At 48.0% G+C, this 107,738-nt stretch overlaps 1 protein-coding gene across 2 annotated transcripts; it reads right to left on the bottom strand.

Moving 5' to 3' along the window:
- Positions 1–6,639: 6,639 nt before the first annotated feature.
- Positions 6,640–86,466, bottom strand: SCNN1B (sodium channel epithelial 1 subunit beta). Of its 2 annotated transcripts, XM_064362880.1 has the most exons (13): positions 86,421–86,466; positions 40,003–40,321; positions 35,108–35,381; positions 32,686–32,876; positions 21,416–21,519; positions 16,576–16,739; positions 16,135–16,242; positions 11,651–11,768; positions 10,508–10,583; positions 10,362–10,419; positions 9,088–9,149; positions 7,591–7,666; positions 6,640–7,483 (listed from the first exon to the last, which is right to left on the bottom strand). In XM_064362880.1, the coding sequence occupies exons 1-13, from the start codon at positions 86,431–86,433 to the stop codon at positions 7,103–7,105; spliced, it is 1,944 nt and encodes a 647-aa protein (XP_064218950.1). In that variant the 5' UTR covers positions 86,434–86,466; the 3' UTR covers positions 6,640–7,102. The 2 variants fall into 2 exon arrangements, with proteins under 2 accessions (XP_064218950.1, XP_064218949.1); XM_064362879.1 differs by lacking the exon at positions 86,421–86,466 and having other exon boundaries at positions 16,585–16,739.
- Positions 86,467–107,738: the final 21,272 nt, after the last annotated feature.

Raw genomic sequence — 107,738 nt, 5'->3', positions numbered from 1 at the left:
CAGTGGGAGAGGGAGGGAGGGACGGAGAAGAAGGTAAATGAGGATAATTTCAGAGGTAAGTGCTAGTGGAAAAGTGGGTGTCAGGGTGGAAGTTGGCACTAGATAAAGTGGGCAGCCCCGAGACCTACAGGGTGAGAGCCATGTGGCTAGAGTGTGGTGGCACAATCAGAGCTCACTGCAGCCTCGAACTCTTGGGCTCAAGTGATTCCCCTGCCTCGGCTCCTTAAGTAGCTGGGACTGCAGACGGGCACCACCATACCTGGCTAATTCTTAAAAACTTATTGGTAGAGATGGGATCTTGCTTTGTTGCCCCGGCTGGTCTCTATCTCCTGGGCCCAAGAAATCCTCCTGCCTTGGCCTCCCAAAATGCTAGGATTCCATGCATGAGCCATTGCGCCTGGCTTACTTTTTTTCTTTTTTAATATGTATGGTATATGAAAGTCAGTGTTTTTCGTCAATAGTTATAAGTAATGGAATAATGTAATTTGAGTGACTTAAACAGAAATTAATTTTTTCTCAATAACAAGAGGTAAAAAGTGGCCAGGCACGGTGGCTCACGCCTGTAATCCCAGCACTTTGGGAGGCTGAGGCAGGTGAATCACCTGAGGTCAGGAGTTCAAGAGCAGCCTGGTCAACATAGTGAAACCCCATCTGTACTAAAAATACAAAGATTAGCTGGGCATGGTGGTGTGCATCAATAATCCAGCTACTCGGGAGGCTGAAGCAGGAGAATCGCTTGAACCTGGGAGGCGGAGGTTGCTGTGAGCCGACACCACTGCTGTCCAGCCTGGGCAATGGAGACCCATCTCAAAAAAAAAAAAAAGTAAAATGGTGGTGACTACTGGCACTGATTTAGTGGCTGGTTGGAATCAGGCCCAGGGCCAGCCCTTCTGTGATCCTGACGTTTTCCCCACATGCTGGACACCTCATCACGGCAGGTGATTCTTGCAACTGCAGGTGCCGCATCTGCATTCAGGGAAGAAGAGAGCAGGGACAGTAGATCAGCAATTCTGTCCCTTGGATCATGCAAGCGGAGGCTGCCCTGGAAGTGCTGGCTAACCTTCTTCTAGCCCTCACTGGCCGTTTCTCAGTCCTGAGGCGTCCCCGCTACAAGGAAGGCGGGAGAGCCTGGGAACGGGGCTGGCTTCAAGCAGCGTTTCTCAGCCTTGGCTATTGACGTTTTCGGCTGGACAGCTCCGTGTTTGACGCTGTCCTGTGCATTGCAGGCTGTTTAACGTTCCTGACCCCTACCCACTAGATGCCAGTAGTATTTTCCTAGTTGTGAAACCAAAAATGTCTCCAGAAACTTACTCCAGTTGAGAAACACTAGCTCAGAACAATCAGGACTTAAAGTCTGAGCTGGGCTTATTGGCTGCCTTGATTGGGTTTCTGTTAGCAAGAAAGGGGATGGCAGTAGTGTCTGTCACAGGGGCTGTCATTGGAATTGAGTTCTGCCTTGCTCTCAGGGGCTGGGCTGAGCTCTGCTTCTCTCTGGGGCATCTCACTTAAACCTCACCACAGACCAGGCATGGCGGCTCAGGCCTGTAGTCCTAGGGCTTTGGGAGGATCACTTGAGGCCAAGAGTTTGAAACCAGCCTGGGCAACAGTGAGACCTCATTTCTACCAAAAAATACAAAAATTAGCCTGTGATGGTGCGTACCTGTGGTTTCAGCTACTTGGGAGGCTGAGGCGGGAGGATCACTTGTGCTTGGGAGTTTGAGGCTGTAGTGAGCCAAGATTGTACCGCCGTACTCCAGCCTGTGTGATAAAGCAAGACTCATCTCTACAAAAATGTTTTAAAATTAGCCGGGCATGGTGGGGGGTGCCTGTAGTTCCAGCTACTTAAGAAGGTGAGGCACTGGAGGACGCTCACTGGAGGCCAGGAATTGGAGGTTGCAGTGAGCTATGATCTCGACACTGCGCTTCAGCCTGGGCGACAGTGACACCCTGTGTCAATCAATATATAAATAAATAAACAGATGTCACTCTAGCCTGGGAGGCAGGGGGTCTTATCCACAGTATGGAGAGGTTTAAGGACTTTCCTAGAAGGGCCACTCAACTACTGTGTGGCAGGGCCGGAGTTCAGAGTGAGCCTGGTGACCATGGCGCCCTTACTCCTGTCCAGCTGCCAGGCAGCCTTCCTCATGTGGGACACGGGGGACACATGGCGGGACACCGCATCCCAGCGGGCAGGCAGGTCACCCAGGCCAGCCCTCTGGAGTGGCCCTGCCATGCCCAAGGCCATATATATTTTTTTTGATATGGAGTCTTGCTCTATCGCCCAGGCTGAGTGCAATGGGGCGATCTCAGCTCACTGCAACCTCCTCCTGGGTTTAAATTATTCTCGTGCTTCAGCCTCCTGAGTAGCTGGTGCAGTCCTGGCTTACAGCTCCCGGGTTCAAGCAATTCTCCTACCTCAGCCTCCCGAGTAGCTGGGATTACAGACATGCGCCACCTCACCTGGCTAATTTTTGTATTTTTAGTAGAGATGGGGTTTCATCATGTTGTCAAGGCTGGTCTTGAACTCCTGACCTCAGGTTATCTGCCTGCCCTGGTCTCCCCAAGTGCTGGGATTACAGGCGCGAGCCACTGCGCCCAGCCTCCAAGGCCACTCTTGAACCAGCCCCACTGGGCTGCCAGGGTCAGTGTCCCACTGGCTCTGTCCTCACAGGGCTTCCTACACATGCCATCCTCTCGTCCTCAGAACCAGTTTGTCCTCAGCCAAACTGGTTCTGAGGACGAGAGGATGGCATGTGTAGGAACACCCCAACAGCATCGGCTTCAAACCCACACGAAGAAAAATATTTTGGTTTCTCATGTGTTGGATCACAGGCTGTTCCTGGCAGGGTTTGAGCCTGGCTATTGCCTCTAAGAAGTGAGAGCCAGAAACCTAGAAGGTGACATGTGCTGCTTGAAAGTGGAAGCTTTGTGGTAGCTTTGTGCTGGGTTCATGAGAGCTACTAGGCTGTGGAGTGGGACAGGCTTGGGCTTGATTCAAAGCTTCGCCACCTCCCAGCTGCTGTGTGACCTTGGAAAAGTCACCTCACCTCTTCGAGCCTCATTTCGTAATCTGAAAACTGGGTGTCGTGATGGTACCTAACTGATAGGGTTATTTGAAGAGCCACTGAAATACAGCGGTGGTGGCCACATGTACACAATGTTAATTTCTTTTTTTTTTTTCCTTTTGAGACAGTCTCGCTCTGTCGCTCAGGTTGGAGTACAGTGACTTGATCTCGGCTCGCTGCAACCTCCTCCTCCTAGGTTCAAGCTATTCTCCTGCCTTAGCCTCCCGAGTAGCTGGGATTACAGGCGTGCACCACCAGGTCTGGCTGATTTTTGTATTTTAGTAGAGATGGGGTTTCACCAGGTTGCCAGGCTGGTTTTGAACTCCTGACCTCAAGTGATTCACCCGCTGTGGCCTCCCGAAGTGCTGGGATTACAAACTATGTAAGGTATGAGCCACCGCACCCGGCCCACAATGTTAATTTCATAGTTCTCTATATCTGTAACCCACCTTCCCTTTTGGGGTAGAGTTGGGAATTATAGAATGCTGTTTTCTGGGCAATTTGGGCTCCGTCAGCCTATGTTTCTAGCCCTAAAAAAGGGATCTCAGAATAGGAGCAGGACAGCATTTCTCTCCGCTGGATCCAGAGGGTGGAGGGATGACTTGGAGACTGCTTTTAGTGATGAGGCCATTACGCCACAGCCTGGCCCTCATGGCCGCATGAAAGCAGGGATGGCAAACTAATGCCCACCCTCAGCCTGATCCTGGCCTCACACATCTACAGGCATCTCCAAAATGTCTCTGAACAGAACCTCTCAGAGGTGCTTGTAAAGGGTCACCCTCCATAGATTCACTCAGGGCTGGCCAGGCAGCATCTCCATCCATTTCCTGTTGTGATGACCCGTTCACGATGAGTGTGGCCCTAGGCTGGTCCAAATGAGCCTGATTCCTGGGGCTATTGCTGGGACAACATGCAGGAATAGCTTTCTTCTCCCTGGGGTTGCTGTGCTGAGGGCACAGGCTGCCATTGCAGGTGTAAAGAGATTTTCAGAAAGAACAGCACACGGGGGACATCTTTCTAAGAAGGACAGCAACACAGAATCACCAGATAGGGCCAGGCATGGTGGCTCACACCTGTAATCCCAGCACTTTGGGAGGCCGAGGCTGGTGGATTGCTTTAGCCGGGAGTTCGAAACCGTGGGCTACATGGCAAGACCTTGTCTCTCCAAAAAATATAAAAATTAGCCGGGTGTGGTGGTACATGCCTGTACTCTCAGCTACTTGGGAAGGCAGAGGTGGGAGGATCACGTGAACCTAGGAGGTCCAGGCTGCAGTGAGCTGTGATTGTGCCATTACACCCCAGCCTGGGCAACAGAGTGAGACCCCGGCTCAAAAAAAAAAAAAAAAAAAAAGATGAGAGAAATAAACCTTAGGCCTGGCACAGTGGCTCATGCCTGTAATCCCAGCACTTTGGGAGGCTGAGGCAGGTGGATCACCTGGGGTCAGGAGTTCGAGACCAGCCGGGCCAACATGGTGAAATCCTGTCTTTACTAAAATACAAAAATTAGCCTAGCATGGTGGCGGATGGCTGTAATCTCAGCTACTCAGGAGGCTGAGGCAGGAGAATTGCTTGATCCTGGGAGGCGGAGGTTGCAGTGAGCTGAGATCGCACCATTACACTGCAGCCTGGACAAGAGTGAAACTCCATCTCAAAAAAATAAATAAATAAAAAAGAAGGAAGAAAGAAAAGAAAAAAGAAAAAAGAAATCCTAGATCTAAGCGAGCCCCTGCATCCAGCCATGCCTGAAATTCTTTTACTACAAGAGCTAATGAATTTCCTTTGTAGCTTAAGCCTGTTCAAACTGACATGTGACTGAAGAGCTGTCACAGGGGCTAGATAATAATGCTCCATAGCTTCAAATGAGATAATAAATACAAAAACTCTGGGCTCCTGTAAGGGACTGGTATTGTTATGGCCATTGGCACCCAGAAGGTGAGGCTGGGGTCTCAGCTTTGTCACTTACAAACCTTGAGTGTCTTACTTCGCCTCTTAAGCCTCAATGTACTTACCTGTGCAATGGGATGCTATTATACGATTTCTCAGTGGTTATGAGAATGAAATAAGATTTTAAAAGTATTTGGCATGGTGCCTGGCATGTGATAAGTACTTGATCCAACATAGTCCTTGTTTAATGACAACAAATGGTAACAGTGAGTGTGGCCACAACTACTACTGCTAGTAATAAAAGCGGTAATCATAGTAGTAAGGGTGATAGCCACTGAGAGTCATGGGCCCAGCCTGTGAACTAGCCAGGCCCCACGCTGGGAAACCCGGCTGCCTCCAGCTCTCCCTACTCAGCGCCTAGCAACGTTGCCTTTGACTTGAAGTGGCACCGACGCTGTGGCACCTCCGTATTCCACAGGTGCCACCTGAGCCCTTGATGGGAGGCCAGCTTGTTTACCTTCCAGACCAGGGACGCAGGTGATCTCGGCCAGAAAGGCTGGGCCCTTGGAGGCGCAGGTGCTACAGCCAGCACTCCCTCGTCACCAGGGGCCTGGTAGGCGACAGCGGGGCCATCTGCGTGTGCACCTGCCAGAATGTACTCTTCTCTGGTGACAGCTCCCTGATCTCTCTTTGGGAGCCTTAAGATTTTGGGGGACTGTATTTAGTAATTAAAAATAAAAAAATGAAAACAATTAAAATTAAATTTTAATTAAAACATTAGCCAGGCATGATCATGCGTACCTGTAATTCCAACTACTTGGGAGGCTGAAGTGGGAGGATGGCTTGAGCTCAGGAGTTTGAGGCTACAGTGAGCCATGATCATGCCATTGCACTCCCACCTGGTTGACACAGCGACACCCCATCTCTATAAAAAAAAAGTATAAAATGCTCAAGAAAAACAACAAATGATTTATTACTGTGTGTCTCCAGTATTGCATGGATATACTTATACTAAAAGATCAGTTTGTTGGCCTAGGTCAGTGGCTCACGCCTGTCCCAGCATTTTGGGAGGCCGAGGCAGGTGGATCACCTGAGGCCAGGAGTTTGAGACCAGCCTGGCCAACATGGTGAAACACCGTCTCTACTAAAAATACAAAAATTAGCTGGGCGTGGTGGCCTGCGCCTGTAATCCCAGCTACTCGGGAGGCTAAGGCAGGTGAATCACTTGAGCCTGGGAGGCAGAGGTTGTAGTGAGCCAAGATTGCACCACTGCACTCCAGCGTGGGTGACAAGAGCAAGACTCCATTTCAAAAAAAGAAAATCAGTTTGTCTATCTGAAATTCAAATTCAACTAAGTAGCTTGATTGTTTTCTGGCAACCCTGGAGCCGTGCCCCCACCGCCCTTGGACTATGTGATTCTCCTGGGGGCCAAACTGGCTTCCAGTCTGGGCAGATGAGTTCAGTTGTGACCAATCAGAGCAGCCTATCTAGCTGGCCACACTGACGAGGTCAGAGATGGGCACATGACCCAGGCAGGGACCAATGAGCATCGGCCTGGGAGCTGACAGCGGAAGGAGGGGCTTGAGACCCTTTCCCTTAAACCAGTTTGGGTCTCTCTCAAGCCAGCATGAATGTCCTTCTACCATCAGGGCACCCCAGCTCCCCAGTCAAACAAAGAACACAGCTGGACTCAGTATTTTCTACTTTTATTTCCTAGAGTAAATCAGGTGTCACCTGGCAGGGCCCCCGCACCTGATGCCCTTCCATCGCTCCACCACCCCTGCCCCGGGGGCCAGCCAAGGCCAGGAAGGAGAAGACCACATGGCCACCTGCCTGTTCCTCTCTGGGGTGGATGGAGACTGGCAATGGGAAGGAAGTTGTCTGCCACCAGGAGAGGGTGTTCCGGGGGTTCTCCAGGCCCCGGCCAGGATCAGGATAGTCAGGGACGAGGGCAGGAACCACGTGAAGACACAATTAGTTCCTGCATCGTCTACCAGCACCGTGACCCTACGGAGACCTTGGCCAGGAACGGGCCTCTCCGTTGAAGGACACAGGCTCTGGCTTGGACAGCTACCCACCCGACCCTTTGAGAGGGCACCATCCAACGAGGTCTCGGGCAACAGTCTTGGCTGCTCAGTGAGGCAGGGGCGGGGTTAGATGGCATCACCATCGCTTTCGGACTCGATGACATCCAGTGGCTGCAGACGCAGGGAGTCGTAGTTGGGGGGCGGGGTGCCCGGGATGGGCAGAGCCTGCTCATCGGGGTAGGGCCCAGTGTTGGGGCTGTGGGGGGCTGTGTCAGGCTGGAAGCTGAAGTTGGTGTGGGCCTCCACCAGCTCGGCCACGGTAGGCGGTGGGCCGGAGTAGTTGGCTTGGGCTCGCCGCTGCCGTAGGCTCTTGGCCAAGGCCACCAGCTTGATGACGGTGATCCACACAAAGTCGATGATGATCTCCCCAAACTCGATGAGGCACAGCACAGAGCCCCCCATCCAGAAGCCAAACTGACCACCCAGATTCGAGAGCAGCCAGACAATCTGTGGGGAATGGGGAGCTGGGGTGGGCTCAGGCCACCTTCCCCTACCCTGAGGGTGCAGGGATGGGACAGGGTGGGGCTGGGGTATCAGGAGCCTCCTACACTCACGTTATTGGCTGCTGATTCTTCAATGGTGCGATAGTTAAATTCTTGGAAGTAGATGTTGAGCTTGACAATTCCCTTCCTGCAGGAGGCAGCAAGAAGGGTTAGGACTAAGGTATCCCCCTCCAGACGGACACATACGCACACATGCACACAGACACATGCACACAAACTGCACACACTCGCAGCCACACACCCATGCACCCATGCACACACACACACAGGAAGGCAACCAAGGTGCCGCCCCAGCCCTCCTCCGTCCTGAGTTTCTGTCATGCCTGCCTCCATGAGTGATGACGTCCAAACAAGAACTGGAAGTGCAGTCCTTCCCAGCCCCTCTGAGCGTCTCTGCCCAGCACCCTTCTATGGCCCCCTTTCTCCACCCCTGCCGACCAGTTCCCTACAGGACACTCTGGCCTGAGATGGCACAAAAGATCTGCGCTGGGCTCCCCGATTTGTACCCTCAGGGTGGCCTGGGCTATACGCAGTGACTCTGCACAGAGCTCTTCACTGAGCCTTGAGTGCCTTCACTGCCCCTGGGACAGAGAAGGGTGGCTGTGTGGGCTTCCCTTCCCACCTGATAGGCCTCAGAAAGACTGTGCTGTCTCAAGCCTCCAGGCTTTCAAGCTTTGTCTTCTGCCTGGATATTGGTGCCTCTTGTTATTTGAACATCACTTAACTCCTCCTTGGAGAGTTCACTCAAAGCTACCTCTCTACTCAGACCTCCCTTATCTCTGAGGTAGACTGAGGCTTCTTCCCTGTTGCACTCCTAGAGTAGGGGGCTTGTATGGACCCTCCTCTCCTTAAGCCCTTTTGGCATATATTTGCCCCCTAGACTCATGCTAGCTTGAACCATGTGTCTTTCTTGTGTTCAACTAGTGTTTGTGTTGAGTGGATGGAGAGATCCATGAAGGGATGGAGGATGGCTGGGTGTGTGGGTGGGAGAATGGAAGGGTGGGTGATGGAGGATGAATGGATGGAGGATGGCTGGGTGTGTGGGTGGGAGAATGGAAGGGTGGGTGATGGAGGATGAATGGATGGAGGATGGATGGGTGTGTGGGTGGGAGAATGGAAGGGTGGGTGATGGAGGATGAATGGATGGAGGATGGATGGGTGTGTGGGTGGGAGAATGGAAGGGTGGGTGATGGAGGATGAATGGATGGAGGATGGATGGGTGTGTGTATAGGAAAATGGAAGGGTGAGTGATGGAGGATGCATGGATGGAGGATGGCTGGATATGTGGGTGGATGGAGGATGAATGGATGGCTGGGTGGATGGAGAGTGACAGAGGGAAGCACAGGTTCCCTTAGAGGATATTAGACTCAGAGTCCCCGTGGCTGCCTTTCCTCTCTCTCACACCCAGTGCCTCCTCCTCAAGGCTTGCTCCAGGATGTGACCCATGTGGGAAGGTGTCTGAGGAGCTGCTCTGTGTCCAAACTCCTGCCCCGAGGTTCTGGTCCCCGCTTCCCTGTCTTCCCCAGCCCCGCCCAGGCCCAGGCTCACCTGCTCAGGGTGATATTGGTGCTTTGGTCCCGCTCCTGAGACAAGACGTGGAAAATCCAGTCCTGGAACCCAAGAAGGCGGCTGCAAAAGTTGCCATCCGCAGAATCCCTCCCAGTCATGGCCCTGCTCCCTGGGGGAGGTAGACCACAGCCCTGCCCCTTCCCGAGGCCCCGGGGGAATCACAGTTTGGATGGGGAGCAGGAGGAAGGTTGTAGTGGAAGCTGTGGCTGCTGTTCTGGGGGAGAAGGGACTCGGGCCTCCAGACTCTTCCCCAGCAGGCCTGGCCTCCCTACCCGGCTCTTTCCTGCCTCTGGTCCTCACACTTCCTGCTCCCTCTGCCTGGAATCCTCCCCAGCTCTGCCCATGTTGGCTCAGCCTCTGCCTTCAGGTGTCAGCTGAAAGTCACTTTTTTAGAGAGGCCTTCCCTGACCATTCTATCTAAAGTGTTTTCCCAGAGGCTGGGTATGGTGGCTCACGCCTGTAATCCCAGCATTTTGCAAGGCCTAGGTGGGACGATCGCTTGAGGCCAGGAGTTCGAGACCAGCCTGGGCAACATAGCAAGGCTCCACCTCTGCAAAAAGTTTAACCATTAGCCAGGCCTGGTGGCATGTGCCTGTGGTTCCAGCTGAGGACCACAGCTGAGGCAGGAGGATCACTTGAGCCCGGGAGTTCGAGGCTTTGGTGAGCCGTGATCACATCACTGTACTCCAGCCTGGGCAACAGAGCAAGCCCCTGTCTCTAAAAATAAAAAATAAAGTAAAAATACAGAAATAAAGTAGTTTCCCCCAGTTATCCTCTCCCATCACCTGTTTATTTCACAGACACGATCACACTTTGAAATGATCTTATTTCTGTTTGTGATCTTGGCCCTCTCCTATTAGAATGTAAGCTCTATAAGGACAAGGATTATGTCTGTCTAATAATGTGCTGTGTGCCTGGGAGAATATTGGTGGAAGGAAAGAAGGAAGGAGAGAAGGAAGGAAGGAAAGAAGGAAGGAAGGAAAGAAGGAAGGAAGGGAGAAGGGAGGAAGGGAGGGAGAAGGAAGGAAGGGAAAGGAGGAAGGAAGAGAGGAAGGAAGGGAGGGAGGGAGGAAGGAAAGGAAAAGGGAGGGACAGAGGAAGGAAGGGAGGGAGCGAGTGGGGAGAGAAAGAGAGGAAGGAAGGAGGGAGGGAAAAAACACCCCTTCCAAATTTCCAAATAGCCCACATCTTATGTCCAGACTTGTCCCCAGCCCAAAGCTGTGGGCCAGAAGCTTGGCCCCTAACTGTCTCACCTCGGAGGCCTCAGAAGGCCAGTCGGCCATGGAGATGGTCATCTTGTACTGGGTGTCGCTGAAAGAGAAAGCTAGCCCTGTTACAATTCTTGCCAGTGGTGCCCCTCTGTGCCCGCCTGCCACTGCGCCCGCCTGCCCGGACTCACTTGCAGGACTCCTTACACATGCCGATGCAGGTCTCTCTCTGTGCCACGCTCATCTGCAGATCTGAGTAGCAATGGGCTGTGCAGGAGACAGAGAGGCGGCCAAGAGGCTTTGGGGGGCCTTCTAGGTGGCCCTGTTCCCTGCTGAGCCTCTGGCTGGCTCCTCTGCTCTCCTGGCCCTGTGGTTAGGTGCTGGGAGGAGGTGTCATGAAGAATCACTGCTCCCCACCCAACCCCCGACCTCCAGCCCTTTCACCCCAGCCTGGCCTGGAGCCCAGCTCAGGGAGGTCAGAGCAGCTTTCCGTTTGCCGGCCGTCCCCATCCCTGCCTAGCAGACGGGGTTATGAGGTCATGAACAAAGGGAAAGGGCGGGTGACTGGTAGGAATAAAGTTTTCCCCTTCAGTTTGTGTTGGTTATAAGTGGTCAGGCTCCTGCTGACAGCATTCTTTACATTCTTTCTTTTACTTTTTTTTTTTTTTTTTTGTAGTGATGGGGTTTTGCTACATTGACCAGGCTAGTCTTGAACTCCTGGCCTCAAGTGATTCTCTTGCCTCGGCCTCCCAAAGTGTTGGGATTACAAGCACGAGGCACCGCACCCTGCTGACAACATTCATCAGTGGTTGGACTCCAGACCACCATGCGAGTGCAGAAAAGCCAGAGGGTGCAAATGCAGACCCTGAAAGTGATTTGTGCTTGTGCATAAACCTACATACAGCAACCCATTGCAGTCACGATGCACACGATGGCTCCTGTGCATTTGGACGCAAGCGTGGAAATGCCTTTGCCCACCTGCATTTGGAAACATGAGTGCAGGCACACACACGCCAGCAGCCACACGGCTAGGCTTGTGCATATGTGAGAGCAACTGTGTGGCACACAGACACAGGCTCTCAAGGACACGTGCACCCCAACCCTATGTGTTTCAAGCCCATGCTGCATGAAATTGAGGTGTAGACAGAAGCCTGGGTTCCTGCAGAAAGGAATCGTGGGAGGGGATTGTAGGAGGGACCTCGGACTGTGGAGGAGCCGCCCTGGGCACATCTCTGGGCTCTGCTGAGGGTGCTGAGCTCTGCCCCCTCCTCTGTGGTCAGTGCCTCTGTGGCTGCAGCTGGCTGGAGTGCCGACCCCTCTGTGCCCCCACTCACCCCAGTCTGGGAAGTCCCGGTTGTTGCAGTATTTCTCCCCACGGGGCAGCGGATACAGGTAATGGCCACAGTCACAGTTACGGATCATGTGGTCTTGGAAGCAGGAGCGAAGACAGGCCTGTGGGAGGTGGGGGTTCATAAGGAGAGAACACAGGCACGGTTGGTGATGTCCTGATTCCAGCACCAGGGGTGTCCAGAGAAGCGATGCTCAGGTCAAGGGAGCTAGGGGAGCTGGCAGAAGTGCTCCAGGGCTGAGAAGCTGTGGTGAGATGACCGGCCTGCAGCTATGGACCCCACAGTCCTGAACGCTTTTGGCTTCATAGCAGGTCTCTGGACCCCGCAGAGGGACCCAGGTCAGACCCCAGCATCCCAGGTCTCACCATTCAGAGCTGGGGTCCTCACCCCTCACTATGGAGAAGAGCAGCTTGCCCTTAATAATAAAGCCAATGCTTAGATAGCTCTCGTGATGAGGACGCCAGCCTCCTTCTGAGCACTTGACACAGATGCAGCCTGACAGGCCACCAAGGAAGGTAGGCAGGCTGACTCTGTGCTCCTTCTTCCCAGAGGGAATTGCCCAGGGAAAGCCAGGAGAAGGATAATCTTTGAGTGTCCTGACGCACAGCCCATGACGGAGGAATTGAGCGGCCTGCTGGTCTGCAGCACGTCTCCTGGTGGGGCGAGGAAGAAGGCTCCCAGGGCAGCCTCTGGGAGGCTGGAAGTGATGAGTCTCCACTCACTCGGCCCCAAATACTGGGCTTTCAGGTCATTTTGACCTGGTTTCAGTCCACTCAGAGACCAACGTGTCCTAGGGCAAGTCATGAACCTCTGGGACTGGGTTTACTCAGGTGATACAGAGTGTTGGTGACACCTGTCTCCTGAGGTTGGGAGGGAGGATTCAGGGCCGCATGAGCTGCCCAGGAAGCGCTGGATGGAGGGAGGCAGCGGTTCTTGGTGTTCCATTGCCTATTCAGTTTCCTAGGTCCTGACTTCCCTGGGCTCCTGGATCCAGCGCTGGCCAGCTCCTCCCTACCGGTCTCCACTCAGCCCCACCCTCCACACCTGCGCCCATGTCCTCCTCTCCTGCTCCTCCTGCGGCTCCTTCCCAGGCCCCTATGTCCTGCCTTTCTCTTGCCCCTAACGAGTCTGTGGGCTCTCTGAGGGCAGGATATCGGGGCTGGGTGGCAGATTAAATGGCATGGCCAGGAGGAGCCAGAGCTGGGTTTCGGAATATTCTTTTTTGTTTTTTGAGATGGAGTCTTGCTCCGTCACTCAGACTGGAGTGCAGTGGTGTGATCTCGGCTCAGTGCAACCTCTACCTCCTGAGTTCAAGTGATTCTTCTGTCTCAGCCTGCCCTGAGTATCTGGGATTACAGGCACGTGCCACCATACCCAGCTGATTTTTGTATTTTTAGTAGAGACGGGTTTCACCATGTTGGCCAGGCTAGTCTCGAACTCCTGACCCCAGGTGATCCACCCACCTCGGCCTCCCAAAGTGCTGGGATTACAGGCATGAGCCATCGTGCCTGGCACCCATCCCCCTCCTTTTTTTTTTTTTTTTGAGATGGAGTCTCCCTCTGTCGTCCAGGCAGGAGTGCAGTGGTGCGATCTTGGTTTATTGCAATCTCCGCCTCCCGGGTTCAAGCGATTCTCCTGCCTCAGCCTCCCAAGTAGCTGGGACTACAGATAGCCACCACACTCAGCTAATTTTTTGTATTTTTAGTAGAAATGGGTTTCACCATGTTAGCCAGGATAGTCTCGATCTCCTGACCTTGTAATCCGCCCGCCTTGGCCTCCCAAAGTGCTGGGATTACAGGTGTGAGCCACCGCACCCAGCCTCTTTTTTTATTTTACTTTTCTTCCTGAGACAGGATCTCACTCTGTCTTCCAGGCTGGAGTGTAGTGGCAGGATCATAACTCCCTGCATCCTTAAACTCCTGGACTCAAGCTATCCTCCCGCTTCAGCCTCTGCATAGCTGGGACCACAGGCATGCACCACCACGTCCCGCCAAGGTATCTTATATTCTTGCAGACTTCTCTGTCTCATCTGGAAAGTGGGAGTTCTTCCCAGGCCCTGTGATGGAAGCTGGGGTGGGCTCAAGCCTGCTCCTGGTTGGGGTGGGCGTGGGGATGTGCAGAGCTCCCGCAGGGCCCGCCTCTTGGCTAAGTTTTCTGGCCAGCATGGCTACCACGCTGGAAGAAACAAGAGGCACAGTTCTCCTGGAATGAGGTTTCTGGGCTGGGGCCTTCTTCTCCGTGTTTCCCACCTTCCCGTACAGCTCTGTCTGTCCCTGTAGAGGTTCAGATGATGCCTAGGGTTCTCCATAATGGACAGAAGTCCCTCCAGTCAGGAAGTGGCCAAACCAGCCAGGCAATGGGTGGGTACGCGGGCACCAGGAGAGTCATTTCCTATGACTAAGGGGAAAGGGCAAGCCATGCCATGCTCGGGGACCCAGACACTGAGGCAGGCACTGGGCTGCCCTCCTGCTATGCTTCTAGGTACTGATCTGCCAAGGCAGACTGGGCTGGGAGAGGGAGTATCAGCGAGCAGTCATTTTTGTCGCCTCGCAAGAATTCAGTCTGCCCTCTCCAAGGGGGCCAGGACTAGGGGCAGGTCTGGGATTACTCTGGAGATCAGAACAAGAGGGAAGCCTCCAGCTACAGCAAGGAGGATTGAGGGCAGATACAAAGAGAGACTTCCAGTGGGCGCAGTGGCTCATGCCTATAATCTCAGCATTTTGGGAGGCCAGAGTGGGAGGATTGTTTGAGCCTAAGAGTTCGAGACCAGCCTGGGCAACATACCAAGATTCTGTCTGTGCAAAAAAAATTTAAAATTAAGAAATTAGCCAGGTACAGTGGCTCATGCCTGTGGTACTGCTACTAGGGAGGCTGAGGCAAAAGGACTGCTTGAATCCAAGAGTTTGAGGCTGCAGTAAACTATGATGGCACCATTGCACTTCAGCTTGGCCGACAGAGCAAAACCTGTCTCTCTTTTTTATTTTATTTTATGATTTTATTTATTTTTGAGACAGAGTCTCACTGTCGCTCAGGCTGGAGTGCAGTGGTGCGATCTCAGCTCACTGTAACCTCTGCCTCCCGGGTTCACCAATTCTTTTGCCTCAGCCTCCCGAGTAGCTGGGACTACAGGCACGTGCCACCATGCCTGGCTAATTTGTGTGTGTGTGTGTGTGTATTTTTAGTAGAGACGAGGTTTCACCATGTTGGCCAGGCTGATCTAGAACCCCTGACCTCAAGTGATGCACCCGCCTGAGCCTCCCAAAGTGCTGCGATTACAGGTGTGAGCCACCACGCCCAGCAATCTCTTGAAAAAAAAAAGGGACTTCTCAGATAAACTGATGATGCATTTGCACTGGGGTCTATAAATCCCAATTTCCTCATTTGTAAAATGGGAATGGGAATGATAATAGCATCTACATCTTAGGGTTGTTGTGAAAGTTAAATGACGTAATATATACATAAATTACTTAAAACAGTGACTGTTAAACACATAAGCCTGCTATTATTAGTTCATCAGTACATGCTGCTGTCATAGGTAGATTATGGATTCATGGGGGGAGGGGGTTGAAGGATTAAATGACGTTGGAATTCATACCAGCCCTTAGCATAGCATCTCACACGAAACGAGAGCTTGATGGTGTTAGCTGCTGTTTTTTGTTTTCATCTTGGGAAACCCAGAGTAAGATCCCTATAATCCCCTGGGCATGCCCAAGGGTGCACTTGCCCAAGCAGGGATGAGAAGTGGGCAGTCCTAGGCCCTGGTGAGAGAGCCCAGGAAAGTGACTGGTCCCGCAGGCCCAGGGGTGCAACGTGGTCACCGACAAAAGCCCGGCAGAGCCAGCCTTGCTGGGGCCAGCTCTCCCAGAGGACTGAGGCCTCGGTCCCATAAACCTGGACTGCCCCTTCCCCCCACATGAGGCGTGCACCCCCCGACATGAGGCGTGCACCCCCCACATGAGGCGTGCACCCCCCCCACATGAGGCGTGCACCCCCCCACATGAGGCGTGCACCCCCCCACATGAGGCGTGCACCCCCCCACATGAGGCGTGCACCCCCCCACATGAGGCGTGCACCTCCCCACATGAGGCGTGCACCTCCCCCACATGAGGCGTGCACCCCCCCACATGAGGCGTGCACCCCCCCACATGAGGCGTGCACCCCCCCACATGAGGCGTGCACCCCCCCCACATGAGGCGTGCACCCCCCCACATGAGGCGTGCACCCCCCCACATGAGGCGTGCACCCCCCCCCACATGAGGCGTGCACCCCCCCACATGAGGCGTGCACCTCCCCCACATGAGGCGTGCACCCCCCCCACATGAGGCGTGCACCCCCCCACATGAGGCGTGCACCCCCCCACATGAGGCGTGCACCCCCCCCACATGAGGCGTGCACCCCCCCACATGAGGCGTGCACCCCCCACATGAGGCGTGCACCCCCCCCACATGAGGTGTGCGCCATCTTCCCACCTGGATGGAGTAGGTCGTGTTGTAGTCACTGTAGAAGTTTGGGGTGGGGACCTCGGAGCCGTTCACGGTGCACTGGCTGTAGGGCTCTCCCATGCGCTGCAGCTTGTCCTGTGTTTAGAGGGGTTGCTTGAGGGGGGCCCTGGTCACCCCAGGAAGCCCCTTCTGCATCTCCTTCCATCAAGGATGCAAGGACGGGGGATGCTGAGAGGGGACGGAGGGCTGTAGAACCCTGCAGGCGCCAGAGGGAGCGCCAGAGGGAGCGCCAGAGGCTCACCGTCCCCTAAAGCTTGGCCACCCTGGGGGGTTTCCAGACAAAACGAAGGCCGGCCAGCGAGGGCTGGGGGACCCAGATCCCCTCCTCCCAGGCCAAAGGAAGTTGGCCCTGGACAGGTGGGCTCCCACCCTCAGACCCTCTTGGGCTGCCCTGAGCTCCGGCCATACCACAAGTACCCCGATGGACGTCTCCGTCCCCGACATGGCGTAGATGCCCTCGTCTCTGATGAAGGGGTATGACCTCTGCTCGTGAAGCATCAGCCTGACCCCGGCCGTGGACGTGAGGAAGGGGACATAGTCTTCCTGGCCTATGTCCAGGATCAACTTCAGGCCTGTGGGGAGGGTGGGGTCAGGGCTGCCTGAACTTGCTCCTGAGGCAGAAAGGAGACCCCACTACCCACTTCCCCAAGCTCCCTCCAGCCAGGGGACCTCCAGGGACCTCCAAGGAGGCTGGCTCCACTTTGCAAACACTCAGTCCTCAAATACTGCTTGCCTTCTGCAAAGCCCCCGTCATCTCCAAGGCAGGCTCTGACATAGCATCCTCGCTGTGATCTCTTTTCTGACCAGCAGGTAGATCTAGGAGGTACAGCATAGCCACAGCCCACACACACCACCCTGCCTCACACCGCAGGTGCCCTCGCTGTCCCCGCTCCGTGCCTCCGACCTTCTGCTGTGCCTTTGCAAATGCTGTTCCCTCACTCTGGAATGCTGTTCCTCGCTCTGGAGTGCTGTTCCCTTACCTAGAATGCTGTACCTTGCTCTGGAGTGCTGTTCCCTCTCTCTGGAATGCTGTCTCTGCCCCCTCCCTTCCTCTAGAAACACATACTCTTCCTTCAGATCTCAGCCAGTATCGCTTCCTCCAGAAGCCTTCCCTGATGGCTCAGACGAGGTCTCAGGGTCTTGGCAGTATGCTCTTCTAGCCCCAGAACTTTCCTTCCAAGTACCTGTCTCATTGGTGTGATTCTTCTTTTATTGTTTGTCTTCCTTCCCCACTTGACTGTTCTCGAGGGAAGGGACTGGACCCAATCTCCCATGCATCACGGTCCTGAGCTACATGGAGCTGAGTCCCTCTGGTTAGGACAATGAGGGCTAGTTGGGCACTTGCTACTTGCTCGGTGCTGTGCTAAGGGCTTCATTAAGCATGAGCTCTTCGGACAGGCGTGGTGGCTCACACCTGTAATCCCAGCACTTTGAGAGGCTGAGGTGGGCAGATCACTTGAGGTCAGGAGTTCAAGACCAGTCTGGTTAACTTGGTGAAACCTGTCTCTACTGAAAAATGCAAAAATTAGCCAGGAATGGTTGGCCATGCCTGTAATCCCAGTTACTCGGGAGGCTGAGGCAGGAACTGCTTGAACCTGGGAGACAGAGGTTGCAGTGAGCCAAGATTATGCCACTGCACTCCAGCCGGGGTAACAGAGCAAAACTCAGTCTCAAAAAAGAAAAAAAATCCAAATACAAAAATTAGCTGGGCATTGTGGCGTGTGCCTGTAATCCAGCTACTTGAGAGGCTGAGGCAGGAGAATTGCTTGAACCCAGGAGGTGGAGGTTGCAGTAAGCCAAGATTGCACCACTGCCCTCCAGCTTGAGTGAGAGAGCAAGACTCCATCTCCAAAAATGAAATGAAATGAAATAAAATAAAAATGAGCTCCTTGGATACTCACAAGGGCCACATGACATAGGTACTAGTATTGTCCCCATTTTACAGATGGGGAAACTGAGGCATAGAGAAGGGAAGGGACTTGTCTGAGATCTTCCAGTGAGGAAGTGCTTTTGCTGTGCTTCTGATACAGCAGCTGGCTCCCAGACTGTACCCATCTGCGTTGGGGAGTAAGTTGACTGGCACCTCTGTGACAGTGCTTTTAGCAGCACAAGGCTAGGTGAAAGACACTCAGCTCACCTGCCCCCTCTTGGCCAGCAGCCCCGATGGTCACTGAATGACAGCTTGCCTCTTGGTGGCTGCAGAAGTCAGAACCTGAGAGGGTTCTAGAACCTGAGAAGGAGGAGAGGTCCACTCCCACCTGTGCCCAGCTCACAAGCCCAAAAGTCACAGCCAACCTGGGTCCACCAGTCCCTCTCTAGGGGACACTGCAACACATGACCCCCGAGGAAGGGGATCCGCCATCCACCATGCCCCACTTCCTCACTTCCATAGACTCCTTCAGCTTCTCTCTGTGTGTCTCTGTCTTTCTTTAAGGACTGTACAGCTTCGGCCAGGCGAGGTGGCTCACGCCTGTAATCCCAGCACTTTGGGAGGTGGAGGTGGGTGGATCACCTGAGGTCAGGAGTTCAAGACCAGCCTGACCAACATGATGAAACCCCATCTCTACTAAAAATACAAAAAATTAGTCGGGTGTGGTGGCACCCACCTATAGTCCCAGCTACTCAGGAGGCTGAGGCAGGAGAATCGCTTGAACCACGGAGGCAGAGGTTGCAGTGTGCCAAGATCATGCCATGGCACTCCAGCCTGGGTGACAGAGCAAGACTCTGTCTTAAAAAAAAAAAAAAAAAGAAGAAGAAGAACTGTACAGCCTGGCACAGTGGATCACATCTGTAATCCCAGCACTTTGAGAGGGCAAGGAGGGCAGACTGCTTGAGCCCAGGAGTTTGAGACAGCCTGGGCAGCATGGTGAAGCCTCATCTCTACAAACAATTAGCCAGGCATAGTGGTGCACACCTGCAGTCCTAGCTCTTCAGGAGGCTGAGGTGGGAGGATCACCTGAGCCTAGGAGGTTGAGGCTACAGTGAGCTAGATCACGCCACTGCACCAGCAACAGAGTGAGACCTTGTCTCAAACAACAACAAAACAGGCTGGGTGTGGTGGCTCACGCCTGTGATCCCAGCACTTTGAGAGGCTGAGGTGGGTGGATCACGAGGTCAAGAGATTGAAACCATCCTGGCCAACGTGGTGAAACCCTGTCTTTACTAAAAATACAGAAATCAGCCACGTGTGGTGGTGGGCGCCTGTAATCCCAGCTACTTGGGAGGCTGAAGCAGGAGAATTACTAGAACCTGGGAGGTGGAGGTTGCAGTGAGCCGAGATCATGCCATTGCACACCAGCCTGGGTGACAGAGCGAGACTCTAACTCAAAAAAAAAAAAAAAAACAGCTGGGCGTGGTGGCTTATGCCTGTAATCCCAGCACTTTGGGAGGCTAAGGTGGGCAGATCACGAAGTCAGGGGTTCGAGACCAGCCTGACCAACATGGTGAAACCCCACTTCTACTTAAAAATACAAAAATTAGCCGGACATTGTGGTGCTCTCCTGTAATCCCAGCTACTCGGGAGGCTGAGGCAGGAGAATTGCTTGAACCTCGGAGGCGGAGGTTGCGGTGAGCCGAGAGCATGCCATTGTACTCCAGCCCGGGCAACAGAGCAAGAGCGTCTCAAAAAAAAAAAAAAAAAAAAAAGAGGGCCAGGCGCGGTGGCTCACTCCTATAATCCCAGCACTTTGGGAGGCCGAGGCGGGTGGATCACAAGGTCAAGAGATCGAGACCATCCTGGTCAACATGGTGAAACCCCGTCTCTACTAAAAATACAAAAAATTATCTGGGCACGGTGGCGCGTGCCTGTAATCCCAGCTACTCAGGAGGCTGAGGCAGGAGAATTGCCTGAACCCAGGAGGCGGAGGTTGCGGGGAGCCGAGATTGTGCCATTGCACTCCAGCCTGGGTAACAAAGAGCAAAACTCCGTCTCAAAAAAAAAAAAAGAAAAGGAAAAAAAGAACTGTACAGCAAAGAGACAGAGAGACTAAGAGACTACGAATAAGCATTATGTATTTGTTTTCCTTTTCTAATTTGTGTGAATGTAAGGGGCACAAGCGCAGCTTTGTTACATGGAGTTTTGTACAGTGGTGAAGTGTAGCCTTTAGTGTAATCATCACTAGAATCATATATACTGTACTCACTAAGTTATTTCTTGCCCCTCACCCGCCTCCTACCCCCCACCCGGCTAAGTCTCCGATGTCCATCCTTCCGTACTATGTCCACGTGTGCACGTCATTTCGCTCCTGCTTACAAGTAAGCACATGTGATGTCTTTCTGTCCATGTATTAACTGCATGATCCTGGACAAGTTGTTTTAAAACTGCTCAGAATACCCAGCATATATGGAGCATTTCCTACTTCCTAGGTGGGTGAAACAGTTTACCACATTACATCGTGATGACTCACAAGGCATATACTATTTACTCATCATAATGGCTCACAATGTAGATACAATTTTAATGCTCTGCTCTGCTACTACATATTAATCTATGCATGGGGAAACCAAGGCTTTGAGAAGGTTGGTCTGGAGCTCAGGAACGCCCTGCGAGTGGTGGAGCTGCAGTGGTGTGATCATGGCTCACTGCAGCCTTGACTTCCCCAGATAAAGCAATCTTCCTGCCTCAGCCTCCCGAGTAGCTGGAACTATAGGTATGCACCACCATGCCTGGCTAATTTTTGTATTTTATTTATTTATTTATTTTTATTATAGATGGGGTTCACCATGTTGGCCAGGATGGTCTTGAACTCCCAACCTCAGGTGATCCGCCCGCCTTGGCCTCCCAAAGTGCTGGGATTACAGGTGTGAGCTACTGCACCTGGTCTAATTTTTGTATTTTTTTTAAGAGATGGGGTTTTGCCATGTTGCCCAGGCTGGTCTCGAACTCCTGGGCTTAAGCAATCCTCCCACCTCAGCCTCCCAAACTGTTGAGATTACGGGCATGAGCCACCACGCTTGGCTGAAGCTTGAGCTCTTGATAACTAAGCTGTGCTGCTTCCAAATCCTCACTTTGCTCATCAGCAAAATGGGAACACCAGTCGCTACCCCAGGGATTCGGAGCCTTGGGGGAGGGAACACCTGGCCTGGCCTCCCCTGGCACACAGTAGGGCCTGAGTAGTGGCCACTCCTCTTGATGCCAGCCTCAGTGCCCCCTCAGTCCCACCCTGCAACAGCTGATGGTCTTTCAGTCCCACGTGGTGGGAGTGGTTAAAGCCTCATGGCTCTGGCCCCAGGATAAACCAAAACTCACCGAATTCAGTTCCAGGATTGGCCGAAGGAAGTGCCTTCTCTGTCATGCCCCAGTTGAAGATGTAACAGTTACCATAATGAGGGTAGAAGATGGATGTGAAGTTCCTACAAGAAACAGCATCAGCTGCAGTGCAGGGACCACCACAGACAATGCCTCCCGCGACTGCCTGCTGTCGGCCCTTCATTTCTTCCTTGGAGGGGCTCCGAAAGGGAGAGGCGAGCAACAGGTCATTCTGTCCATCGTCTTGCAGAAACCAGAGAGGGGAATTCTCCGGCTCCCTTGGGAAAGTGGGAGGAGGGAGTTTCTCTGGAGTTGTGGCTAAGGCTCTCTGGTTTAGCCATAAGTTATGAAAAAAAACTTTCTGGCCAGGCATGGTGGCTCACATCTGCAATCCCAGCACTTTGGGAGGCTCAGGTATGAGGATCGCTTGAGGCCAGGAGTTTGAGACCAGCCTGGACAGTACAGTGAGACCCTCATCTCTACAAAAAATACAAAAATTAGCTGGGTGTGGTGGTGCATGCCTATAGTCCCAGTTACCTGGGAGGCTGAGGTGGGAGGATCGCTTGAGCCCAGGAGTTTGAGGCTGCTTTGGCTATGAGATTGCGCCACGGCACTCCAGCCTGGGTGACAGAGTGAGACTGCCTCTAAAAAAAAAGAAAAAAAGAAAAAAAAATTTTTTTGGTAAGATGGAGTTTCGCTCTTGTCAACCAGACTGGAGTGCAATGACGCCATCTCTGCTCACTGCAACCTCTGCCTCCTGGGTTCAAGCGACTCTCCGGCCTTAGCCTCCCAAGTAGCTGGGATTACAGGCACCCACCATCACACCCAGCTAATTTGTGTATTTTTAGTAGAGACAGGGTTTCACCATGTTGGCAAGGCTGCTCTTGAACTGCTGATCTCAGTTGATCCACCCACTTTGGCCTCCCAAAGTGCTGGCATTACAGGTGTGAGCCACTGTGCCCGGCTGAGCCTAGGAGTTTGAGACCAGCCTGGCCAACATATTGAGACTCCCGTCTCTACAGAAAAAAAAAAAAAAAAGACAGGAGTGGTGTGGTGGCAAGTGTCTGTAGTCCCAGGTACTTGGAGGGACACCTGATGTAGGAGGATCACCTGAGCCCGGGGAGATTGAGGCTGTAGTGAGCTATGATTGCACCACTGCACTCCAGCCTGGGCAACAGAGTGAGACTCTGTATCAAATAAATAAATAAATTGTAAAAAATTAAAAATAAAAACAGGAAAGAATGAGAGTAAGTACATCAAATGATGCATACACACAAAAAATCCCCTGCCATGCAGTATCGTCTTTGAAGCCTTACGATCCACAGCAAACATTCACTGATCGACTTTTTTTTTTTATTTTTTTTTTTTTAAGACAGAGTCTCGCTCAGTCACCCAGGCTGGAGTGCAGTGGCATGATCTTGGCTCACTGCAACCTCTGCCTCCCAGATTCAAGCAATTATCTGCCTCAGTCTCCCAAGTAGCTCGGATTACGGGTGCCCACCACTACGCCCGGCTAATTTCTGTATTTTTAGTAGAGATGGGGTTTCACCATCTTGGCCAGGCGGGTCTTGAACTCCTGACCTCGATCTCAGCTCACTGCAGCCTCCTTCTTCCTGGGTTCAAATGATTCTTCTGCCTCAGCCTCCTGAGTAGCTGGGATTACAGGCACACACCATCACACCCAGCTAATTTGTGTATTTTTAGTAGAGACAGGGTTTCACCATGTTGGCCAGGCTGCTCTTGAACTCCTGACCTCAGTTGATCCACTTGCCTTGGCCTCCCAAAGTGCTGAGATTACAGGCGTGAGCCACCACGCCCAGCCTCATTGAGCTACTTTTATGGGCCAGACCCGTGTTGAATCTTTCCGTATACATGATCTCATTTAATCCTCAAAATGACCCTAGGAGGTCAGGTGCAATTTCCCCATTTTCAGATAAGAAAGCCATTTCCTGAGCCTTTTGTCTCAGCCTGTGGACTTGCAGAATGACTTGGTCCAGGGCAGGCTGTGAAATGGGATATGGGGGCCGACTCCAGCTCTGCCACTGTCAATAGATTTGAGCTGCTTACTCAACCTCTGAGCTTGGGTTTCCTCAACGGCACAAGGGGAAGCAGGAAGAAACCACATTTTTCCACCCAGTAAATGTTTGTCGAGGTGGGTGCTGGGCTAGGGACACTGAGAACAAGACAGGGCTGCCTTTTGCAGCTTCCAGTGTGACAGAGGACAGAGAGTGGAGTCCTGTCAACCCCCTCTTCTTCCAAGATGTCCCTCCCTTCCCTCCCTCCCTCTTTTTCTTTCTTTTAAGATGAAGTCTCGCTCTGTCACCCAGGCTGGAGTACAGTGGTGAGATCCTGGCTCATTGCAGCCTCCGCCTCCTGGGTTCAAGTGATTCTCCTGCCTCAGCCTCCTGAGTAGCTGGGATTACAGGCAGGCATCACCACGCCCAGTTAGGTTTTTTTTTTTGAGATGGAGTTTCACTCTTTCACCCAGGCTGGAGTGAAGTGGTGCCCTCTCAGCTCACTGCAACCTCCACCCTCCAGGTTCAAGTGATTCTCTTGCCTCAGCCTCCTGAATAGCTGGCATTATAGACACCTGCCACTATGACAAGCTAATTTTTGAATTTTTAGTAGAGATGGGGTTTCACTATGTTGGCCAGGCTGGTTTCAAACTCCAGACCTCAGGGCATCACCCTCACAAAGTGCTAGGATTACAGGTGTGAGCCACCGTGCCTGGCCTAATTTTTGTATTTTTAGTAGAGATGGGGTTTCACTATGTTGGCCAGGCTGGTCTTGAACTCCTGACCTCAGGTGATCTGCCCACCTCAGCCTCCCAAAGTGCAGAGATTACAGGTGTGAGCCACCGCACTGGGCCCCTAGATGTGACTTTAGTCTGTTCACCTGTCTCCACCTCTGACGCTCCTACCCTGGCCCAAGCCACCAGCATCTCATGTCTGGATTCTTGCTGGAGCCTCCACCTCCACTCATCCTTGAAGTCTTCCCTCACTCCTTTTCTAAGACCCCTCCAAAGGCTTCTTGTCACTCCCAGAATAAAGTACAGACTTTTGGAGGCTAGGCAGGTGGATTGTCTGAGCTCAGGAGTTCAAGATCAGCCTGGGCAACACGGTGAAAACCCATCTCTACTAAAATAAAAATAAAAAAACCCAAAAAATTAGTCAGGCATAGTGGTGTGCCACCTGTAGTCCCAGCTACTCGGGAGCCTGAGGCAGGAGAATCACTCAAACCCAGGAGGCAGAGGTTGAAGTGAGCCGAGATCGCGCCACTGCACTCCAGCCTGGGCGACAGAGCGAGGCTCGGTCTCCAAAAAAGAAAGAAAGAAAGAGAGAGAGAGAATAAAGTGCAAAGTCCCTATGCTGGCCTTCTAAGTCTCGTTCCCTACACTCCAGCAACACTCTACGTGTTTCCAAACTCAAGGCTTTTGCCTCTGTTGTTCTTCGTGCCTGGAATATTCTCTAACCAGCTCTTCAGACACTGGCTTCTCCCCGTCCTTCAGATTTTATCTGCTCTGAGGCCTCTCCTGAACCCCTATGCAAAGTGATGGACTTGAACAATTAGTTAATAGTACTTTATTGTTAATAGTAATAGACCTCTCTACCTAGTTACTCTATATCTTTTCCACCAGTGTTTATTTATTTATTCATTCATTTATTTTGAGATGGAGTTTTGCTCTTGTTGCCCAGGCTGGAGTGTAGTGACGTGACCTCCGCTCACTGCAACCTCTGCCTCCCGGGTTCAAGCGATTCTTCTGCCTCAGCCTCCCAAGTAGCTAGGATTACAGGCATGCACCATCATGACTGGCTAATTTTTGTATTTTTAGTAGAGACAGGGTTTCACCATGTTGGTCAGGCTGGTCTTGAACTCCTGACCTCAGGTGATCCGCCTGCCTCACCTCCCAAAGTGCTAGGATTACAGGCATGAGGCACCGCAGCTGGCCCTTCTACCAGTTTATTATCTTCTTTATCAGATACATCAGAATCTGAAATCATCTTTCTTTCTTTTTTTTGGGGGTGTGGGGTAGAGACAGGGTCTCACTCTGTTGCCCAGACTGGAGTGCGATAGTGTGATCATAGCTGACTGCAACCTCAAATTCCTGGCCTCAAGAGATTCTCCTGCCTCAGCCTCCTGAGCAGCTGGGACTACAGGCATGTGCCACCACACCCAGTTAATTTGTAAAATTTTTTGTAGAGATGGGTTCTTCCTATGTTGTCCAGGCTGGTCTTGAACTCCTGGCCTCAAGTGACCCTCTGGCCTTAGCCTCCCCAAATGCTGGGATTACCGGCATCCGCCACTGTGCCTGGCCTGAAATCATCTTCTTGACATAATTGCTCACTTAGCTGCCTCCTGCTTAGAACATAAGCCCGGGGAGGGAGCATGACCTTGTCTGTGTGGAAGGAGAAGAGCTCAGAGGTCAAGAGCACAGGCTGCAGAGCCGGCCTGCCTGATTTCAGTTCTGGCGTGTCCCTTAGCAGCTGGTAAGCTTGGGGATGGTCACTTCACCTCTCAGGGCCTCACTTTCCCCATTTGTAACACCAGATAATACCAGCACCCCCACTACATGACTGCGGCGAGGGGTGGATGCCTAGCATACTGTAATACTCAGAAAATCTTGGCTGCTACTGTTCATAGCTCTGTGCCCAGGGTCTGGCACAGAGCACACAGACACTTGGTAAATATTTGATGAATAAATTACAATGGGCGATAAGAGCATCGACAGAGATAGGCATGGGTAGGTGGCACCTCGGTCCCGATGGAAAGTGGGGAGTAGGTCAGGGAAGGTTTCTCGGAGGAAGGGAAGCCTGAGCTGAGATTTTATGAACAAGTAAGTGATGGCTAAGTCTACAGGGTGGGGAGGAGAAAGGGCTCACTAGGCAGGGACTCAGCACAGGCAAAGCCCCGGAGGGAAGACACAGCTCTGGGCGGACACCGTGGAGTCTATAAACCGTGTGGGATCAGGGCTGTGGCCACAGGGAAAGAACAGAGCAGAGCAAACCAGCTCAATCCAGGCAGTGCTCTTGAGGGAGAGACCTCGCCCCAGGGCACGGGGACACAGTGTTCCCAAGAAACTGTCTTGGTCAGATGCAGCCCAGGAGCAGGAGGCTGCATGGGGTGTGGCTGGATCCCCTCCTGACCACGCTGCCGTGCTCCTGGTCTCCACGTGCGTGCCAACTATTTGCTTGTTGATAATGCTCTTCACCTGGAGAGGCAGCTCCCAGGACTGGCTGCCTCTGGCTCCAGAACCAGGTGTTTCCCTACAGAAATCTCTGCTGGGCCAGGGGCCAGGCATGCAGACAGAGACCAGAGAGCCTCCAGAAAAGACTGGGAAATAGAGTATCCTAGCAGGCAGCAGTATAACAACAGTGGTACTTCGTGGTCAGAAGTCAGGGAAGACTTCCCAGGGTAGAAACTAGTTGGATAATGCTGGGAACAACAACCACCATAGCAATAAAAATGCTTATATATGCTCAGATCTTGGTTTGTTTTTAAATTTTATGTAACTGTTTCTTTTTTTTTTTTTTTTTTGAGATTGCCCAGGTTGTAGTGCAGTGGTGTGATCTCTGCTCACTGCAACCTCTGCCTCTCAGGTTCAAGCAATTGTCCTGCCTCAGCCTCCCTAGTAGCTGGGATTACAGGTGCATGTCACCACACCAGGCTAATTTTTGTAATTTAATTTTGTATTTTTAGTAGAGGTGTTTTGTCATGTTGGCCAGGCTGGTCTCGAACTCCTGGGTTTAAGCAATCCTTCCACCTCGGCCTCCCAAAGTGCTGGGATTACAGACATGAGCCACCATGCCCCACCCAGACCTTTGTTTCGAAATACCATTCTTCCATTTAAAAAAACAGAGCTTGGGCCAGGCGTGGTGGCTCTTTCCTGTAATCCCAGCACTTTGGGAGGTTGAGGTGGGAAGATCGCTTGAGCTAGGAGTTTGAGACCAGCTTGGGCAACATAGGGAGACTCCATCTCTACAAAATAAAAAAAATTAGCCGGACATGTGATTGTGCCACTGCACTCCAGCATGGGCAACAGAGTGAGACCCCATCTCAAAAAAACAACCAAAAAACCAAACAGAGCTCTTTAGAGAAATGGCTGATTCTAGGGCTGGGGCATCCCGTAGTGCCGGAAAATCGACAAAAGTTAAAAAAAAAACACAGATGACATGTCAAGGGCACACAGGTGCTAACTGACAGAGTGCCCAAAGGTAGAAGAATTTAAGCAAGAGAATAGATAATATGGAACTGGATTACAACCCAAATCTACAGGAGTCCATGCTGTGTCAATAAATGACGGAATAAATAAATAAATGGAGGAGAGGAGACATACCTTCCTTTACAGTGTATATTCTCTCCAGGAGGGGTGGAGCACAATACTCCTTCCCCCTGCCCACTCCCTCCCCCTTCCCCTGAATTTAGTGATTGCTTTCCGAAGTACAGAGCAAAGGTCAGCACAGTGGCTCACATCTGTAATACTAGCACTTTTGGAGGCTGAGGAGGGAGGATCACTTGAGCCCAGGAGTTGGAGGCTGTGGCAAGCTATGATCACACCACTGCACTTCAGCCTGGGCAACCTAGTGAGATCCTGTCTTTACAAAAAATAGAAAAATTAGCATGGTGGCACATGCCTGTAGTCTCAGCTATTCCTGTCCTGCCAAGGTAGGAGGAGCACTTGAGTCCAGAGTTCGAGGCTTCAGTGAGCTATGATCGCCAGCCTGGGTGACACAGAGAGACCATGTGTCTAAACAAAACAAAAAACAAAGTACAGAACGTGGAAACAGGAAAGCAGTTACTTTACAAGGGAAATCCCAGCACACCGTACATTGACCGAGTGAGAAAGGTGAACACCACGGATGATGTCACGTGGTCGTCACATACCCCCATACGGCGTGATGAAGGCTTCGCACCTCTGTGGTACCTGTCTCCTACACCCCAGCTGAGAAAACCAGATAAACTCAAATTGAGGACTTCCTATGACACACCTGACCAGTAGATCCAAAATGTCACCCAAGATAAGGAAGTCTGAAATTGTCATAGGGACGAAAGAGACATAATAGCTAAGTGCAGTATAGTCTCCTGGTGGGACCCTGAAACAGGAAAAGGTCACTGGAATAAACGGACAAAATCTGAATCAAGTGTGTGGTCCATTTAAGAGTAATATGCTTGCCAGGCCTGGTGGCTCACACCTGTAATCCCAGCACTTTGGGAGGCCAAGGCGGGTGGATCACGAGGTCAGAAGATTGAGACCAGCCTGGCCAACATGGCGAAACCCTGTCTCTATTAAAAATACAAAAATTAGCCAGGTGTAGTGGCGCACGCCTATAATCCCAGCTACCTGGGAGTGCTGAGACACGAGAATCACTTGAACCCGGGAGGCAGAGGTGGCAGTGAGCTGAGATCACGCCATTGTATTCCAGCTTGGGTGACAAGAGCAAAACTCAATCTAAAAAAGAAAAGAAAAGAAAGAAAAAAATCTCTCTATCTCTATATTTTAAAGGCTGGGTCTTGCTCTGTCACCCAGGCTGGAGTGCAGTGGTGTGATCTGGGTTCACTGCAGCCTCAAACTCCCAGGCTCAAGTGATCCTTCTCCCTCAGCCTCCGGAGTAGTTGAGTCTACAGGTGTGTACTATCATGCTGGGCTAATTTTGTTATTTTAAATTTTTTTGTAGAGATGGAGTCTCACTATGTTGCTCAGGTTGGTCTTAAACTCCTGGCCTTAAGTGATCCTCCCTACTCAGTCTCCCAAAGTGCTGGGATTAAGTGAGCCACTGCACCTGGTCAAAAGCCTATTTATTTATTTAGAGATGGAGTCTCACTCTGTCTCCCAGGCTGGAGTGCAGTGGCATGATCCCGGCTCACCACAACCTCTGCCCCCTGGGTTCAAATGATTCTCTTACCTCAGCCTCTTGAGTAGCTGGGATTACGGGCGTGCGACACTGCACACAGCTAATTTTTGTATTTTTAGTAGAGATGGGGTTTTGCCATGTTGCTCAGGCTGGTCTCTAACTCCTAACCTCAGTTGATCTGCCTGCCTCGGCTTCCCAAAGTGCTGGGATTACAGGCATGAGCCACCTTGCCGGCCCCAAAGCCTTTAAAAAAAATGCTCCTATAATGTTTACTATGTGCCAGTCATTGCACTAAGTACTTTATATATGTTAACTCATTTAATCCCCCAATAATGCTATGTGGTCATTTCACGGTCCCTACTTTCCAGATGAGGAAACTGAGGCACAGAAAGGCTAAGTAGCATGCCCATCCACATACTGAGCTGACAATCAAGTCCAGGCAGTTTGTGGCTGGGGTCCACATGCTGCTCACATTTTCCTAATTCTGCAGCTGCTGCTTCTAGAGCATTTGTCATGTTAGGAGGGGGACAGGATGGAGTCAGAGAGAAAGGGAGGAAGCCGGGACTACAGTGTCAGGGCACAGTGCCGGGGAGGCCAGAGAGAGGCACATTCCCACAGCTGTGTCTGAGGCTGACTCAGGAAGGCAGGTGACTAGTCAACTGTAGGAGTGAGGGAGAGCTTAGAGAGTGGGTGGCTGAGATCTCTATGCTAAGGTGCCTGGGCAGTACCTGTCACTGGGACCAGCAGAGGGCTGGGAATATAGGCTTGGGAGAGGTGGTTGGGGAGGGAAGATGACGATCACCATTTCCAATGAGGCGACAGAGTGACGTGGGGTGGGCTTGACCAGGACCGCCGGCTCTGCCACTCACCAGCTGTGTGACCTCAGAGATGTTACTTAATCTCTCTGGACAGGTTACAGCAACTATAAAATGAAGGAGAAGGCCGGGCGTGGTGGCTCATGCCTATAATCCCAGCACTTTGGGAGGCTGGGGTGGGAAGATCACTTGAGGCCAGGAGTTTGAGACCAGCCTGGGCAACATAGTGATATCCTGTCTCTTAAAAAAATAAAATAAGGGAGAAATAACAGTACCTTTCTCATGGGTTTGTTGCCAGGGTTAAAGCAATTTTCACATTCAAAGTGCTTAGAATAGTGTCTGACACATACTGGGGTGAGAAAGGCCCAATAAATGTTGGCATAATGATTGAATTTGCATTCCTTTTCAAATGTGGATTTTTGTTCTTGTTGGTGTTTTTTAAGAGAGTCTTCCTCTGTTGCCCAGGCTGGAGTGCAGTGGCATAATCTCAGCTCGCTGCAACCTTCGCCTTCTGGGTTCAAGTGATTCTTGTGCCTCGGTCACTTGAGTAGCTCAGATTACGGGCACGCTCCACCACACCTGGCTAATTTTTATAGTTAGTAGAGATGGGGTTTCACCATGTTGTCCAGACTGGTCTTGAACTCCTGGACTCAAGTGAGCTGCCTGCTTCAGCCTCCCAAAGTGCTGGGATTACAGGCATGAGCCTCTGTGCCCGGCCTAAAATGTGGGTGTAATAATAGTTACAACTATTATTTATTGAGCCTAGTACTAGGGTCAGCTGCTCCTGCATATTAATTCACTTTAATATTCAAAGAAACCCTGTAGGGTAGGTACTGTTCTCTCGCCTATTTTTTTTTTTTTTTTTGAGGCGGAGTCTCACTCTGTCACCCAGCCTGGAGTGCAGTGGTGCGACCTTGGCTCACTGCAACCTCCAACTCCCTGGTTCAAGTGATTCTCCTGCCTCAGCCTCCTGAATAGCTGGGACTACAGGCATGTACCACCACGCCCAGCTCATTTTTATATATATATATATTTTTTAAGATGGAGTCTTGCTCTGTCACCCAGGCTGGAGTGCAGTGGTGCAATCTTGGCTCACTGCAACCTCCAACTCCCAGGTTCAAGTGATTCCCCTGCCTCAGCCTCCCAAGTAGCTGGGACTACAGGCATGCGCCACCATGCCCGGCTAATTTTTTATATTTTAGCAGAGGCAGGGTTTCACCATGTTGGCTAGGATGGTCTTGATCTCCTCACCTCATGATCCACCTGCCTCAGTCTCCCAAAGTGCTGGGATTATAGGCTTGAGCCACTATGCCCGGCTCTCATTTTTGTATTTTTAATAGAGATGGGGTTTCACCATGTTGGCCAGAATGGTCTAGATCTCTTGACCTTGTGATCCACCTGCCTGAGCCTCCCAAAGTGCTGGGATTACAGGCACGAGCCACCGTGCCCGGCTGCCTTGTTTTTTTGTTTTTTTTTTTTAGAAACAGTGTCTCATTCTGTCACCCAGACTGGCTTTCAGTGGTATGATCATAGCTCACTGCAGCCTTGATGTCCTGGACTCAAGTGATCCTCCCTCCTCAGCCTCCTGAGTAGTTAGGATTACAGGTGAGCACCACCACATCTGGCTGGTTTTTGATTTTTTGGTAGAGATGAGATCTTGCTATGTTGCCCAGGCTGATCTTGAACTCCTGGCCTCAAACGATCCTCCTGTCTTAGCCTCCCAAAGTGCTGGGATTCCAGGCATGAGCCACTACACCTGGCCTTATAGCCTTGTTCTAGGTGCTGCCATGAGCCTACTCATTTACTCCTCTCAATAACTCTATGAAGAAGGTACAATTATTGTCCCTGGTTCAGAGATGAACAAACTGAGGGCAACAGATGCCTGGGGGCCCACCCTGATCCCCTCACTGGGCTGGTGTACTCACCCCTAGCTGCTAGGAGTGAGGTCTGGGAGGTTAGGAGACCCCTCACCAACCTCTTGGAAGTGACCTACAGCCAGTGACCAAATCATGGGCATGCACAGAGGCTGGTCCCCTCCTTCAAGGGAGGGTGATTCTGTGGTTCAGTTTACGCTCCACATCCTCCCACAGATCAGGCTGAGCCTAGACTTGACCTGAGACCACATCCTTGTTTAACTTTTTCTTCCTTCCTTTTAAAATTTAATTTATTTTACTTTTTTTCTAGAGGTGGGTTCTCACTATATTACCCAGGCTGGTCTTGAACTCCTGGCCTCAAGGGATCTGCCCTCCTCCGCCTCCCAAAGTGCTGAGATTACGGGGGTGAACCACACCATGCCCAGCCTTTCCTCCTTCCTTTCATTCTTCTATTTTCTCCTTTTCCTACCTGTTCCAAATCCTCCTTCCTTATCCCACTTTCCCTGCAGACTTTTCCTAACGCAATCCTCTCAATGTTTTGTGAGCCTCAGGCTCTGCCTCCAGGAAGCTGGACTTAAGACACTAAGGCACAGAAAACTGCGCTGCAGCCAACCAGCAAGTGGCTGGGCAGGATTTGAACCCTGGCAGGCTGTGCTCCCAACCGTGACACACCACTGCCCCTCGGAGCAGGGGCCTGGCCGGGTGGATGGGTTGAAGGGGGTGGCTCTCACCGGTAGTTGCAGGGCTCGGCCCCGAAGAGGCAGGCCAGGATCATCTGCTCGCCGCGGTAGCTCATTTCCACCAGCTCCTGCTGCGGCACCTGTGCAAAGATGTTGGTGGCCTGCAGGCTGTACCACTCTGTCACTGCCTGGGTGGCGCTGGTGAAGTTCCGGAAGGTGCACTGGGTCCCGTTGAGGCTACACTGTGGAGGCCAAGAGGGGTTGTTGTGGGTGGCGTGGGAGCTGCTGGCAGGACCCCAGCCACTGCTCGAGGGCCCTAGCAGGGCAAGGGCCGTGCTCTGCCAGCCTCCCTTCTGGCTGCAACTTGGTGATGGGAAGTTCACACTCATGCTCACACATGATCAAGGGCTGCACGCCTCCATATACAGCTGTGTGTCGGTCACGAGATCCTCTCATTAGGCTGGTGCACCCATCCCTGGCTGCTGGGGGTGACGCCTGGGAGGTTAGGAGACCCCTCATCAACCTCTTGAAAGTGACCCACAGCCAGTGACCAACTCACAGGCATGCACAGAGGCTGGTCCCCTCTTTCAAGGGAGAGTGACTCAGTGGTTCAGTTTACAGCCACCAGCCTCACTCCCACATGTACCATTATGTATGAGCAAAAAAACACACGTGGTCATGTGTGCAGAGGCATGCACAGAGGACGCCCTCTCTCTGACCTCCACAGCCTCATGTCACTGCAACACACATCCATCCTAGCCCCGAACCCCATATACATAGATTCACACAAGTGGCTGCAACACTCATGCTCATGTGGACACACACACACACACACACACACACACACACACACACACACACAGCGTTCTGATTCCTTTTCCAGACTCTCCCCGAGACTTCCAGACGCAGTTCCCCGGAGGCCATGAAGACCAAGAAGAAACTCAACACACAGGAAACACTGCCTCCCGTGTGTTCTGGGAAAGACACAGACCATCACCTTGAGCCCAACACAGGGTGCAGGGCCACCTCCCACCCGGTCACAGCCAGCTTCTAGTGACATCCAAGTCACCATGCAGACGTGGGACAGTCTTGGCCCCGGGACTCTGGTCTTGGCCACGAGGCCACTGCTGGTTCTCCCTGCTGGAACCCAGGAGGCCGGATAGAGAAGCTTCCCCCGGCATTCTTACACCACACTTCCCAACATGCCCGGCCAGCCCATTCCTGGGGGCCTCCCTGCCTCCCCTGGGGGAGGTAATGGCAGTCCTTAATCCTCACTCTGTTCCAGGCTCTGTTCCCAGGTCCTTGCATTTATAACCCCATTCAATCTTCACAGCAACGCTAGGAAGTAAGTATCATTGTTATCCCCGTCATCATGAAGAAATTGAGGCCCAGCAGGTTAAGGAAGGTGTGACCACAGCAGTTTCCCAATATGATACTGGCTAGTTTGTGTGGAGAGGCGGGGGCAAAGCAGTTGTGGAAGTCACGATGCCATGAGTGTGAGCGGCAAGGCAGTGGCACCCCCTCTGGGGGGGTGTATGGTCCCCTCCTGGATCCCCATCCAAGACTGATCATCAGAATCACCAGGGAGCCTGTTGTCAATACAGATTCCCAGGCCTGGGCCCAGAGCTGCTCACTCAGCTTCTCCAGGATTGGGGCCTAGGGATGTGTATTGTGACAGAGCTCCCAGAGGATCAATCCTGAGACACAGAAAGGGGAACTTCTCCTCACTTCTAGGCTTAAGAGCTAATGGCATCCCAGCCTCCCAGTGCAGGGCAGCTGTTTCTGGGCATCTGTCTGTACTGCAAAGCCGTGGCCTTTCAAGACCTGCCCAATATTTATGCCCCTATCTTTTGATAACAAGACTTTCCCCTCATTCAGCCTATGTGGTCTCACAGAAGTTGACATGACTCCCAATTCCAGGGCACATGACCCAGGACTGGCCAATCATGAGAGCCCATGCTGTCGCCCACATAATTGGTTTAGGGCTGAGCATGTGACCTAATGAGTCCTCTCAGGGACCTTTGCTGGGACTATAGGGAAAGCGCTCTTTTTCTGGGGCAACTGCTAAGCAAGGGCATTGAGGGGACCCTCCACATGGAGAGAATTTACCTGAGAATGAAGTTACCCAAGAGAAAAGTCGAACCAAGATTGAGAAAGATTCCTAATGACCTCTTTAGAATACCTGGCTCCAGGCTTGCCTGAATGTGCTGTATCTCAGGACTTTTTAGCTATGTGAGCCAATGAATTCCCTGTTTTGCTTGAGCTAGTTTGAGCTGGATCACTTATACCAAAAGAGTCTTGACTAACATGCCAGCAATTTCTATAGTTTAAAAAGCTCTGCAAACAAGCAAAACAAACTCTGGCTTCCATCTTGTCTTTCCCCCAGCAAGACTCAAGTAATCACAGAAAAGAAACACCCATCAGCCTGACTGGGTGGGGCCCATCGCTTGACATGTGCCCAGGGACCACTTACTAGTCTCATGGCCATTTTGCACCCCTGGGCATTACAGATCTTTTCTGATGCTGAGCTGTTTGACGAGCCATTGTGTCTATCTTCAAAGAGGTCAAGGACCACGGGGTGGTGGTGGTTCCGCTCATCAATAAGGACCAGGGGTGTGTGGTTCCAGATGGAGGAGTTCAGGGCCTTGGTGGCATTGACATGGCTTAGCTCAGGAGCTAGGATCCTCTCCAGCACAGCTTCCATCAGCTCATCCAGGTCCTTCAGCAAATGCTTGACTTTGGAATACCTGGATGGGGAGAAGGCTGGTTAGGGGGAGGGATGAACATCTATAAAGCAGAGCAGCAGAAGTCTGGGACCCACTCTGCAGTAGTTTGTTTTCACACTGCTATACAGATACTACCCGAGACTGGGTAATTTACAAACAGAAAAGGTATAATTGACTCACAGTCCCGAATGGCTGGAGAGAGGTCTCAGGAAACTTACAGTCATGGCAGAAGTTGAAGGGGAAGCAAGGCACATCTTACATGGTGGCAGGAGATGGGAGGAGAAAGAGAGAGAGAGAGAGAGAGAGAGAGAGAGAGAGAGAGAAGGCACAGGGGAGTCTGCCACTTTTAAACCATCAGATCTTGTGAGAATTCACTCACTATTATGAGAACAGCATGGGGGAAGCTGCCCCTATGATCCAATCACCTCCCACTGGGTCCCTCCCTCGACACGTGGGGGTTACAATTCGAGATGAGATTTGGGTGCGGACACTGAGTAAAACCATTTCACACTCTTACTCCAGCATGGTTGCCACTACGTGTAAGAACACCCCACCTAAGCACCCACCCATGCATCCACGTGTCCTTTCACCACCCATGCACTCATTCATTCACCAATTTTTAATGAGCACCTACTATGTGCCAGGCATTGTGCAGGGCACAGATGATATAGTATCAAAAAAGAGAGACCTGGTCTCTTTTCTTATGAAATTCACATTTGAGTGAGGAAGAATTGTAATTGCTCGTGGTTACTGATAGCTTACCATGTGCCAGGTGCCAGGTGCTTTCCAGGTCTCATTTACTCTTTGCCACAATTCTGTTACCTCCCCTCATATAGATCAGGAAACTGAGGCTCCAGGAATTGGTGTGATTTTGCAAGCTCACTCCACTGATAAGGGGCAGAGCTGAGCTTAGAATCCAGGTTTGGTGGGTTCCAGTGGGTGTGTGTATGGGGGTTCTGAGATCTACCTCCCAGGAGGGAGCAACTTTGGGAACAAGAGCCAGTTTCAGGAGAGAGAAAATGATGGGACTGTGAGGCTGGCTTCAATGTCTTCCCTCAACCCTGAGGAGCTCCCATGTTGGAAATGGTGACCAGCGAGAGATGGATCTATCAAGAAGTATCTCCACCAGGGTCCATGGGACCCAGGTCCTGCACCCTAGTCACTTCATACACAATTTACCAAAGACCCTGCCTCAGTGTGGGGTCACTGGGGCCACAAGTGCCATCTCTGGCTGGAGGACTTCCTGCAGGAGCATTAAATGCTGGACAGAGGCCAAGGTCCCGGTACAAAGGTGTACAGCAGCCGGAGCTAACATTGGCCTTCGATGCCAGTTCCCTGATCATTAAACCTGTGTACACAGGAAGAGGATGATCGGGAAGGGTGGCATCTGTGTAGGTGGCAGTGTTATACAGTCTAGATGTCCACAGCTGCTGGGAAGCTTGGTGGGTCACTTTGTGCACTCTGGGTTTGAATTCTGGCATGGCACTTAGTATCTTGGGCAATTTAACTTCTCTGAGGTTCTGTTCTCTCATCCACAAAACAGGGGGATAAAAATAAGTACCCCAGAGAATCTTTGGGAAGATTAAGTGAGGTGCTGCTTATAAAGTGCATGGATCAGTGCCAAGATGGAGTGCTGTCATTCCTGTTATTATTAAAGGCTCTCTTGACCCGCTCTAAGAACTCGCCAAAGCAGGAATAACCCTATTAACAGAAAGAAGGGACATTCTGACAATTGGGAAAATAATCGTTGTGTATGAATTCTCTTCCAGGATCTTCTTCTTTCCTTTTAAAAACAGAGATGCTGTCTCATCATGGTGGCCAGCTGGTCTCGAACTCCTGGCTTCAAGTGATCCTCAAGCTTCAGCCTCCCAGTGTGCTCTGATTTCAGGTGTGAGCCACTGTGCCCAGGCCTGGTCAGGACTTTCTTTTTGTCTTTTTTTTTTTTTTTTTGAGATAGAGTCTTGCTCTTTCACCCAGACTGGAGTGCAGTGGCAAGATCTCAGCTCACTGCAACCTCTGCCTCTCGGGTTCAAGTGATTCTCCTGCCTCAGCCTCACAAGTAGCTGGGGTTACAGGCATGTGCCAGCACGCCTGGCTAATTTTTGTATTTTTAGTAAAGACGGGGTTTCACCATGTTGGGCTGGCTGGTCTCGAACTCCTGACCTCGGGTGATCTGCCCGCCTTGGCCTCCCAGAGTGCTGGGATTACAGGTGTGAGCCACTGTGCCAGGTCAGGACTTTTTTTTTGATAAGAATGTTTTCTGTGACTCAGCCCTTCTTTCAATTCCTTGAATGCACCAAGCTTCTCGCCAGCTGCACCTGCTATGTCCACCACTGGGGGCACTCTCTCACTCCACCTGGCCAACTTCGTTAGGGCACTTTAAAAAAAAAATTGTTTTTGGAATGACTCTCTGTCTCTCTGCAACCCTGACTAGGTTGGGTCTCCTTGTGTGTCCCCTTCACAGGCCTTGCCATCAAGCGGAGAAAGGGCAACCTGGAAGGATGGTTAAAAATTAGCAGAGTTCATGTCCTTTGCAGGGACACGGATGAAGCTGGAAACCATCATTCTCAGCAAACTGACACAAGAACAAAAAACCAGACACTGCATATTCTCACTCATAAGTGGGTGTTGAACAATGAAAACACATGGACACAGGGAGGGAAACATCACACACTGGGACCTGTTGGCGGGGGTGGGGGGCTAGGGGAGGGGTGGCAGGGGGTAGCGAGCTAGGAGAGGGCTAGCATTAGGAGAAATACTTAATGTAGATAACGGGGTGATGGATGCAGCAAACCACCATGGCACGTATATACCTATGTCACAAACCTGCACTTTCTGCATGTGTACCCCAGAACTTAAAGTATAATGATAATAGTGATAATAATAATAAAAGTAGCAGCTCTGGAATCACGTCGGGCCTGGGTTCAAATCCCACAGTGGTCCACTGTGTGTCTCCAGGCGAGTTCACTTACTTCTCTGAACTTCCATCTCCTCACCTGTAAACAGGGCTGTGACAGTAGTTCCCAACCCTAGGGTGGTTGTGTGGATTAGAACGACACCAATTACCAAAGAACACTGAACACAGTGCCTGGCATGTCATAAGCATTTGTTGAGAGTTGTTTTATTTATTAATTTGATTTTTTTTTTTTTGAGACAGGGTCTCGTTCTGTTACCCAGGATGGAGTGCAGTGGTGCAGTTTCTCAGCTCACTACAACCTCTGCCTCTTGGGGGCAAGCAATTCTCCTGCCTCGGCCTCCTAAGTAGCTGAGATTACAGGCATTGCCTGTATTCTTAGTAGAGACGAGGCTTCACATGTTGCCCAGGCTGGTCTCGAACTCCTGACCTCAAGTGACCCACCCACCTCGGCCTCCCAAAGTGCTGGGATTATAGGTGTGACCCATGGTGCCCCGCCAAGTCGTTTTATTTTTTTATCATCATAATGATAATGAATTCGATATTTGTGGGACAACTTTGTTGGGCCTGTTTTCTCTGTAGGCTTTGAAGAGGACAGAGACTCTGTTTTGTTCACTGCTGTATTTGTGGTGCTTAGAACAGTGCCTGGCACATAGTAGGTGCTCCATAAACATGTGTGGAATCTATAAATAGGCACTCATCTGCCCAAGGTTCTCTGTAAGCCTAGGATGTGTATGATTTTTTATTTTTAAGAGACAAGATCTGGCTCTGTTGCCCAGGCTGGAGTGCAGTGGCATCTTCTTGTTTTTATTTTATTATTATTATTATTTTTGAGATGGAGCTTTGCTTTTGTTGCCCAGGCTGTCATACAGTGGTGTGATCTTGGCTCAATGCAACCTTTGCCTCCCAGGTTCAAGTAATTCTCCTGCCTCAGGCCTCAGAATAGCTGGGATTACAGGCATGTACCACCACCCCTGGCTAATTTTTTTGTATTTTTAGTAGAGATGGGGTTTCTCCATGTTGGTCAGGCTGGTCTTGAACTCCCTATCTCAGGAGATCAGTCTGCCTTGGCCTCCCAAAGTGCTGGGATTACAGGTGTGAGCCACCACGCCTGGCCTGTTTTTATTTTCAATTAATTATTTTTTCTTAGCCTTGACTTGAAACTCAAGTGGTGCCTCCTCAGCCCACTGCAGCCTTGATCTCCTGAGCTCAAGCAATCCTCCCACCTCAGCCTCCTAAGCAGCTCAGACCACAGGCATGCATCACCACGTCTGGCTAATTTAAAAAAAAAAAAAAAAATATATATATATATATATATATATATATATATATATATATATTTATATTTATAAGTGGCATCTTGCTGTGTTGCCCAGGCTGGTCTCCAACTCCTGGCCTCAAGGGATCCTCCTGTCTTGGCCTCTCAAAGTGCTGTTATTACAGGCATAAGCCACCACACCTGGCCAAAAGTTTATGAAGTTTGAATCTTAGCTGCTGCAAAAGGATGAAAACAAATGGAAAGAAAGAGAGGAGAAGAAAGAGAAAGAAGGAAGGAAAAAGGAAAGAAAAAGAAGGAAGGAAAAGTAACAAAGAGAAAGGAAGGAAGGGGAGAAAGAGAAGGAGAGAAAGAAGAAAGGAAAGGAAGGAAAGGAAAGTTGGAAGGGAAGAAAAGACAGAAAGAGAGCAGCCTGTCTGCTGAGGCCAGCTGTGTACTCGGGGACCACCTACTTGAAGGGGCTGGCATTGCAGATGGTGACGGCGGGGAAGTCCATGGTCTTGAAGCCTACGGAGAGGGAGACGCTGACCTCCCAGCTCAGGTAGGTCCTGACGAAGATGCCCCACTGCCAGCAGACGAGGGCGGCAAAGAGCAGGGTGATCAGGAACCACATGGCCTTCTTCTTGGGCCCCTCGCAGATGATGCGCTTGGGGCCGTGGGTGTTGGTGTTGTCACAGTACCACACCAGCAGCTCCTTATACGTGTAGCCGGGGCCCTTCTGCAGCCGGTGCAGGCACTTCAGCAGGTACTTCTTCACGTGCATGGTGGCACCTGCAGAGAGACCGGGGACGCACATCAGTTGGACACCAGCCTTGCCTGCAAGAATGTCCCAGTCACATCCAGGAACTGGGTGGCACGTCCCAGTCCTTCCTCCCTCTTGACCTTCCTTCTTCTCTCCCTCCCTTTTTTCCTTGTTTTCTTCCTTCCTTTGGCTATCCATCATCAATCCATCTACCCATCTAATCAACCAAAATGCATTTATAGAGTGCCTACTGTATGCCAGGTACTCAAATGGTAACTTCTGGACTCATTGAGAAAAATGGACGAGGTTTTTTGACCTTTGGGAATTCATAACCTAGTGAACAAGTGACTTAAACTCTCAGCTCAGGTTCTCTGTGCATAAAATGTGGTGTAGCAAGTCCTCAAACGACATTGTTTTGTTCAATGTTTTATTGTAACATTGATGAGAAAAGAAAGTAGATTCCCAGCCAGGGCCGCTGTCTATATGGAGTTTGCGTGTCCTCTCATGGTGTGTCTGCATGGTCCCAGGTGAGTGAGTGTGACTGCGTGTGGGTGCTCTGCAATGGAACGTGGTCTGTACAGGGTGGGTTCCCGCCTTGTGCCCTGAGCCATGGAGATAGGCTCTGACCACTGTGACCTTGAACTGAATAAGTGGGGAAATAATGATCATACTTGTTTTTATTAATCTTTCTTTTTCTTTTTTGAGATAGGGTCTCACTCTGTTACCCAGGCTGGAGTGCAGTGGTGCAATCATGGTTCACTGCAATCTCTACCTTCTAGACTCAAGCGATCCTCCCAGCTCAGCCTCTTAAGTAGCTGGAATTACAGGCATGCACCACCATACTGGTGATTTTTTTTTTTTTTTTGAGACACAGTCTTGCTCTGTCTCAAAGCTGTGCTCCAGGCTGGAGTGCAGTGGCACAATCTTGGCTCACTGTAACCTCCACTTCCTGGGTTCAAGTGATTCTCCTGTCTCAGCCTCCCAAGTAGCTGGGACTACAGGTGCATGCCACCATGCCCAGCTAATTTTTGTATTTTTAGTAGAGACGGGGTTTCTCCATGTTGGCCAGGCTGGTCTCAAACTCCTGACCTCAAGGGATCCACCCACCTCGGCATCTCAAAGTGCTGGCATTACAGGCGTGAGCCACTGTGCCTGGTCTTAATCTTCCTTAAATGTATGTATATCTCATATTTATTTCAATGTTTAATATTAGAAGCATTTTGGTCTTTATTTAGAAATTTGGTACCTTTTTTTGTGACCAGAAATAGACTATAGGAGCTTAACTCTTGTAGACATCAATTAGCCTATGGCGAAATTGATTTCATTATACATAATTTCGCTTAGAGTTGCAGTTTCCAAGAACATATCAACGATGTTAAGTGAAGACTTACTGTAATAATTACATCTAACCTATAGAATTGCTGAGAGGGTAAAATTCGGTGATGCACAGAAAGTGCTATATACTGAGCCTAGCACAGGCCAAGTCCTCGGTAAACCGGTTACCAGTGTCACTGGCTGTCAGTGGGTAAGACAGGTGTTAAGCAAAGAATCCATCAAAAACACAGAGCTGTGGGCCGGGCGCGGTGGCTCAAGCCTGTAATCTCAGCACTTTGGGAGACCGAGGCGGGTGGATCACGAGGTCGAGAGATTGAGACCATCCTGGTCAACATTGTGAAACCCCGTCTCTATTAATACAAAAAAAAATTAGCTGGGCACGGTGGCGCGTGCCTGTAATCCCAGCTACTCAGGAGGCTGAGGCAGGAGAATTGCCTGAACCCAGGAGGCGGAGGTTGCGGTGAGCCGAGATCACGCCATTGCACTCCAGCCTGGGTAACAAGAGCGAGACTCCGTCTCAAAAAAAAAAAAAAAAACACAGAGCTGTGAAACATGATAGGAAAGATTGGGACTCCATGCCCCAAGACACTAGAGGCACTAAAGGGTGTTGGTTTAGAATAAGGACTCTGTAACCAAATTGTCGGGCTTTTTGTTTGTTTATTGGAGACAGAGTCTTACTCTATCACCCAGGCTGGAGTGCAGTGGCATGATCATGGCTCACTGCAGCCTTGAAGTCCTGGCAAATGGCTGGCTTTGACGCTGAGCACTGCCGCTTTCAAGTTGTGTGACTTTGAGCAAATCTCAGTTCTTCAGTTTCCTTATCTATAAAATGAGGATAGTTACAGCTTCCGCCTGATAAGGGTGTCGTGGAGGCTGGCTGCATGAAAATACGGAGAGGGCGGATTCGTGCCTGGCACGTAAGTGTCAGCAATTGTCATTAGAAAACGGAGGCCTGCATCAAAAACGATGAGTTCGCGTCCTTTGTAGGGACATAGATGAACCTGGAAACCATCATTCTCAGCAAACTGACACAAGAACACAAAATCAAACACCGCATGTTCTCACTCATAGGCGGGTGTTGAACAAGGAGAACACATGGACACAGGGAGGGGAGCACTACACACTGGGGTCTGTCGGGGGGAAATAGAGGAGGGACAGTGCGGGGTGGGGAGTTGGAGAGAGATAGCATGGGGAGAAATGCCACATATAGGTGAAGGGAAGGAAGGCAGCAAATCACACTGCCACGTATGCACCTATGGAACAATCTTGCATGTTCTTCACATGTACCCCCAAACCTAAAATGCAATTTAAAAAAAAAAAAGAAAGAAAACGGAGGCCTGACCAGATCTGGGAGTCCTTGGAGAACTGATGGAGGAGCTGAGGTGAAAGGATAGGAGAGGGGAGGGGAAGGGGGAAGGCTGAAGTGGGGAGGGAGCCTGCAGGGGTGAGCAGGGCCAGGCCATGCAAGGGCTTGTGGATTGTGTTAAGGATTAGGGTTTCAATCCTAAGAGCACCTTAGCCACCTGAGTAGCTGGGACTACAGGTGCATACCACTATGCCCAGCTAATTTTTGTATTTTTAGTAGAGACAGGGTTTCGCCATATTGCTCAGGCTGGTCTCGAACTCTTGGCCTCGAGCGATCCACTGCCTCAGCTTCCCAAAGTACTGGGATTACAGGCATGAGCCACTGTGCCCATCTTCAACTCTATTCTCTGATAGGAATTAAACTCTATGTGCCTACCCAGGCCATCATGGCTGTAAGAGAATGTTCACAGACTAACCCCACTCCCAACTTTCCCCAGAAGGTCCATTCCCTGCTCTGAAATAATAAAGTAATAACAGTTATTATAATAGCAACTACAAGAGCAACATCAAAGTACTAAGCGTTTGCCATGACCCAGGCATATGGGAAGAATTGGGGCTTCATCTGTCTTGTATAGTCTAGCACCCCCAAAACCACATAGGTGAAGAACACATTAGGTTCCAGGAGGTAGTTGTAGAAGAAATAAAGGGGGCTTAGAGTGTCTACCCTTTTCTATTCTCATGTAATCATTCTGATTTAGTCAAGGAGAAAGTCTCAGCACGGTGCCAACCGGTCCTTAACACCCCTCCAACACTTGTTCATCTCCAGGTTTAACAAGGAGGCCTCAGGCTCAGAATCAGGTCAGACAACAGTATCTAGTTAGAATGGGCACCGTTGTATTCACCAGGCTCATTTTTAATAGCCATCTTCTACTTATAGCAACAGATACTGACTTTTGCTTTATGTTCATAAATGCGCTTTAAGTAAAAAAAGGGAAATCGATTTAAAGAAAAATATTTAAGTAAACAACAGTATTACATGTAGCAAAAGTTGTTACAATGGTAGGCAAATTGTAACTGTGTTGTAAATGTGTTGAGTATTGGCTGAGGTCTAACAAGTTTGGCCCCTTGGGTCCTTAGCCAAATAAAACTCGTTAAGTGCTGCAAACAACTTTATGATGTTCTGGTCAGATTCCACCCCCAAGGTAATAGACGGTCTGTGTTTGGAATGTATACACACTTTATGGAGAAGGGATTGAATCAGCGTGCACCTTAACCCAATCCAAACAAGTAGAGTAGAGATTGAGTCCATGTGTGCAGACAGAAAGAGACACCAGTTGTCATGCTTCAGAGAGTCACAGATTGCTGACTAGACATTGGCCCTGAATGTTCCTGATAGCAAATGCAAAAACAATAAATGTGGACAACTGTTTCGGTTTTCTTATGAGACAAAACGTCTGCTCACTCTCAATAGCAATTTTTTTTTCCTCGAGATTTGGCTCACATAGCCCGAGTCCTTGTGGATAATTTGGGAGCCCAGCCCTGTGTGTGCCTCTACTTACTGTTTTGACAAAAGACACATAAATCCTATTCATATGTCAAATTCTGGACATCCCCCTTCTGAATGAGAGGTTGCAAGAGGCGGACTCATCAGCTGTATTGGGTTTGCAAAACTTCTTTGTTCTTAGCACAGTATTGCTTTTTTTTTTTTTTTTTTGAGATAGAGTCTTGCTCTGTGGTCCAGGCTAGAGTGCAGTGGCATGATCTCGGCTCAGTGCTACCTCTGTCTCCTGGGTTCAAGTGATTCTCCTACTACAGCCTCCCAGGTAGCTGGGATTATAGGCGCAAGCCACTGTACCCAGCTAATTTTGTATCTTTAGTAGAGACAGGGTTTCACCATGTTGGCCAGACTGATCCTGAACTCCTGACCTCACGTGATCCGCCCGCCTCTACCTCCCAAAATGCTAGGATTACAGTTGTGAGCCACCATGCCTGGCACAGTATTTTGTTTGCCCAGGCTGGAGTGCTGTGGCGAGATAATGGTTCCCTGCAGCCTTGACTTCCCACACTCAAGCAATCTTCCCACCTTGGCCTCCTGAGTAGCTGGGACTAAGTACACACCACCATGCCCAGCTAGTTTATTTTATTTGATTTTTTGTAGAAACCAGGGTGGTGGGCGTGGGGGAGAGGTGGTCTCACTATGTTGTCTAGGCTGGTCTCAAACTCCTGGGCTCAAGCAATCCTCCTGCCTTGGCCTCTCAAAGTGTTAGGATTACAGGTGTGAGCCACCACACCCAGTACAATTCCTCCTTTTAAAGATCAGCTTCAGTGAGATATAGTTGACATCTCACAAAATCCACCCATCCATTTAAAGTGTAGAATTCACTGGATTTCAGTATATTCACATTGTTCAATCATCGTCACAGTCTTAAAACATCTTTATTTCCCCTAAAAACTCCATGCCCATTGGGAGTTATTTCTCATTTCTCTCTCCACCCTCCTCCTCCCCATCAGAAACCATTGATCAGTTCTCTGTCTCTCTAGATTTGCCTATTTTGAATGCTTCATTCAAACCAAGCTTTTCCATCCTGCGGTCCACAGGCCACAGGCAGCCCAGGGTGGCTTTGAATGTGGCCCAACACAAATTCATAAACTTTCTTAAAACATTATGAGTTTTTTTTTTTCTTAGCTCATCAGCTATTGTTAGTGTTCTACATTTGATGTGTGACCCAAGATAATTATTCTTCTGCCAATGTGGTCCAGGAAGCCAAATGACTGGACACCCCTGATAAAAACAGAATTGCAGGCTGGGCACAGTGGCTCATGCCTGTAATTCCAGCAATTTGGGAGCCTGAGGTGGGTGGATCCTTTGAGGTTAAGAGTTCAAGGCCAGCCTGGCCAACATGGTGACACCCTGTCTCTACTAAAATACTAAATTAGCTGGGTGTGGTGGCAGGCGCCTGTAATTCCTGCTACTCAGGAGGCTGAGGCAGGAGAATTGCTTGAGCCTGGGAGGTGGAGGTTGCAGTGAGCAGAGATATGCCACTTCACTCCAGCCTGGGTGACAAGAGTGAAACTCCATCTCAAAAAACAAACAAATAAAAAATGAAATTGCACAATATGTGATTTTTTTCTGACTGGCTTCTTTCACTTAGTGTGTTTGCAAGGTTCAATCATGTTGTAGCGTGTATTAGTGCTTCATTTCTTTCTATTTCTAAATAATATCCCATGTTACATTGAGACTACATTTTATTTATCCATTCATCAGTTGATGGAGAGTTGAGTTGTTTTTACTTTTTGGCCATTATGATAATACTACTATGAATGATCATGTATAAGTTTTGTGTAGAAATAAGTTTCACTTCTCTTGGTTATATACCTAGGAGTGGTCTCGAACTCCTGACCTGGGTCCAACCAGGTCCAATGGTAATTCTATGTTTAACCTTTTGAGGAACTGTAAGACTGTTTTCCAAAATGGCTGCACCACTTAACAATTTCGCCCCATGTATGAGGATTGTAATTTCTCTATATCCTGTCCAACACCTGTTATTCTCTATTTAAAAAAATTATTACGGCTACCCTAGTGGGGTGTGAAGTGGTGTCTTATGCTGGTTTCAATCTGCATTTTCCTGATAGCTAATTATATTGAACATCTTCTCATATGCTTATATATTGGCCATTAGATCCATTATATGGCCACTATATCTTCTTTGGAGAAATGTTTATTCAGATCCTTTGCCATTTTTCACCTGGACTATTTATCTTTTTGTTACTGAGTTGCAAGAGTTATTTGTATATTCTATACACAAGTCCCTTATCAGGTAGAACTTGCAAAAAAATTTCTTTCATTCTCTGGGTGCTGTCTTTTTACTTTCTCGGTGGTGTCCTTTGAAGAACAAAAGTTTTTAAGTTTGATGATGCCAAATTTGTCTGTATTTCTTTTTTTTTGAGTTTTGGTTTCATATCTAGGACTCTATAGCCTAATCCAAGGTCGTGAAGATTTGTTTCTATGTTTTACTCTAAGGATTTTATAGTTCCAGCTTTTATATTTAGGTCTTTGATTCATTTTGAATTAATTTATGTATGTAGTATGAGATAGGAGTCCAACTTCATTCTTTTTCATGTAGATAGTCACTTGTCCCAGCACCCAGACTATTCTTTCTGCCATTTAATTGTCTTAGCACCTTGTCTGATTTTTTAACATTTAAATGAAAAGAAAATAAATGGAGAGCTATACCATGCTCATGGATTAGAAGACTCAATATTGTTAAGATGTCAATTAATCTCTAGAGTCAGCTTACTCCTAATCTCTAGAATCTACTCAATTTCAATCAAAATCCCAGCAGAATTTTTGTAGAAATTGACAAACTGATTCTAAAATTTATATGGAAAAGCAAAAGAACTAAAACTGAAAAATCGAAACAAAAACAGACACACATGCATGTGTACACATGCACACACACACACACATCAAAAGAAAATTTTTAAAAACGTACAAAAAAATACAAACAAAGATGAAAGACGTATCTATCTGATATCAACACCTGCTATAAGTTGCTTTTATCAGGACAGTGTGGTATTGGTGTAATGATAGATCTATTGCTCACTGGATCAAGGAGTTCTGATAGATCTGCAAATTTGCCAAGGTAATTCAATGAAAAAAGTGTAGTCTTGGCTGGGCATGGTGACTCACACTTGTATTCCAGTACTTTGAGCCAACAAAGTACTGGGATCACTTGAGCCCAGGAGTTTGAGACGAGTCTAGGCAACATAGTGAGAACCTGTCTCAATTTAAAAGAAGAATTAAACGGTAAAATAAAAAAGTGTAATATTTTCAATAAAAATGCTGACACAAATGGTTGTCCATATTTTTTTTTTTTTAGATGGCATTTCGCTCTTTCACCCAGGCTGGAGTGCAGTGGCGTGATCTCCCCTCACTGCAACCATCGCTTTCTGGTTTCAAGCGATTCTCCTGCCTCAGCCTCCTGAGTAGCTGAGATTAAAGGCACCCAGTCACCTGCCACCATGCCAGGCTAATTTTTGTATTTTTAGTAGAGAGGGTGTTTCACCATGTTGGCCAGGCTGGTCTCGAACTCCTGACCATGTGATCTGCCCGCCTCAGCATCCCAAAGTGCCGGGATTACAGGCATGAGCCACTGTGCTCAGCCTTTAAAGTGAATCTTAACTCCTATCCCACACTATATACAAAAACTAACTTCGAATGGTTCATAGACCTAATAAAACTGTAAGATAACCTGAAGAAAGAATAGGAGAAAAATCCATGTAACTTTAGGCTATGCAAAGAGAAAAATCATGAATCATAAAAATCTTATAAATTGTACTTTATTAGAACTAAAATATTTTGCTTTTCAAAAGACATTGTTGAGAAAATGAGAGAGCAGCCTCCTGGGAGAAAATACTTGGAATACTTATGTCTGACAAAAAATTTGTATGCAGAATATATGAAGAACTCTTACAACTAAATAATAAGACAATTCAACAAAAAGTGGGCCAATGATTTGAATAGACACCGTAAAAGAAGAAATATGAATGGCCCATAAGCACGTGAAGAAATGCTCAACATCATTAGTCACTGGGGAAATGCAAATCAAAACCACAGTGGAATATCACTTCACACGCACTAGAAGGACTGAGAGTATCTAGCGTTGGTGAGGATGTGTCGCAATCGGAATTCTACACAGCTGGTTGGAATGCAAAATGGTATAGTCACTTTGGAAGGCAGTTTGATAAGGTTTCTTATAAAGATGCCGGGCGCGGTGGCTCATGCCTGTAATCCCAGCACTTTGGGAGGTTGAGGTGGGTGGATCACTTGTGGTCAGGGGTTTGGGATTCCCTGGGCAACATGGTGAAATCCCGTCTCTACTAAAAATACAAAAAAAAATTAGGAGGGAATGGTGCCCCACGCCTATAATCCCAGCTACTCGGGAGGCTGACAGGAGAATCACTTGAACCCAGGAGGCAGAGGTTGCAGTGAGCTGAGTGCAATTGTGCCATTGTACTCCAGCCTGGGTGACAGAGTGAGATTCCGTCTCAATAATAAATCAATAAATCAATAAGTAAAGGAGGCCAGGGGCAGTGGCTCACGCCTGTAATCCCAGCACTTTTGGAGGCTGAGCCAGGAGGATTGCTTGAGCCAGGTAGTTTGAAGACCAGCCTTGGTAACATAGTGAGAGACCCTGTCTCTATATTAAAAAAAAAAAAAAGTTAAATGGACACTTATCATATGACCCAGCAATTCCACTTTTACTTATCCAGGAGAAAAACATATGTTTACACACAGACTTGTACATATATGTTCACTTATTCATAATAACCTCCACCTAGAAGCAATCCACATGCCCACCAACTGGGGAAGAAATAAATAAATTATGGTATATCCATAATAGGATTCTATTCAACAATAAAAAGGAACCAACTATTGATACATAAAACATGGATGTATATAAAAATATTATGCTGAGTAAAAGAAGCTAAACACATAAGAATACATACTACAGAATTCCATTATATGAAGCCCTAGAAAAGATGAATTAATTATAGTGACAGAAAGCAGATCAGTAAGTATCTGGGCCTTGGGTGAGTAGTGTATTGACTACAAGTTGTACACGGAGCCTTTTGGAGACAATGAAAATATTCTAGATCTTGAATGGGATGGTGGTTCATTAAATGCATACACTTATGAAAACTCATCAAACAATATATTTAAAATGGATGCATTCTATTATATGTAAATTACATCTCAGTAAAGTTTTAACAAAAGACTTTAATCCATTGCCATTTCAAAATGATGAGATTTCACATTTTTTTAAATGTGGGTTTTCTTCATCTTTTGAAAAGTCAGAAAGATGCCACATGACCATGTTCTGGTAGAGCTGAATAGCAGCTGCCCTCCTTGGATGGGTCACGTGTTCCCCAGTTCACCCCAATTCTTCCCATTCCATGCTGTCTTATACCCAGCCCTCTTTACTCATTTTCATTAGCTGCTCTGGCTCATGTGGACATCTGACTTTGTGACTCCTGTAAATTGCAGGTCAGACGCTTTCATTAAAATCCTCTGTACTTATTTTTGTAGCAAAACCTCAATTATCCAAGATTACTGTGGAATATGAGTTCTGGTAGCTGGATTTTTAAAGTTAATTGAAGGTTAACCTGAAAGTGGATTTGACTCTGGTTATTGAAAAATCTTACATGTTTCTGCCTCTGCAAGGGCAACCAGAGGACATGACTGACTCTTTGTTTTCAAGCACCTGGCCAGGGGTAAGAGCCACAGGTGGGGTTTAGTGTCCAGGCCAGAAAAAGTGAAGGAGAGTTTTAGGGGAGCTGTCAGATTCTCTTCAATAGCCGGGGCATACCTTAGACACAATTTCATTTATAAATTCAAATATTATGTGCATTCCCTGTACCAAGAGTTTGGTGTCCATTCCTGACTAAAAGAACCAGGGCTTCTTAGAAAAATAGTTGCTACCAGCTTTGGTGCAGGAAATGCATAAAATGAGCCTTTCTTTTTGATGTGTTTTGGACACAGGGTCTCACTCTGTCATCCAGGCTGAAGTGCAGTGGTGCGATCACAGCTCACTGCAGCCTCAACCTTCAGGACTCCAGCAATCCTCACACCTCAGCCTCCTAAGTAGCTGGGACTACAGGTGTGTGCTACCATGCCCAGCTAATTTTTGTATCTTTTTTTTGGTAGAAATTGGGTTTTGCCATGTTGCTCAGCTGGTCTTGAATTCCTGGGTTTAAGTGATCCTCCTGCCTTGGCCTCCCAAAGTGCTGGGATTGTAGGTATAAGCCACTGTGCCTGGTCTACATGTTTTAAATGTTGTTTAAAAGAAAAAAAATATGTGACAAATATGTATGGGGCTTGCAAACCCTGAAATCTTAACCATTTGGTACTTTAAAGAAGTTTGCTGATCTCTGATTTACAATGTCATATATATTTGCACGAAATAAAAATAAACCTGGGGCCAGGCACAGTGGCTCATGCCTGTAATCCCAGCACTTTGGGAGGCCGGGGCAGGTCGATCACCTGAGGTCAGGAGTTCGAGACCAGCCTGGTCAACATGGTGAAACCCTGTCTCTACCAAAAACACAAAAATTAGCTGAGCATAGTGGCAGGCACCTGTAATTCCAGCTACACAGGAAGGCGAGGCAGGAGAATCGTTTCAACCCAGGAGGGAGGCAGAGGTTGCAGTGAGGAACCTGGGGCCAGGTGCAGTGGCTCATGCCTGTAATCCCAGTGCTTTGGGAGACTGAAGCAGGAGGATCACTGGAGTCCCGGAGTTTGAGATCAGCCTACGTAACATATTGAGACCCTTGCTTCTACAGAAAAATTACAAAATTAGCTGAGTGTGGTGGTGTGTGCCTGTGGTCTCAGCTACTGGGGAGGCTGAGGAGGGAGGATGGCTTGAGCCCAGGAGTTGGAGGTTGCAATGAGCTATGATTGTATCACTGCAAGCCTAGCCTGGGTGACAGAGCAAGACGCTGTCTAAAAAAATAATAAATAGTAAAAAGAAATACTTCAAATGAGTGTTTTATATAAATATTTATGAGCTTGATTTTGTTTTTTCCCTCTGACTACCTGCTAATTCAATGTTTTCCTAAGCATTGATCATTTGTATACCACTTTTACAATTTTTGCTAAATCTGTGTAGCACTCGTATTACTATTTACTTAATAGATAACATCACATCATTTCACTTTTTTTTTTTTTTTGGCTAAAATAAACTCAACTTCTTCCTAGGTACTATGAATACAAAGCAATATTACACCTGTGAAATAACATGTTTGATGTGCTAAGCCATTTTTTCCTAATACACATTAACATACTTTCTTAACTATTCAGAAAAAGGTTCCTCTAAGAATCATTGCTTACCGAGATTACCTTTGGGAAATGCCCTGTGAATTGTCTTTCCCTGGCTGAAGTGTGTACTGGTCCAAGGACATACGCTCTCTTTCCAAGGCATTTCCTGGTGTGGCTCCATGTTGTCTTTTAAAGCACGTTGGGGTAGGCATAATTATGCCCATTACACAGAGAATTTAATTAGAGCATAGAGGGACTTACCCACAGTCATGGTGAGTCAAATGGCAGGTCTGAAAATAGAAACCAGGTTGCCTGGCTTCCGGACACCTCTCACCTCCTCACTCAGATGGGACACCTGACATCTTGCACCTGTTCTGGTGGGTGTTGGGGAAATCAGAAGTGGAGCAATGCAGCTGGCCGCATCCTCCATGTGCACCTATGAACCTCCTTTGCCCAAGGCTGCGGTTCCCCGACATCTAGGGGTGCTCCCAGAAAACCAAACTCAGCATGACTAATGGAGATGATAGGAAAAGTGGCCTCCTCCACAGCTTTCTAGGGGGGGAGATCTAAAGGTCTTATTTGAGCTGATCAAAGATGATGGATGTTGCTGAAGGATATAGTAAAGTGAGAGCAAAGAAAGGGTAGAACGGCATATAAAGTCCACATGCATTTACGTTAAAAAACAAACAAACAAGCAGAGCACAGTGTCTCACGCCTGTAATCCCAGCACTTTGGGAGGCTAGGGCAGGTGGATCACCTGAGGTCAGGAGTTCGAGACTAGCCTGGCCAACATGGCAAAACCCTGTCTCGAAAACACAAAAATTAGCTGGGCATGGTGGTGCAAATCTGTAATTCCAGCTATTGGGAGGCTGAGGCAGGAGAATCATGTGAACCCAGGAGGCAGAGGTTGCAATGAGCTGAGCCTGCCCTCTAGCTGGGATGACAGAGAGATACTCTGTCTAAAAAATTAGAAAAAACAAAACAAAACAAAACAACAACAAAAAAAAACAGGCTGGCACAGTGGCTCACTCCTGCAATCCCAGAACTTTGGGAGGCTGAGGTAGGAGGATCTTTGAGCCCATGAGTTTGAGACCAGCTTAGACCCCTTTGAAAACTGGCACAAGACAAGGATGCCCTCTCTCACACTCCTATTCAACAGAGTATTGGAAGTTCTGGCCAGGGCAATCAGGCAAGAAAAAGACATAAAGGGTCTTCAATGAGGAAAAGAGGAAGTCAAATTGTCTCTATCTGCAGATGACATGACTGTATATTTAGATGACCCCATTGTTTCAGCCCCAAATCTCCTTAAGATGATAAGCAATTTCAGGAAACTCTCGGGATACAAAATCAATGCGCAAAAATCACAAGCATTCCTATACACCGATAACAGACAAACAGAGAGCCAAATCATGAGTGAACTCCCATTCACAATTGATACAAAGAGAATAAAATACCTAGGAATACAACTAACAAGGGATGTGAAGGATCTCTTCAAAGAGACCAGCTTAGGCAACATAGAGGTATTTCCTTGTGTTTGTATAATCAATCCTTCTACCGGGTCACGTAAGAAAGTGGTAATATGAGTTGCCTTCAAGAAGAGGAACTGAGTGGCTGGGGAAACAGGCAGAGAAGGAGACTTAAAAAAAATTATTTACTCCTTTTGCACTTTTGAATTTTGCAGCATATCAATGTTTAATCTATTGATTCATTCAGCAAATATTGATTAATCATTCATTGTGTACTCTGCACTGTTCTAGGTGCTGGTCATTCATCAGTGAACAAAACAGTCAGGCAAGGAATCCCTGGCTTCATGTAGCTTACATACCCAAAGGAAACAGAAAAAAAATATTGAAAAGAGCAATTAAAATGTTAAATGTGGACTGATCGGAGTTAGATCCAAAAAATCTGTATAGCAGCCATTAGATTTGCAAAGATTAAACTATTCCATAATACTAAGTATGGGCCGAGCTCTGGGGGAAAAAACACCTTTATATGCTGATGGGATTGAAATTGGTGCAGTTGGCTGGGCGTGATGGCTCATGCCTGTAATCCCAGCACTTTGGGAGGCCAAGGTGGGTGGATCATCTGAGGTCAGGAGATTGAGACCAGCCTGACCAACATGGGGAAACTCCATCTCTACTAAAAATACAAAATTAGCTGGGTGTGGTGGCATGTGCCTGTAATCCCAGCTACTTTGGAGGCTGAGGCAGGAGAATCGCTTGAACCCAGGAGGCAAAGGTTGCAGCAGTGAGAGCCGAGATCACACCATTGCCCTCCAACCTGAGCAACAAGAGCGAAACACTGTCTAAAGAAAGAAAGAAAGAAAGGAAGAAAGAAAGAAAGAAAAGAAAAGAAATTGATGTAGTCAGGCCGGACATGGTGGCTCATGCCTGTAATCCAGCACTTGGGAGGCCAAGGCGGGTGGATCATGAGGTCAGGAGTTTGAGACCAGCCTGGCCAATATGGTGAAACCCGGTCTCTAAATTTAAAAAAAAACAAAAAATGGTGTGGTAATTTGGACAGCAATCTGGCAGTCCCTACTACATTTAAAATGTGACAGCCCATGACCCACAGTTCCACTTCATGTAGTAAGTGTGCTTTGATGCATTGGTGCATGCACACACGTGTGCACATGTACCACCGTAATACTCTCAAATGGGAAACTACTTGACCACTCAGAATGAGAAGGCTGCAGAGGGGTGGATGGGGTGCAAACAGCTGCACCACAAGAGCTGTGGAAGCAAAGCAGGGAAGGACAGCTACTGCAGGTTAAGGCAAGACTAGGGCAGTCCAGACAGGCGTGCATCGGGGCGTCAGGTGAGCTGAGGTGCTGTTGCTCTAGGCCTCTGGGTGGCTGGAGCACCCCTGCCCCCCACTGCCTGCCTTCCACTGCCATTGGTCACATGCCACCTTGTCTCTTTACTGTAGTGTGAATTCTGTGCATAGAGTATGCACGTATACACTCCATGACTCAAAAAAGGATGAAAAGCACTGGTTTAGAAACACTTTATTATTCACTCGAGCCCTGAAATGCTAAGAATTTACAGCAACGTCATGCTGATGTCACCTCTGAGTTCTCTGGGCTGGGTCATGGGTTGGTCACTGTAAGGCCATGTGGAGGTGGTGGCCACACTCCCACACCATATGGAGATGTCCTCTGGGGTAGCCGCCCCACGTGTTGGGGTGGTGTCTGGGGGATGTCGCTGTTGGTGACATGTTGGTGACTGTCCCAGTTTCATCCCATGGTGTGGCAAAGGCAGAGTCACCCTCTCATTCTATGGGACAGGGAGCACCCTTACATGGTAACGAGTCATTCCCATCCACATTGAAGGCAAACACAGCCCATCTGGGTGTTAGGACCTAACATTCCCATTCAAGGGCAGACAGGGTAGGGTTTGGGAGTTACGCCCCGGTTAGGGTCTGGTTCCGCCATCTCCTTAAGGAAGGGGCTCAATCCGTGACATAAATAGGTTGGTCTCTCTGAGTCTTTATTTTTAAATTTTAACTTAATTTAATTTTTAAATTAGAGATGGGGTCTTGCTGCATTGCCCAGGCTGGTCTCAAACTCCTGGGCTCAAGCAATCCTCCCATCTTGGCCTCCCAAAGTGCTGGGATTACAAGTGTGAGCCATTGCATCCAGCCATGAGACTTAATTTTATTATCTGCAAATGGGAATAATAGCACCTGTGCCATCTAGTACAAGATAGGCGTGGGAAGCACTTTGCACAGTGCCCGTTACAAAGTAAGTGTTTATAAATGGCAGCTATTGTTATTTTTAAGAATTATTATTCTTGCCCTGGCGCGTGCCTGTAATCCCAGCACTTTGGGAGGCAGAGGTGGGCGGATCACTTGACGTCAGGAGTTCGAGACCAGCCTGGCCAACAGGGTGAATCTAAAAAAATACAAAAATTAGCTGGGCATGGTCGTGGGTACCTGTAATCCTAACTATTTGGGAAGCTGAGGCAGAAGAATTGCTTGAACCCAGGAGGCAGAGGTTGTAGTGAGCAGAGATTGCACCACTGCACTCCAGTCTGGGTGACAAAGTGAGACTCTGTCTCAAAAAAAAAAGTGACCAGGAAAAGCTCCCTGGCCCCTTCCATTGTGTGAGGACACAGCAAGATGGTGCCATCTATGACCCAGCAGGCTGGCTCTCACCAGACGCTGAATCTGCCAGTGCCTTGATTTTGGACTTCCTAGCCTCCAGAACTGTGAAAAATAAACATCTGTTGTTTATCACTCACCCAGTTCATGACATTTTGTTACAGCAGCCTGGATGGACTGAATAGTGGTGTGGGTTTCCTGTAAAAGGCTGGTTGCAACAAGCTGAGGGGTAGGGAGACCCTACCCTGTGTGCTCTCCTCCCTGTACCTTTCTTAAAAAAACCTCAGGACATCTTGCAGATGACTCAGGTGTCAGCACTTTCTCTTCATCCCCAAGCAAAAGGAAACCATTTCTCCTGAAGAGAAACCTTGAACTTTGTCTTCTGGGCTGCTGGGAACAGAAGGGAGTGCTTTAGGCCAAACTTACAGGTGCTGAACACCACCCAGGAGGACTGAGAAGGAAGAGAGTGATTCTGACAGGAGCCAGCTGGGAGGGTGTGCAAGTTGTGTGGGGCAGAGACCTGCCACCCTTTTCACCCCAGCCCTGCCCTCCTGAGGGCTTGATGTAGCTCTGCTGTGCCCATCTGGCTAGTCCTGAGATGGCAGATGAATCATGGCAAGTATCAGATAAGAGCTCAGATGAAAACTGCTGGCTGGTGGTAAAGAACGTGGGCCACACCTTGCAGGGAGTGTCAGCGTCCTCGGAAAACCTTGTCTGGGTTCCAGATGTGAAGCCATAACCCAGGTTATCTCCATCTCCCGCAGCTAGCTCCAGGGAAGCCTCGATTATCTTTAATAAGAGATCTCGGCCAGGCATGGTGGCTCATGCCTGTAATCCCAGCACTTTGGGAGGCTGAGGCAGGAGGATCGCTTGAGGCCAGGAGTTCAAGACTAGCCTGGGCAACATAGCAAGACCCCCTATCTCTAGAAAAAATGTACAAATTAGCCAGGTGTAGTGGTGCATGCCTGTAGTCCCAACTGTTTAGGACGCTAAGGAGGATCACTTGAGCCCAGGAGTTGGAGGCTGCAGTGAACTATGATTGTGCCACTGCACTCCAGCTTGGGCACCAGAGCAGGACCCTGTCTCTAAAAACAACCCCAAAAAATAAAAAGACAAGAGATCCCTTTCCTCAGAGCTCAGCACAGCACACATCCCTGCCCCTCAGGCACTGCACAGGAAGCAGGCTGCAGGATCCGAAAGCAAGACTCGCAGGGAAATGGCCCTCAGCGCCCTGTCTGACCTCTTTCCTGTTCCTTCCAAGGCCCGCACCTCTCTCAGCCTACTCTTGTCAACGCCAACCCCACACGTGAACCAATGCTCTGAGCAGAATAGTTATAGTCTCAGAACAGCTGCCTGTGCCTGCTTTTCTTCCTAATCGTCAAGGGACCAGGTTGGAGGATGCAGGACAGGAGCTGAAGTCCAGCCCGTGCTCCACCTGCCGAGTCGGGGTCCCCACACAAAGTGCAGCCACACAAAGAAGTAACTTCCTAAGACCCTCAAAGGCTTAAGACCGTCAATGGGTAGCTGCAAAACACTGGTTTCTGCCTGGCGCCACAGTCAGCAATGTTTGGCTGAGCTGGGCCATATTTTCTTTCTCTCTTCGCTCTCTTTTTTCTTTTTTCTTTTTTTTTTTAAGACAGGGTCTCACTTTGTTATCCAGGCTGGAGTGCAGTGATGCAATCACAACTCACGGCAGCCTCTGCCTCCCTGGGCTCAGATGATTCTCCCATCTCAGTCTTCCATGCAGCTGAGACCACAGGCACATGCCACCATGCCCAATTAATTTTTTAAATATTTTGCAGAGACAGAGTCTCACCATGTTGCCCAGGCTGGCATATTTTCAAAAGAAGAAAGTCTCCTATTGCTTGGCTAGAATGTGAGTGTGCATGTCCCCCAGTATGGAAAAAAGATGCAATACAGATACAGTTTGAAGGAAAGGCTTTACCGTAATTCCCCTGACTGGGGAGTGGGTCAGGGCCTGGTTGCTGGAGCCAGGCTTTGGGTGTGAATGCTCAGCTGTGCCGTGCAACTGTGAGCAAGCTACATGGTATCTCTGTGTCTCTGTCTCCTCATGTGCATAGAGAGGACAATATTACACCTACCTCCAAGGGTGCTGTGTAGTTCACAGCACTATGGGCGCATCAGCTCTTATTAGCTGTGGTTCACTTCATTATGCAAGTAGAAAAATTCTTGTCTTCTAAATACAAAAGGAAAACTGTAGCATTTAAAATAAACAGGCTGGATACAGTGGTTCACATCTGTAGTCCCAGCACTTTGGGAGGTTGAGGTGGGAGGATTGCTTGAGTCCAGGAATTTGAGATCACCCTGGGGAACATGGTGAAACCATGTTGGTGAAACAAAAAATACAAAAATTAGCAGGGCGTGTTGGCACACACCTGTAGTCCCTGCTCCTCAGGAGGCTGAGGTGAGAGGATCACTTGGGCCCAAAGCGTTGAGGCTGCAATAAGCCGTGATTATACCACTGTACTCCAGCCTGAGCAACAGAACGAGACCCTGTCTCTAATAATAATAATAGTAATAATAATAATAATAAATAAACAGGCTAGACATGGTGGCTCATGCTTGTAATCCCAGCACTTTGTGGGGCCAGGGTTGGAGGATAGCTTGAGCCCAGGAGTTCGAGACCAGCCTGGGCAAGACAGTGTGACTGTCTCTCTACAAAAAAAGCTTAAAAAATGAACTAGGTACGGTGGTGCATGCCTGTAGTCCCAACTACTCAGGAGGCTGAGGTGGGAGGATCACTTAAGTCCGGGAGTTCAAGGCTGCAGTGAGCCATGATGGTGCCACTGCCCTCCAGCATGGGTGACAGAGTGAGACCCTGTCTCTAAAAACAGACAAACAAAAACTCACTTCAAAAATAAATGTTCAAGATATAGCATGGGTGGCAAAGCTACCACCCGCGATTCAGAGGCATCTAACCAAATTGTTGCAAGACAGGACCTCCATGTTTGAAACTGACCTGACTCACTTCCGGATTTTAGGGACTCAGATGTTGCATCTGTGCTGACTGCGTGTTTCCAGCACTTTCTGGGTTCTTGAGGCCAGCTCACACTTGTTAAGAAGCTCTGAGAAGCTGTCTCTGAAGACAGAGGCCTATTGCAGCCAAGGATTGGCGTGAAAGATTGCTGGTTGTCTTTTTTTTTTTTTTTGAGACGGAGTCTCATTCTATCGCCAGGCATGAGTGCAGTGGTGCAATCTTGGTTCACTGCAAACTCCGACTCCCTGGTTCAAGCAATTTTCTTCCTTCAGCCTCCTGAGTAGCTGGGATTACAGGCTTGTGCCACCATGCCCAGCTAACTTTTGTATTTTTAGTAGAGACAGAGTTTTACCATGTTGACCAGGCTGGTCTCTGCTGGCTGTCTTTCTATTCTCAGGGAATAAGTATTTAATGCATAAGGGCTGACTTTGAGATGTACAAGGATGGACTTTGTTCCCATCATGATCTAAGCTGTCCCTGGGAACCAATTATACTATCATTTACTTAATATCTTTCTTTAAGTTGACTCACACTTGTTTTTTACTTAAATACCTACTTTAGTTTTGTCCTAAGCAAGAATGTCCACAAAATCACAGGTTGGATGCTACTAATTATATATGTCTTCTAATACCCCTTAACATAAATAATTACTAATGAGATGAAAAACAATTGTCTGTGCACTATCTAAAAGCCATCTCCACATGCCAGTCTGCATGGGGTGACAGATTCAGCAAAGATCCTTTCTTGTCTTATAAACTCACCAGATTAGATAAGACACCTTCCCACTTGTGACTCAAAGACTACTCACTCTACTGATCCCTCGGCTCCAGCTGCCATGCCTGGCGGCTTCCTTACAAGACTCGTTCTGTGGGTTTCTCCACTGCTGGCTCTATGATGATACAGACCTCCATCCCCAGGACCAGCCTGACACATGCCTTGCCAACTGATCCGAAAGACCTCAAACTTGAAGACAGAAGATGTGGTCATAGCTGTGAGAAAAACCTTCCTGTTTATTCTTTTCTTTGTGAATGTCCTTTTTTTTTTTTTTTTGGAGATGGAATAGCTCTTTCTCCCAGACTGGAGCGCAGTAGCTTGATCTCAGCTCTGCCTCCTGGTTCAAGTGATTCTCTTGCCTCAGCCTCCTGAGTAGCTGGGACTAAAGGCACACACAACCACACCCGGCTAATTTTTATATTGTTTTTAGTAGAGATGGGGTTTCACTGTGTTGGTCAGGCTGGTCTCGAACTCCTGACCTTGTGATCCAGCCCGCTTGGCCTCCTGAAGTGTTGGGATTACAGGCGTGAGCCACCTCGCCCAGCCGTGAATATCCTTTTCAAAGAGAAACAAGCATGCATTTGGCCTTTGGACAACGAGTTGAACTTTGGAGGACCCGTCTTGTCATGAGGCCAGAGGGCTCCTGGTTTGTTATTTTCTTGTTCACCTGGTAGCCAAGCACCACATTTTGGTTTGAGAGGTGACCACATCTTGTGGTGGCTAAATCCTCTCTGTCCGGCTTCTCTGTATGATACGGAACTCATGGCAAGAAACCTTAAACACACGAGAGCAGAAGGGTCCCAGAAACTATGATACAGGCACATGACGAGGTATTGGGGAGCCATTAAGAAAAATAGTTAATTATTATTATTATCATTATTATTATTTTTGAGACGGAGTCTTATTCTGTCGCCCAGGCTGGAGTGCAATGGCACAGTCTTGGCTTGCTGCAACCTCCACCTCCTGGGTTTAAGTGATTCTCCCTGCCTCATCCTCCCGAGTAGCTGGGATTACAGGCACATGCCACCATGCTTAATTTTTGTATTCTTAGTAGAGACAGGGTTTCGCCATGTTGGCCAGGCTGGTCTTGAACTCCTGACCTTAGGTGATCCACCTACCTTGGCCTCCCAAAGTGCTGAGACTACAGACATGAGCCACTGCGCCCGGCCTGTTGTTATTATTATTATTTTAAAAACCATGTTAGGCCAGGTGTGGTGGCTCCTGTCTGTAATCCCAGTATTTTGAGAGGTCAAGGTGGGAAGATCACTTGAGGCTAGGAGTTTGAGACCACTCAGGGCAACATAGCGAGATCTCATCTCTACAAAATAAAAAAACAGCTGAGCATAGTGGTGCATACCTTTGGTCCTAGCTTCTTGACAGGCTGAGGGGGGACGATTGCTTGAGTCTGGGAGTTTGAGACTGCGGTAAGCTATGATTGCACCACTGCAATCCAGCCTGGGTGACAGAGCAAGATCCTGTCTCAAAAACATTAGCAATAAAAGAACATAATAGTTACTGGAGACTTGGAGAGGGGTTAGGAATGAGAAATTGCCTAATGGGTATGATGTACACTATTGGGGTGACGGTTACACTGAAAGCTCAATTTTACCACTAGGTAGTATATCCACGTAGCAAAACTGCATTTGTTTCCCATAAATTTGTAAAAATAAAAAATAATGGCTGGGTGCGATGGCTCGTGCCTGTAATCCTAGCACTTTGGGAGGCAATCCTAGCACTTTGGGAGGCTGAGGCAGGTGAATGACTTGAGGTCAGGAGTTTGAAACCACCAGGCTGGCCAACATGGTGAAACCCCATCTCTACTAAAAATACAAAAAAATTAGCCGGGTGTGGTGGCACATGCCTGTAATCCCAGCTAGTGGGAGGCTGAGGCAGGAGAATTGCTTGAACTTTGGGAGATGGAGGTTGCAGTGAGCAGAGATTGTGCCACTATACTCCAGCCTGGGCACCAGAGTGAAAGTCCGCCTCAAAACAAACAAAACAAAAAACAAAAAAAAAACCCTGTGGTTTTATATGCATCTATGTGTATAGGAAAAAAAATACAGATGGCATTAACCAGAATGTTTATAATGATTATCTCTGGGTAGCAGGATCGTGATTTTTTGTGTGTGTGTTGTTTTTGAGATGGAGTCTCACTCTGTCGCCCAGTTTGGAGTGCAGTGGTGCGATCTCGGCTCACTACAACCTCTACCTCTCTGTTTCAAGTGATTCTCCTGCCTCAGCCTTTCGAGCAGCTGGAACTACAGGCATGCGCCACCACATCCAGCTAGTTTTTGTATTTTAGGTAGAGATGGGGTTTCACCATATTGGCCAGGATGGTCTTGATCTCCTGACCTCATGATTTACCTGCCTCAGCCTCCCAAAGTGTTGGGATTACAGGCATGAGTCACTGTGCCTGGCTGAGTTATTTTTTAAAAATGGTATTTAATTTATCTGTGCTTTGTAACTTTCCTACAATGAACATATATTGCTTGCATCATAAAAATAATAAATGAGAAGCTATTTTAAATAGCAAAATGGAAAAAAGCTTATAATAGAATGCTGCTTGAAAAAAAAGCAAGATTCTAAGTATATGAAAAAAATCGATTGTTAGGCAAAGATGGTTGTAGGGCCCCAGGAAATAATAGACTTAAAAAAAATTAAGCTTCCAAGAATTTTTTTATTTTGTTTATTTTAGAGACAAGGTCTTACTCTATTGCCCAGGCTGGAGAGTCAGTTGTGCAATCATAGCTCACTGCAGCCTCAAACTCCCTGGCTCAAGAGATCTTCCCACCTCATTATCCCGAGTAGCTAAGTAGCTGAGACTACAGGCGTGTGGCTATTTCTAATTATTTATTTATTTATTTTAGAGACAGGCTCTCACTATGTTGCCTAGGTTGGTCTCAAACTCATGGCCTAAAGAAATCCTTCTGCCTCGACCTCTCAAAGTGTTGGGATTACAGGTGTGAGTCTCCATGTCTAGCCTCCTTCCTCGAATTTCGGTGCAACCCTGGAGTAAGGGTCTGGGGAGATGCTGGATTGGTTGGAATTAAGTTTCTACTATTTGGCAGAACAGGGGTTTGTAAAAGAAGTTAAGATCAGATGCACACTTCAGCTTGCATTCTGGTATTTGCATCTGTTATCCAGAATTGTGTTACTTTTATAGTTAAAAAAATTTCAAAAAAGAGCCTGGGCATGGTGGCTCATTGAACCTGTAATCCCAGCACTTTGGGAGACTGAGACGGGCAGATTACTTGAGGTCAGGGGTTTGAGAACAGCCTGGCCAACATGGTGAAATTCCATCTCTACTAAAAATACATAAATTAGTAGGGCATAGTGGTGCACACAGGTAATCCCAGCTACTCGGGAGTCCGAGGCAGGAGAATCGCCTGAACCAGGGAGGCGGAGGTTGCAGTGAGTCCAAATCACGCCACTGCACTCCAGCCAGGACAACAGAGTGAGATTCTAGTCTCAAAATAAATAAATAAATAAATAAAATCATAAAAGCAACCAAAAGAGAGAGTGTTCAATCCACTAGAAAATTCTGCCTTGGGTCTCTAGCAGCCTGACAACTCTTTTCACAATTTCTGGACCTGTCCTGTTGGGGATGGGGTGAACCAAAAAGGGAGTTCAGAGAAGGTGGCTGCACCAGAACTTGCATTTCCGTGATGGCCCCTTTCTCCCATACCCTTGTTGACAGAGTCTTATTGCTGTGTTTGCTTTCCTTATTGCCAGAGCGCTCAGCTACAGCAGGCTTTACCTGTACAAGTTCAATTACATGGGAAAACGCCCACCCACCAGGCCCCATGCCAGGAGCCGTGTCATTGTGTCCCAACGGACACCCAAGACTTGGGGGTGCCAATGGCCTTGCCCTTCCCCAGTCATGGAAGTGGCCACTTGCCCAGGATGGGTGGTGTGTGTTGACAGCCAGCAGGGAAGCGTGTGGTCAGTTTCATCTGCTCTCTCCCTGCCAATGCTGGAGGCAACTTGGAGAGGGTAGTTTCTGCCAAGCCTTTGTGTGGGGTGTGGGGTGGGGTGCATAGAGGGAGAGAAGGGAGGTGGTTATTCCACTGGGAATACAAGGCAGTGTCCCAGAACAGTCAGAAAAATAAGGTCAACCTGATAATGTTTGGAGGCTCATGTAGGAGGTTGAGCTATAGTTTTCTTTCTCTGTTTCACTCTGGGAAACAGAAATGATCCTAATATTATTAAAAATGTGCCAGGCAGCAGTGACTCAGGCCTGTAATTCCAGCATTCTGAGAGGTCAGTGTTGGAGGATTGCATGAAGCCAGGAGTTCCAGACTAGCCTGGGCAATATAGTGAGAGCACCATCTCTACAAACAAACAAACAAAAAACAAAAATAAATAAAAAAAACAGCTGCATGAAGTGGTGCATGCCTGTGGTCCAGCTGCTTGGGAGGCTGAGGTAAGAGGTTCGCTTGAGCCCAGGAGTTCCAGGCTGCAGTGATATGATTGTACCACTGTACTCCAGCCTAGACAACAGAGTGAGACCCTGTCTCCAAAAAAAAGAAAAAGTGAGCTTTTGAGTTAGACAGACTTAAGTGGCATCTTCATCCCATCTCTTACTGGCTGGGTGATCTTGGCAAAATTGCATCACCTCTCTGAGCCTCAGTTAACTGAGGTTAAAATGCATATAAAGCTCTTAGCATCGTTTTGAATGAACATCGGCTACTGTAGTTCATTAGAGAGAAAGAAGGATGAAATGTATAGGTGGCTGCTGAGTTTAGATACTTAATTGCAAGGCTGTTTTAGGAAGGACTGGTGCTGGGCCAGGTGAGGTGGCTCACGCCTGTAATCCCAGCACTTTGAAAGGCCGAGGTGGGTGGATCATCTGAGGTCAGGAGTTTGAGACCAGCCTGGTCAACATAGTGAAACCCCATCTCTACTAAAAATACAAGAAATTAGCTGGGCATGGTGGCAGGTGCCTGTAATCCCAGCTACTCAGGGGGCTGAAGCAGGAAAATCGCATAAACCTGGGAGGCAGAGGTTGCAGTGAGCCGAGATCACGCCACTGCACTCCAGCCCAGGTGACAGTGCGAGATTCTGACACAAAATAGAAAAAAAAGGACTGGTGCTGTAAGAGGAATTTCCCTGCTTGGTAAATGAAAGATTCAGTCTTTGGCTCCACTTCCCTGAGGCTTAGCTGTCTATGTTACACTCCTGTCAGAAACTTTCAAGGGTTCCTGGTGTCTATAGAATAAAGACCCCCCCCCACCCACCCTCATACCCCTTAGCTGGCTTCCAAGACGCCGTACAACCTGGTCTCAGCCTAGATGTCTCCTTTAATTCCCTGCACTTTCCTTTACAATGGGGCAGTGATTAGAAAGTTGGGTTCTAATCCCAGCTCAGTCACTTACTCACTGTGTGACCCTGTGGAATTTACTTACCCTCTCTGTGCCCTGGTTTCCCCATCTGTAAAATGAGGGGAAAATAGTACCTACTTCATTGGGTTGGTGTGAAGATTAAATTGTAAATATGAAGCACCTAGCACAATGTCTGGCATGGAGAGAGATCAGTGCCTATGAGACGCTTCTCATTTGCATCCCACACCCATGCAACCACCCGCTGGAGCCCATGGGTACCCTGGGGATTCCCACCACCACACTTTCACTCACGCTGTTACTCAGTCCTGTAGTGCAAAACTTTTACCTCTACCCACAAATCCTCTACCATTTTCCAGGCCCAGCTCCAGTGCCACCTCCTCCAAGAAGTCCTTTGTGATGGAGGTCATCTTCCCTCCTCTGTAGCCCCAGAATGTTTCTCTTTTTTTTTTTGAGACACAGTTTCACTCTTGTTACCCAGGCTGGAGTGCAGTGGTGCGATCTCTGCTCACTACAGCCTCCGCCTCCTAGGTTCAAGCAATTCTCCTGCCTCAGCCTCCTGAGTAGCTGGGATTACAGGTGTGTGCCACCAGGCCCAGCTAATTTTTTTTTGTATGTGTGTATTTTTAGTAGAGACGTGGTTTCACCATGTTGGCCAGGCTGGTCTTGAACTCCTGACCTCAGGTGATCTGCTCACCTCGGCCTCCCAAAGTGCTGGGATTACAGGCGTGAGTCACCATGCCTGGCATCCAGAATGTTTTCTGAGGACCAGTAATGTGGATGCAGTTAATACCACTGAAGCATACACTTAAAAATGGTCACAGTATAAATTTTATGTTATACCCATGTATTTTCCACAATTAAACATTTCAAAAGACATATTGAATATTTTAAAACTCACAAACAATTTTTAATATTGATTATATTGTTGAAGTAATATTTTGGATATATGAGTTCAATGAAATATATTATTACAATTAGTTTGATCTGTTGACTTTTACTTTTTAAAATGTGGCTATGACAATTTTACATTGTTGGACCAGGCACAGTGGCTCATGCCTGTAATCCCAGCACTTTGGGAGGCCCAGACAGGAGGATTGCTTGAGACCAGGAATTCAAGATTAGCCTGGGCAACATAGCAAGACCCTGCCCCTACAAAACATACAAATTAAAAAAAAATTAGCCAGGCATGGTGGCGTGCACCTGCAGTCCTGGGAGGGGGAGGTGGAAGGACCATTGGAATCCAGGAGGTCGAGGCTGCAGTGAGTCATGATTGTGTCACACTGCGCTCTAGCCTGGGTGTCAGGTTAGAGTCTCAATAAAGAAAAATAAAGAAAATTTTAAATTGTTTATGCCGTTCCAGTCTGTAGCTTGTGTTGTATGCACGTTGGAGAGTGCTGACCTAGATCAACGGCCGGCATGCTGTAGGCACTTAAATTTGGGTTTAATATGGGAATGAACATAGGTGCAGCCAAATAGGTGCTTTTCAGGCGTGAAAAAAACAAAAAACTGTTGTATCTGGAAGGCTCCAAGGGAATGGAAGAGAGTTTGTGTAGGGGCAGTTTACATAACTAAATCATCATAATTAATACCCATTATTATTGTTAGAGAAAGGGTCTCACTCTGCCACCCAGGCCAGAGTGCAGTGGTGCTATCTCAGTTTACGTCAATGTTTGGCTTCCGGCTCAAGCGAACCTCCCTCCTCAGCCTCCTGAGTAGCTGGGACTACAGGTGCACACCACCATGGCTGGCTAATTTTTGTATCTTTTCTGTAGAGGCAGGGTTTCACCACGTTGGCCAGGATGATCTCAAACTCCTAGACTCAAGTGATCCTCTTGCTTCGGCCTCCCAAAGCACTGGGATTACAGGTGTGAGCCACTGTGTTTGGCCAGTATCTATTATTAGCTGATGATAGCAGCCACCGTCTGCTGAGTACCTAATGTGCCAGGAACTGTCATGGCACTTTAAGCCATAATCTCGTTTAATCCTTGAGTCAATGCTCTGAGTTGGGGCGAGGTGGGGGGGCTGTCATTGCCTCTGCAACATAGACAGCTGTTCAGGGTCACCCCACTGGAGATCGGAGAGCAAGGGTTTGCCTGAGGGTCTATCCAAGCCCCCGTAATACCCCTGTCTTTCCCAGGGTACAGGATCTTTGTGCTGTCTTGTCCTATGGGACTTGATGGCCCTGCCTGGGATGGACAGTAGACACCATCCCTACTCACAACCCCACCCACAGGCGGGGCCTTCAGAGGAAGAGGAAGTCCCAGCAAGAGGCAAGCAGATGATGCTATTGAGAGTCCAGGAAGAAGGCCAGGTGCCATGGCTCATGCCTCTAATCCCAGCACTTCGGGAGTCTGAGGTGGGAGGATCACTTGAGGTCAGGAGTTCCAGACCAGCCTGGCCAACAAGGTGAACCCTGGTCTCTACTAAAAATACAAAAATTAGCTGGATGTGGTGTAGTCCCAGCTACTCGGGAGGCTGAGGCGGGAAAATAATCCCTTGAACCCTGGAGGCAGAGGTTGCAGTGAGCTGAGATCATACCACTGCACTTCAGTCGGGGTGACCCAGTGAAACTCTGTCTCAAAAAAATAAAATAGGCCAGGCAAGGTGGCTCACACCTGTGATGCACTTTGGGAGGCCGAGGCAGGTGGATCACCTGAGGTCGAGAGTTCGAGACCAGCCTGACTGACATGGAGAAACCCTGTCTCTACTAAAAATACAAAATTAGTCGGGTGTAATAGCGCATGCTGTAATCCCAGCTACTCAGGAGGCTGAGGCAAGAGAATTGCTTGAACCTGGGAGGCGGAGGTTGTGGTGAGCTGAGATCGTGCTACTGCACACCAGCCTGGGCAACAATAGTGAGACTCCTTCTCAAAAATAATAATAATGAAATAAAATAAAATAAAGTCCAGGAAGAGAATTCAGCAATTCATAATCTCTGATCTTCTAAGCTCACCCATCCAGATCTGGCCACCAGTACCCTCAAGTTCAAGGACTCCGGGAAACTGGCTGGGGCTTAGGCGGTCATTCTTGTTCAAGGCAGTTGAGGTGATGGCTCTGGGCCCAGCCTGACCGGAGAGAGGGCCCTGCCCCTGTCCTTGGCGCTGCAGCAGCCACAGCTCTCCGTGGGGGTGTGGCCTTCCCCTCTCATCCCTGGGGCTCCAGGCCTGAAGCTGAAGGCCAGGGCCTGCCGAAGACCTCATGTCAGGGGCTCCACTTTGTGTAGAGGCCCATTGTGGTATCTAATGTGAGAGCTCCTCGGAGCGGGCCTCGGCTGTCAACCGCATGGATCAGAACCCCCTGGAATGGGGAAAGGTTTGCAACACATGGACAAGAACTTCTGCTCCCTCCCAACTCCAATTATATCTTTAAGTCATGAGTTTGAACTTGAGGAAGCTGCTTGAGTCTGGTCAAAGAGACAGTTGACTGAAGAAGCCAACTGACACCTAATTCCCTCCATGAGAACTGGATGTCAAGGAGTCAGGCCTCAGAGAGAGTAAAAATACCACCTTCTGTGGGACCTCAGGGTTCCCCCACCCTAGGGGAGAGTCAGCGCAGAGCTGAGGGCAGCAGTTCTCCAAGTCCGGTCCCCAGACTGGCTGAAACATCATCACCTGTGAGCTTGTTAGAAAGGCAAATCCTCTGTTCAGGCGCGGCGGCTCACGCCTGTAATCCCAGCACTTTGGGAGGCTGAGGTGGGAGGATCACTTGAGCCCAGGAGTTTGAGACCCATGTCTCTACAAAAAATATAAAAATTAGTCGGGCGTGGTGGTGGGCGCCTGTAATCCCAACTACTCGGGAGGCTGAGGCAGGAGAATTGCTTGAACCCGGGAGGCAGAGGTTGCAGTGAGCCGAGATCATGCCACTGCACTCTAGCCTGGGTGACAGAGAGAGACTCTGCCTCAATAAATAAATATATAAAATGTTTCCTAGATCATTTGATAATATGTGCAGCAGAGTCTGGAAGCCACAAAGCTAGAGCAAGAGTCAGCAAACTTTTTCGGGAAAGGGCCAGACAGCAGTATTTTAGCCTTTGGGTGATACGGTCATTGTGGCCGTTCAGTGCTGCCCTCATAGTGCCAAAGCAGCCGTAGATAACTTGTAAATGACTGGGCGTGGCTATATTTCAACCACACTTCACTTATGAACACTGAATTTTGAATTTTATGTGATTCGTCTGTGTCATGAAATGTGATTCTTCTTTTTTTCCAACCATGTAAAAACCATTCTTAGCTCACAAGCTGCACAAAAAACAGCTGGTGGATCAAACATGGGCCTTTGGGCCGTAGTCTGCAGACCTCTAGGCTGGAGGAATTAATTGAGGGCAAGGAAGCCCAGATTGCAGGCCTTCTTCTCCTTCCTGGCGTTTGCACACAGAATCGCCTCTGCACAATCTCAGAAAGCTTAGTAGCACTTGATTATGAAAAGGTTATGTTGACAAGACCCAGTCAGGTACCGACTTGATCTGGCCCTAGGCCAAAGACTTCAGGTTGGGCCCCAAATCCTCCATCACCCTGGCAGGATTTCAGGGAGCTGCCTTCCAACTGGTGACTCTGCACCCCACCTTTCTGCCTGGCGATCTCGTTGGTCCTTAGTGTTCACTTACTGTGCAGCAGGCACTGTGCTTAGCTTTATCCACATTATCTCATTTCCTTCTCACGGCCTCTTTGCAAGACAGGGAGAGCTAGACTGCACTCATGCATATTATTATATACCTGTGTTTTAGACAAGGAAACGGAAGCACAGAGAGGTCAGGTGGCTTGCCCAAAGTCACACAGTGTGAGTGAGTAGCAGAGCAAAATTGAAACTGTGTCTAAGGGCCGGGTGCAGTGGCTCACACCTGTAATCCTAGCACTTTGGGAGGCCGAGGAGGGTGGGTCACCTGAGGTCGGGAGTTTGAGACCAGCCTGACCAACATGGAGAAACCCTGTCTCTACTAAAAATAGAAAATTAGCCAGGTATGTGGTGCATGCCTGTAATCCCAGCTACTTGGGACACTGAGGCAGGAGAATTGCTTGAACCCAGGAGGTGGAAGTTGCAGTGAGCCGAAATCAAGCCATTGCACTCCAACCTGGGCAACAAGAGCGAAACCTCCATCTCAAAAGGAAAAAAAAAAAAAAAGAAACTGTGTCTGTTTGCTCCTCCAGAGGCTGCTCTCATAACCACTTTGCTATACTGATTCCTGATAATCTATATTAAAGACAGTCAATAATCCACCACCATCACCAGTCATCACAATGCCCAGACGCAGTCTTCTCCAGAACAAGCCTTGGGCAGTAAACTTGTGCTGTTTGCATCTTAATTGGCATGTAGACACCACTCAATCTTTCTCTGCTTGAGCTTCAGCTGGAGCTGAGGCACTCAAGACAGTTCTGTGCCTTCTGCAGGAAGGAGACTGGCAGGGCAGCCCTGTATGGTTGTGCAGACTGTGTACTATACAACTCCAAGGAGCATTCTTCATCATGTATGTAGTCTATGTGAACGGCAGTGACATCCCTGGAGTCGGCAGCACACAAACCTCACAGCCATTTGTGGCAGCCCTAGAGGCTAGAGGCAAGCCCCTCAGGATTCCCTGGGATAGCATTGACCTTGGGTGCCCACCTTTATTGCTATTCAGAAGCAAATCATCAAAAAGGGAGATGAGCCCAGAAGGAAATAGCATCATGCATGGTGGGGGTGTGTGCTGGCAGCTCTGGGGGACCCTTTGGGATAGGAGCAGGAAGGCGTTTTCCCTGAGAACTCCTCCATGCAGCCTGGAAAAGGATCCTGCTCCCTGATCTCATTCCAGATTGGCTGCAGCATCAGCTCCGAACTCTTGACCCTGCTCCACACAAAAGCTCCCCTCCCACCCCTCCACACCCTGGCTCCTTGAGAAGAAAAAAGGGGCCTTGAGTGGTCTCTCCAGTTGTTGTGTCCCCACGCTGGCTCTCCAGTGCCCGTTCTCACACTGAGCAACACCTGCTTCTTGCAATCCAGAGACTGAGCTGCTGGGAACTCCCGAGCAGATGCCCCGAGTGATTCCCTTCACTGCTGCTCCCTTTGCAGAGTGTGCTTCTGTGTTTGTTTTCCTTTTATGATTGCAGCCAGGTCCTGTGCCAGGGCATCACAGGCATTAGCTCATGTGCCTCTCACCATAGCCCAGTGAGGAGGAACTGTGATCATTACCATTTTACAGACAAGGCCGGTGAGGTTCAGAGAGGTTAGGTCAATTGCCTGAAGTCACACAGCTCAAAAGTGGCAGAGCTGGGGATCAAATTTAGGTCTCTCAGGCTTTACAGCCTAAATTCTTAGCCATCTTTCTAGGACATGAGGTGTTATCATGTCCTTTGGGTCTGTTACCCCAGCTGTGGGCTGGGTCTTGGGTCTGGGAAGCCATGTGAGTAACCATAATGTTGCTGGTGGTGATGGTGATGATGGTGATGATGGTGAGGATGGTGATGGTGATGATGATGGTGATGACGGAGGTGATGGTGAGGGTGATGGGGATGATAGTGAGAATAGTGATAATTGTGGTGATCCTGACTGTGGTGATGGTGAGGATGGTGATGGTGATGATGATGGGAATGATGTAGTGATGATGATGATGGTGAGGATGGTGATGGTTATGATGGAGGTGATGTTGATGATGGGGATGGTGATCATGATGGTGATGATGGTGAGGATGGAGATGGAGAGGATGGTGAGGATGATGGTGATGATGGAGGTGATGTTGAGGGTGATGGGGATGATGGAGGTGATGGTGAGGGTGATGGTGATGATGGTGATGTTGAGGGTGATGGTGATGATGGTGAGGATGGAGATTGTGATGGTGATGATGGAGGTGATGGTGATGGTGATGATGGTGATGTTGAGGGTGATGGTGATGATGGTGATGGTGATCGTGATGGTGATGATGATGAGGGTGATGATGAGGATGAAGATGGTGAGAATGGTGATGGTGATGATGGTGATGTTGAGGGTGATGGTGATGATGGTGAGGATGGAGATTGTGATGGTGATGATGAGAATGATGTGATGGTGATGATGGTGAGGATGGAGATGGTGAGGATGGTGATGGTGAGAATGGTGATGGTGATGATAGAGGTGATGGTAAGGGTGATGGCGATGATGGTGATGGTAATCATGATGGTGAGGATGGTGAGGATGGAGATGGTGATGGTGATGATGGGAATGATGTAGTGGTGATGATCATGGTGATGATGGTGAGGATGGTGATGGTGATAGTGATGAGGACGATGGCAGTGATGGTGATCATGAAGATGGTAATGATGATGATGAGGATGTATTTATTTGATAGGGTTATTGTGTGCAGATTAAATGAGAAGACTCAGGCAAAACATTGCTCCCTATGACCGTACTTGGTTTGTTTAAGAGACAGGGTCTCTGTCATCCAGGCTGGAGTGCATGGCATGATCATGGCTCACTACAGCCTTGAACTCATGGGCTCAAGAGATCCTCCTGCCTCAGCCTCCCAAGTAGCTGAAACTACAGGTGTCACCACATGTGGCTAACTAAAAAAAAATTTTTTTTATAGAGATAGTCTCACTATGTTGCCCAAGCTGGCTGATCTCAAACTCCTGGGCTCATGCAATCCTCCCACCTTGGCCTCCCAAAGTGCAGGGATTACAGGTGAGAGCCACTGCACTAGGCTCCCATGCCTGTTCTATAGTAAGCGCTTATACATGCTGGGTCAGCTGGGCTCCCTGTGCCCTAGACCTCCAGAACGGGTTCCATGGCATCGCGGTTTATTAAATAAACATGTTCTTTGCCAAACACCAGGTGAAAGGCATGAATCAGAGATAAGAAAGGGAAAGAACGGCGGCATTTTTTTCTCTTAGCTCCTTCTGTTTCCTGCTCTGTCTCCATTTCCTGCCAACCTCTGAAATCCAGCTTTGCCTTTCCGGGCCCTGGTCTTGTGCCGGCATAGTGGCTGGCCTTGGATCCAAAACCTCGGGAGGGAGGCCTAGGGTCCAGGGCCCCTGCAGCCCCTAGGAAGGCCATCTGGCTTGAAGAAGCCAGGCCTCCAGGGAAATTAGAAGGCTGGGAACGTGGTGCCCTGAAGGCCAGGAGCTCAGTACCCTCTTTGTTGGGGAAGATTAAAATCTTCACCTGCACAGTGACCCAGGGTGGTTCCTGGCATTGTGAAAAGGCGAAACCTTACACTTGGCTGTGGGTGAACCAAAGCCTTCGAGAGCCATGTCACAGAGAAAAGAATTCCCCTCCTTCTCCACATTCACCTCTCAGATGACACCCAGAAGCCGAGGAGATGCAGGCTGGGGTGAACAGAGTGGGCTCTGCAGTCAAACTGCTTGGGTTTGAATCCCAGACACACCATTTGCCAGTTCTGTGTGACCCTGGGCAAGTTACTTAAGCTCTCTGAGCTGCTTTTCTTGTCTGCAAAATGCAGACAATTACATTACCTGTTTTGCTGGATTGTTGTAAAGATACATTGAAATCCTGCAGTGAGAGAGCTCAGTTTCTGCGTGTAAAAGGCGGATAATAATTGTATCTGACTGGGCGTGGCAGTTGATGCCTGTAATCCCAGCACTTTGGGAGGCCTCATGATCAGGAGATCAAGACCATCCTGGCCAACATGGTGAAACCCCATCTCTACTAAAAATACAAAAATCAGCTGGGCATGATGGCGCATGCCTGTAAATCCAGCTGCTAGGGATGCTGAGGCAGGAGAATCACTTGAACCAGGGAGTTGGAGGTTGCAGTGAGCCGAGATGGTGTCACTGCACTCCAGCCTGGCAAAAGAGTGAGACTCTGTCTCAAAAAAAAAAAAAAAAAAAAAAAGAATTCAATGAAAGAAAGCACACAATGCCTGGCATGTAGTTATACTTAAAAAACAACAACAACACTGCCTATTATTATTATTATTACTGTACGGGAGAGAGCCATATGGACCCCATCAGAGTTGATTCCGCAAACCACATCACGTGTTGAAAAAGAAACTGAGACGAGTTTATTCCTTGTATGTAAGGCAAACCAAACAACAGGGTTCCCAGACAAGGTTGGCCACACCTCCTCAAGTGAATGAGATCCTTTGTAGAGGGGTCTTCGAGGTAGAGTTTTTAGCCAACTGGATCATAAAATCCAAAAATCATGCAGCCCTGTCCATTTCAGGCCCAGCCACCATTGGTGGGGCCCTACTGGGAGTTCAAGATTAGGCGTGAAGATGGGGAGGCGACCAGAGGATGGGGGTCCATGGAGTTTCCTGGGGGATGAGAGATGTGGCTTGGTCACCACTGTATTTTCAGTGTCTAGCCCAATGCTGGCATGCATCCATCCATCCATCATTCATTCATTCATTCATTCATTCATTCAATAAATGTTGACTGACCATCTACTGGGAACTTGGACAGCAGTAAACAAAACACAGAAAGCCTTGCCTCCAAGTGTTTAGATTCCTGTGAACTAGTGTTATAGCACTCGGGAAACACTCCCTAAATACTTTTTAATGAATGAATGAATTGCCAAGAAAACTGCTTTGTATCAGAAAAGAAAGCGTCATCTCTCTTCCCACCCAAATGCGGAAAAATGTGCAGCCTCCTTCCCCTCCACCACCGCTCTCCCCCAGGTTCTGCTCTCTGTGAGGGGTGGGGAGGGGAATCTGCCCAGTGGGCTCACCATCCTGTGGCCAGGATGGCGCCACTCTCTATCATCTGGTGCCAAGGGATCGGGAGAGGTGAGGCCCAGCTAGACTCCTGTTCCAACAGCCAGCAGCTTGTAAACAACCAGATTGTCATCCACTTGAATATCCGCCCTCCCTCCACTCGCCCAAGGCCCTAATTCTGAGATTTCAACTTTCCCTGAATTCTGCAGATAAAGCTGTTTCTGGCTTTTTCAGCCCAGAGCTCTCCCATCAATGCTCTACCCTCGTCCCTTCTCCAGGCGAGACAGAGCAGGCGGACGACTTGAGATCAGGAGTTCGAGACCAGCCCGGCCAACATAGTGAAACCCCATCTCTTCAAAAAATATATAAATTAGTCAGGCGTGGTGGTGCACCCTATAATACCAGCTACTTGGGAGGCTGAGGCAGGGGAATCACTTGAACCCGGGAAGCAGAGGTTGCAGTGAGCTGAGATCATGCCACTCCAGGCTGGGCAACAGAGCAAGAGTCTATCTCAAAAAAAAAAAAAAGATTTTCCCAGTCAGGGAGGCACCAGGGAAGAGAGAGTTGGGATTGAAACTCAGGTTCTGTAATTGCTGCGTGTCCCCAGGGCAAGTTTCTGAACCTCTCTGAGCCTCAGTGTCTTCCAGCTGGGCATCCCTTCCCTGTTTTTGGCCTCCTCAAGGAGGAGGCCTTGTTTCAAGCTTATTTATTTAACAGACATTTATTTAGGCCTTACTGTGTTCTGGGCACTGTTCTAAGCACTTGACACATTTGATCCTCATAACATTCCTGATGAAGTGAGAATCTTATCATCTCCCATTTACAGATGAGAAAACTGAAGCACAGAGAGATTAAGTAACTTGCCTGAGGTCACCCAGCTACTAAGTGGCAGAGCCAGCAGTCCAGGTTAGCAGCCCCCAGCTAAAGAATTGCTGCATCTTCTATGCACTCCTATCAGCCAACAAGATTTTGTTTGAGTCTACATTTTGCAATTTACATTATGGAAACACAATTTCTTTTTAAATTTGCAAATACAAAGTGATATAAAAATCCAGATTTGATTTGATTTTTTTTTTTTTTAAACAGGGTTTTTCACTTCTTTCGCCTAGGCTGGAGTGCAGCAGTGTAATCTTGGCTCACAGCAACCTCTGCCACTGGGGTTCAAGCGATCCTCCTGCCTCAGCCTCCCAAGTAGCTGGGATTACAAGCACATGCCACCATACCTGGTTAATTTTGTATTTTTTACAGAAACAGGTTTTGCCAACCCCATCAAAAAGCGGGCGAAGGATATGAACAGACACTTCAAAAAAAGACATTTATGCAACCGACAAACATGAAAAAATGCTCATCATCACTGGTCATTAGAGAAATGCAAGTCAAAACCACATTAAGCTACCATCTCACGCCAGTTAGAATGGTGATCATTAAAAAATCTGGAGACAACAGATACTGGAGAGGATGTGGAGAAATAGGAACACTTTTACACTGTTGGTGGGAGTGTAAATTAGTTCAACCATTGTGGAAGACAGTGTGGCAATTCCTCAAGGATCTAGAAATAGAAATTCCATTTGACCCAGCAATCCTGTTACTGGGTATACACCCAAAGGATTATAAATCATTCTATTATAAAGACACATGCACACGTATGTTCATAGCAGCACTGTTTACAATAGTAAAGACTTGGAATCAACCCAAATACCCATCGATGATAGACTGGACAGGGAAAATGTGGCACATATACACCATGGAATACTATACAGCCACAAAAAACGATGAGTTCATGTCCTTTGCAGGGACATGGATGAAACTGGAAACCACCATTCTCAGCAAACTGACACAAGAACAGAAAACCAAACACTGCATGTTCTTACTCAGAAGTGGATGTTGAACAATGAGAGTACATGGACACAGGAAGGGAACATCACACGCTGGGGCCTGTTGAGGGGCTAGGGGAGGGATAGTATTAGGAGAAATACCTAATGTAGATGACGGGGGAATGGATGCAGCAAACCACCATGGCATGTGTATACCTATGTAACAATCCTGCACGATCTGCACATGTACCCCAGAACTTAAAGTATAAAAAAAATAAAGAAAGAAAGAAACAGAGTTTTGCCATGTTGCTCAGGCTGGTCTTGAACTCCTGGGTTCAAGAGATCCACCTGGCTCGGCCTAAAGTGCTGGGATTACAAGTGAGAGCCACCGTGCCCGGCCCAGACTTGAGGCTTTTACAAATTCCCTAGATCCCTGCTTCACGGGAATCTGCTGGCCTTAGTATTTGGTCCAATTGCTGATTCCAGCCTCCCTACTCTCCCAATCCTGACCTTCTACAAGAGCCTCAGGCCCGCAGAGAGAGCATTTTGTAGATGAAGTAATTTAATCCTTGAGGGATTCTTGTGAAGCCAGCACTCTTAAGCAACCCCATTTCACAAATGGGAAAACTGAGGCTTAAAGAGGTAGAGCCACTTGATCAAGTACACATACCTGAGAAGTGATAGAACCAAAGTCTAGAACCAAACATTCTGACGTCAAAGCCCCTAGTTGGTTGTTTTTTGCATCCTCCAATTTTTTTTATTGTGGCAAGATATATAACATGACATTTATCATTTTAACCAGTTGTAAGGACATAGTTCAGTGGTATTAAGTACACTGCAACCACTATCACTATTATCCATATCCAGAATTTTTTTTTTGAGACAGGGTCTCACTCTGTGGTCCAGGCTGGAGTGCAATGGTGCTATCATGGCACAATGCAGCTTCAACCTCCTGGATTCGAGCAATCCTCCCACCTCAGCCTCCTGAGTAGCTGGAACTATAGCTACACACCATCAGGACTAGCTAATTTTTTTGTACTCTTCTGTAGAGATGAGGTTTCACCATGTTGTCCAGGATGATCTTGAACTCCTGGCTCAAGCAATTCACCCACCTTGGCCTCCCAGATTACAGGTGTGCATTACTAGAAGTTTTTAATCATCCCAAACAGAATGAGACTCTGTACCCACTAAGTGATAACCCCCCATGTCCCATCCCCCAGCCCTGGTAACCTCTATTCTACTTTCTATCTCTATGAATTTGCCTATTTTAGATACTTCCTATAAGTAGAAACATATAATATTTGGATAATATTTGACTTTTTGTGATGAAAGCCTCTACTTTAAAAAAAAAGCTAGCATTTGTAAATTTGAAAGCATAATGTATAATTTAGGTACTGCCAAAAGGAATTCATCTTATTTCTTTTGTCTTATTCTTTTAAAGACATAGTCTCGCTATGTTGCCCAGGCTGCTCTCAAATTCCTGGCCTCAAGCAATCCTTCCTCCTTGGCCTCCCAAAGTTCATTGGGATGATAGGCATCAGCCACCACACTTGGCCAACTTGTTCAACATTATGCTTATTTTATTTTTATTTACTTATTTATTTTTATTTTTTGGAGATGGAGTTTTGCTCTTGTTGCCCAAAACAACAAGGCTGGAGTGTGATGGCGTGATCTTGGCTCACTGCTACCTCCACCTCCTGGGTCCAAGCCTTTCCTCTGCCTCAGCCTACCAAGTAGCTGTAATTACAGGCACCTGCCACCATGCCCAGCTAATTTTTATATTTTTAGTAGAGATAGGGTTTCACCATGTTGGTCAGGCTGGTCGCGAACTCCTGACCTCAGGTGATCCACCTGCCTTGGCCTCCCAAAGTGCTGAGATTACAAGTGTGAGCCACTGCGCCTTGCCATTATACTTGTTTTAAATAAGAAGGTGTGTGGCTAAAATTTATAAGTATAATACAATAAATGTGTGGGGCAAAAACCCGTGAAGAATGCCAAATTGTATGTAATGAAAAATTAGTCTCCTTTTCACCTACCACCCGCAGTTTCACCTCTGCAAAGGCAAACACTATTACGCTTCCAGTGTGTACTCCAGATTTTAATGTGCATGTATATTAACTCATTCTCTTTTAGCAATACATCTGGAAGATTGTTTCACATCACTTTTCTTTCTTTCTTTTTTTTTTTTTTTGAGACAAAGTTTCACTCTGTCGCCCAGGCTGGAGTGCAGTGATGTGATCGTGGCTCACTGCAATCTCCGTCTCCCTGGTTCAAGCGATTCTCCTGCTTCAGCCTCACGAGTAGCTGGGATTACAGGCACCCACCACCATGCCTGGCTGATTTTTGTATTTTCAGTAGGGACGGGGTTTCACCATGTTGGTCAGGTGGGTCTCGAACTCCTGACCTCAGGTGATCCACCCACCTTGGCCTCCCACAGTGCTGGGATTACAGGCGTGAGCCACCGTGCCCAGCCTCACATCACTTTATAGAGAGCTACTGTTTTCTTATTAATGGCTGCCCCACAGTCTCTTAGGTGGCTGTTCCAACATTTACAGTACTTAGTTCCTTTCCGATGGACATTTAAAACAGTTCCAATCACTTGTTCTCACAGTGCTGAATATTCTTGTTCTAACAGAGATAACCAGGGGTAAATTCCTGGAGGCGAAATGGCAGATTCATAGGGTATGTACATCTTCAATGTTGACATGTTTGCCTAACTGCCCTCAGAGTTAGGCCAAGAACTCGCACCAGTTTGCACCCTGACCACTGGCTTAGGCAATTCACTCCCTGAGCTCCCTCATCTGAGGCTGGGCCCTGGTGTGAGTTAGTCCAAGAGCGTGCACCAATTTGCACTCTCACCAGCAGAATTTGAGAGTCCTGGTTTTCCTGCACCTTCATCAACACTGAGTGTTACTCGACAACCCGGCAGGTGGAAAACAATCACTGTGGGGTTCTTTTTTTGGAGTGCAGTCGAGAATCTTTTCATCTGTGTGAATCCATATATACATCTTCTCCTGTGAGCAACCAAATTATAGCCTTTACTTTTCAACCTTTTGGATGGGGTATTTAGTCTTTGAATTGGAAGAACACATTTCTTTTTCTCATGAGACAGGGTCTCACTCTGTTGCCCAAGTTGGAGTGCAGTGGTGCAATCACAACTTGCTGCAGCCTCCAATTCCTGGGTTCAAGCCTCTTCCTGCCTCAGCCTCCCCAGTAGCTGGGACTACAGGCATGTGCCATTATGCCCGGCTAATCATTCTTTTTTATAGAGATGGGGGGCTCACTATGCTGCCCAGGCTGGTCTCAAGCTTCTGGCCTCAAGCAGTCCCCAGGCCTCCGCCTCCCTGAGTGCTGGGATTACAGGTGTGAGCCACTGCACCTTGTTCTTCTGACTCTTAATCAGTGCTTCAAGGAGGGTGTGTGGAGGGGCCTGCTTCTTGATTTGAGTTCATCTGCAGGATACCACTGTCCCAGCCTGAGCTTGACCTGGGGACTCCTTAATAGTCCTCTTATAGGCCAGGCACAGTGGCTCACACCTGTAATCCCAGCACTTTGGGAGGCCGAGGCAGGTGGATCACGAGGCCAAGGGATTGAGACCATCCTGGCCAACATGGCGAAACCCTGTCTCTACTAAAAATACAAAAATTAGCCGAGTGTGGTGGCACACACTTGTAGTCTCAGCTACTTGGAGGCTGAGGGAGGAGAATCGCTTGAACCTGGGAGGCGGAGGTTGTAGTGAGCCGAGATCGTGCCACTGCACTCCAGCCTGGCAAGAGCGAGACTCCATCTCACAAAAAAAAAAAAAAAAAAAAAAAAAGTCCTCTTGTAGAGTTGAGGTCATTCCCACTGCCTAGGGCTTGTTCCTGGACACATGTTCTCATGGGGGCCAAGAGAGAAGGTCCATAGGCACGAAGGAGCCTCTAAGAACAGGCTCTTTATAAGGTGGTAGTAATGGTTAATACTGAGCGTCAACCTGATTGGATTGAAGGATGCAAAGTATTGACCCTGGGTGTGTCTGTGAGCGTGTTGCTGAAGGAGATTAACATTTGAGCCAGTGGGCTGGGAAAGGCAGGCTCACTCTCAATCTGAATGTTGCACCATCTAGTCAGCTGCCAGCGCAGCTAGAATATAAAGCAGGTAGAAAAAAAAATATGAAAAGGCTAGACTGGCCTAGCCTCCAGCCTACATCTCTCTCCCATGCTGGACCCTTCCTGCCCTCAAACATTGGACTCCAGATTCTTCTGTTTTGGGACTCGGACTGGCTTCCTTGCTCCTCAGCTTACAGACAGCCTATTGTGGGACCTTGTGATCATGTGAGTTAATACATAATAAACTCCCATATATATGTGAGTTCTGTCCCTCTAAGAACCCTAGCTAACACAGTTGTAGTCGTATGGGGGCAGGTCTTCAGCTGTCAGGGGCAGTCTTCACTAGGAAGCAGCTCCTCTAAAAGTCAAATTTGCCCCAGGACCTCAAGGGGGGCAGACTGGAAGCTGTAAGTCTAGGACGGTGAGCAAATTTGGAAGAATAATAGTTCTAGGAACACCACCAGCTTCCTTAGCAACTTTCCTATCTATAAAGAAATGGTTTCTTCCAAGTTCCAGGGCTGAGAGGGACACGCTTTTATCTTAGGATATGCCCTCCGGATTATGTCTTTGCTGAGGACGGAATTCCCACCATCCACCCTCCCTTCCAGTGTGCGTCAGACACAGGTGACTGGAGGAGGTCTCATTTGAAGTTTTATGCTAGGCCAGTGGCTCTCAAACTTGAATGTCTGTCAGAATCACTGAGAGAGCTTATTAAAAAACAGATTGTGGCCAGGTGTGGTAGCTCACGCCTGTAATCCCAGCGCTTTCGGGGACTGAGGCAGGTGGATCACTTAAGGTCAGGAGTTTGAGGCCAGCCTGGCCAACATGGTGAAACCTCATTTCTACAAAAAATACAAGAATTAGCTGGGTGTGTGGCGGGAGCCTGTAATCTCAGCTACTCGGGAGGCTGAGGCAGGAGAATTGCTTGAACCTGGGAGGTGGAGGTTGCAGTGAGCCAAGATCGTGCCACTGCACTCTAGCCTGGGTGACAGAGCCAGACTTTGTCTCAAAAAAAAAGAAAAAAGAAAAAGAAAAAGAAAAAAAAGAGCACAGGCTTTATTCCAGTCAAAATAACAGCAGCAGTTGCTGTGTGCTAGGTTCTATGCTACGAAGTGTGAATTCATTCTGTCACCAAACCCTCCCAATACACCCATGCAGTGGGTTTTATTAGTACTAGTTCCACTTTACAATGAGAAAACCAAGGCTCAGAGAGGGCTCACAGGCTTTGAATCAGACAGATGTGCTGTCCAACTCCAGCTCTACCACTGACCCACTGCAAGATTTTGGGCAAGTGGTTTGCTCTTCTTGAGCCTCAGTCTAACTCGTCTGCAGAATGCAGGTCACAAAATATGATTCCCAGGGCATTATAAGGAGTACAGGGGTGATGATTACAAGAGCACCAGCACAAGATAGTTACTCAAGAAATGCTCATCCCTATTCCTGCCTCATGCCCCATCACGGCCTCAAGTTCCTTTTCTCACTCCCAAGATACATCTTCCTGTCTTTCCTCCTACTCACCCTACTACAAAGTGACTAGACACTACATCACTTCCTGAACATACTTCCTTTGGCCATGCCTTTAGGCTTTTGTAAAGGCTGTTTCCTCTGCGTGGAATACTTTTCTCACTCCACTGCTCCAGAAGAACTCCTATTCATCCTTTAAAACCCACCTTAAAAAGCCTTTCTCTTTGAAACTTTCCTTGAAATGTTCCCTTCCGGTCCTTGGCCAGAAAAGGTATGGCAGCATCTTATTTGAAGAAGGAGTTCAAAGTGTTACTTTCCTTCCTCCCTACCTCACCTACCACATTTTATAAAGAGTATAACTGAAGTATAAATGCACTGCTGCAGGGACCAGGCAGGCAGGTAACACCACGACTATCAGCATCAGCCTCAGCAATGCTTAGACAGTGTTTACTTGAGTCAGGCACTGTGCTGAGGGATTCATGTGTGTTGACTCATTTAATGTCCAAAATAACCCTTTGAGGCAAGTGCTATTTATTATGCCTGTTTTACGCGTAAGGAAATGGAGTCACAAAAAATGCTAAACAATTTGCCTGAAACTAGTGGTTTTTTTTTTTTTGAGACAGAGTTTTGTTCTTGTGGCCCAGGCTGGAGTACAATGGTACAATCTCAGCTCATTGCAACCTCTACCTACTGGGTTCAAGCTATTCTCCTGCCTCACCTTCCCAAAGTGCTGAGATTACAGGCGTGAGCCACCATGCCTGGCCTGAAACTATTATAATTAATCCACTGCATCGCTGGGAGATTGAGACTGGCTGTGGAGTCTGTGGTGTTACCTTTTATATTAGCTGCTCTTTATGAATGAGGGGAGGGCCAGGTAGGGACTGTCATGCACTGCAGGGTGCCTACTCCATGTAAGGGGGCAGCTAAATGTCTGGCCTGGCATTGCCAGCTTTTCTTTTCTTTCTTTTTCTTTTTTGAGAGAGGGTCTCACTCTGTTGCCCAAGCTGGAGTGCAGTTGTGTGATCATAGCTTGCTGCAGTCTCAACCTCCTGGACTCAGGGGAGCCTCTCACCTCAGCCTCCCCTGTAGCTGGGACTGTAGGCACATGCCACCACACCTAGCAAATATATATCTTATTTACATATACATATGTAAATAATATACACATACATATGTATATGCTCTTTGTATATGTATGTGTATATCTATTATATACATATACAAAAGCCCTTCTTTTTGAACTCTAGCTAACACAGTGGTAGTGGGGGGGGGCATGTGCATACGTGGATCTGTATGTGAGCAGTGGAACTAGGAAGTGGTGAAGCTGGGATTATAATGTAGTGTCTCTGATTCTAGTTTTTCATCCACCCGGATCGTGGGTTCCACCAAACTCTTAAGTGTCCCATCATGCAGTCTAGAGCAGACACCCTCTCTTAATGCCACAGTCTGGACCTACAAAATTTGTGGTTCACAAATGGGACCCTGGACAGTCCAATCTGCCGGTCTGTGGTCCTCAGCTCCTTCTGTCTGCTATTGGAGGGTGAGTTTGGCTTTCGGGGGCATCTAGAGAGAACCCCTAGAGGTGGCCCCTGATGGAACCTCTGCCCACTGGGGCATAGCCAGGTAGAGCTAGTGGTCTGGCTGAGTCCCAGCCTTTGGGACCAGCAGAGACTGCAGCTATACAGAGTGTGGTGTTTGTCCTTGGCCATAGACAGAATAGAGGTGTATGCGCACACCTGTGCATGTGTACGCACGCATGTGCACATGCTTGTGTGCTTCATGTATGTGCACAATGTGTGCTTGTGTGTGAACATGCATATGTACACATATATGTGCGTGTGTGTGTGTATGCATGGGTCTGTATGTGAGCAGTAGAAAAGAGAGGACCTCATCCCCTAAATTCAGATCTGTAAAGTTAGTTTAGGATAAAGAACAGGAAATTGAACTTAACCCCGAGATAACAATTTATAGAAGACACTGATACAAAAACCAGCCTGAAAATTTTTGCCACCTAAATTCCCATCAGCAGGCATATCCATGGTGGGAATTCATGCAGCAATTTAAATAAATAAGCTGGATTTATATGCAGCAGCATGGTTAAAGAGATGAGAGGGGCCAAGTTGCAGAATGACATAGGTGGGTTGTACCATTTCTACTTCTATTGCTATTTTTTTTCCTTTGGGATGGAGTTTCACTCTTGTTGTCCAGGCTGGAGTGCAGTGGTGCCATCTTGGCTCACTGCAACCTCCGCCTCCCAGGTTCAAGAGATTCTCTTGCCTCAGCCTCCCGAGTAGCTGCGATTACGGGTATCCACCACAACACCCTGCTAATTTTGTGGGTTTTTTTTTTAAAAGTAGCGATGGGGTTTCTCCATGTTGGTCAGGCTGGTCTTGAACTCCCAACCTCAGGTGATCCACGTGCCTCGGCCTCCCAAAGTGCTGAGATTACAGGCATGAGACATTGTGCCCAGCTTCTGTTCTTTAATTTGTTATTTTTTTGAAACAAAATCTTGTTCTGTCACCCAGGCTGGAATGCACTGGTGCGATCTCAGCTCACTGCAACCTCCACCTCCTGGGTTCAAGCGATTTTCCTGCCTCAGCCACCATGCCTGGCTAATTTTTGTAATTTTTTTTTTTTTTTTTTTTTTTTGGTAGAAATGGGGTTTCAGCATATAGGCCAGGCTGGTTTCAGACTCCTGACATCAAGTGATTCGCCTGCCTCAGCCTCTCAAGGGTTGAACCATTTCTATTAAATATCCGCCTACAACATTAATAAGTATTTTACATATTTTTCTATGGCTATGTATATATGACTGTGTGGGTGGAAGAAAATGTCTAGAAGGAAACACCCCAAATTATGAGGTGATTACCTTTGGGGAGCTGGGAGGGCAGTGGCGGAAGATTACCAGAAAGAAGAATGGATCCCTGTGTTCCGCATGGAATTACACAGTTCAGTGGTCAGGCAGGTTGGGTCACTCGTGGTTGCTTGGATCTGAGACGGGGATGCTCAGGTCTCTGGGAGCTTTCGGGCCCATCCTCCGTGGGCTTTGTGAGAGCTGGGCTGCCAGGGACCAAAGCCAGTCTTGGTCGTTCCGCCCCCGCTCTCTGGTGGAGGTGAATGGGAAGATGTGCCTTTTGTGGACTGGAGCTCTTTGCCGCTTCCTCCCTAAACTCTGTGCCTCAGTTTCCCCCTCCACGCTAGAGGGAGAATGTCCCTGTCTTATATCCCAGACCCTCTCCCTCCACCGCACACCTAAGCCACATGACATTCTCCAGACATCAACTTAGCGCTGCACAGTCCTCAGCGCGGACAACCGCAGAGCCTTCGGATGTGGCCTCCTCCCCAGCACCACCCCAAATGGGACACTTAGAGAAGAAACGCAGGTTCCCCGGACGCGACTGACAGCCCACGAGGTAGGCTCCAGGGTCGGACTGCCTGGGTTCAAATCTGAGCTCAGCAACTTGTTCCTGGGACCTAGGAAAGCTTCCCCACCCTCTGGCCCTCAGTTTGCACCTCTGCAAAATGGGGACAGCAAGAGAACCAGAACCACCCCACAGGGATGGCCTGTGAGCGAAGTTAGGTCTTTTGAGCAAGGCGCTCTGCTGCGCGGTGCCCAGCACGTAGAAAGCGATCTCGAGTTTCATTGTTGTCACCTCCTGAACAACCTCTCGCCCCGCCCCCTCCCCATGCCAGGATTTTGCAGCAGTCTCTGAGGTCCCAGACACGCCGGGGACCCTCTCCCTGTCCCGCCGTCCGCATCCTGGGTTTTTTTCCCAGCCTCCAGTTCTCCCCTCTGCTCCCAACCGCTTCAGTCCCCAGGCCGGGTCCCGGGCGCCGCAGATAGGCGCCCAAGCGCCCTCCCGTGGGAAACTGAGGCGGGGACAGGAGTGCGCGGGCCGGGGTTGGGCAGGAGGCGCGGCGCGCAGGTTCTCAGGGCAGCGCGCGGGAGCCTGGGTGCGAGTCGGGGGTCGCGGTCGTACCTGCTCGAGCGGTGGAGCGGGGACACGGAGGATGCTCGCTGTCGGCGGTGGCGGAGGCGGCGGTGCGCGCTGGGCAGGCGGCGGCGGCGGCCAAGTGGTGGTGACACTGGGACACCGGGCGAGCGCAGCGAGACCGAAGGGGAGGGAGCAGGCACAGGGGCGGGGAAGCCCCGGGAGCGCCCGCGGGCGGAGCTTACCGGGCGCCACCGGCCCCGCCACCCGCACGGTCCCGGCTCCTCTGGCCACTTCCCTCGGCTGCCAATAGCTCCAGCCGCCACACGCCACGTGCAGGGACACCGGACGCCTCCCGCATGCACACGCTCCACGCTCCGCATTCTTTCTCCGCTTTTCCGGACACCAGCGATACTCGCATGCGCCACGAATATGTCCAAAGACCCCTCATCCGAGTGTCCCCCACGTCCCCTCAGTACATATCACATGCCACATATATGAACACTCCGTCCCATCCCACGCGCATACCTGTCCCGCTTACCTCGGCGAAGCATCGCGCTCACCTATACAGTCGCGCCCCCATCACGTCCACACCCTGGCAGGCACAGCGTCCTCTGTGCCAGTTGGTTATTTTAGGGGCACCTGTGCAGCCCCTTTTTCCAGGAAAGTTCTTCCCGCTGCCTCTTCCACCTCCTCCAAGGTCAATCTCAGACCTCAATCATCCCTGATAGGTCCGATCTTTGCATTAGAAATTCAAACAGTCCACCCGGAGTTTGGGACCTCTGGCTCCCTCTGGAGTGCCCGCTATACCTGAGCTCCAGCGTCAGGGCACTGGCGGGCCTTGCGATGTCCTCAAATGTTCCCTCCTTCTTTCTTCTCAATTCAAGGTTCCAGGACTATCATTTCAGCCACTTTCTAACCAATATCCTTAACACTTCATTTCCTGTATATTTCGCCACAGATTGTCCTAATGTAGCCATTCTCAAAATGTTTGGTTTGGGGAATCTTTTGTACTTTTTTTTTGAGACAGAGTCTCACTCTGTCACCCAGGCTGGAGTGCAGTGACTAGATCTTGGCTCACTGCAACCTCCCCCTCCCAGATTCCAGCGATTCTCCCGCCTCAGCCTCCCAAGTAGCTGGGATTACAGGCACCCGACACCAAGCCCGGATAATTGTTTTTGTATTTTTTGTAGAGTTGGGATTTCTCTGTTTTGGCCAGGCTGGTCTGGATCTCCTGGGCTCAAGTGATCCACCGGCCTCAGGCTCCCAAAGTGCTGGGATTACAGGTGTGAGCCACCATGCCCAGCCAGGAATCTTTTGTGCTTTTAAAAATTATAGAATGTCCGAGACATTTTGTTTATGTGGGATATGCACATGCTCACACACACACACACACACACACACAATAAACGTGTTTTTTTGTTTGTTTTGTTTTTGAGACAGAGTCTCCCTGTCCCCATGCTGGAGTGCAGTGGCACGATCTCAGCTCACTACAACCCTCCACCTCCTGGGTTCAAGCGATTCTTCTGTCTCAGCCTCCCAAGTAGCTGAGACTACAGATGTGCACCACTATGACCAGGTAATTTTTTGTATTTTAGTACAGAAGGGGTTTCACCATGTTGGCCAGGATGGTCTCGATCTCTTGATCTCGTGATCCACTCACCTCAGCCTCCCAAAGTGCTGGGATTATAGGCGTGAGCCACTACGCCCGGCAAACATGTGTTTTTAACACAGATATGTTATTTTGTTTATATATTGATACTTTCCATGAGAAATTAAAACTGATACTTAAAAAAATTTATTAATACATTACACTATAACTAATAAACCCATTACTTGCTGACATAAATAAAAGGTTTTTTATGAATTTTTTCTTTTCTTTAGTGAAGGGAGACAGGGTCTCGATTTGTTGCCCAGGCTGGAGTGCAGTGGTGTGACTATAGCTCCCTGCAGCCTCAAACTCTTGGGCTCCAGCCATTTTCCTGACTTGGCTGGGACTACAAGGTGCATGCCACCACTTCTGGCTAATTAAAATAATTTTTTTTTTTCTAGAGACAGAGTCTTGCTGTGTTACCCAAGCTGGTCTCAAACACCTAGCCTCAAGCAATCTTCCCGCTTCAGCCTCCCAAAGTGCTGAGATAACAGGTGAGAGCCATCATGCCTGGCTGAAAAATATTTTTCAATTAAAAAAAAATCAGTGGGAGGAAGGGCACCATTTAGCATTTTTGCAGCTGTCTTTCATGTTTGGCTTAATAAGAGATAGCTGGATTCTCATATTCAGTCTTCTGTAATCTGTTGTTTTAGTTGAAGTAAATGAATTAAATTCAGCTTCATATAATTTGACCCACCATTGCTTTTGCACTGTCAGGGAAAATGGCCACATGTGAAAAAGGCAAATAAGATCTTAGAATTATTATGAAAGTGATTTTGACCTTACAGTTCCTCCTGAAGGATCTCTGGGACCTCCCAGGGGTCTGTGGACCTCACTTTGAAAACGAGTGCTTCCCTGATATATTTGGTTGTGACAATATAAAATTGTCGATATTTGACTATTATTGACCTACAAAAATAGCAATTTTGGCCGGGCAGGGGGGCTAATGCCTATAATCCTAGTACTTTGGGAAGCTGAGGTGCGTGGATTGCCTGAGCTCAGGAGTTCGAGATCAGCCTGGGCAACAAGGTGAAACCCCATCTCTACTAAAATGCAAAAATTTAGCCAGGCATGGCAGTGGGCACCTATAGTCTCAGCTACTCGGGAGGCCGAGGTGAGAGAATCACTTGAACCCAAGAGGTGGAGGTTGCAGTGAGCCAAGATTGTGCCATAGCACTCCAGCCTGGGCAACAGAGAGACTCCATCTCAAAAAAAAAAAAAATAGTAATTTCATATGGTTTAATCCAATGCATTGTTTTTGAAGGCTTTCCTTTTGGGCCCTGTTGGACATTTTCAGAATGAGTCCTCTGTGAAACTGTGCTGTTGTGACCAGCTTTATACAACTGCCATCTTCATTTTGCATCATGATTTCCATTGTCGGGGAGGTGGAGTTTTGGGATGTCTAGGAACTCCAGACTGGTTGATGTTAGTCTGGCAAGTTTTAAGGCATGAATGTTTAAATAATTATGAACAAAGAGTGTTGTGTTTTATAGTTAACTTGGCCTCCTGAGGAGAAAACCAACTTCTTTTCCCTTTTTGTTAGGGTCTGTAGTCTGACAGCATCAGAGAGCGTCCACATGGACTTTAGCCAGCTGTTTAGAACTGTGGATCATTTTGAGGTAGGAAGTAGGCAAAACTTGATTCTGGACCAGATTGAAGACTGGCCAAACACAGAAGACGCACCAATAGCACCTCTTTATAAAACATAGCCACCAGTGCGATGAAAGTTTACCATTGTCATGGCAACACGCAAAAGTTACCGCCCACTTTCTGGCTATTTCTGAATAACCTGCCCCCTTAATTAGCATGTCATTAAAAGTGGGTATAAATATGACTGCTAGGCTGCTCTGGCCATCATGGGGTAGCCTTGCTCTGCAGGAGCAGGGACAGAGCCCTAACACTGCTGCTGCCTCAATAAGGCTGTTTGCTTCCACCAACAGCTAGCTGGCTCTTAAATTCCTTCCTGAGTGAAGCCAAGAACCTGCCCTGCATTAATTTGATCAAATTTAAAAACAAAAACCTCTTTTGATGGATGAAGATTCATGGATTAAATTATGGCAGAGTCAGATAAATTCACGTCTGAATGGATTTATGACTGGTTTCGGAGGTCTCTTAGGGCCAAAAAATGTTCTATTGAATACTTTTGTCGTATTGTGGAAAGACAGTCCTCTTGCTTTCTTTGGGTTAGTGCAATTCTAGGAGATGAGGTCTGAGAGGGGGATCCAAGATCAGTCAAGTTGGCCCTAGAGATCAGTGGGGTGTTAGATGTTAAAGCCACATTACCCTTTATAACCACCATCTAAATAATACTTTGATAGAAGACAAGGTGAATATTCTTTTTGGAGGTGTGGGAGAGCTGGGGACACCAAACACCCATTCATTCTATTTCAGGTAACTGCACTTGGTTTAGCTCTGGGGTCACCACTCCTTTCTCACTCCTAGTCCGTATTTTGATCTTAGGGGCATTGACTTCATTCATTACCACCTCATTCAGGGCGGATATGGCCCAGGCATATTAATTAGCATTTTGCATTCCTCTTGGGATAGTGATTTGGTTGTATGTGGGACATGATCCAAGTCAGATTAACCATGGTTGGTGAAACTCTGTACAAGGACTCTTTCATTGAGCTCTCAGGGAGTTTCGCTGGCTTGGGAGTTGTTCAGATAGGGAGCTATATTTTGGAAGAAGCTAGATAATAATGGATTCCACCCAGAAAGATGACAAAGAGAAACTAGGTTCCAATATCATCGTTTGACCCAATTAAAAACACACCAGAAGTTAGCCCTACTCCCTGGACATTTCAGGTGCATGAGACTACACATTTCCTTTTTGCTAAGCCATCTTGGGATGTCTGTTGCTAGCAACCAAAAGACTCCTGGCCAATTCTGGTGAAAATTGTATCCAAACTGCAAAAGAAGGAAGTGAGGAGGAAGAGCTAATACATCTATTTGCAGAATCTTGACAGACTGGAATGTCTGGCTCTCAACTGAGAATGTAAACAACAACAAGCACAAATGGTAAGTCCAACAGTGAGTGAAGCTCAGACAGACAACTGCCTGCCTAAGTCCAGACAGGGAAGCCATGGCTTGAGGCACGTGCAGGCCCCCTGAGAAAGAGAGTTAGGGAGACTGTCAGAGATACAGTGCCACCTACAGGTCTGGAGGCCCAGGCACTGGGTCTCTGGCTTGGTTGGTGGACTCCTTATCTCATTCTATTTATCAAAGGCAGATCCCTGATCTTCAATCTCATTGCCCAAGGTCACAGCAGGCTCCAGGTGCTTCCCTGCCTGTGACCACAACACACCAGCTGACGCGATCCAAATCCTTTTTGTTGTCCCCTCTTTCTGTCTCCAACATTCCCCACCCCTTTAAATTTTTGTTCCCATTTCACAGACCCAGAGGTGTGAAGGAACTTGCCCAAACAGTCACAAAACCCAAAGAACAAGACCAAAGTCCACGTTCTGAAATGTTTTGCTAAACTGCAGAGTTGTAAACGGACAGTCCTCGTCTGGGGTGGGTGGTGGATGGGAGAGATCCAGCTTCTGTCAGACCACCTGGTGCTTTTTAGATTTTCAAATCAATGTTTAAAAATCAGAAAATAGGCCAGGCACGGTGGCTCAAACCTGTAATCCCAGCACTTGGGAGGCTGAGGTGGGTGGATCACGAGGTCAGGAGTTCAAGACCAGCCTGGCCAACCTAGTGAAACCCTGGCTCTACTAAAAATACAAAAATTAGCCAGGCATGGTGGTGGGTGCCTGTAGTCCCAGCTTCTTGGGAGGCTGAGGCAGGAGAATGGCTTGAACCTGGGAGGTAGAGGTTGCAGTGAGCCGAGATAGAGCCACTACACTTCAGCCTGGTGACACAGTGAGACTCTGTCTCAAAAAAAAAAATCAGAAAATATTATACAAAGGTCAATTTCCTGATTTTCTGGAAAATAAGCAGTCAGGAGACTTGGTGAGACAAGAGGGCCCTATTCCTGCTTGGCTTGGATGGCCTTAGTTCTCTGGATCCCCATGATGCCCCCTCTCTCTGTGTGCCATAGCCAGCCTCGGCCTCTTGTTTCTGCCCCAAGGGGAACTGAGTGTGTGGCCTCTACTCCTGGTACATCTGGGTCGCCTCAACCTGACTTTTCCCTCAGCCCGGCCAGTTGGCCACAAAAGCCTCTAGCCACTACCAAGCCTGGCAGTTTTTTCACATTGTTCCCAGAAATCCAACCACAGAGCCCCAGATGGCACAGGATGCAGCCAGCCTGGCACTCAGGACTCGCCTGGACTCTCAGAGCACGTAGCTTTCCATTTTTCTCTTCCCGCTCACTCAGACTAAAAATTTAATCAGCTCCTAGGGCCTTGACCTGCGGAAGAGGAGGATCTGGGAACCGACTGTGATTTTGCCTCAGAGGTTTTCAGTTGCATCCGGAAACCCTGAGAAAATTCAGGTCGAGGCTTGGAGACTTTAAAAGGTTCTAACACTGTACTACGCCAAGAACTTCCTAAACGTCCAGGGGTGAAATGAATGATAATATATGTTCTGTCATTTTCAAACTGCTGAATTCCCTGAGGTAATAAAAATGAATAAAGTAAGGCCAGGGCTGGGTGCAGTGGCTTATGTCTGTAATCTCAGCACTTTAGGAGGCTGGGGTGGGAGGACTGCTTGAAGCCAGGAGCTCGAGACCAGCCTGGGAAACAAAGTGAGACCCACCCCCTCATCTCTACAAAAAATAAAAAATTTAGCCAGGGATTATGGTGGCATGTGCCTGTAGTCCCAGCTACTTGGGAGGCTGACATGAGAGGATTGCTTGAACCCGGCAGTTTCAGACCAGCCTGGGAAACACAGCAAGATCCCACCTCTACAAAAAATAAATTCGCTGGGCATGGTGGCACGCTCCTACAGTCCAGGCTACTCAGGAGGTTGAGGTGGGAGGATTGCTTGAGCCCAGGAGTTGGAGGATGCAGTGAGTTATGATCACACCACTGCATTCTAGCTTGGGTAATAGAGTGAGACCCGGTCTCAAAAAAAAAAAAAAAGAAAAAACAAAAAAAGATGTAAGGCCAAATATTAATGATCATTGATTATGTATTCTGAGCACTAGAGATACACTGGTTAGCAAGACAAAAGCTCCTACCCTCGTGGAGCTTGCATTCTAGTGAGGGAAGACAGATAAAACATTAGCAAGATAAAGAACATTTAGATGGTAATAATGGTCATGCAGGAAAACAAATGTAGGCCAGAGGAGATGAGTGGAGGTTGAGGTTTGTTTGTTTGTTTGTTTTGAGACAGTCTTGCTCTGTTGCCCAGGCTGGAGTGCAGCAGTGTGATGTCGGCTCACTGCAACCTCTGCCTCCCGAGTTCAAGCGATTCTCCTGCCTCAGCCTCCTGAGTAGCTGGGATTACAGGCGCGTGCCACCATACTTGGGTAATTTTGGCATTTTTAGTAGAGCTGAGGTTTCACCATGTTGGTCAGGCTGGTCTTGAACTCCTGACCTCAAGTGATCCACCCTCGTTGGCCTCCCAAAGTGATGGGATTACACGCATGAACCACTGTGCCTGGCTGAGGTTGAGCTTTGAATGGGATGATCAGAGAAGGGTACCCACAAACAAGGAACTAAAGATGGTGTGGAAGTTGACTCTGCAGATATCTGGGAGAAGAATGTACCAGGCAGAGGGAATAGCAAGGGCAAAGGCCCTGGGGTGAGGAGTGTGCTGGGTGCGTTTGAGGAGTAGCAGGGAGAGCAGTGTGTCCAGAGAGGAAGTGAACACAGAGAAGAAACTAAGAGAGGGCTTCAGAGAGGTAATGGGGGGATGGGAACAAAGCTTGAGGAAGAGTCTTGTAGGCCAGTGTAGGGACTTCAGTCTCTTTTTTTGTTTGTTTTTGAGACAGGGTCTCGCTCTGTTGCCCAGGCTGGAGGGCAGTGATACAATCTCAGCTCATGCAACCTTCACCTTCCTGGTTCAAATGATTCCCGTGCCTCAGCCTCCCGAGTAGCTGGGACCACAGGTGCACACCACCTCTTCTGGCTTAGTTTTGTATATTTGGTCTCTACTAAAAATTTTTGTAAGTTTTATATTTTTAGTAGAGACTAAAAATGGAAAAATATCCTACTTTTAGTAGAGATGGGGTTTTGTTATATTGGCCAGCCTGGTCTTGAACTCCTGGCCTCAAATGACCTACCAGCCTTGGCCTCCCAAAGTACTGGGATTACAGGCGTGAGCCACTGCACCTGACCGGAGACCTTGGTCCTGAATCAGAGTGAGATGGGATCCTTGAGAAGGTTTGGGGTGATGTAATCTGACTGGAAATTTTTTATTTTTATTTTTTTTATTGTGGCAAAAAATACATATATACATAACATAAAATTTACCATTCAACCATTTTTCATTTTTTAAGACAGGGCTTCACTCTGCTGGCCAGGCTAGAGTACAGTGGCAAGATCACGGCTCACTGCAGCCTCCACCTCCTGGGCTCAAGCGATCCTCCCTCCTCAGCCTCCTGAGTAGTTGGGGACTACAGGTGCATGCCACCATGCCAGGCTAATTTTTTTTTTTTTTTTTTGTAGAGAAGGGGGTCTCTCTATGTTGCCCAGACTGATTTCAAACTCCTGCACTCAAGTGATCCTCTTGTCTCAGCCTCCCAAAGTACTGGGATTACAGGCATGAGCCACCATGCCCACCCATTTAACCATTTCTAAGTGTACAGCTTAGTGGCATTACATACATTTACACTGTTGTGTAACCATCACCACCATTCACCTCCAGAACTTTTTCCTCTTTCCAAATGGAAACTTTATACCCGGGCCAGGCGCGGTGGCTCATGCCTGTAATCCCAGCACTTTGGGAGACTGAGGGGGCAGATCACGAGGTCAGGAGTTCAAGACCAGCTTGGCCAACATGGTGAAACCCGTCTCTACTAAAAATACAAAAAAAATTAGCTGGGCGTGGTGGTGCATGCCTATAATCCCAGTTACTCCGGATGTTGAGGCAGGGGAATTTCTTGAACCGGGAACCGGGAGGTGGAGGTTGCAGTGAGCTGAGATCTTACCACTGTACTCCAGTCTGGGCTACAGAGCAAGACTCCATCTCAAAAAAAAAAAAAAAAAAAACTTTATATCCATTTAACAATAACTCTCCAACCCCTTGGCAGCCATTCTACTTCCTGTCTCTGTAATTTTGACTACCCTAGGGACCTCATATAAGTGGAATCAAACTTGTTTTTGTTATTTTGCGTATGGCTAATTTCACTTTACATCATTTCTTCAGGGTCCATCATGTTGTAGCATGTGTCAGAATTTTCTTCTTTTTAAGAGACTAAATAATATTCCGTTGTGTGTAGAGACCACACATTTTGTCTGTCCATTCATCTGTTGATGGACATATGGGTTGTTTCCACTTTCTGGTGATTGTGAATAATGCTGCGATGAGTTTGGGTGTTTACTGTTTGAGTCGCTGCTTTTGATTCTTTTGGGTAGATCTGACTGAAAGATTATAAGTCTCACTCTTTTTTTTTTTTTTTTTTTTTTTTTTTTGACATCCTCCCTTTATCTCGAAGGATGGAATGCAGTGGCACAATCTTCAGAATCTTGGCTCACTGCAACCTCCACCTCCCAGATTCAAGCGATTTTCATGCCTCAGCCTCCGGAGTAGCTGGGATTACAGGCACCCACCACTATGCCTCACTAATTTTTGTATTTTTAGTAGAGATCAGTTTCAGCATGTTAGCCGGGCTGGTCTCGAACTCCTGACCTTAAGTGATTCTGCCTTGGGTTCCCAAAGTGTTAGGATTACAGGGGTGAGCCGCCATGCCAGGAGATTATAAGTTTTGCTCTATTAGAATTGCTGGCTGGGTCAGTGGCTCACAGCCATAATCCTAGCACTTTGGGAGGCAGAGGGGGGCGGATCACTTAAGCTCAGGAGTTTGAGACTAGCCTGGGCGACATGGCAAAAACATATCTCTACAAAAAATTTAAAAATTAGCCAGGCATGGTAGAATGCCCCTGTCATCCCAGCTACTCGGGAGGCTGAGAGATGGAAGGATTGCTTGAGCCAGGGAGGTTCACTGCAGTGAACTATGATCATACCACTGCACTCCAGCCTGGGCAACAGAGTGAGACCCCGTCTCAAAGAAATAAAAAATAGAAGGAATTGCTGAGAATGAACTAAGGGTGCCAAGGGTAGAGCAGGGAGCAGGGTAAAAACCGTGGAGGTGCCCAGATTCTGGATATAGTGCTCAGGAAGAGCTGACATAATTTGCTGAGGGATGTGGGGTGTGAGAGAAAAAAATAAGTTGCAGAACAACGCCTGCAATATAACATTACCGTATTTACACAAAACCTTTTGAAACGATAGGATACATCTAAATAGGTGTATGTATTTATTTATATAAATGCAGAAACACAGGTTGGGCTTGGTAGCTCACACCTGTAAACCCAGCACTTTGGGAAACCGAGGTGGGAGGATGACTTGAGCCCAGGAGTTCGAGACCAGCCTGGGCAATACAGTGAAACCTTGTCTCTACTAAAAAAAAAAAAAAAAAAAAAAAATTAGTGCGTGCCTGTAGTCTCAGCTACTTGCGAGGATCGCCTGAACCCCGGAGCCTGTGGGTGCAATGAGCTGTGATGTTACCACTACACTTCAGCCTGGGCAGCAGAACGAGACCCTGCCTCAAAAAATATAATAAAAAATAAGTAAAATAAATGCAGAGACAATGTTTTAGAAAGATACAAACCAAATATTTAATGGGTATATATACATACACACACAGACATACACACACACACACACACACACACACACGGACATATATGAAAATGCAGAGACCAAATTGTAGTAGGATACATATCAAATTGTAAACAGTGGTTATCTCTGGAAAGAAAGGGAAGGAACAGGGATAAATATGTGTAAGGCTGGGTGTGGTGGTTCACGCCTATAATCTCAACACTTTGGGAGGTTGAGGCAGGTGGATCACTTGAGGTTAGGAGTTTGAGATCAGCCTGGCCAACATGGTGAAACTCCATCTCTACTAAAAATACAAGAAATTAGCTGGGCATGGTGGTGGCAACTATACTCCCAGCTGCTTGGGATGCTGAGGCAGGAGAATCACTTGAACCCGGGAGGTGGAGGTTGCAGTGAGGCCGAGATTGCACCATTGTAGTCCAGCTTGGGCGACACAGCAAGACTGTGCCTCAAAAAAAAAAAAAAAAAAAAAGAAAGAAAAAAAGAAAAAAAAAGGCGTGATCAAAAAGAATTTGATCCTTAAATGTATGGCTTCTTTTTTTTAAAGGGGTATGTTCAGATATCATTTATGTAATTAAAAAAATTAAAAACTCTAATAAACAGTGCTTATGTCTTTAAAAAAATAGGAGGGGCTTGCTTTGATTTATGACCAAGTCTTTCAGACAACTGTCTGTATGCTTAATGAGTCAGATTCACTTTTGAAACTATTTAATTGCTACTTAAGTGGCCTGAAATCACTGGCTCATGCTGGGAAGGAACATAAGAGAATTTCACTTGATTTGGTCTACTAAAAGAGAAAACCCTTCCAGCTAGTGTGGGTTTACAGCTGGAAATGAGCCAGGCAGTCTTATTTTTTTTTTAATTAAAATTAAATTTTTATTTTTTACACGTAGGGGATTAGAAATAAACAGTCTTTAAAATGTGGGCAATTATGAGGCCTTAAAAGCTAGAGTTTAGGGTGGGCAAAATGGCTCATGCCTGTAATCCCAGCACTTGAAAGGCTGAGGCAAGAGGATTACTTGAGTCCAGGAGTTTGAGAACAGCCTGGGCAACATAGCAAGACCCAGTCTCTGCAACAAACAAAAAAAGTAGCTAGGCATGGTGGTGCACACTTGTAGTCCCAGCTACTCAGGAGGCTGAGTTGGGAGAATCACTTGAGCCCAGAAGTTCGAGGCTGCAGTGAGCCATGATCAGCACCACTGCACTCCAGCCTGGTCAGAGCAAAACTCCGTCTCAAAAAAAAAAAGAAAAGAAAAAGAAAGAAAAGAAAAGGAGGCAGGGTGCGGTGGCTCATGCCTATAATCCCAGCACTTTGGGAGGCTGAGGCAGGTGGATCATGAGGTCAGGAGTTCAAGACCAGCCTGGCCGAGATGGTGAAACCCCGTCTCTACTAAAAATACAAAGATTAGCCGGGTGTGGTGGCAGGCACCTGTAATCCCAGCTGCTCGGGAGGCGGAGGCAGAGAATTGCTTGAACCCTGGAGGTGGAAGTTGCAGTGAGTCAAGATCACGCTATCACACTCCAGCCTGGGTGACAGTGAGACTGTCTCAAAAAAATAAAAGAAAAGAAAAACCCAGAGTTTGATCACAGAAATGTTGCTAATAATAATTTCAACAACTATAATAATAGCAGCAGCAAATGCTTACACTTAGATAGCACTTACTGTGCCAGTCATCGTCTTAAACATTTTTTATCTACGAACTCTCTTAATCCTCATAATAGCCCAATGAGACAGAGACTATCAACCTCATTTTATAGGGGAAAAAACAGAAACATGCAGATTTCTACTGGGTGCATGTTCTAAAGGTCAAATCCATTGTCTATTGTTTTCTTTCAGCCTTTTTATTTCATTTGTGAGGTTTTGATCATATTGAAATATTAAATATTGGGCCGGGCATGATGGCTCACACCTGTAATCCCAGCACTTTGGGAGGCTGAGGCAGCTGGATCATTTGAGGTCAGGAGTTAGAGATCAGCTTGGCCAACATGGTGAAACTCCGTCTCTACTAAAAATACAAAATTAATTAACCAGGGGTGGTGGCGCATGCCTGTAATCCCAGCTACTTGGGAGGCTGAGGCAGGAGAATTGCTTGAACCTGGGAGGCAGAGGTTGCAGTGAGCCAAGATCGTGCCACTTTACTCCAGCCTACGAGACAGAGTGAGACCCGTCTCAAAAAAAAAGAGTTAAATATTCGAGTAGCAAACAAAACCGTGGGGATGCTGACAGCAGATCCATTTGATTCCATCCTTTCTCCTCTGGCTCTGTCTTTGCGGTTGGAGAGGAATTTCTTTTTTTTTTCTTTGTGACAGGGTCTCAAGCTGTCACTAAGGCTGGAGTGCGGTGGTGTCATCATAGCTCAATGCAGCCTCAAACTCGTGGGCTCAATCAATCCTCTGGCCTCAGCCTCCTGAGTAGCTAGGACTACACGCCACCATGCCCAGCTAATTTTAAAAAATATTTTGTAGAGATGAGATCTTGCTCTGCTGCCTGGGCTGGTCTCAAGCTCCTGACCTCATGCAGTCCTCCTGTCTTGGCCTCCCAAAGCACTAGGATTACAGGCGTGAGCTACCACACATGCAGCCTCTGCTGGTTTAGAGTCTCCACACACAGCCAGAATAATCCTTCTATGACTCAAGCCATATTAAAGAACAGAGCGACACTCCATAATCATCTTTGAAGGATGCTAGGTTTGGCCGGCAGGCTCTAAGATGCCTCCAGTGATTCTGCCTGCTGGTGCCAACACCCCTGTGCAGTCCTCTCCGCTTGGGGTAGGCTGATCTGGTGGTTTGCTTCTAATCTTCAAAGACAGCAAGGGTGACGGGATGTCATTTCTGCGATTAGGCTATGTAAGTTGCTCCCTGCTGTCCCCCTAGCACCCTCCCTTGCTGACTTTGCTGAAGCAAGTTACCATGCTGGGAGGGTCACATGGCCAGGAACTGAGAGTGGCTTCCAGGCAAAAACCAGACAGGAAGTGAGGCCCCCAGTCCAACAACTCTTGAGGAACTGAATCCTGCTAACAACCAGCTTTCCCTAGTCGAGCCTTGAAATGAGACCCAAGTCCTGGCAGACATTCACATTATTGTCACCCAGGCTAGAGTGCAGTGGTGTGATCAGAGCTCACTGGAGCCTTGACCTCCTTATCTCAAGCAATCCTCCTACCTCAGCCTCCTGAGTAGCTGGGACCACACGCCATCATGCCCAACCAATTTTAAAAAATGTTTTGTAGAGATGGGACCTTTCTGTGTTGCCTGGGCTGGTCTCAAGTTCCTGGCCTCATGCAATCCTCCTGTCTTGGCCTCACAGGTGGCCACCATCACAGCTGGCTAATTTTTTAAACTTATTTTTTGTAGAGGCAGGGTTTTGCCACTTGGTCTTGAACTCCCGGGCTCAATTGATCCTCCCACCTTGGCCTCCCAAAGTGCTGGGATTTACAGGTGTGAGCCACCATGCCCAGCCCCTGACAGACACCTTAATCACAGCCGCATGACACCATGAGCTCACAGCTAAGCCTTGCTGAGGTTCCCAACTGTCAGAAACTGTCATGTAATAAATGAGTAATGTTTTAAGTCACTAAGTGTGGTAATTTGTTATGTGGCAATAGTCAGCTAATACACTAGGGAACTGACTTATTATTTTGAAAATCTGTAGGTAAAAGGAGAGAGTCAAGCATGTATTCTGCCTGTCTTACACAAATGGAATCTGAGGGTAGTCATATAACTGATATGGGGACAGTTTTCTTTTATAGATATATCCTAGCTAATAAAAGAAAAAATATATCAATGCTTTGCAACTTTTTTGTTTTTTTGAGACAGGGTCTCGACAGGGTCTCACTTGGTCACACAGGCTGGAGTGCAGTGGTGCAACCTCAGCTCACTGCAGCCTCGACCAGGGCTTAAGCGATGCTCCCACATCAGCCCAGCAAGCAACTGGAACTACAAGTGCACACCACCATGCCCAGCTAATTTTTTTTTTTTTTTTTTGTAGAAATAGGGTTTCTCCATGTTGCCCAAGATAGTCCTGAATTCCTGGGCTCAAGCAATCAGTCTGCCTCGGCCTCCCAAAGTGCTGGGATTATAGGTGTGAGTCATTGCTTCAGGCCAGGAGTTTGGACAACAGCTTGGGCAGCATAGTGAGACCCCATCTCTTAGAAAAAAAAAGAAAAAGAGAGACGCTACTTAGTCACAATACCATCATGACACAAAACAAAATAAGCCCCAGATCTTTTATATTTTTAGACTGACTCTCACTCTGTCATCCAGATAGGAGTGCAGTGGCATAATCACAGCTCACTGCAGTCTCAACCTCCTTGGGCTCAGGTGATCTTCCCTCCTCATCCTCCAGGAGGTGGACCTGTAGGGCACCCCTGGGACTACAGATATATGCCCTCACGACTGGCTAATTTTTGATTTATTATTTTTTATTTTTTGTAGTGACAGGGTTTTGCTGTATTGCCCAGGCTGGTCTTGAACTCCTAGGCTCAAATGATCCGATCCCCTACCTCAGCCTTCCAAAGTGCTGAGATTATAGGATCTTTATTAACATAAAATTTCCTATATTTGCATATGTAATTCCCCATATTTTGAGGCCAGTCGCCCTCAAAATGTCTTTCACTATCGGTTCAAACCAGGACCCAGTCAATGTTCACAAATTGGGTTTTATCATCTCTCTCTGTCTTTTTTAAAATTTATTTTTGGCCAGGCACGGTGGCTCACACCTGTAATCCCAGCACTTTGGGAGGCTGAGGCAGATGGATTACCTGAGGTCAGGAGTTCCAGACCAGCCTGGTTAACATGGCGAAACCCCATCTCTACTAAAAATACAAAAAGTAGCCAGGTGTGGTGGCAGGCACCTGTGATCCCAGCTACTTGGGAGGCTGAGGCAGGAGAACCACTCAAACCCAGGAGGTAGAAGTTGCAGTGAGCAGAATTGCACCATTGCACTCTAGCCTGGGTGACAAGAGCGAAACTCCATCTCAAAAAAATAAAAAAATCCTAAATAAAATTTACTTTTAATGGAGACGAGCTGTGTTGTCAGAGTTGGTCTTGAACTCAGGCTCAAGCAATCAGCCTCCCAAAGTGCTGGGATTACAGGTGTGAACCACCATCACTGGCCTGATTCTATCTCTTAAGTCTTTTTAAGTCTTTTAAAATCTAGACTAGCCTCCCCTCCCGTTCTCCTTCTGTTTCTTCCAGGTCATTGGCTTGCTGAAGCAACTAGGACCATTGTCTTGCTGATAGAATGGTCTACCTTCCAGACTTTCACTGATTTCTTGTGGTGTATTTCACTTGTCCTTCTATCTCCTGCATTTCCTATAAACTAGAAACTAAACCTATGGTTTGACCGGATTTTGGCTACACATTATTGGCAAGAATTCTTCCTGGGTGGGGTAATAAATATGTTCTTGCATCACACCAGAAAACTCAGAATGCAAAGCTGTCTCATTAGTGAAGCTAAGATTGATCCATGGGGTTAGGTGGTGACAACCTGATCATTCCATTGTGAAGTCATTTCTTCTCTTAGAACCAGTAAGTTCTCTATGGCCTGATGACGTGGCCGCTTGTGAATCGCATGAACCCAGGAGGTGGAGGTGAATATCCAGCCTCCCTTGAACCTTTCACCTTGCAACTTCAGCATCCATTGATGATCGTTGTCTGAGTCAATTATTTTGTTTGGGGTTGCAAAGTTCTAAGGCTCTCATTCCTTTGGCATTTGTGAGCTGGTGTTCTTCCTTAAAGAAGAGCTTCTTTCTCTCATTGACCAGGGCAGAATAAATTCTTTCCTTGTTATCCCTACTATTTTTAGAGTAAGGACTTGATGCAACAGCTGCCTCTGATGGTGACAAATAGTTCTTTCTTGTTTTCTCTTTCTCTTTTTAAAATATCATTATGAATTCATTGATCTTTAAAAATAGACTTAAGGTGTTTCATTCAATGGTATTTACTATTATTATTATTATTTTGAGACAGTGTCTTGCTGTGCTGCCCAGGCTGGATTGCAGTGGCTCGATCTCCGCTCACTGCTACTCTCATGCCTCACCCTCCTAAGTAGCTGGGATTACAGGCATGTGTCACCATGCCCGCTAATTTGTGTGTTTTTAGTAGAGACGGGGTTTCACCATGTTGTCCAGCCTGGTCTGAAACTCCTGATCTCAAGTGATCCACCTGCCTTGGCCTCCCAAAGTGTTGGGATTACAGGCGTGAGCCACCATGCCCAATTTTTTTTTTTTTAATTTTTGCTAATTGAAAATTTTCTGTAGAGATAGAGTCTGGCTATGTTGGCCAGGCGGTTCTCCAACTCCTAGGCTCAAGTGATTCTCCTACTTCAGGCTGCCCAAGTGCTAGGATTACACATATAAGCCACCATGCCTGGATCATTTATTATTTTTGTTAAATATTTTTTTTTTTAGGCTGGGTGCACTGGTTCATGCCTGTAATCTCAGCGCTTTGGGAGCCTGATGCAGGAGGATCAGTTGAGGCCATGAGTTTGAGACCAGGCTGGACAACATAGGGAGACTCTATCTCTACAAAAAAATGAAAAATTAGCTGGGTGTGGTGGTGCACACCTGTAGTCCCAGCTACTGTGGAGGCTGAGACAAGAGGATAGCTTAAGCCCAGGAGACTGAGACTTCAGTGAGCAATAATCACACCACGGCATTTCAGCCTGAGTGAAGAGTGAGAGTCTTAACTTTTTTTTTTTTTTTTTTGAGACGAAGTCTCGCTCTGTCGCCCAGGCTGGAGTGCAATGACATGATCTTGGCTCATTGCAACCTCTGCCTCCCAGGTTCAAGCCATTCTCCTGCCTCAGCTTCCTGAGTAGCTGGGATTACAAGGGCATGCCATCACACCAGGCTCATTTTTGTATTTTGCTATGTTGGTCAGGCTGGTCTCAAACTCCTGACCTCATGATCCGCCCGCCTCAGCCTCCCAAAGTGCTGAGATAACAGTCATGAGCCACCGCGCCTGGCCGAGAGTCTTAACTTCTTAATGTCTTACATGACCACATGTTACCTTTGACAAACCTGAGAAACCAATGTTTATACATTACTATTAACCAAACTCTAGACTTTATTTAAATTTTACCCGTTTCTCCACTAATGTGGTTTTTCTGTTCCAAGATGATTCATTCTTTCTTTTTGATACCAAAAAATGGTCGAACTTGAGCAAGCGGGAGCCCTGCCAGGCTACCTCTGTGTCCTGATGGGACCATGACCTCGCACAGTCTTTGATAAGCTTCTCTGCTTTCCAGCCCAACAAGATGCCCCAGGCTCATTTGGATTTGATTCATTTGCCGACATTTAAAAAGTAGCAGATTGAACTTGAAAATCAGGATTTTCCATTTCTCCCGAGAAGTCAGCAGATCTGGCAACACCGAACTTGCATTCCTTGGCAGAAATTGGCCGAAGCTTTCTTAGTAGGGCTGCCCCATTTAGACACGGGGTGTGTTCTCCAGTTTGACATGGTCCTCACCTCTCCCTAGAACTGGTTCACTCCATGCTTTTGTATGATCTGTCTGGCTGCTGTAGGCATCTGAGGTTGCGCCCTCTGGGTTAAGAGCATGGACTACAGTTTTTGTCTACCCTTCGCTCTCCCTCCTAACTTTGTTTCTATTTATGGAGTGCCTCTGCGTGCCACACACTATGTGAGGTGCTGGAGTTCTAACAAGACCAACATGTGGGTTGTCACCTGTTTGATCTTAGATCCATTCTCTGCCATTTTATTTATTTATTTATTTATTTGAGACAAAGTCTTGCTCTGTTGCCCCAGCTAGAGTGCGGTGGCGCCGTCTCTGCCCAGTGCAACCTCTGCCTCCCGGGTTCAAGCAATTCCCCTGCCTTAGCCTCCTGAGTAGCTGAGATTACAGGCACGTGCCACCATACCTGGCTAATTTTTGTATTTTTAGTAGACACGGGGTTTCACCATGTTGGCTAGGCTGGTCTTGAACTCCTGACCTCAGGTGATCTGCCCGCCTCAGCCATACCAAGTGCTGAGATTACAGGTGTGAGCCACTGCACCTGGTCATCCCTAACATTTTTAATGCAAACTATGTTTCCCAAGCTCTACTGCCAACTGGTCAATTGGCTTCTAGCTAAACTGAGCCCAAAAGAGGCACTGGAAGGAGATTGGATGGTGGGACAAGGGGAGGAGCCGGGGCAGTCCTTCGTTCCCCAAGTTCAGAGAACATTTCCCAGCAGAGGCTGCACCTCTTCCATGGTTTAGCTTCTCACTGGGCAGCCCCTGCTGTGGTTCTAGCTCCTTCTAGGTGGGCCAAGTGCTGGGCATGATGCAGCTCTGGGCATCCATAACACCATGTCTTCCCTGTGTCCCTCCAGCCCCAGCTGTGAGAGTAGCTTCCTGATGTTGCTGAGTCCGGGTTTGCTTCATCATCTCCGGTTTGGCTTCTCAGCTGTTGAATCATAGCTGTAATTAACTTTTTGTATCAAATTCCCTCTATTTGAATTGTTTAGAATGGTTTTGTTTTTCAGGGACGATGCAGACAATCCCTGATTTACGATGCTTCAATTTAGGATTTTCTGACTTTACCAGGGTATGAATGCAATATCTGTTTAGTAGAAACTGTACATGGTGTACCCATACAACCATTCTGTTTTTCACTTTCAGTACAGTATTCAATACATTACACAAGATACTCAAAACTTTCTTATAAATTAGGCTTGGTGTTAGATGATTTTGCCCAACTGTAGGCTAAAGTAAATGTCCTTTTTTTTTTTTTTTTTTTTTTTAGAGACAGAGGCTTGCTCTGTTGGCCAGGCTGGAGTGCAGTGGTGTGATCTCGGGTCACTGGAACATCCACCTCCCGGGTTCAATAGATCATCATGTCTCAGCCTCCCAAGTAGCAGGGACTATAGGCACATGCCACCACAGTAGGCTAATTTTTGTATTTTTAATAGAGACAGGGTTTTGCCATGTTGTCCAGCCTGGTCTTGGATTCCTGACCCCAAGTAATCTACCTGCCTCAGCCTCCCAAAGTACTGGGATTACAGGTGTGAGCCACTGTGCCCAGCCTAAAGTAAGTGTTCTGAACTTAAGGTAGGCTAAGCTATGATGTTTGGTAGGTCATGTCTTTCAAGTACATTTCAACTTGATGCAGGATAGGCAAGGCCCCAAGTTGGGGCTTAGCCTAGGAGGGTTCTTGGCTTTGCCCAGGAGAGAATTTAAGGGCAAGCTGGTGGTGTTAGACAGCAACTTTTACTGAAGCCACAGTGCACAGCAGTGGCAGAGGGACTGCTCCTCGCAGAGCAGGACTACCCTATAGACAGTGTGTCCAGAATGGCAGCTCAGAGACAGGGCTGCACTTATATTTACATCCGCTTTTAATTATATACAAATCAAGAGGCAGTTTATGCAGACGTTTCTAGGAAGAGGGGTAGTAACTTCTGGGTTGTCAGGTTATTGCCATGGAAAGGGACAGCAACTTCTGGGTATTGCCATGGCAATGGTAAACTGACATGGCACATTAATGAGTGTGTCTTACGGAAAGCTGCTTCTGCTCTGGCCCTGTTTTAGCTAGTTCTCAATTTGGTCCAGTGTCTAAGCCCCCTCTCTGGAGTCGAGTCGTGCCTCCTACCTCCATTAAGATATTTTCAACTCATGATGAATTTATCAGGATGCAACCCCATTGTAAGCCAAGGAGGACTTTCCGTAGTTCCTTTCTTTATCTGCACTTATTTGCTTTGTGAATCTTGGCAAGTTACTTAATCTCTCTTAGCCTCACTCTTTGTATCAGGAAAGTGAGATAATAATAGTGCCTATCTCATGTTACTGTTGTAAAGATTAAATTCAAAGATGCATAGTAGATGCTTAGCTCAGTTCTTAGCACCTAATAAATGTTTGGAAACCTTATCTATTCTTTCCCCCTCAATTTTAGGGGGTGCAAATTCCATCATCGCTTTTATTTATTGAAATTAAATTTTCTATTTTTATGGATTTAGAGGTACAAGTGTGGTGGTGTTACATGGATATAGTGAGTAGTGGTGAAATCTGGGTTTTTAAGGTACCCATCACCCAAATAGCATATATTGTACTGAATAGGCAGTGTTCCATCCTTCACCCCTTTCTCACTCTCCCCACTTTTGGATTCTCCATGCCAGGCTAATTTTTGTGTTTTTTGGTAGAGACAGGTTTTCCCCGTGTTGCCCAGGCTGGTTTCGAATTCCTGGGCTCAAGCAATTCACCTACCTCAGCCTCCCAAAGTGCTGAGATTACAGGCACAAGCCACTGCACCTGCCAGTAAGCATTATTATGATGATCCCCAGTTTTCCACATATAAACAAGCACAGACAGGTTAAGTGATTTGCCCAAGGTCATACAGCAATTAAATGAAGCATCATGAGGCACACTCAAATATGTCTGATTTTCAAGACTTGTGCTTTGGAGGAATAAAGTCAGGAAATGTCAGAAACTTCCTCTTCTGTATGTCCGTGTGTACCCATTGTCTAGCTACCACTTACAAGTGAGACTATGTAAAGACGCTTATCTTTTTTTACTCTAGGTTCCAGAGTGCACACTCTACCTGACCCAACCAGGGACAGCCAGGTACTTCTTTCTCTGTGCTTCCATGGACACACAGCTAATGTTTACTGAACATCTGTTATGTACCAGAGTCTTAAGTTATTCAATCTTTTTTTTTTTTTTTTTTTTTTTGAGACAGAGTCTTTCTTTGTCATCCAGGCTGGAGTCAATGGCGTGATCTCAGCTCACTGCAACCTCTACCTCCCAGGTTCAAGTGATTCTCCTGCCTCAGCCTCCCAAGTAGCTGGGATTACAGGTGCCAGCCACCAAACCCGGCTAGTTTTTGTATTTTTAGTAGAGATGGCGTTTCACCATGTTGGCCAGGATGGTCTCGAACTCCTGACCTATTGTGATCCACCCACCTCAGCCTCCCAAAGTGTTGGGATTACAGCCGTGAGCCACTGCCTTATTTAATCTTAATAAATATCTTTGTGGGGTAGTTATTACTATTCTTCCCATTTTCCAGGTGAGAAAAACAAAGCACTGAGTCTCATGGCTTGTACAGAAGAGGAGGCACAATTTGCACCTAAGCAGTCTGCCTCCAGGGTATATGTGTTTTAACCTGTACTCTAAATCTTTCTGGCATGTTGGATATCACTGTTATAGTATGTAAGGAAGTGTCTCTCCTCAAGTAGCTCACAGCCTAGCCAGAGAAATAGGCTCATTAACTACTAAGCTCAATGTAATGTGATACTTGCAAATCTTTTGTGTGCTTATTCATTTATTCAGTCATTCATCCATTCATTCATTCAGGAAGCTCCGAACACCAATTACGTGCCAATCCTGTGCTAAGGGCTGGTGAGGAGGCACACGGTCACTTGGGAGACCCAGACCACACCTCTAGCCACTGATGGCACAGTGGTGAAAGAGGAAACTTCTGACATTTCCTGGTTTTATTCTTCCAAAGCACAAGACTTGAAAGTCACACATATTTGGGTTTGCCTCCTGATT

This window comes from Aotus nancymaae, unplaced genomic scaffold (assembly GCF_030222135.1).
Source record: "Aotus nancymaae isolate 86718 unplaced genomic scaffold, 86718_ANA_hifiasm-v0.15.2.pri h1tg000049l, whole genome shotgun sequence".
NCBI lineage: Eukaryota > Metazoa > Chordata > Mammalia > Primates > Aotidae > Aotus > Aotus nancymaae.
The sequence above is the reverse complement of the archived record's forward strand: the minus strand, read 5'-3'. Positions and strand labels throughout refer to the sequence as shown.

Excerpts from the sequence above, each read along its gene's own strand:
- SCNN1B (XM_064362880.1), bottom strand. Across the intron at positions 16,740-21,415 it reads CAATCCTGGAACTGAATTCG|GCCTGAAGTTGATCCTGGAC; the intron begins GTGAGTTTTGGT and ends CCCTCCCCACAG. Across the intron at positions 7,667-9,087 it reads ACCAATATCACCCTGAGCAG|GAAGGGAATTGTCAAGCTCA; the intron begins GTGAGCCTGGGC and ends TGCCTCCTGCAG.